A 113,538-nucleotide genomic window follows, 5' to 3' on the forward strand; every position below is an offset into this window, starting at 1 on the left:
AATTTCGTATTTTTCCAAAGTTTTATAAAAAGAACCGGGTTACCCGGTTCTGAGCTCGATTTGGAACCGGGTTTCAGAAACTTGGAACCGGACTCGGTTCTGCATGCCCTAATCCCAATACATATGTTTTATGACTAGATAATGTTGAACATTGAATCAAGGAAAACTAAACAAGCATCAAATTATAAAAAGCGTATCTTAAAAACTGCCACAAAGTCTAGCATTTTCTGTGAAAGTATATTAGAAAACATTTTCTTTAGTCTAGTGAATTTTAAAATAACCTCAATGAAAAACATCAACCACCATATAAAATATAAATGAATTTCCGTCTTATACAACTATGAATTAAGTAACATTTAGTACATTCATTATAAGTAGCTAATTAGCCACATTTTACGTCGTTTGTCTCTTCTTCGCTCACGATAGTTGAATCATGCCATCTTACTCTGACGTCTAATCGTGTGTGCGTTAGTGTGCCGTGTTTGAAGATCGAATGTTGTGTTGGTAACCTATCTACACCTTTTTACTTATAATATCATTTTTATATTATAAAATAAACATACAAAAAAAGTATCTTTCTCTGTCCCTATCCCCTACATTTACCGATTTAAATGTCTAATTTTTATTTAACAGCCTTATACCCTTATTTTAAACTAAGTAATGTCACTATAGCTCCATCTGTTATTAATTAAATATAATATTTAAATATAATATTGAAAATCACAGTTAGTTACCATGGTAACGTGTAGCAGGTAAATCCAACCTATGTCATTTCTACAAAAAGACAAATGAACACTACACACAAACAAACACAACTTTAATATACGAACAAAAAATATTTTAAAATATTTATTCCATATTTTGGGCAGTATAAAAGCATAGTATATAAAAATAAATGCAACATTTTGTATATATTCATTTTTAACAGACACAAATAATTAGTATTATTATTAAAAGATTATGGATTATGACGGAAAATTAATTTTAAACCATTAATTAATCAAAAACTAATACGGTACTAATAATTTATACTAATATTATAAAGCTGAAGAGTTTATTTGTTTGTTTGAACGCGCTAATCTCGGCAACTATTGGTCCGATTTGAAAAATTCTTTCAGTGTTAGATAGCCCATTTATCGAGGAAGGCTATAGGCTGTATATCATTACGCTAAGACCAAAAGGAGCGGAGCAATGCGGGTGAAACCGCGGGGAACAGCTAGTAATTAATATAGCCCATGCCATTCAAAAATAATTATTAAGCTATGTAATGAAGAAATTTTTTCAACAGCTATCAAAAAGGTCCAAAAATTACGTCCTATTTATACAGAGTGTAATCGTTAAGTGTAGTCACAGGAGAAGTGTAAGTGTACACAGGCGATTATTCCGTAACTATTGCAGATATCAAAAAACTTTAAACCGATATCGAAAGCCCTTTACCCAACGAGTAAAATGACAATAATAACTTTTTAAAAATAAAACGAGAAATATCTAAAAAATTTACATCAAACACACCTACAAACTATATTTGGAATTGCCAGCACCTATAAAATATTAAGTACTACTCACTAGTATTTTTTATTTTTATAAAATTAATCACATTTTTATAGTTTCGATCTTTGCCCTGTTAAATCGAACCAGACTTTAATTCTCTCATATTCAGGCAAGGGAATACATTGAATATTAGATTGGCCTAAATTTAAACAGTGTCTCTTATTTTTTAAGTATGGCAACCACTCTACTTCTTGATTTCTCCATGTTGGTTTCCTGAAATAAAAATTAAATATATAACTTTTGTATGTAAAATAGTAATATAATAAATAACTAGACTCACAAGTCACAATCACGTTCAAAAATTGTCCGAAGCAAAACTCTGCCTTCGCGTGTATTGGGCAGAGTTTTCTAATGAGCTATACAATAGACTTTGAACATTACTGCCACGAAATAAGGTCTTGATTTCAATGAATGTTTTATACAACGCCGCTTGCGATCCGATTTTGAATCTATAGTTGCTTAAAGTAAGTCAATGCCATAAAAAAAATTGTTTTATTTAGCAAGTTTACCATCGTATTGGCTAACCACTTATAACGAAAGAACGGCTGAACGGATTTGAATGATTTTTGGTACTTGGCATTATAATAGTTATAAATTATGAATGCTTTACAGAAGAAAACCACATCTACTTTCAGCAGAGTCTAGATGAATGGCTTGTTTAAGATAATATACTTAAGTGTTGCCATTGTTCAACAACATGATTTCCCATAAAATTTCGCACAAAGTACATAAATACGATATAGTATAGTGTCATTATTAATTAAAGAAACTTACCCAGTCTTTGCAAAATTACACCATGCTTCAGTCAACAAATCAACTACCCTCATATCATTTTCCGTGCACATTTTCGCCTTTTTCTCCTTATAAAATACATACTGTATCAAATCACCATGCGTTGTACCTTTAAAACCCATTTTTTTCATAACTCTAGTATTCATATTACCATGATAATCGAATCGACAGAAATACTCATTATTTTGATTCTGCGCCAATGTTTCGGTATCATATACAATGTCCCTTAAGAAATATGCATCGGAAATTAATGCTAAATATTCTTCTAGAGTACCCATTTCAGTATTTTCATCTTTAAAATACAATTGTCTTAAACGTTTCTCGATTTTATACGCTCTAGGTGACTCAGTGTTTATAAATGAATATCTAGGTATGAATGTACGTAAGTTTTTGCTGAAGTTAATGTTGCCATCTTCGTTTCTTTGTATAAATAGTGCAGCCTCATGTGTTGCCGCCGTCATGATTCTAGGTAATTTCTTATATCGATTATTTCGTATCGATTCGAGAGGGTATTCATCGAAAAATGCTTCGACGTTCTCGAACTTTCTCTCGACTACGGGAAGCAAATAGGAATTTAATACGAACGGGTCTCGATTCGCTTCGCACATAGTGTATGCGTAAATTAAATCTTCCACAGATGCTTTAGAGAAGAAGTCGAATAATTCTTTTGTATCTGAAATATCTCCGCCCATATTTTTGGCAATTTCTTTCGCTTTTCCCACATAATCTTCATCAATTAGATACAAATCTGATAGAAAACTGCCCGATTGACAGATGACTTTACTGATCAAGCCGTCCGCCATTTTGGACGTCAAATAAGAGTTGACGATTCCAGCTCCAGCACTTTCTCCGTACGCGACAATGTTGCCAGTATCTCCATTAAAATTCCCAATATTATTTTTAACCCATCTTAGTGCCATAATAGTATCTTTTGCCCCGGCGTTACCGGGTACCTCTCTCGTGTGAAGACAGAGAAATCCGAATATACTTAATCTGTAGTTTATCGTTACTATGACAACGTCATGACGTATTAAATAGTCTGGCCTGTAATAGTCCCCACAGCCAACCAAAAAGCGACCGCCATGCACAAAGAATAGCACTGGCAGTTTTTCTATTTTTTCTGATGGCAAACTCGGCGTATATATGTTGAGGTATAGACAATCTTCTGAGCCCTCTATGGTACCTGCCATGTTAAGTTGTACAGCTTTATTACCTGGTTTCGTTGCGTCTAGAATACCAGACCATGGTTCTGCTTTTTGCGGATCCTGGAATTTAAAACAAAAGGCTATAATTAATTTTACACATTTTTTTTCATTTATTTTAAAACATAATTATATGCTACTTGACATATATCTTGTTAACAATTTTAAAGGTTTAAAAATATTGTTTAAACTGTAGAATGGAAAAAAATTAGACTCTTATCATATTGTTGTAATTAACGAAAACAAAGCAATTACATAGGTGTTACAATTGATATAAATCCGTTTAGAAGGTCATTTGCAAGGATCTTTCATCTTTATTAATTTCTATTTTAAATACAGTTACATTTAGTCTAGACGGGTAATTTGTTAACTAGTTCCCACTTCATCTTAAAAATCAGCCCACAAAAGACATTTGCTATACTCCTTCAATATTTTTAACAGTAATATATATATTATATATTTTTAAAATTTAAGCTTATATGAGACGGAGGAAATGTCCATTACCTATTTTATTAAGTAGCCTGCGGCTTTGCAAGTGTGGTGTAAGGAATTATCATACATGTCACATTTTATTATATATCACATCTATCAGAATTTATAAATTTGTGTGTTTGTGTGAATGTATGGTAGAAAATAATTATTTCATGTTATGATGTTTATGTTAAAGTTATAGATATTGTATAAATATGTTAAAACGAAAACTCATTGAATTATTATATTATTACCGATCTTTGATAAGAGTGCAAAATTTTAATTAAATCTGCCCATTTAAAGTGGGTTAAAATCAAGTCTAAAGTTGGTTACATACAAACATACAGGTGAAGTTATCTATACCATATTATAAGGCTGAAGAGTTTGTTTATTTGTTTGAAGGCGCTAATCTCAGGAACTACTAGTCTGATTTGAAAAATTCTTTCGGTGTTAGATAGCCCATTTATCGAGGAATGCTATAGGATATATATCATTACCCAAGGACCAATAGGAGCGGGTGAAAGTGGGAAGCGCAGATAATCCCTAATAAGTAAAGATATTTTTACACTTACCCTAAATCTAAGTTCTCCAATAGGTGGTTTTGCATATGGTATACCTTCAAAACTGTAATACTTTTTGCCACATGGTGTGCTACACTTTCTCCCCTGCATGGTTCCTTGAGCGACAGTTATTTGAGGCACCATTGCTGAAAATAAAATAATTTTTGGTATATTCTATTTTTTATAATAATCTGTATTTTTATACTGTAATTATATAAAGCTGAAGAAATTGTTTGTTTGAACACGCTAATCTCAGGAACTACTGGACCAATTAAAAATAAATAAATATTTCAGGACAATTTTCACACTCGAAACGATCTGATCCCATACGTTACTAAGCTTTCGCTTGTGTTATGGAAACCAGAGGGCTGATAAACATACATATTACTCTCAAATATTTCAAACACATATTATTATTTAGCTGATAATTATTAAAATTTATATTTATTTTTATAAAATATAAAAATAAGTATATAAATTCAAACAATTTAAAAAATATAGGAACGGTATAATAAAATTAAAGGACAATAGGTACTTACTTTCACAGAGTTATTTTATATAATGTACTGTGAAACCAACAAAAGAGCCCACAAAATAAACTTTGAACTGTCAAGATTAAAATCTGTTTTAAAAACTTAGAATAAATAATTCTTAAAATAACAAAAAATTAATTACTCATTCTTGATTTAAGAAGCGATTTTGAAGATTGGATAAAAAGAAACAATTAATTACCTACCTTTTTTCCTTTAGTTAATTGAATGTTTACTTCGGAGTTCGGTCAATTAAGCATTACTTGACAGAAAATATTTTAATGTTTATTGTAATACTGTCGCAAAAATTTTGCTGATTAGAAATGCATATTATTGTTTTGAACTCTGCTCGGTTTATTTAATTACCGCTATTATGATTATAATTGATTTAAATAGACAAAACTGCAGGCAAGCATATTTATTTAATCAAAGAAATAAAAATTTTATTGGACTTTGGATTTTTGGAAGTTTGGAGATTTGTTGGAGAATAGAAATTAGAAATTTGAAATTCTGACATTGACATATTTTGAAAACAGGCTATTTATCTATTTATGTACTTTGGAAGTTTCTAGTCTGTGGTTTCTAGGTGATAATTTTAGATTACATTCTATGGATAATAAAGTATTAATATCGACTAGTTAAAGTTCACAACGATTAGTAAGATTAGTAACTTGTTCTGAACTTAACAGGAGCAAGTTATTTATCGCCGATCAAATACTTTTGTGCTTGGTTTAAATAATTAATTATTTTTATTAAGCTATTGCATAGCTTCTATCGCGGGCCTTGAGCGCGGGGACCGAATCGAGAAATTCCGTAACGAAAAAACCTCACGCTCCTCACTCCGACGGGCGGAGGTGTGGATTGAAGGCATAGCATGCAATAGCTTTACCGCGGCAGTACCCGAGTGACACACCTCGTTTTTTTATTTATTCTATTAAAATGATATTTTAAGTACCTTGCCCGGACCCCGGCCTCTCACTTGCGTGTAATCATTGTGTAGTGTTCGCTTGTTTGCTCGCATGTCGGTTTACATTCGAATGTCAATGCAAACCACAATACACAAATTTGGAAAGGCGTAAAGGGTATACCACCACAGAACTATATCGAGATAGAAGGAAAGAGTGTATGTACCTCGCGTGGCGAAAAGACGATTAATCATCGTCTTTGCTCGCCACGATGCTCAGTCCTCTCTCGACCGCTCTCCGGGTGTGACGTACTAATGCAAACAGAAAATGATCCCGTGCTCGATAATTAACTGTGCAAACACCACCAAAAAATTTGAAGGTGTCAATAAAAATATTTCCTTTCACCTGTAAGTACTTTTTGCCCTAAAATATCTGTTATTACTTATAAAACAATTTATTTTTGTGCTCCGTATTAATTTAATGTAAACGGTAACGGAATGATGCTACTTTTCCATTACGGTTTTAATTTTACACGCCAGACTGGACATGCATTAAAAACCAGCAATGAAAATAAAACATTCCAAACTGTCGAAACGCGGTAAAGGTTGATTTCTCATTTTTCTGTCAAAAGTAAGCAAATAGAGTTGTACGCCACGATTTTCAATGCCGATTTCTTAGTCGATTCAAATCGATACCTATTGAAAACAGAAAAATGAAAAATGTTGTGTGGTTTTATGAAACCACGGTAAAAGTGAAACTTAGGCACAAAATTATCGTATTTGTACGATAATTATCGTACGGTTCACGCGACATGCGCTACACAGAGCAAAAAGTTTGAGACGATGTAATAAAAGTTTCACTTTAATAATTATTTTTTAATCCTATAATATTATTGTAAGGTATATCGATGGCTTAAGATTATATTATTTTTAGGTATATCGATGGTTTAAAATATATTTACTATATACTTATTGCAAATTTGTTTCAGTTTTCCGAAAGATTGAAGTCGTCTTCGAAAGAACTTCTTTAATATTCAATTGCAAGATTTGATCCGAACATACATAAATACATTCATATACACATGCTTATACATACATACAGTTTAGGTTAATAAAAAGCTTGTAAAAATTATCATACATTTTTATTCTCATTATTATGTCAAGGTCAAAATCGATTCCCAATTCGATTCCATAAAATGTTTTAAGTACCTACTTAGTTTATATTTATTAGGAGTCAATTATTTTGACGTTGTGAACATCACTAAAAGACTCGCTTGACGTCAAAATACCTACGCAAAATGTTACACGGTCGGTTCTCATATAAATCGACGAACTATTTCCTTCTATCTCGATATAGTTCTGTGTATACCACAACATATTTTTAATTCCAAATTGAAAAATTACAATAAAACATTACACAGCACAATTCAACAAGGCATTTATTTCGAATGTTATCCGGACTAAAAAATGTCCGTCTTTTATTAAATAAAAAACGACGTGTGGCACTCTGGGACTGCCGGCCGCGGTAAAGCTATTGCATGCCAAGCCTTCAAGCCACACCTCTCTCCGCGCCCGTCGGAGTGGGGGAGCGTGAGGTTTTTTCGTTACGTAATTTCTCGATTCGGTCCCCGCGCTCAAGGCACGTGATTGAAGCTATGCAATAGCTTAATAATTTGAGTTTTTCGTGAGACATTTAATAGTTCACTTTTTTTTGTTATCTTCCCTTTTTTGTATTATCTGTATACACAAGTTATGACTTTTTGGTTTCCGAACGATAATTCGACATGGCGCTAGCGCCGTTGCGACACAGTAGCGTGACAAGTCATGTCATTTTTGCCCATGATATATGAAAAAATCCAATGGCAGATTCTTTTTTCGGGTTCGATACTTCGTTGTCGGTAAGTTTTTACACGTATACACGAATCTAGACGTTCAATTTGGTATATAACAACCATATATTTAGCTCTCGAACATAAGTGCCAGCGTGCACGTCGAACCTACATTGAAACAAATTGTTATTTTATAGCTAATTTTCTATGTATGGGGCACCACCTAGATATATTATGGTAAATATAACATAATGTACTTATAAATACGTATACTGAGCAAAGTACAGTCTTGGAATTGTTTGTATTCTTGGAAAAATTTGATACTGAATGTTACGACTAACTACGTAAAGAGTAATTGTTTTCTGAAAGCGAGGCTTGTTTTGATTGAGATATGAACTACTCTATATATAAGCCGATAGTATAAGAACTGTTTGTGCTTGTTGTTCGTAACAGACCCAATAATTATTGAGTTCATTACATTTATGAAGAGTTGTATCCAAAAAATGTGTTAGTCACGTTTATACTAAGATTGCTGACTAAAAATGATGTCAGGGTGTTCAAGTATATAAATCACTGCTTTTAACCTGTATATTTAAATATATTTTTCTTATTTTTACAATATTTGGTTATATTACACCATGTTAAACCTTATAAGAATTTAGCTAGTACCTACTCATGAAATATATATGTACTCCAGACTTTTTGTTTAAGTTGTATACAATTTTATTTTAAACTGTGTGATGTCTATTGTCTATGTAATATTGTGCAATATATTTAATACAGATGTTACACATAATTGTCTTGTTACTCTTTTACATAATAACGGTAAACATTTTGGGTGGTATCTATACTTAATATTATAAAACTGTTTGAATGCACTAATCTCAGGAACTACTAGTCCGATTTGAAAAATTGTTTTGGTGTCAGATAGCCCATTTATCGAGGAAGGCTATATATTATCATGCTAAGACCAACAAGAGTGGAAAAATTCCATTGGAAAAATATTTTTAGCTTTATTACAATACTAATAAAACATGTAATACAAAAAATATAATTCAGAAATTGATTATATCTGTAAGAAAGATATGAAACTTATTTTCATACTTACTTTTTTAAGTAAGTTAATAACTACATCCCTTATCTACAATCGTATACATTTGCATAAAATTTTCGTAATGGTAATAAATTATATTGTACTCTGATGTACATGGCAATAACATTATGTTTGTAAAATGTTTTGTTTGGTCATTAAAATACATATCAACTTAAATCACTACAAAGTATAAAACAAAGTCGCTTTCTCTGTCCCTATGTCCCTATATCCCTTTGTATGCTTAAATCTTTAAAACTACGCAATGGATTTTGTTGTGGTTTTTTTAATAGATAGAGTGATTCAAGAGGAAGGTTTTAGTATATAATTAGCCACGGGCGGTAAGCTAGTGTAATATATGTATTTAACTTTTCTTTCAAAAGCAGCTTAAAACATTAAATATGTACGTACATACATACCTACTATAGTGAACTGCAAAAAAGCTGTTCTAAGCTATTAAAATAAAGGAAGAAAAAGATAGTTTAGTTCTTCAATTTAATAATAATTAAATTACAATCAAAATTTTATAAATAAATTTAACAGTTTCCTCAACTATATGGTATCCAACTATGAAGCTAATCCAGACTATAGTCTATCTCTGTACTAAATTTCATACAGATCCAATCACCTGTTTCTGTGAGATAGAGTAACAAACATACATCTATAAATTGTTACCACATATTTATAATATATAGTAGTATACAGCAAAGATATGATATCAAATTACATTATTCTGCATTTTATTTTTATAGAAACTTATTGGCGATGACTTTGGTATTTTTTACTCTTGCCAAAGAAGTTTCACTTCTGACACGTGTGCTCGGCACACACGCTATAATCTACCCCATTTTAAACTCAATTTTTCAAGAATCGCAACCATAATATTGTGTTTTCCTTTCAGAACTTAAACGATGATGATTGTGCAGAGCCGTCGGAGGAGGAGTATGATGCCCTCAACAATGAGACCTTTGGGCAGGACTGTGAGTAATAAATACATAGAAAGATAAGTTTTTTAGGTAGTTTCGAGCTAGTTTTAAAAAACTGACTTTGTGTGAAATAACTATCTACAAACTTAACCAGTGTTTCTATTACAATAATAAAAAAAAGGTCCTCCAAATCCATTTATTTTTTCCTGATATAGACTTAAGAATATGGTAGTATAGAATAAGAAATTGGTCCTTTGAGCCGGATCTATGTATTCTATGAATTATATTACTTGGTTAATATTCTGTCTTTGCTATTACGCTGCAGAATATTATACAATATTGCTCTCTAAAGACGGATCTATCTACTTTTCCGTTTCTCCATATAGTGTATACATTTATAAAGTATTAATCTTTATAGACTAAACGGCAATGCATAACTAAAATATCGGTCTTTCGAGTCTGATATATCTATCCTTCCTATAATATTAGTGATACTTGTATCTCATTTTCCCCAGATGAAGTGTTAGAATACGGTATACTATAAAATGGTCCTTCAAATCCAAATCAATTATTTGTAATTCAAGCCGGATCTATCTATTCTTTATGTATTTTTATAGTTATATGTATTTATCTACTAGCTTTCTGCCCGCGGCTTCGCCCTCGTTTTCAGAGAAAACCCCGCATAGTTCCCTTTCCTGTGGGATTTCCGGGATAAAACCTATCCTATCTCTCAAGTTGGATCGAACTACACATGGTGTGCGAATTTTATTATAATCGGTTAAGTGGTTTAGGAGTCCATTGAGGACAAACATTGTGACACGAGATTTATATATATTATTATTAATATGTATTTTAACTTCTAGCGGACGATTTCGACTGGGAGGTGGAACATGAGCATCTCGCGGAACAGTTGGAGAGCAGCCGCCGTCAGAATGCAATGGACGAAGCGGACTCTAGGCTTGGTTAGTGACGGTTTAAAAATACGGTTTTAAAGCCTACATATAAAGTATGAAGTTGATTGTGTTAAATCAAGTTTTTTCTATAAGAATGTGGCATAAATAAAATAGTGTATGCTACAAAAGACGAATGTATTGATGAAAAAATTGTTTAAAAAATAAGTTAAATTCATACAACTAAAATGTTAGAATCTATCTTTTCACAGACTTTTGTTGGTGTTCCTTGAATTTTGTTGTGACTCTGCTTGTTATTTGTGAATTTTTTTATTAAAAAATGATTATATTTTTACCTGTAAAAATTTATGCCATATTTATATGTTACACAATTTATTATATATTAAAATACACAGCTGTTAAAATGTATCTGTCTTACCACAAAAAAATCTTTAGACAGGGTTTAACTTTAAGCGCACCTCTCTTTAATCTGGTTTTGTCGTATTTCACATATACAACAATTAAAGTGACAGATCCCTGGTTTAAAGTTAGACTGTGTTTAAATTGTTTTGTGGTAATACCATGCGTATCTAAATAAGCAAATATAATATTTTTACAGAGGCATCGCTATCTCAGTTAGTCCTTGACGAGAATGAGCCGCAACCGCGCGGTTCTCTAAGTTCCAACGTATGGAGACATGACTTATTTCCACCACCACCTGCTGTGAGTATTTAATCATTATTATTATTTTATGAAAAAATACATGTTCGATATAAGACAAGCATACAAAAAAACATAGATTTGTTCAGTATGCAAACAAAATCTACCATGACATCTATACTAATATTATAAAGCTGAAGAGTTTGTTTGAACGCGCTAATCTCGGGAACTACTGGTCGGATTTGAAAAATTCTTTCGGTGTTAGATAGCCCATTTATCGAGGAAGGCTATAGGCTATATATCATCACGCTAAGACCAACAGGAGCGAAGCAATGCGGGGAACAGCTAGTATTATATTATAATAGAAGAGACCGTGGGACATCGGCTTTCACCAGATTTTTTACAAAATATAACAATGAAAACTTGCATATTAAATAATGCCCGCGGCTATTTTTAACTTAATTAATTTTCATAGATTTTCTTTCCTGACTTTAAATTCTTTTGATAACCAAATTATATAGATTTAAACACACAAACTCTGTCTTCTTTGTTAAAATGTAATAATAATGGCTGTATCTATGTAAATTGAAACTTACAGCCGGCACCACAACTCAAAAATGTGTGTACAGTGGAAGAACTGGAAAGGCAACTGCGGCAAAACCAACCGCCGCAGAACTATAACCAGTCTTATTTTCAGGTGAGTTTATAAAGAGAAATATATGTGGTCTAAATAGTTAGTCTGTAAGGTATTTATTCTATGGGTCTGTACAATTTATTGTCTGTCACCTGATTTTAAATAAATAAATAAAACAAATACATAGTATTTCAGTATTAGCATGCTTTTATTAGCTTCATCTGTATGTTTGTGTGTAACCAACTCTTTTAGACTCGATTTTGACCTTTAAACATATAGAATTAATTCAAACTTTGTACACTTATCAAGGATTGGCGGCAATACAATAATTTCATGAGTATAAGCGTGTTTTCTTTAGTAATAGTCATGAAAATATGGGATTCGTCTCTTTTGAGTTTGTGTCCTAATTTTGAACTATTTTTTAAAGAAAATTCGGGGGTCAGTCGTAGTTTCATTTCATCTAATTTCTGAAAATTTTAAAGCATGTAAGAATAACAAAACATAGTATATATAAACATAGTAATTATTTAAAAAACCAAGAAACATATACAAATAGTGCTATTATAAAAAAGCTTCGCTTGTTCTTTTCGATTTAGTTATTTTATAAACAAACTAAACAAAAATTGATTCTTATTTAAACATTTTAAATTCTAGCCAAGATTTCCCGTCATTCTACAAAGGCCGCCAGGTCTTCAAGCGCCCGTTTCGCTACCATTCGCGCCTCAACAACCCATGGCGCATAACATGAACCAAATGAACCAACCTGTTAATAAAATAATTGGTCAAAACCAGATGGGTCAAAGTCAAATAGGTCAAAACCAGATGGGTCAAAACCAAATGGTCCCAAACCACATGCAGAGTATGAATCAAATTGGCCAGAACATGAATCAAATGGCACAAATGAATCAATACATGCAGAACAATCAAATGAATCAGTTCCAGAACAATCAAATGGGACAAAACATGATGCAAATGAATCAAATGGGACAGAACGTGCATCAAATGAATCAGAACCAGTTATTTCAGAACCAATTGAATCAAAATCAAATGCCGCAGAATCAGATGGGTCCAAATGTTAACCAGATGGGTCAGAATATGAGTCAAATGGGTCAGAATATTAATCAAATGGGACAAAATATGAATCAGATGGGACAAAGCGTCAATCAAATGAGTCAAAACGCCAATCAAATGGGTCAAAACGTTCCAATCGGTCCAAATGTCAACCAGATGAATCAAAATATGAATCAAATGGGTCAAAACATGAATCAGATGGGTCAAAACGTGAACCAGATGGGTCAAAACGTGAACCAGATGGGTCAAAATATGAACCAAATGGGTCAAAATCAAATGATGTCTAATGGTAATTTTGGTCAAAATCAATATCAGCACATGGGAATGGCTCAGCCAAGAATGATGGCACCTCCGCCTGGTATGGGAATGCCAAGACAGAACTTTAATCAGGGTGTAAACCAGTATAATCCGAATTTTCGTGTGAGTAAATATATTTTCTGTATTAAAATTATTAATCATACATAGATAATAATATAAGAATAATTATATTTGTAGATATTTATTTTGATAAGAATAACTTAATAAAAGTATAATGGTATATCATAATAATTATCCAATTTAACATGTACAAAGCCATACAATAAATTTTATCCGATAGAAAATGTCGTAGTTCGCCTTTACATATTCAATTATAATTTATATTATAAAACATTCACTGACATATTTCCCAATTTAACACTCCCAATCATATTTTCAGCCAACCATCCCAGCTAAGAACGAACCAATCAATCAACCAGTGAACCATGCAAAGAACCAACCGACCAATCAAGTGAAACAATCAACTAATCAACCGAATCCGATCACGTCGCCCGTCAAAAAGAGAATGGAGCCGAAAATAAAGAGCCGAGTGTACAATAATTCGCAAAATAAACCGCTAACTTCGCAGAATTTGGTTCAAATGATACAAAACACGCATCCAATGTTGATGTATAACAGTTATTATAACGCAAGCCAGCATCCCATGTTAGCGAGGAATTTTAACAATCAAATTGTGCATCCTATGTTGAGCGGGCAACGGAATAATGGCTTTGGGAATACTTTGAGGTGAGTTTGATTGTTATTTATTTTTAAATAGGTTTTCAAAAACGTCTTAAACTTAACAAAGTATACAGGGTTACTTGTTACAGCAACCTCGCAGGACAAGATAGCTAACATCATAAGTAACAACATTTGTTTTACGATGGTTGGCATAACGCAATAAATTATTTTTAAATGATTTTTTAAGCTTTTATTGTACTCTCTTAACATTTGTAAGTCTATGCGCTGACTGTCGCAGATAGGTCAATCCCAAAGAAAAAAAAATGTCTCGGTCTGGTAGGACACAGAAGGCTGATCACCTACTTGTACCTAAAGAAAATCGATCAGTGAAATAGATGTATAATGCATCTGCCCCTTAATACCCCACTAGGGTACATGGGATTTCACTTACGTTGAATAGCCAATTTTTATTCCAAAATGAATATTATGTAAGCTAAGTTACACGCTTCGCTTTTCGTTATTGTTACTTCAAGAAGTTAGTTTTAATAATAATTGTGAATTTTTATTTCACTAAAATTATAAATTACATTATTTGGTGCTGATTTTTATTAAGGCTTGACACTTTTGAACACAATTTAGAAAACATACTTACGTTAAACTAAAAAAGACGTGTGTCACTCGGGGACTGGGGCGGTTGCGCTATTGCATGCTATGCCTTCAAGCCACACCTCCGCCCGTCCCCGTGGGGAGCGTGAGGTTTTTTCGTTACGGAATTTCTCGATTCGGTCACCGCGCTCAAGGCCCGCGATAGAAGCTATGCAATAGCTTAATAATATAAAGAATAAATTAGGTTTAAAAAATAATGTATTTTTTATAATTACAGTCGAAACTCAAACGACGACAGCAGCACAGCAAGCGAGTCAGACGACTATGCTGGTCTGATGACACAAAGGGAGAAACAATGGCTGATCAATATACAGATGCTGCAATTGAATACAGGAACACCGTATATACACGACTTCTATTATACTGTGAGTAACACCCTGTATATAGAATGTATAGAGAATGCAGTGGAATGCTATGCTATATACTCCTATCCTATCCTAATAATATTATAAATGCAAAAGTTTGTGATGATTTATGTATGTTTGTTTCTCTTTCACGCAAGTACTACTGAACCGATTACAATGAAATTTAGCACACATATAGAGGGGTAACTTGGATTAACACATAGGATAGGTTTTATCCCGGAAATCCCACGGGAACTGGAAGTATGCGGCTTTTTCTTTGAAAATGCGGGTGAAGCCGCGGGCGAAAAGCTAGTGTATAGTAAAAAAAATTTTGAATATTGTTTGCTTTTTTATTTTATTTTACCATATGAATATGTACTAAAATAAAGAATAAATAATTAACACAATACAACGTAACAATATAGTCCCATAAGCTAGTAATGTTATAAAAATATATAATAAATACTAGCTGTTCCCCGCGGTTTCACCCGCATTGCTCCCCTCCTGTTGGTCTTAGCGTGATGATATATTTATTATTTATTCCTCGATAAATGGGCTATCTAACACCGAAAGAATTTTTCAAATCGGACCAGTAGTTCCTGAGATTAGCGCGTTCAATCAAACAAACTCTTCAGCTTTATAATATTAGTATAGATACAGCATAATGGTCAGAAACGAAACATTTTATAAAATGTATTATTTGTTTTAATTTTTACAGGTATTTCTCGAAAGGCAAGCGAACAAAGAAAAAGCGGGGATCAAAGAGGCGCATAAAGCAAATCAACAGAACCATCCCTTCTACAGTGGTGGTGAGTGTATTAAAATTAATGACAATATTAATTTATAGCTTATATGCAGTAATGTTATAAAAGTGAATTCCCATGTCCCCTAGTGGGGTAAGGGGCAGATGCATTATACATCTGTTTCACTGATCGATTTTCTTTAGGGACAAGTTGGTGATCAGCCTTCTGTGTCCTACCAGACAGAGGCATGTTATAGAAGGGAAAAAATTAATTTTGCAAGTTTGTATTTAAACTAAATTGGTTCATTGGTTTGAATAAAATTTTCACCAGTAGAATTTTAAATTATCCATATTATGATCTACATTTCTTTTTAAACTTTCATCCTCTTTCATATAAGTAAAACAATAAAACACTCAAGATATATTTATGTTTTAATCAATAATCACATTCTGTCCATACTTTCAGTTTAATATATAAATGTATGTTTACTCTAGAAAGTTTAATTGAAACCCGTCCATTGTTTCTTTTAGTATTACTTTATTAACACATTTCACGCCAGCAATAAAAATCTTTCTATCACAAAGAGTTGCATCAAAATTGATCCATCATTGCAGGCGTAAAACAAGAGGACACGCACAGACACGCGCGCGAACGTCACAATTCGCATCGACACAACTCTACAAGCGAAGATCCGCCTAGGACATATGTTCCGACGCAGTTTGAGAACTCGCTGGGGAAATTACAGGTAAGAAAAGTAAGGAAATGGGGGAGAATGTGGGAAAAAATGTGAAAAAATCTAAAAAAAATAGATTTTTTCGAAATTTTTTACAAAAAAGTAGGTTTTGTGTGAAAAAATGACTGGAAACGATGGAAAATGACCAAAGGAGAGGTTTTGTAAAGAATTAAAATGCTAATCGATACAGGGATTACCAAGAAAATTGTGAAAAATTGTAGAAAATTTAAAATATTTGAATTTTTACTACAAAATATATCTATTATAATATTCTACTGATCACTTCTAAATGAAATAAGCTAATAATCACGGTCATTTTTATTACAAACAACATTACAACTATACTTTTTTTACTAAATTAATAAATTAATTTTCCTTTTATTACTTATTCTATACTTACTATAATATTGTAAAGCTGAAAAGTTTGTTTGTACGCGCTAATCTCGGGAACTACTGGTCCGATTTGAAAAATTATTTCGGTGTTAGGATAGCCCATTCATTGAGGAAGGCTATAGGCACGCTATCATCACGCTAAGACCAACAGGAGCGGAGCACTGCGGGTAAAACCGCGGAGCGCAGCTAGTATATTAATAAATGCCTATTTTCTTTCAGTGCGGTAGTGTAACAGCGCCCCGTAAGATCATAGACGTGGAGGTAGTGGGTTCGGAACCGCCCGCTTCGAGATTGTCAAGAGCGCCCAGTGTTGCCAGCACTACGCATCCCGCTGAGGTATGTGTTGCCATATTGAGATAGTGAAAAAAATATATTCCTTCCTATTTTTTATGACAAGTTTATAAAAAAAAGAGTGTGTGTACTTATGTACACGCGTTAAAAGTTATACTTCTTTGGCGTATGGAAAAATCAAAAAATACTAGAATATACAACTTGAACATAGTTATCAATTTTCATACCACCTAGAACTAACTTCATGCTGTTAAATTTACGTGTCGGAGTAAAAATTCACTCTCATCATTTTTCTCCATCGGGCCAAAAGAAGTATAACTTCAATCAATGGTTTAGCAAGTCAAATTGTTTAATGATGGTGATAGACGAAATAAAAAACAACATTTGAAATATCCCCTATTAAAAGAAAAAGAAGCCTAAAAAATTTATGAAAATAAAAAGTGAGGAGGAAATTTTGTGTCAAAAAAAAAAAAACTACTTACTATTTCACACTTGAAAAATTAAATACAAAGAATTCGAATTTTAACATTGAATTAATTCCTTTTTATGATACAAGTGTAAATAAGTTTGAAAATTACTTTGTTTCCTAATATTAATGCCATAATCTCATCTTTATATATAAAAATGAATCGCAAAATGTGTTGGTAAGCGCATAACTCGAGAACGGCTGAACCGATTTCGATAATTCTTTTTTTATTATATTTCTTGAAGTACGAGGATGGATCTTATGTAGAAAAAACGTAAACATGTACCACGGGCGAAGCTGGGGCGGACCGCTAGTTTCAAATATAAATAATTTGAATATATTTTCAGGTGCCCCGAGAAATGAGACGAACTAAACAGCTTTTGCTCGACATTGAAGCCCTATACCTTATTCTGCTAAGATTGGAGGAACTTAACGATCCTTTGGCTATATCTAACGCACTTATACTTAAGGTAAGTTGTTTTAAAGTTATCACTACATAGTATAAAACAAAGTCGCTTTCTCTGTCCCTATGTCCCTTTGTATGCTTAAATCTTTAAAACTACGCAACGGATTTTGATGCGGTTTTTTTTAATAGATAGAGTGATTCAAGAGGAAGGTTTTAGTATATAATTTATTAGGTTTTAGACTGAGCGGGCGAAGCCGCGGACGGTAGGCTAGTTAATTCATAAATTAAATGCTGTTTTATAAGTGCTTAAAGTTATTTAAAAAACTAATGATTTTTCATACTATCCTACTAATATTATAAATGCGTAAGTTTGTGAAGATGGATGTATGTGTATGTATGTTTGTTACCCTTTCACGCAAATACTACTGAACCGATTACAATGAAATTTAGCACATATATAGAGGGTAACTCAGATTAACTATATACATATATTAATGATTTTTTACCACTCTGGGTCTTTATAGATACATAATGATAGAATGAAGCATCTTTACATTTTATCTATACTAATATTATAAAGAGGACAACTTTGTTTGTTTGTTTGTTTGATTGTAATGAATAGGCACATAAACTACTGGACCGATTTTAAAAATTCTTTCACCATTCTAAAGCTACATTATCCACGAGTAATATAGGATAGGTTTTATCCCGGAAACTCCGCGGGAACGGGAACTATGCTAGTTTTTCTTTGAAACCGCGGGTGGAGCCGCCGGCGGAAAGCTAGTTTAAAATAAATATAAATAAACATTTAACAGGAAAGAGAGGAAAAACAGAAGCAACTAGAAGCAGCTCAAAAAGAAGCCGAGAGTCAAGAGGACGAGTCCAATGTGTTCTTGAAGAACATTGAATCCGTGCAGCGGAGGCCCAAACAGGATAGCCCCAAAAGTGACTGCGTTGATAAGAGACAGGTATTTATCTATACTAAGGCCGCGTTTCCACCTGCAAGAAAACTTCCGCGAGAAATGTCCCGACAGTCTGTCCGACAGCAACTTGCAAGTCTAATTCCGCGTTTCCACCTGCAAGTAGACTTGCAAGTTGCTGTCAGACAGACTGTCAGACGTTCCTCGCGGAAATTTTCTTGCAGGTGGAAACGCGGCCTAATATTATAAAGCTGAAGAGTTTGTTTTTTTGAACGCGCTAATCTCGGGAAATGCTGATCCGATTTGAAAGAAAGAAAGATCATTTTTTTTTTGAAAAATTATTTCGGTAGATAGCCCATTATCAAGGAAGGCTATAATAGGCTATATATCATCACGCTAAGACCAACAGGAGTGGAACACTGCAAGTAAAACCGCGGAGCACAGCTAGTAATTTATATACTACTAATAAAATTGGAGTGTCTATTTGTATTATTAAAAGAACAGCCTTTTACTAAATCCGTATAGATGTATACACGGGTACATATACCATAATAGTAATTTTACAATTTTTGTTTGTCTGTCTGTTTTTTCCAACTAATCTCTGGAATGACTTGACCGATTTTGACGGGACTTTCACTTACTGATAGCTGATGTTATTTATACATTAATTTATAAGGTCAAAACGATTTTTTTTGTGGTAATAATACAATTATTCTTATTACAGGTGGTGAATCTAGCGATAAATCAAAAACCTGTGCCCGTTAAGAACCTTCTAGATGAAGACAAAGATGATTTACTAAATAAGATGTTCGCTGGCCTCCTCTACGGGGATAGATTGCAGCAAATGTTGTCTGTTAGGAAAGGACGGGTATGTATTATTATAATATTAAGGGCTGATTTTTCAATCCTTGGTTAAAACTTATTCATCGAATAACGTATTAAACTACCATTTCAAAAATGTATTCTAATTGTCAGTATTTGACAGTTTACAGGTGACATTTTAATATGTTCATGTAATACTTTATTGGACGGATAAATTTTAACCAAGGATTGAAAAATCGGCCCTAAATAAAATACTTAAAAGATTTAAAAACATACTTTAAAAATATGATATTAATGTATTGTCACCAATCAATACTAATATTATAAAGCTGAAGAGTTTGTTTGTTTGAACGCGCTAATCTCGGGAACTACTGGTCCGATTTGAAAAATTATTTCGACAGCCCATTTATCGAGGAAGGCTATAGGCTATATATCATCACGCTAAGACCAACAGGAGCGGAGTAACGCGGGTGAAACCGCGCGGCACAGCTAGTCCTTGATAAGTTTGAAATAATCTGTTTCTAGAAGTCTATGAATAATAAATGTTGATGGTTTTTGTTTCTTTTAAAAATAAATTTTTGATGATAAATTGATGATGATGAAAGTTACTATGCAGATGTTGATGATGATGATGAAAGTTACTATGCAGATGTTGATGATGATGAAAGTTACTATGCAGATGTTGATGATGATGAAAGTTACTATGCAGATGTTGATGATGATGAAAGTTACTATGCAAATGTTGATGATGATGAAAGTTACTATGCAGATGTTGATGATGATGAAAGTTACTATGCAGATGTTGATGATGATGAAAGTTATTATGCAGATGTTGATGATGATGAAAGTTACTATGCAGATGTTGATGATGATGAAAGTTACTATGCAGATGTTGATGATGATGAAAGTTACTATGCAGATGTTGATGATGATGAAAGTTACTATGCAGATGTTGATGATGATGAAAGTTACTATGCAGATGTTGATGATGATGAAAGTTACTATGCAGATGTTGATGATGATGAAAGTTACTATGACGATGTTGTTTTGAATGTTGATAAAGTTTATTTGTTATTTATAAAGATGATATTTATAAGGATGACGATGTTGATTATTGAAGTGAAACTTCTTTATCGGGGTTGTCAAAAAATTTAGTGTAACATTTTTTCGTTACGCGTGACATTTTTCCGTTATGCTGTCTTTTTATTATCCCTACCACGCGTTATTTTTTGAAAAATAAGGTCATAAAGAAGTTTCACTTCTTACGTGTGTACACTGGTACACGCACACATTTTTTTATTTTTGTTATGATTAGTTTGACTTTACACTTCTCACGAATTGGTATGTTTAGTTGTCATTCGGTTACTGTAGAATAGCATTTAATAAATAATAATTGATTAACAATTAATAATTCGAAGTTTTATTTATTTTCTCTCTCAAATTTCGAACCATTAGATATTTCAAACTCTTAATAATTCGTAATATTTTGAGAGTCCCTCGAGTTTCGAATTAACGAGAGTCGACTGTATCTCAAAAATGAGCCATTTCCGGATATAACAATGTATAGTCAAATTGTTGCAAATAACCTCCCCTACCACCTCTTAAAAGGATCCGGTCTAATTACCAGTAACCCTGTATATATAGATGTATTAACATTGTACAATGTCGCTCGTAGACTCTCATCACGCGTTTCCTACGCCGAGCGCCGCCAACACACACGCGTGTGCGTGCGCTGTGGGCGCGCCTGCTGAGAGCGCTCGGCAATGTGAGACGGGAGCTTGGATTGCATGTACTGGCGCCGTATTATCGCAAGTGAGTGTACACACATACACACAAGTCATACACAGACACAAATATTTGTCCCGGATGGGAATCGAACCCACTACCTCTGGCTTGGAAGGCAGGGTCACTACCGACCAAGCCAAACGGCCAGTCCACAATACATACATACAATATTCGTTGTGTGCGCGATGACAGCGCCCCTAGTGGCCGCAACTATTCAGGACTTGTCAGCTGTTAAATCACTGTTAAATCATGTCAACTAGATGATAAGATATTTTTGTGATTGAAAAAAATTAAATGAAATGATGAAATTGAAAAAAAAAGTGTAAAAAGTGAGTGTGTATATTATACCTAGCGATTTTCTTCCTCGTGAAAAATATGGATATTATAATACGTACGGGATTTTTTTCTCTTCACAGCAGCTATCCATTTTTGTCTTTGCTGTAATATCCACTTTGATGTTGGAAACGAATAAAACTTGCACGAACTGTTTTTCCCATTGTTTTTACAATTTACGACACAGCATGTGCTATGACCCATATCGCAAATTTTTACGTTTTTACTTAAAATTATAAAGGAAGTTATGAAAATAAAGCAATTTGACACATGAAAGCCCAGAATTAATTCACATTTCTGCCACGTCGAGCGCTTCGATCGATTTGCCATTCCCCACCACCCACTTCGCACATAGCCAATAGACACAATACATACAATATATTTGCAATACATAGTACATACACACAATACATACACAATTACATATGTATATGCAAGTCATATGTGTAACACACACGCGTGTGCGTGCGCTGTGGGCGCGCCTGCTGAGAGCGCTCGGCAATGTGAGACGGGAGCTCGGATTGCATGTGCTGGCGCCGTACTATCGCAAGTGAGTGTACACACACACATACATACAAAAAAATTCAAAAATTCTTTATTTGGAACATCTATATATATAAAACTCAAAGGTGACTGATATAGTGATCTATCAATGCACAGCCCGAACCACTGGACGGATCGGGCTGAAATTTGGCATGCAGGTAGATGTTAAGACGTAGGCATCCGCTAAGAAAGGATTTCCCGAAATTCTTGCGGGAACGGGGGAAAACGGGAATGCACGTACAAAGTCTTGGGGGCCGAGTCACCTCCGTCCGTAGGAGTATACCCAGAACTCTGAATCCCTACACGTGGCCCCTGGGTGGTGCTAAACAGGTGACATGGTGGGAGACATTTGTCGCGGCTATAATGACCACCCATCAGCTGAAGACGTGTCGCCAAGCGTCCGTGTTCCGGCACGAAGAAGCTGATGTAGCCTTATTGAAGACGGGTCGAATCAGTTGCGCTTTTACAACCAGGACGATCTGACGCTCACTGTCGTTGCTGCTTCCGGTGGCTAGTCATGGAGGGTAGCGGGATCCGAGGCACGGTGCACCGCTGGCCGACCGCTGGTCAGTAGGGGGCCCAAGTAGCGTGCTAGCCACATGTGAAAGGCTGCCCCGCCAACCAGCGAAAAATCCCAAGTTGCGCCATAGTGCCGGTTGGCGACCGGATGAGAGGGCCCTATGGACAACTTGGGGGGGCTCGGGCGTCCCCGCAGTCTCCAGACTAGTCCCCGTCATTGCGGCTTCTAAGTGTGTGTCTCAGGTCCAGATGTAAAGCGCCTCGATTCACTGCCGTCTTCACACCTACTTCACTCTCCAAACAAATGATGAAAAAAGCAAGATACAGGAACACAGTTGTACAGCGGCAGCACTCCCTCTCGCTGAAAGTAGACCTTACTAACATCAGAGGTCTACACTCCAACCTCGCTTCAGTCCACTTCCACCTAGAGACTAGCAATCCTTGTATCTTGTTCCTCACGGAGACGCAGATAAGGTGTCCGTCTGATCTGGCGTACCTGACTTACCCCGGCTACACACTGGAGCAAAATTTTAAAGCTCGATCAGGTGTGTGCGCATACGTCCGAGACGACATCTGCTGTCGGCGTCTCCGTTTTCTTGAAGACCCCCATTTCTCTGTACTTTGGATGCTGGTGGACACAGGCTTAGAGAAGCTTGTCTATGCTTGTGTCTACCGAGCGCACAGCGGAGACCAGGAGACTATCAGGCTCACAGAGTACCTAAGTGAGGCGGCGGATGCTGCTCAACACAAATTCCCTTCCGCTCAGCTAGTGCTACTGGGGGATTTCAATGCCCACCACCAGGAGTGGCTATTCCCGTACCAGAGCACTGATCTCGCTGGGAGAGAGACGCGTAAGCTCGCTATAGCGTTAAATCTCACCCAGCTGGTCCAAGGAGCGACGCGGGTTCCTGATGTTGAGAGCCATACAGCCAATTGCTTGGACCTTCTGCTGACAACAGATCCGGACCGTTACTCGGTTGCGATTTCTGCGCCGCTTGGCAGCTCCGATCACTGTCTGGTGAAGTCTGTATCTGTCTACTCGCCGCCCGATCCCAGTCCCAGGGGCTCTCGGCGCATGTGGCGATACAAGTCAGCAGATTGGGACGAGATGCGTTCCTTCTTTGCGTCTTATCCCTGGCGGTCTGTTTGCTTTTCTTCCGAAGACCCTTCGACCTGTGCGGATGCTGTGACAGATGTGCTGCGGCAGGGAATGGAGTACTATATTCCATTCTCCGATGTAGCCACGTCCAGTAAAGCTCAGCCCTGGTTCAGAGCCGAGTGCAAACGCGCTGAAGCGCTTAAGCATGAGGCATATCTGGCTTGGACTGATGCTCGACACCGCAAGGCCAAGGACGTATCAGCGAAGAAGAAAGCCTTTAACCGGGCCGCCAAGTCCTGCAAGAAAGCTCTACGGAAAGCTCGATTTGACCACGTTAGCCGCATAGGGAACAAACTGGCTTCTTACCCCTCCGGTAGTAAAGCGTTTTGGTCCCTGGCAAAGTCGGTTGAATCGAATTTCTGCCGCCCCTCACTTCCTCCACTGCTGAGACCGGATGGGACGCTAGCTCACACTGCCGCAGAGAAAGCGAACCTATTTGCTACTCTGTTCGCAGAAAATTCGCGTCTGGATCCTGCAAGCGCCAAACCTCCCAGTCTACCTGGTTGCGAGGTGAATATGCCGGAAATTCGCATCCGTCAGACTGAGGTTCTTAAAACGCTGCGGAATCTTGATGTGAATAAAGCTAGTGGCCCTGATGGTATTCCAGCCATAGTACTAAAAACCTGTGCGCCTGAGCTCGCTCCTGTTCTGACACGCCTCTTTCGCCTTTCGATGACGACTGGAAAAGTACCGAAATCGTGGAAGCTTGCTAATGTGCAGCCTGTGCCCAAAAAAGGCAGTCGTGCCGACCCCTCCAATTATAGGCCAATTTCAGTCACGTCCATACTCTGCAAGACTATGGAACGTGTACTGAACAGCAGGCTAATGGCACACCTAGAAGCGAACGATCTACTCAGTGACCGCCAATACGGATTTCGCCGAAATCGGTCCACTGGGGATCTTCTAGCGTATGCTACCTATATCTGGAGCGAGGCCATAGAGAATCATGGGGAAGCACTTGCTGTCTCCCTTGATATCTCGAAAGCCTTCGACAAGGTCTGGCATGATAGCCTTATTGGCAAGCTTCCATCGTACGGTCTGCCTGCTGGTTTCTGCGCATGGATCACAGATTTTCTGAGAGACCGGTCGATACGAGTAGTCGTCGACGGCTGCTCGTCCGACCAATTGGCTATAAACGCCGGGGTCCCTCAGGGATCAGTTCTCTCCGCAACACTATTCCTGCTACACATTAACGATCTGCTGAAACCCGGTATCTATGGGTACGCAGACGATAGCACTGTTGTGGAGAGATACGTATCCAACTCGCGTGCTAGTACGGCACAAATCCAGTCTCTGCGGGAGGCGATGGTCGATCGCTTGAACTTGTCCTTACAGGCAGTCTCCGATTGGGGCGAGGCCAATCTGGTCAAGTTCAATGCGACTAAGACCCAGGCGTGTCTATTTTCCGCTAAACGGAGTCCTTTCAACCTGACTCCGTCTTTCCAAGGTGTATCTGTGCCGATAACTGACCACCTCGAGCTTCTTGGTATCACCTTAACGCCTACTCTTAATTTTGGTTCATACATCGAATCAAAAGCCCAAGTAGCCTCAAAAAAGCTTGGTATTCTGGCGAAGGTGAGACAGTATTTCAGTCCGGGACAGTTGCTCAATCTCTATCAAGCACAAGTCCGTTCGTGCATTGAATACTGTTCTCACCTCTGGGATGGATCAGCCAAGTACCAGCTGGAGGCGCTTGAGGCGATAGAGAGGCGTGCCAAGAGGCTAATAAACGACGATGAGCTAGTAGGCAAAAAACTCCAGAGCCTCGCCCATCGTCGCAGAGTGGCAAGTTTATCGGTATTTTATCGGATACACTTTGGTGAGTGCGCTGCGGAATTGCACGATCTAATTCCGCCATCCCCGTTTTTCCATCGTCCGTCGAGGCGCACAGACTCTAGGCACCGCCATACGGTGGACGTTCCATGTACCCGGACAAAGCGGTTCGGATCGACATTCTTCATTCGAACCGCGAGGGACTGGAACATGCTTCCTGAGTCTGTGTTCCCCGACGAGTACAATATGGAGGTCTTCAAGAAAAGAGTGAACAGGTACCTTCTAGGAAAGCGCGCTCCATCTTAGGCCACATCTCAGCTTTCCATCAGGCGAGATAGTGGTCAAGCGCTTTCCTATCAAACAATAAAAAAAAAAAAAAAAAAAAAAAAAAAAAAAAAAAAAAAAAAAAAGTCGTGGGCGGAAGCTAGTATGACATTAACTTAAATTACGCTGACATCCGTAAAGGCATAAGAGCTGTGGCACGGATGCCAACGCCATTTTAACAATAATATGCAAATTAAGAAACACACAAGTCATACCCAGACACATATATTTGTCCCGGATGGGAATCGAACCCACCTCTGGCTTGGAAGGCAGGGTCACTACCAACCAAGCCAACCGGTCAGTCCACAATACATATTATATTATGCAAGTCATATTATACACAATACTTACGCAATTACATATTATGTATATACAAGTCATATTTGCAAATTACACGCGTAAGTAACGCGCAAGTCACATCCGCAAGACATACACACAATACATATGTGCAAGTCACACACATATATGTTTTATTTTTTTTATATATGCAAGTCACACGTGCAAGTCACGTTCGGAAGTTACACGCGCAAGTTACACTAGCAAGCCATCATAAAACACGCACTGGCGCTGGCTAACTAATAAAAACGCTCGTGTACAAAAAATACTAATACCGAAGTTAAAACTTGTTCTGGTCATATTGCCCTTTTTCGTGTTTTCTCTCCCCAAGAACCTTAACAAAAACGTAACAAAAATAGTCGAATCGATCGAGCCATGCTCGAGTTTTATGCTTAGCAACACATTTGACGGGAATCGAGTACCCAACAATGTCTTCGAAAAATGATTCGTCAGCCACCCAATATAGCTAAAAAACGATATATAAAATTATTATGTTTGTATGTAAATTTCAGATACATACAAAACAGCACGGGCTGGTCGGCCGTGTTGGAGTCGTGCGGTATACTCGGCGAAGCCCTGGACCCGGCCAGGACTCCGTATGCGCTCACTAATGGGGTGAGTTGTGGAAAATATTGAAAATAATATTATAGAATTGTTTAAAATATCGTATGGTTTAAATTGACAGACAGTAATGAAGATATTTATTTAAGAACTAGAAAAATTAACTCAAATTTTCATTACTTTTCTTTTTAAAGTGGTTTAACAACTTAATTTTGAGAGATACTTATATTTTTAATTTTAATATATAACACATAGTATGTTTTATGCCCCATGTAATATTATAATAATTTAAACTGCTTTCCCTTCACTACATAGTATAAAACAAAGTCGCTTTCTCTGTCCCTATGTCCCTTTGTATGCTTAAATCTTTAAAACTACGCAACGGATTTTGATGCGGTTTTTTAGATAGCGTGATTCAAGAGGAAGGTTTTAGTATATAATTTATTAGGTTTTAGACAAAGCGGACGAAGCCGCGGGGGGTAAGCTAGTATACCTATAAAAACAATGACCCAATAAGGTACCACTAATTTTGATCTAAATCACATTTTATTTCAGTTAACACTAAGCTGCGTGTGCGCACTAGCGGAAAAAGCGATGCTTCTCTCCAACACACCTGAAGCAACATCCAGCGAACGGCAATGGTTTAAATTCCTAAAAACAGTCGCTAGAGCTTTAAAAAATACATCTTTAAACGTAGCGAAACCCGCGTCGCCATTATCCGAAGTCAAATTGTTACATCACATAAAACAACTCGAGTCTAGGAGTACTATAGAGATATTGCAGAGGGGAAAACGGGCGTCTGACTTCGCGGATTTGGCGAAAGGGGAAGTCGCGGAACTGTTGGTCAAGTATTTGTGTTGAGGATGTGTGGGGATGGTCGTGTTGGTCATGGTGGTCAAGAGGATGGTCATGTTGGTCAAGAGGATGGTCATGTTGGTATATACTCTACTATAGAGGATGGTCGCGTGGGAATTGTTGGTCAAGGGGATGGTCATCCTGGTCTTGAGGATGGTTATGTTGGTGACGAAGATAATCAATGTTAAAAATTGTGTTTAATTTTTATATAATTACTGATTTCATTCACAAGAGAATGTTGCATTTTATTTATTTAATTTTAACTTTAATAAAATAGTAGAATAATAATAAGAAATAATATAAAATCTGATATTTAATACAAAAAAACAAAGATTCCAATTCTTGAGTCAATATAAAATAATTTATAATATGTCTTCAATGTATCACACATTTAATGCAAACATTTGTCCTACTTTGGCCAAAATGTACCAATCACGACCAACACCAATCCATCCAAATCAACATCAATCATTTCGCCAATGTATGGCCAATTCTCTGCAAACAACACAATATTATAATGTAAAATATATGTAGATAATATATATTTTAGATATATAACAATTATTTGTAATTACTGCATTGTACATAACGTTTGAAACACAAATAATATTATAAAAATGCAATTTTTCGTCTAATTTTTATGCTATTTACTGTTGTATTAGTAAATTTGATAAATTAAAAAAAATACTAATACGACAAGCGTCTAAGTAAATTAGTTATGATTCTTTTTAATTACAGATTCTCATGAATTTATTAGTTTTTTTTTAACGAAATGACTAGGCGTTTAGTTGGATACTGATAATATTTTGAATATAATTATTTTTCCCTGTATGTTTAATAGTTATTATTTACAAGAAGTGGGATTGAGTTGAGATTAGCACAATATTTTTTTTTCGTAAAATAATTTAAAAAAATTTAAAATTATAATTCGTTTTTTTTATTGGTGAAAACTTGTAGATAATTTTTTTTCGTTATATTTCGGTGGTAGTAAAGTAAATATATTAAGGAATTAATAAAAGTTCAATTTGACGAAGATATTGTCAAATAATATTTATTTTTAATAACGTATAGGGAAAAAGTATATAGAAAAAACATTCTCAATATGTCTGTCTCTTTCTGCCATTCAGAAATACAATACGTTAGAGTGAGAGAGATAGCTACGTAATATGTATGGAAATAAATGTATCTTATATATAAAAATGATGGTAAGCGCATAACTCGGGAACGGCTGAACCGATTTCGATAATTCTTTTTTTATTATATTCCTTGAAGTACCAGGATGGTTCTTATGAAACGTAAACATGTACCACGGGCGAAGCCGGGGCGGACCGCTAGTTATTAAATAAAGATTTTTCTCAATAAAATCGTGAATAAAATACTCGCATTTAGTATCGATAAAACATTAGTATACGTAATAAATATTTTTCTAGATACTGGTCGTTTGTATAAGAAAAATAATGTATATACTAATAATGTAATAATAAATATAACTATTAAATAATAAATTAATTCATAGGGTTTTACACATAAATAAAAATAAAACAGTCTTTACTCTTCTAATTTTCATATTTTTTCTTTATCGTAGTGAAACTTCTTTAGGCGCGTTGAGAGTAAAATTTTAAGGTCGCGTCACGTCGTCGATCTTGCTAAAGAAGTTTCACTTCTGACACGTGTGCTCTGCACACACACTTTTTGTTGACAGTATGGTGTTGTATGAAACGCCCAGAAATATTCTTGTCTCGCTCTAACGTATCAAATTTCTCAGTGAAGAGAGAGATAGCGCTATCAATGCGCGGATTTCTGTATCTAAGTGAATGCTTTTTTGTGAAATATATTTATTTAAAATAATGTAAATAATTTTAAATTATTACGTATTCGCTCAATCCCATTTCTGTTCGCCATTTTAATGTCATTCTGATATTAGTTTAGAAAAGAATGACAAATGGTCGATGTTGCTTTGCGAAACATTGCTGGACACAATTTTGAATATACATATTTCTAAAATGACTGAAAATACAAAGAAAACTCTGAAAATGTCAGGGTTATGCTGAATATTTTACTGTCTTACCACAAAAAACTTTAGACAGGGTTTAACTTTAAGCGCGGGTTCTCTTTAATCTGGTTTTGTCGTATTTCACATAGACAACTATTAAAGTGACAGATCCCTGGTTTAAAGTTAGACTGTGTTTACATTGTTTTGTGGTAAGACCGCTAAGGTTTAATTTCATATTCCGTTATTCCATATTTAGAATCCCATTTTATCTAGCTTGCAACTTAAGATTTCCATCTAAGCTAATCTAGCGCGCAAGAGCAACTTTTGTCTCCTTCACTATTTAGTCACTCGCATCAACTCCATGGGCTAGTAAGAAAGTGCGCGCACGTAGCGACGCAACTCCCCATACAGTTGATGGGAGAGACTAAATAGTGAACGAGACAAAAGTTGCTCTTGCGCGCTAGCTCTAAGAAAAACTAGGAAAATGAAAACGAAGTAGAAAAAATAAACTGTATTCTAGCAAATCAATAAATTTATCATAATCACAAATCTCCCAGAATTACAATATATAATTATTATCAGATAAAAAGAACTTTTGTAGTTATACTTCTTTTGGCGCGATGGAGAAAAATGATGAGAGTGAATTGTTACGATGCGCGCCGACACCTAAATTTAACAGCATGAAGTTAGTTCTAGGTGGTATGAAAATTGATAACTATGTTCAAGTTGTATATTCTAGTATTTGTTCCATACGCCAAAGAAGTATAACTTCTAACGCGTGTACATAAGTACACACTCTTTTTTTTTTAACATTCAAAGTGTGTCCACAATAGTTTGTCCACGGCCTTACGCTTTTTAATAATGGCAATTTACACTAGGTGTTGCCAAGTGCGTATATAATATATCGCTTGGGCCTACTATTTTTGTAACGTCAAATAAAAAAATCGGGACTTTTTGCTATTTGGCAACACCACACTGAATGGTATATAATAATATATTTTAACCCATTCATTATTTATGTACATATTAAGAATATTAATTTTTATCCCCCCCTAGAGTTAATTTTAAAGGAATATATAGGAATTTCGCTTTTTTTAATATAACCAATTTTTAGGGGTCTTAGTATAAAAATACCGTGGAATTTTTGAATATGGCATTATATGTTAACTGTCCATTGAAAATTCTTAAAGGTGGATTGACATTTTCGACTTTTTCAGACTGTGATCGATGTTTTTTTTTAATTAATTAAATAAACGGAAAATCGATATTTTTAAGATTTTTAAGGTAATTATTATTTGTTTAATATGTTATAGAGAAAACGTCAGTCCATCGTCAAAATCACATTATTATATTTGTTTTAATGTAATGTGACTTTGGTTTTAGATGTAGTCGATTTGATGAATGTATATGGTTTATATATATTCGATTATTTTAATAGCTCGATTATTCGCTTGTATCTGCCGTAGGATTTGCGTTCCGATTTTTTAAGGCTCATTTCACATTGAAATATCGAAAATCCAGTAATGAGTAAGTTTAAATTGTAATTTAGTTGCAAGGAAATTAAAAAAATTGCGATTTCATTTTCATCACACGTATAGAGTTTTTACACGCGTTTAGAGTTAAAATTAATTAATATAGAATATATTTAAAATGAATGTATATTAATTAATAATCTGCACTGGATTTTAAGGTATTTTACAGTTATATATCCACTTGGTATTTATTTAAAAAGTGGTTATTGACTATTCTCCGATATCTATATTTTATCTAAAGTTTTTTTTCTTGATGTTTTCAACATTTTTGTTTTGTCGAAAAAGAGGGTATTTCACAAACGAACTGTTGCTAGGCAACATATCCTTATAGATGGATGAAATATAGACACCGGATAAGTATTTATAAAGATTAAATTGTAATTTCGATCGCAAAATGGCGTTTTTAATGAGAAAAATGTAAAATACTGGAATTATACGATACGGATACATATATTTTTAAAGATATTGATTTTGCATGTTGTTTCTAAAACGCCATCTTGTGGTCGATTTGAAATTGGAACGCGTTAGCTTTTTTCTAATTGGTTGTTAATTTTGTAATTCAAAATGGCGGCGGTGTCGTCGTATATATTGGTTGATGTAATTTAAATGGAACTTGTTGAATAAATTGTATTTTAATGTAAATAAATGATCAACTGCCAATTGTAAATCGTTTTAAGTTATATATTTTGGCGAATGTTTGATATTTTTTTTAAATTACCTTTTTTTTTCGTGTACGAGCGATTCGAGTTATATAGATTTTTTTTTACTAAATATTAGTAGTTTTTAGTTTTTTTAATCGGTAAAATAATAAAATGGAGAATTTGTTTATAGAATATTTTGTGTTTTATTGTGTACCCTATATAAAATGCATTTCATTTGCAAAAACCTACACTACAATCTACATACAACCTACATATAAATAAAATTGGTTGTTGTTTTAAGAAACGAACAACTTCCTATTTACTAAATGTACGTAGGTATATGAGAGTAGATGAAAAGTCGATAGCAATAAAAACTACGAAATAGTTGAACCGAATTCAATAGCTTCCGTTGAGGTGTGCGTCAGGATTGCTCCGCCAAGTTATCAAATCAGAAAATGGTTTCAGCCAAAAATTTGTCAATATTTGTCAAAATCGAAAGAAACAAACCCCGTATTTGTCAAAGCAGAAATAAAGAAGTTATAAGCGTTTTAAGTTGGCCGCGCAATCCTGACGTCAAGGACTGCGCGGCCACGGAGATCTCAGCAACTACTTGGGATAGAGAAATAATTCCTTTTGTCAACTCAAGTCTGTATTTGTCAAGATTTGTCGAAAAATGAATCAAAGCTCTATATCAATATTATAATTAAATATTCGCCTTGAAAGTCATGGCCGCGCAGTCCTTGATTTGCTATTTTGTTTTTAGTATTTTTTTATTAAAATTGAAGACTTCATATAGTATAGGAGTTAAAAGGAGAAAGGTCTTAATTTGTCGAAACTGACAAAAGCTTTAAAATACGACTAAAGTGTAATTAAACAGACGAAATCAATTTAAAACACAAAACTCGTGGCCGCGCAGTCCTGACGTTACTTTAAACCATGATATCTCAATAACTATAGTAGCTAGGATTTTGCTGTAGACGTCCATATAATCCTTATATTAACCCCATTAAAATGACATATCCTTTTACCCTCAACACTGTTTGGGACGCGAGTAATCTCAAGAATTATGTTACCCCATACAATGTTCTAGTAGAGTGACCATAATGTCGATTTGTTTTTAATCTTTGTCAAACTGGCTATGACAGCACAGTTCAAGGGCATTCTGTTCTGTTAGTCAAAAACTTAAATAAAATACTAAATAAGACGAAATAAAAAACTTGTTTAATATTTGAATATTTTTATTCATTGCACAAATATAAAGATTTCAAAAATCAACAAAATCATTATTCTTCAACTTTACTTTATTCTTTCAATTTTAACCGAATACGATAACCCAGAAAACCCTGTTTCTGTTTATATTCAGAAAATAAGTTGCACCTTAGGTAATACTACATATACGGAACCTAATGAAGACACCGATGAGAAGGAAAATATTCACGAAAACATAATCCTCGACGATGATGACGGTTTGCTCTCATGGTTTGATGAAATTGTTGAGAGGGAAAAAAGCCTAGATAAAACAAAAAGTTCGTCAGAATCACAAAACTCTTTCTACATGCCTCATTTAATAACAATGCTCAAACGGTTACTCCTAAAGTTACCCCTCTGGAGTAATATTATGTGCCCATTATATAAATCACAAAACAAAGTACCAACATCTTCAGCTATAGAGAGCTATTTTAAAACTATGAAAAATTTGTTATTCACAACAAGGTCGAAGAAATATAACATTGATGAATATTTAAATATGCATTATGATTATTTATTAGGTGAAATAAAAATTGCTTTAAATTGTTTAAATAATTTCGCCGACATTGTAGACAAAAAGGAGAAAAACATTAAAAGAAAACGAGGTAAGACTAGGAAGCGAAAAATGTTACCATTTGAAAACAAATGCTGCAAAAAAGAAAAACCTAGTGTAACCAAAACGTTTTTAAATGATTCGGTATTCTCAGTAATTCCTACGTATGTTGAAAACTGGAGAGGCGAAGGTGTTCCTAAAGATGATTCTGCAAATAAACCTGTAAATATAATGTTTTTAAAAAATAGTAATTTTACTGTACAAGATATATCTGAAAAAAATATTAAATTAACAAACACTTGTGCATTTGATTCCGTATTTTTTTTATTGGCCCACGGATTTAAAGAGTATTCATGCATACGCGATTTATTTGACAATAATTGCAGAAATAGGGATATATCAGCGTTTTTACAAATCCTCTGTAACTCTGATAATAACAGTGAAGAAGCAAACAAATTAAGAATAAGAATTGATTCGATACATTTGAAAAACAATCATTATGATTGTGAATGTAACGCTGCATTTATTTATGAGCACGTCTTAAATGATATTATTTTTAGTGCTTCTTCTGTAAGTAACTGTTCAAATAGTGCATGCATAAATTCTACCCCATCAAGAAGAAAACATGTGTTTATACCGTTAAATTTAGATATAATTAATATTTTCACCATCAGTAACTTGGAAGATTCTATTATTATTCATGATTGGGAAAACAAGCAATGCAGAAAATGCAATGAAGTAGTTCTATTTCATTATACCTTGTCAAAAATTGAACATTCGATTTAAATGGCACGCAAATGGTGTTTTTACATGAGGTACCTAAAAGTATAATAATTAAACAAAACATTTATAAATTATTAGGTGCCGTAGAATATGTTCCTCCAATACTTGGAACAATAGGGCATTATAAGTGTCATATTATAAGAAATAGCGGAATGCTTTGTTACGACGATAACAAGAGTAAATTAGAAGAGAGTACAAACGATTCTGTATATATCCATTTTTTAACTTATGTTTTAGTAGAGGTGTAAGAGCCGATGAAAAACATTTAAAGTTGAAGAATAATGATTTTGTTGATTTTTGAAATCTTTATATTTGTGCAATGAATAAAAATATTCAAATATTAAACAAGTTTTTTATTTCGTCTTATTTAGTATTTTATTTAAGTTTTTGACTAACAGAACAGAATGCCCTTGAACTGTGCTGTCATAGCCAGTTTGACAAAGATTAAAAACAAATCGACATTATGGTCACTCTACTAGAACATTGTATGGGGTAACATAATTCTTGAGATTACTCGCGTCCCAAACAGTGTTGGGGGTAAAAGGATATGTCATTTTAATGGGGTTAATATAAGGATTATATGGACGTCTACAGCAAAATCCTAGCTACTATAGTTATTGAGATATCATGGTTTAAAGTAACGTCAGGACTGCGCGGCCACGAGTTTTGTGTTTTAAATTGATTTCGTCTGTTTAATTACACTTTAGTCGTATTTTAAAGCTTTTGTCAGTTTCGACAAATTAAGACCTTTCTCCTTTTAACTCCTATACTATATGAAGTCTTCAATTTTAATAAAAAAATACTAAAAACAAAATAGCAAATCAAGGACTGCGCGGCCATGACTTTCAAGGCGAATATTTAATTATAATATTGATATAGAGCTTTGATTCATTTTTCGACAAATCTTGACAAATACAGACTTGAGTTGACAAAAGGAATTATTTCTCTATCCCAAGTAGTTGCTGAGATCTCCGTGGCCGCGCAGTCCTTGACGTCAGGATTGCGCGGCCAACTTAAAACGCTTATAACTTCTTTATTTCTGCTTTGACAAATACGGGGTTTGTTTCTTTCGATTTTGACAAATATTGACAAATTTTTGGCTGAAACCATTTTCTGATTTGATAACTTGGCGGAGCAATCCTGACGCACACTCCGTTGAGAGTTCTAATGGAAAATAAGTCTGTTATATTGTCAGTAACATATTATAGGCAAAAGGCACTCTGGGACCACGAATAAATCCAACGCTGAATTTTTAAGATCGATCCAGTAGTTTCTGAGATTAGCGCTTTCAAACAAATAAACTTTAGCTACTACCACTACTACCATAAGTATAGAAATATATACAAATATTTAAAAAACAAGACTGTTTCATACTTGCCCTACTAAGTTACACATATATTTGTTGTGCTAATTAAACAATCATTTAAAATAAGCTCTATGTTGAGAAATATCAATTTCGTATGTGTGTGTGCTAAAAATCCATGGCGCTTCACTCCAATGTATCGTAGAGACCTTTCCTAAAATGAGCGCCCTCCACCAAAACAAATAATGTGAATGTGTACAAATATTTATATCAACCTGTTACTTGTGTGCGTTCGACGATTTTTATGTAAACACAAGTTGATCAACTTATCGGGCCAGTCCGAAAAAATAGTTTTCCAAAAAAAATAAAAAAAAAGGAATGCGTGTGTTGTGTCTGTGCACAAGCTTTGCTTGTGAGGGGAAAGGCATTTTTGCATTGTAGGGGCGTTCATTTTAAGAATGGTTCGACTCTACCTACTGTATTCGCCACTTATCACCAAAAACATTTTTACACAATATGGTGACTTTAATTCTTTGAAATGTATGTAAAAGCCTTGTTTAGTCCATTCATGGAATCTCTTAACTAGCGTCATTATGTACATGATTTTTATCCCCCCAACGCAAAAAGAGAGTAGTGTAAGTATAAGTTTTAACTTTTACGTGTCTGTCTGAGGCATAATAGCTCCCGAACGGGTCAGTAGTATCGAAAGTAAAATACTAATACTATCTCAAATCCTCGCCGTCTTTCAAAATCAAGATGGCCGAGTAAAGAAAATTGGGTCGAGGTTTTTTTTAATTTAATGTTTTTGAATCACAATTTACAACAGCTTTTACTACTAGTGCCTCATCTTTTATAAAAATGAATCGCCAAATGTAAAACGCAAGCTTTAATCTCGAGAACGGTTCGAGCAATTCGCCTATATTTTTCTGATTATTTTTGTTAAGGCACAAGGAAGTTTCATACGGAGAGAAAATACGAAAAGGGGGCTATTGCCCTATGGGCTACTATGGGCAGAACAACATCTGCTGCGAAAGCTAGTATATGTTTAAAGATACAGATGGCGCGTTGATTCTAGATCGGTCGAGGAAAGTAGTGGGGGCAGTCTGCGCATGTACATACAATCGTGCACGGAAATTCTTAGCGTGTTATTAAGAGGGCTTATTCAATTTAACGCAAGTCAAAATCTCCGCGATCTATTACGATAGATCGCGGCTTGCGCTATCCTTTTACTATGAACAGCATAGGTCCACAGGAAAGCGCCGAGCAACATGTCCTCTCTCTGGAAAGGCTCGCTGCCGACTGATTTTAATCGGGTCGCGCGCAGTGTTTTATAGTACTTTAAAAAAAATTGTAGAAAAATAATAGAGGTACCTTAGTTGATTTTTTAAATTTTATCTTATAAGTAAGACGTTCTTTTATTGCAATATGTATAAATTATATTCAACTAAGTCAAATATCTTGGTGAAAATAATCATTTTGTCGACTATAATTTCTAAAAAAATTCACATTGTTCGGATTTTAATTTCGTAAGTTAGGAGTCCAAAATAAAAAAATCTTTTAACTAACTATTTTAATAAGGATTTTTGCAGTTAGTTAAAAAAAATTGTGTGTTAGATCTGTCAGCAATTTCAGATATTTTTAGCTTCGAAATTGACACTAAAAGTGAAATCAAGTAATCATCGGCTTAGTTATATTGATGGTATTCACAAATACTGTATTAATTGAAAAAAACTCTTAACTAACTATATAGACAATAAATTTTCCTAAAATTATTAGAAATTCATATGTTTGTAAGATAAGTGGTTGATGGACAATCTAGTTTGAAAAATCACATATTTGAGCCAAACAGCGCACGGACCGCGTACACGGCCTTTATTTCGTATTTTTGAACTTTAGTAACTTAACATATCTACTAATATTATAAAAGTGAAAGTGAGTTTGTTTGTCTGTTATATCTTCACGCCTAAATGGCAAAACCGATTTTGATGAATTTTGTTACAGATAAAGTTGGGACCCTGGAGACGGACGCTAATAAAAGCGGGCGAAGCCGCGGGTAAAAGCTAGTTTATGATAAGTTGATAACACTAGTTTTTACTAGTAATTTATCTTGCAAGTAGGTAAATTAAGAAAAATTAAAAAACAAAAGTAAACAGTTATTATATTTATTACACCATCTTTCTAGCTTGCCGTTTTAAAATTTTATTTTTAACCATTTTTATTTTTTCTTCTACGTATTAGTCGCGATAATACAAGCTGTGCGCAACAGTACTCAAGAGGCACGTCGAGACGCGTGAAAAAAGCGCGGGAATAGACGAACGACTAACCTACCAATAACGAGTCGCCGTCGGCGCACACCCACCCCCCTCACTCCGCACGTCTTCATAGAGACCTTAAAATTGAACACTGCGCATACCTCAGAGCAATAATAGGTTTATTGCTCTTAGGCGCATACCCTCTCCACTTTTGCCGAGCGATCTTGAATCATCGTTTCATCTATATCACTATTATGGAACTGAGTAAAGGGTGGTAAAGGTGATATAAAATGAAACCAAAAAGTATTGAAAAATATTTTTATTTATTTACTTAACTGATACATAATAAAAACAATGATAATTAATAATTCTTAACATTATTATATTCGATAAAGCTAGTTATTGTACTCTGTGTGTTTTTGGTTTTTAACAATAATTTTTTATACGTTGCAAAAATAAAATACATGCATTCTATATAAAAAAAATTGCTGACATTATTATTTCATAGAATTAACATGAGATAAAATAAGGTAAAATAAAACATTGCAATTTGCAGCGTCTTTCTAGACTTAAGGTAATATTTTCTTCTATATTATATTCTTCTAGGAGGAGTTCTACAAGTGTAGTATAAAATCGATTGTTGGACGGATAATATATTGATTTTTAATAATATTAGTATTAAATTTAACATTGATTAATAAGTATTAATTGTACAATTTCTTTTGCATAAATGAGTCAACTATAAACATATATTCTTAAAATCCATTTATCAGTTTAAGCCATTTTTTGGCTGAAAATTTCCTTACGTTGAGTTTTCAGTTAAGGGGAAGCAAGCATACCTACTATAATATTAAAATATGTTAAAAATTATATTATTTAGTAATAAGTACTTTAACTACATTTAGGTAAACACTATGATATATAAAAGAGTTAGATACGTTACCCGCTCTCTATTTTGGGAAGAAAAAACTCAGGTAAGTGCCCGAGTTTCACTTAGTCACGCACCATTCAGCGTCGTGGCTGGACGTTCTTTTTGTATTTAAATCGGCAGTTGTTATTACGAAGTACATGAGTGAGACATGTATTATGTCTCGTGCGTGAGAGTGAAAGAGAGAACAACTGTATTGGTGATAATGCGTTAGTAAGTAGGTATGTATTAATTACGCTGTTTTTTAGTGCAATGATGTTGGCGTATGCCGCGTCTACTAGTATAATAGGTCATTGGGTATACATAATAAAGCATCTATCATTTCCTGTTGTAGGTATCTTGTTCTACTTTTCATAATTCGTAAATTTGTACAAATCTTTCGTTAATCCAATAATTTTCACAAAATTATTTCATCTTATAAAATGGTCTAAGATCCGAATATAAGTCGAAAAGCAACGGCGTGATAATAGAATGAGACCAATTTTATAATAAACTAGCTTACCGCCCGCGGCTTCGCCCGCTTTCTCTAAAAAGATTTGAGATTTAAACTATCCTATCTCTCAAGTTGGATCGAACTGCACATGGTATGCGAATATTATTATAATTGGTTAAGTGGTTTATGAGTCCATTGAGGACAAACATTGTGACACGAGATTTATATATATGTATTAAGATTAAGATTTAGTGTATTAAAAAATGTATTAAAAATGGGTTGACTGGGAAAATCCTGGACAGGACATTTTTAATGAATGATCTTAGACCAAAATTAAAGCCTTTTCATAAAGTTTTATAAGGCCCATAATATTTCTATCAATTATTTTCTTAGTGATTGATTCCAAGTGAAACTTCTTTGGCGCGTTGAGTAAAGTTTCAAGATCGCGTCATCAATACCGTCACGTCATGGATTATAAGGTGACGATTTTGACTTTTTACAAAGAAGTTTCACTTCTGACACGTGTGCACGCGCGCTCTTTTTAATCGACTTCAAAAAAATGTTCTCAATTCGGCCGTTATATTTTGTTATTTTTATTTGTTATTTATTTTATTATCAATGCCATTCAAAAACACAGTGACACACCAAAAGGTAAACAGTTGACACGACAAGATGGCCGATCATGATCGGGAAGCCGACTTTGAAGAATTTCACAAAAGTGAACTTGTAGCCGTGTTGTTCTGCCACTCCTGCGCATACTACGTTAGCGCTGGCGCCTATTAGTGTGCCGTTACCTGAAAGAGAGAGAAAAAAAAGAGATTTTTATGATTTAGATAAGAAAAATAAGTCTTAAATACCTAATTGCATAAAAACATTCTAATAAAGTGTATCATGAATTCTACGAAGTTGGAAGAACCAAACAAAAATAATGATTTTTTCTATTCTCCACTGTTTTTGAAACAATATCATTTTTTTTAAATACGCCATGAGTATATATATCTATGTGAAAATAATAGGTACACCATAATATTATACTGTTAGACGTAACTTTTGATTTAATATTTTTGTGGATGAATAGTTGTCAATTTAGTTGTCATTATTTCATGTCTGAACATGCTTAGCTGTCGAATACTACAAAAAGTCTCTTTCCTTTGACTCGTGGCGCATTCGTACCTACGCATCGTGCCTGGGGGCTCGGACTCGTCAATTAGGTAGCTGTGTAGAATCGCAGTACATTCTTATTACATTCAAACTAATACTTAACCCGGCCTTGCGTGTAATTTCTTATAATACTGTATCTGGAATGTTACTTTCAGTTATGTTTAAAATAATTTATTAACAAAAAGTTTTCATCAGCTCAACATACCCACAGATTATCACATTATTAGTATCAGTTTTTCCTTCTAATTGTTTAAACACCTTATTTTTTGTTATAACTTTAACAGTCAAACAAATATTATTTTATCTTACTTTCTATTGAGAGTAAAACATGATATGAGTGATGCCTCGTCGTGTAGTTTTGGTATTCCTCAAGGCAGTACGTTAGGACCTACTCTGTTCTTAACCTATATTAATAGCCTCCCTGACCAAATTGCTACCGACACAGATATCCAGATGTTTGCTGACGACACGGTCTTATTATTTCACGGTCACAGTTGGGAACAAGCTCACAGTAAAGCAGAGAGAGGATTGAAAAATGTCACAAGCTGGCTTGAAGATAATTTGCTCACATTAAATATTTCTAAAACGAAATATCTTTGTTTTTCAAAGACAGCCACCTACGGTCCATCCACAAGTTTAACCATCAAGCTACACTCTTTTCCATGTAATAGAGGGCAACTAAGTCAATGTAATTGTGCGACACTAACTAGGGCTACATCTATAAGATACTTGGGTATACTAGTAGATGACAAATTGAGTTGGAAAGACCATATCATTCATGTTTGTAATCGTGTTAGAAAGCTTGTTCATATATTTAAGCATCTAAGATCAGTTGCTAACAAAAAACTGCTTATCCAAGTGTACAAAGCACTATGTGAGAGCATTATAAATTATTGTGTGACGTCATGGGGTGGGGCTCCTAAAACTATAATGTCCGAACTTGAGCGTGCCCAGCGGGCAGTGTTAAAAGTACTCATGCACCTACCATACAGGCACTCCACGGCGGATGTTTACGCGAAATCAGGAGTTCTTTCAGTTCGCAAGATTTATATATTAAAAGCTCTGTTGAGATACCACCGTTTTACAGCCCACACACTGCCTCGAACATGGAAGAGAAAAGTAAGGTGCCCTATACCCACCACCAAGACTCATTTTGCAAAACGGCAACTAAATTGCATTGCTCCACGGTTATATAACAGTATCCCGACTAATGACATCAACAAAATTATAAATTTACCTACCAATCGTTTTAAAAAATACATCGTCAATTGGCTCCTAAATCTTGATTATATACAAACTGAAAATCTTTTCATAACTATTAAATAAATGCTTGCAACAAAATCACTCACTCATGCACACTCACGCAAACACAGGTACACACAAGCACACATACACACACAACACACACACACAACACACACACACACACACACACACAATATCCATCGGCCAAATCGTATATTTTATTTTTATTTTCTTTATCATTGTATTCTTTCGTCATTAGTCACTAAAATTTATTTTGTTAACTTGCCAAAATATATAATGTAATATGGAATTTGTAAGGGAAGGCACTGCCTTCTGAGATACAGGTAATTACCTAGTTCAGAAGGCAGAGCAATATTGTAATGATTATATTTGAAGTTGCTAATAAATTTTATTTTTTTTTTTCTTGTGTAACAGTAAATTTAAATTTTTTTTCGACGGTAACTTTTTCTGAACATATTTTTTAATATTTTTTTCAGTGTACAAAGTATATTATGTTTTATATGATCTAATATTTTCCTACTCACCCCCCAAACACGCGCCATACAACAGGGCCCAGACCAAGGGCCCCATGGGGAGCCCCAAGTTGGGGTTGTTCCCGATCGCCACCACCACTCGCACCATCATGGTGGTGAGCGGTATGTTGTCCACGAACGCTGATAATGTGCCTGATACCTGGGGAAATATTCTCTTTATATTATATTATATGTATAATTTATATATCTATAACGTATATGTATTAAAAAATATACATATCTTAGGGTGCTTATCCACCAATAATGTGCGAGGATGTGTAGCGAGGAATGTGTTTGTAAACAACCAATCATATCGCTTCATTTAGTTTGAAGTTTGAAGCGTTTAGCGTTTGATGCGATACTATTGGTTATTTATAAACACATCGCTCGCTACACATCCTCGCACATTATTGGTGGAAATGCACCCTTATCCTTGCCAATTAGGGTAACTAGCCTGGAAAAATTTGCTTTTCAGCAATAAGGCCACCTTTTCGTATGTAATAAAATAAAATAAAAAATAAAAATAAAAAATAAAAAAGCCTTTTATTTCCACACACTTTGGATGGTTTTACAATGTTAATTTGTGTTAGTTACAATTTGGAAAAAATTAAAATAAAATTTTAAAAATTTAAATTTAAATTTGACAGTTATACAAATACAAATTGTGTTAGTAATGTCTAATGAGTTATTAATTGTTGTGTTGGATCCCACATTGGGTGAAGGCCTCCCCCATCGTCCAAGTCGCTTTTCAGCAATAAGGCCACCTTTTCGTATGTAAGTGCCTGTTAATTTTTATCTCCGTCGCAGATGTACCCAATAGTAGCCTAGCTATTAGTTATTATTCTGTGTCAATAGGTACACAAAATTTCATGGTAATCGGCCATGGTCCAGTCGTTACGGAGGAGTTTAATACAAACATCCGGACACGAGAATAGGACAACATCTATTTTTTACACCCCCTAAGTGACAAGAGAAAGGCAGAACAATGTTGTCCGGGACAGCTAGTCAACATAATAATTATTATAACATACTAGTGGTCCGCCCCGGCTTCGCCCGTGGTACATATTTCGCAATAAAAGGTAGCCTATGTCCTTTCTCGGGTTTCAAAATATCTCCATACCAAATTTCATGCAAATTGGTTCAGTAGTTTAGGCGTGATTGAGTAACAGACAGACAGACAGACAGAGTTACTTTCGCATTTATAATATTAGTATGGATGTAATGACTATTCAAAGCGCTCTTAAAGGAAAACTAGTATTAAATAAATGTTCCATTTTAATACTTTACCCATAACGTTAGTACAATAGCGACAGCCAATCTAGAAGTTTCTTCAACTTGTAAAATAAGCTGTTCCATCAATCCGCCGATGTAGAGAATCAAACCTAATTTGGATAAAGCCTGGAAAATATAAACTTTATTTATTATTTTATTATTATAAGCCTGTAAAATAATTAATTATTATAATTTACTAGTTGTGCCCGTGACATCGTTCGATAAAAGGATATTTAGAGCATTTTTTTTTTTGCTACCGGAAATGTATTCAATTGGTCATTATATAAAATTCCTAGAAAATGTATATTTTTCCTACAAAAAAATGTAAAATAAATAAAAAATAATGGGCGCTCTTCACAGTGAGCAGTTTTGGGCGAGTAGAGACAATCACGATAGTGTAGAGCCTAAATGTCTATGGCGGCAAACATCGACGATCATTTGTTGGGCCAACGCTGCCCATTGTGAAGAGGGGAGAGATAAATAATTTGTATTTATAATTTTTTTTATTAATTTCCCCCTAAAATATAATTACTTACTTCCATTAAAACAAAAAGAGCTCCAAAGAACAGTAGAGTGGACCACTCTACGCGATGCAGGATCGGCTCTAAGTCGTCTCTGTCCGCTAGAGTTAGGAGTAATATTGCTCCTAGGAACGCTGTCCAGCCTAGGGATACTCTATCTAGAATTAAATTAAATATTAGGTATAACTTCAGGATTTTTAAAATAGTAATTTGATAGTAAAACATATTTGAACAAGACATCCTCAAAAACGACATATTTCAAAAGGAATACTCTTCAACACATTATGTTGGTTGCATTCAAACAAAGTCTTATAATATTAGAGTAGATAAAAGAAAAAAAGGGCGTGTGAGCACACGTGTCAGAAATGAAACTTCTTTGGCAAGATTCAAAGATACCAAAATCATCGCCTTACGTGACCATCCATGACGTGACCGTATTGGCATGACGCGACGTTATATACTTATACCTAGACGACATCAAATACGTCAAATTTCTAATGGAATATTGTTATAATACACAGGCGCTGGATAATTTATTGAAACACCTTATTTCGCGGCAGTAAAGTTTAAAGTCGTTTGTGTCCCTCATTTTCAAATTTCAAAAATTGTCCGAATTAAAACTCTGCCTACTAATGTATTAGGCAGAGTTTTCGAATGATACAATCGACTTTGAAGTTTTGAACATTACTGCCACGAAATAAGGTGTTAATTTCAATGAATATTTAATATTATTTTTTACATTATCTGACCTTTGAGTCTAGTTGTTATTTATAGTACGTCAATGTTAAGGTACAAGTCCGAGACGGGCCGCAGACCGCAAACTGCAACCGCAAACTGCAAGCGACAGCACTTGTTTCTATGAACATCTATGAAATTGATTCTAAGCGCGGCAACACTGCTGCCTGCAGACGCAACGCGCAGCGATTCATAGATGTTCATAGAAACAAGTGTTGTCGCTTGCAGTTTGCCGTTGCAGTTTGCGGTCTGCGGCCCGTCTCGGACTTGTACCTTTATTAAAACTTAATTTATACAAGCAAAATAATCGAATTATTCTTTTTTTGACAGTTAAGATTTATGTTATTATATATTAGTATCTATAATCTATACTTACTTAATTCAGGAATAGAGTGTAGAAAGAAAACGGTGACGACAAACACAATAGCTATTGTAGATTTGATTAGAAGAGTTCGGTCGCGTATTTTATACTGAAAAAAAAAAAATATTTTAACGACATTTATGAAAATGTCTAATTTCGAGATGTTTTAGGAACTTTTGGTAGATGATATTAAAATATAATCTTTCTTTAAATTGGATATTACCTATGATTTGTTTCATGGACCCTAGTTTCAATATTGTATAATGCAGTTTATAATACCTATATTTGCACGCTCAACTACGAGCAGAATGTTTAAGGATCAATATTATCTGTAACTACAAACATCTGTATTCTACATTCTGCAAATAAAGCAATTTGAATTTGAATTTCATAATGGGCAGCGTTGGGCAAGTAGAAGCAATCACGATAGTGTAGAGTCCTAAATGTCTATGATGGGCCAACATTGTAGATGTGTATTCATAAAGAATACGTCGTAATGGCGGCAAACATATGTTGGGCCAACGTTGCCCATTGTGTGGAGGGATCATTACAAATTTAATTTAACACGACGGCCGATTTTCATATATTACTACTAGCTAACCGCCCGCGGCTTCGCCCGCTTTCTCTAAAACGATTTGAGATTTAAACTATCCTATCTCTCAAGTTGGATCGAACTGCACATGGTGTGCGAATTTTATTATAATCGGTTAAGTGCTTGAGGAGTCCATTGAGGACAAACATTGTGACACGAGATTTATATATATTAAAGATGGTTTTTTATTACCTTAGCTTTCAACTCCACCAAAGTACTTTTAAAAGTATCTTTCGGGCATGCTCTTTTATTCCTCTCTTTGACCATAGTATGTAACTGTTTATTTAATTTAGTTATTTTTCTCTCTAATCTCTCTCTGACTATATTAACACCATTGCTCAAATGTGGTAAGGAATCTGCCGCCCGGCGCCATATTGAAATCTGATGACGTAATTCTGAAAATATTTTTAAATGCATATAAAAGTTGAGTTTATTAGAGTAAAACTCGACCAGCTTAAATGGTTTTAATAATTTTGGCATGAATAAAAATCAGAAAAAAAGAGCTAACAAAAAATCTATTGGATGTACCAAATATATTTTCAAAAAAAGTAAATTATATCAACGTCACTGGTAAAATATAGTGGTTAATTACTACTTTTGACTTATAATACTCAATCTTATTTATTTTCAAAATTATTTTCCATTAGTCTTAAAAGATAAGATAAAAACATATATATAAAAAAGATCGTGTGTGCCCAGCACACGTGTCAGAAGTGAAACTTCTTTGGCAAGAGTCATAGATATCAAAATCGTCGCCTTACTCCATGACGTGACGGTATTGCCATTTCGGGACCATGAAATTTTACTCTCAACGCGCCTAAAGAAGTTTCATTTCAAAACGTGTTCAAGTCTTACCCTGAATTTCTCTAGGCACTTTCAACCGTAGTTTATTCACATCTCTATACATAACTCTGATTTGCAATGACGTCTGTATAACAACAAACACTATTCCAAGAGCCATGTGCGCGGTGAAGTTTACAAAATTTATGCCCTGTAAGATTTAAATAAGATATTATTAAAATATCAGAAATTTTTACTTTCATAATGTATTTCAAATGCATTCAAACAAAAAAACAATATCGAAAAGAAATAATATCGATCTCTCGTATGTAGTCTTTTAAGTATCGCTTCAAACTCTGCCTAATACTTTCATAGGCAGAGTTTTGCTTTGGACAAATTTCGAACATTATTGACTATTGTGAGTTGTCCAGTCTACGTCAATGATTTTTGATTGGTTGGTAAATAGTTTTTAAGGCTGTTTAAGTGTCAATTTCAATTTGTGAACCAAATAAAAAAAAAAAAAAAAATTGGTCTTTAATTCTAATTTAATATGATTTCAATACTTATAACAGTTAATAATAGCCTGGTTAGATTTTCATAGGAGTTGCTTTAGTATGTATTGTTCTGATTTAATACTTTCTGATTAGATTTACAGGGTGTCCCACTATCGGTATACTAAGCGCGAAGGGACTTGTAGTCTTGCATACACTGATCACGTAAAAAATACATAAACAACAAAATTACGCCAAAAATTTTTTGCTAAATTTTTCCTTAAAATTCATGTTTTCTTCTCTAGCTTCGCGCAGCCGGCATATAACGCTTCTTTAATGTGAGCATTTTATCTATGAAAACATAATATTAAACGATAGCTCACGTGCTGGTGGCAAAGTTGGGCGGGTTGCTTGTTATGAGTGTACTACAAAGAGTTTTAAGAATTCATCTATTTCAAAAAAAAAAATGCATCTGGAATTTTATAAGTATTTTTTACGTACTTACGTACGTATGCAAAACTACAACCTCTATTGAGCTTGGAATACCGACGGTGGGACACCCTGTATATAAAGTTAAAAATAATAACAGTATTACGGAAGCCAAATAGGTCTTCTATTTTATTTATTTTCCGGTCTAATATGATATGGGTATTTTATTATCTGTTCTAGTCTGTTCTGAAATGGTGCGGTCTGTTCTGATTCGATTTTATGCAGAAAATAGTGTATGAATCCTTCTTCAATCGACTTCAAAAAAAAGTAGTAAATTAGTAAGTTCTCAATTAGAAAATACAATAAATACCGAAGTCAAAAATACAGTTTTTAGAATTTTTGTCTGTTTGTCTCTATGACCGGGTTAATCTCAAAAAGTACTGCATGGATTTACTTCAAATTTGGTACAGAGATAGCTTGAGACCTCAGGAAGAACATTTTATAGGTTTTATCCCGTAAATCCCACGGGAACGGGAACTATGCGGGTTTTTTTTCTGCGCGGGCGTAGCCGCGGGCTGAAAGCTAGTTTTTAATAGATTATTAAAACAAACTCACAGAATGAATAACAGCCTGGTTAGAAGCCACAATCACATTGGGCGGGTCTCCTACAGGAGTAGCTGTGCCTCCTATATTACTGAATATCGCCATGAACATTAATATTGGTACTGGGTCGAGGTCCATTACTTCGCATAACCTGAGAATTATAATTATTATTAAATTGTATATTGACATGATTTCAAAAATAGCAACTATGGAGTTTCTTGCCGGTTCTTCTCCATAGATACTGCTTTCCGAATTAAGAGTTAACCGAGTTAAGAGTTAGCTGCTAATCTATATGTGCTGTAAGAGTAATTATAAACTAGCTTTTCGCCCACAGCTTCGCCCGCGTAGTCAAAGGAAAAGCCGAATTAGTCCCGTTAAAATTTTCGATAAAAACAAGTCAATCCAAGTTAGGGTAACTTGCTATGTGCGTGCCAAATTTCATGAAATACGGTTCAGGAGGTTTTGCGTGGGAGCAACAAACAAACATACAAACATTCGTATTTATAATATTAGTAGGATAAACATCAAGAATGTGTTTTATAGGACAATTTATTTAAAAAATAATATTGAAAGAAATGCAACATTATATTTTATACCTACAGGTTTAAATATGAAAATTATTTATTACCTTATTGTAACAGGCGACATCAATAACACAGTGGTAACATTATCCAAAAACGTTGATAAAACTGCAGTTATTATACATAGGAGATAGATTAATGGCCATAATCTACCTTTTGTTACCTGAAAAAATACATACTTGGAGTGAATGTCTGTTTGTATGTTTATATGCTATCTAATTTTAAACCATATATCTTCTTCTTATATATAAAAATGAATCGCAAAATGTGTTGGTAAGCGCATAACTCGAGAACGGCTGAACCGATTTCGATAATTCTTTTTTTATTATATTCCTTGAAGTACGAGGATGGTTCTTATGTAGAGAAAACGTAAATATGTACCACGGGCGAAGCCGGGGCGGACCGCTAGTTTAATATAAAAATGAAACCCGTTTCGCGTTGTCACGGCATCACGTGTGAACGGCTGAACCGATTTAATTAATTCTTATTTTTTAATGTCTGTGGAAGTCCAAGAATGGTTCTTATGTAGTGAAAGCGTTAATATGTACCACGGGCGAAACCGGGGCGGACCGCTAGTATGTAAAAAGGTTTGTTATGAAAACACTAAATTCGAAATTTTTTATTTCATTTCATTTTTTGTCTAGTTTAGAATCAATTTTACCAAAGTCTTTGGTGTGAATTTCAGGGCATATAACATATTGAAATGGATTTTTTAGAAGCAAAGAAATAGATTTTTTTTAATCTAATATGTAGTCAATACATATAAATACAATTTAGTATCAGCGCCAACCATTAGGAGTTTTTTTTTCACCTCAAAAATAACTCCTCAATATTTCAATTAAAAGGGCCAATGATGATGATGATGATGATGATGATGATACTGACATTTTTAACTATAACTTTAAAGAGTAGAAGAAAATAGGCGGGATTCCAACGAATGCTATAAAATTTATAACTCTAATTATACATTCTTAAATTAATACCTTACTAACCTCAAAAGTGAAAACCGCCAAATAATCAAAGATACCGGTTTCAGCCATAATAGCCACCAATATCATCATACTAAACAACAGAAGCAGTGTTTCTATATCAAGCCATGATATTATTTCCGGTAAAGTTGGTCTTTCTCCCACTAAAGATAGTGCCGCAAGTGATGTGGTAGATATTAAAAGGGCGGCCATTGTTCTGTTTATTATCTAAAACCATAAATTATTATTGTACATCGTTATCCTAATTAATATTTATTATTATAAATGCGAAAACAACTCTGTCTGTCGGTCTGTTTGTCTCTTTTTACGCCTACACAACTGAACCGATTTGGAGGAAATTTGGTACTAATATAGTTTTAAACCTGAGAAAGGACATAGCTTTTATGCCCGAAATTCCTCACAATCGCATAGTTCTTTTATTCCGGAAATTCCTCACAACCGCATAGTTGCAGTTTTCTTCGATTTTCCGGGATAAAACCTATCATATGTCCTTTCTCAAGAAAAGAGACATACTGACAAACGGTCAGACAGTGTTGTAATATTAATAGAGATGCGAAAGTGTTTGTCATTCTTTCACGTCATTACGTAGGATTTTTATGACGTTATTTTTGTCTGGAAATAGGAAGAATTTCCTTTTACTATACGAGCGGAGACGTGTGTGGAAAGCTAATTAAGTATTTTTTTATTTAAGGGAAAGATTTAGAGGTTTTAATACATCTGGATACTAAGCATTTATTGGTATATGTAATAACAAATTCATAAAAAATAGAGTTCTTTTTTCGGAAAACAGCTGTTATAAAAAAAAAAGTTCAGTTCATTTCCCAATCCGAAGAAAATGTAATCCGTGAGGAGATTGAAACTGCTTTTTTTCTTGACAAGATGCCTCATTTATCATTTCTTTAACTACCCTTCAAATAATAAAAAAAACTTAACTACAATTAAGAGAGCTTATTCTCACGTATATTTTTATAAAAAGTAACTACTTACCTCAAAAATAATAAGTACATACAAGCCACATAACAATAAAACTGCATATATAACCCCAACACTGCCATCTAGCGGATTTAAATTAAAACTCATACTAAAAGCTATCACACTAGATGTCGTTGTATTCAAATATAAATTATAATTTATATTTGTGTTATTTGTACGAAATATATGCGTTCTTGTTTCTACGTTTGTTGTTAATTTATCATTTTGGAGTAATATTTTCCATGATTGTGTGATCTGGAAGAGAATAAATAGGTATTTAAGAAAAACACAAGAGATTTTTAATGTGCTTCATATTGTTTTTTATTAAAAACTAATACATTTACAATAGACAAATATAAAAAGGAGGTTTTTTAAGAGCTCTATATTTTTAATTTGTCTCTTTAAAAACTCATAAATATAATTGATGCACACTTCAATGAATATTTTGTGTAACACACATAATTTCACATTATAAAGGACACGAAAAACAAGCGTAGGCAATATTATATACTTATTTAATACAGTTTTATAAGCACTAAAAACACTTGAACTTAAGAACTTATTGTCAACCGATCCTTGATAAGTGCACAAAGTTTGAATTAAATCTGTCCGTTAAATTAAAATCGAGTCTAAAGGAATCGGTTACATACAAACATACAGATGAAGCTAATATATATACGTGTTAAAAAGACACTTACTTCATTTTCGTTTTCAAGCCACGCTATGAATTTTTCAGCCCCATCAAAAACAGTAGAATTCATTTTAATTTCTGATTGTTCTGTTATAAACGGTCCTGTTAATTTTATTAATACTGTATCTGTGTTTGACATGTTTATTGTATAATCTGTAATGGAAAGTGAGGGTAGTAATATAAATGTAAGTATAACAATATAACAAGCAAGGAAATAAAAACATTTATCATATTAAAAATAGCGTTATCGCTTTTAGCAATCTCTGCCAGAAAACCTATGTATAGGATTTGTCTTATAAATTAGTATAAGGTTGGCAATGTATAAATTGAGTAAAAATAAAATATAGATAGTAATATAGGAAAAATCAAAATATTATATATAAATCAAAAGTGACTGACTGACTGACATAATGATCTATCAACGCACAGCCCAAACCACTGAACGGATCGGGTTGAAATTTGGCATGCAGGTAGATGTTAGGACGGAGGCATCCGCTAAGAAAGGATTTTGATCAGTTCTACCCCCAAGGGGATAAAATAGGGGATGAAAGTTTATATGTATCATGAAAATTTATCTTTTCCACGCAGGCGAAGCTGCGGGCAACAGCTAGTTAGTATAATATTGTCTGCGATATTAGATAAAATAAATATGACTTACTGTTAATTTCTCCAGGAATAATAGCTGTAGTTATAAATCTCTCGTGTTTTTCATTATACGTTAGAAACACACAGGTAAAGAAAACCCAACAGCCTAGTAGTAACGACATTTTTATATAGTGTTTTGTCCTTTTTTTCTAAAAGAAAAATACTGAATTATTTATATGATAAATGTGTTAACGTTAGTTGTTTTTGATTTTTCAAGTCTTTGAACTAGCTGTTCCGCGCGGCTTCACTCATGTATGAACCCGCAAGCAAAATCAAGTTTATTTCTATAACTCATTTGTTATTTCGTCGTAGACCAAATCCGTCCAGCAGATTTTTCGTGAAACTAACAAACATACATACCTACATGTTAAAATATGATTGATGCCCCAGATTGGCGCGAAAGGATGCGGGTTCGAGTCCCGCCTCGTGATCGAATTTTTGTCATCGTGTTTTTGTTTTGTTACTATGTAAACTAACGTAATTTAATACTTAGGTACATATTCTATAACGGTGCGCTCAAACTGTTAATCTACATTTAATTTAGATTATTATTTGAAATAATAAGTAATGTAGAATTTGAATCACATTCATTCATGTTTTCCTCAGATTTTCGATTTTCTCCGATTTTAAGATTTTCTTAACAGAGTTTTCAATTTTAATGTAGTTAAATTTTATAAGAGACAATTAAAAGAACATTCAAAAATAAAGTGTCACGTATTTTTTTTAAACGACGAATGACCTAAAACGACGTAATCGCGGACGAAGTCGCGGGCAACAGCTCGTAAATTTATATTTATATAAAGCATTTTAATGCCGTAAAACCAAAAACATCAATTATTACAGACCTGTGCTTGCTTTCTTCTGTCTTCTGGAGATATATGAACGCTGAAAAACAATTAATTTTTAAACTGAAAAGCTCTATTTAGTTCTATCAGAATCTAATCTAATATATATTATAAAGGCGAAAGTTTGTATGGATGTATGGATGTTTGTTACTCTTTCACGTAAAAACTACTGAATCGATTACAATGAAATTTAGCACATATATAGAGGGTAACTTGGATTAACACATAGGATAGTTTTTATCCCGGAAATCCCACGGGAACGGGAACTATGCGGGTTTTCCTTTGCAAACGCGGGCGAAGCCGAGGGCGGAAATCTAGTATAATAATAATCAAAGCTGGTGGCTAAAGCTAGCAGATTTTATCAAAGAATAAATGGTATTATTGTACAAAAGTGAAATTGTACTGACTGACTGATTTTTATTATAAAAAGAAAAAAAAAAAAGGGTGTGCCGAGCACACGTGTCAGAAGTGAAACTTCTTTGGACAGATTCAAAGATACCAAAATCGTCGCCTTACTCCATGACGTGACGGTATTGCTATGACGCGACCTTAAAACTTTACTCTCAAAAGAAATATCACTTCAAAAAAAAAGAGGTAAGAAGAGTATAGTACTCTTACTCATTCTCATGTTCTTCAAGATGGAACTCTTCCTGTGTTGTTTCTCTACAATTATTGTCTAAAATGGGATCAGAGTTGATCGTGAATCTTGCTATTTTCTCGATTCCTTGGTTCGATAATTTGTCACCATTACCTAAAAATGTCAAAGAAGTTATTCAATATTCAAGTTAATATTAAAAGAGATTTTTAATATACATATAGATTACCAAAAAAATTAAATTTAAATACAATGTACTTAGTTTTTTTTTTCAATAAAAATAAATGCCCCTTCGCCCGTTACCAATTAACTAATTTGGAAGTGGCTTGGTTGTGAAGTCCTTTTCTAATCTATACTAATATTATAAAGCTGAAGTTTGTTTGTTTGAACGCGTTAATCTCAGGAACTACTGGCTCAATTTGAAAAATTCTTTCGGTGACATCACGCTAAGACAAATAGGAGCAGAGCAATGCGGGTGAAACCGCGGAGCACAGCTACATAGGTAGTATCTTATACCTTTAGATAGTGTACTTTGCGAGTAAACCCGCGGGAGGAAAGCTAGCAAATTATAAATACACTATACCTATAGAAATATGCCGTCACCGGATTTGACGAACATACGCAAAATTACAATATTTATACATGCATTTATAATAGATCCATATTCGTAGGTGTCAATTACGTATTCCTATACCTACGTCCTACGAGTAATATTTAGCCATTATTTAGCTATGTGATATGTGTATATAATGTATTAAATAAACATACAAGATGAGAAAATATAATATAAGTAGTACTTAGGTAATTATTTTCGGCAATTTTGTAAATCGGAGTATCTTTTAAAATATTTAAATTAGGTTCTATAAAATATCCTGAACATATATTTTTGGGCATTTACCATAGTATGCCGCATATTTATTGTAGTATCAGTTTTACATAAATAAAGGGAGGTAGTTATTTCTATATTATAAATATAGAACAACATATAGCCTACTAGCTTTTTGCTCCCGGATTTGCCCGCAGTGTCTAAAACCTAATAAATTATATGGTAAAACCTGTCTTGAGATTACTCTATCTATTAAAAACCGCATCATAATCCGTTGAGTAGTTTTAAAAAATTTATCAGACATGGCCCATGGGTCACAGACAGCGACAGCGACTTTGTTTTATATAACTAGTGAAATAATATAGTTTAATTCTTCTATTTTTAATTCTATCCTTTTCCTAACCAAAAATTATAAACACCTACCAAGTTCTTCATACTTCTGTCTTATTTGCTCCAAAGACGGGTCCTTTTTAATCTCATCTGGTAACCCATTCCATACTTGCAATGTGTCTGGTGATAGTTCACTACAGGACACTAAAGAGTATGTGCTTTTGTCTATTTCCCGGGGAGGTTTTTTGAAACGACGCCATAGATCCATTTATCTGCAATATAAATATGATGATTTTATAAAATTCTCATGTCACAATGTTAGTGACTCCTCCGAAATGACTGGACCGTTTTTCATGAAATTATGTGTGCCTGAGGTAGATCTGAGAATCGGCCAACATCTATTTTCATACCACTAAGTGATAAAAGTAAGGCAGAACCTGTGGGCAGAACAATGTTTGCTGGAGCAGCTAACTGGTAAATTTAGATATTAGGTATTCCTTCAATTTATCTGCATAGATTGGATATAAGGTAAAACAAGAATTATTATTATTTTGAAAACGAAAAACCTGACTGCTAATTTATGTAGCCTATGTACCACTATTTACGAATACAACGACACCTTTTAAACAAAAATCCGTCCAGTGGTTTGTGGGGCGTGCCAAAGATACATACATACATATACTCAAAAAACATAACCCTCCTTCACTCGCAGTCGGGTAAAAATAGCTGAAACTCGGTTAAATGTAGCTTCGTAATGGTGAGATAATTTCTTAAATATTTACTTGTTAAGTTGTTAGGTTCAGCTTGTATTAAATGTAAATTTATACAACAATAACAACCTAAGTCATAGAATGTAAGCTACTAGCTTACATTCTATGACCTAGGTTTTCATTACTATTTTGTGACCTAGGTAATAGGTCTAATATTACAAGCAGATGTTATAACTTCCAGTTATTGTGAATAGATGATTAGTGTGACGTAGATATCGATGATGATTATGATTATGATAATGATGATGACTATGAAGATTATTATGACAATAAACTATACACGGAGATATAGTTTCGATTCCTACTAAAAACATAATGTATGTTCTCGAAATGCATGCTTTTGTTATGTACATACAAAATGTACGTTTTTATACTTTTTACAAAAAAGAGCGTGTGTGCCGAGCACACGTGTCAGAAGTGAAACTTCTTAGGCAAGATGATACTTGAAATTTTACTCTCAATGCGCCTAAAGAAGTTTCGCTTCAAAATTAATAATCTTTGCACATATTAATAATATGTTTATTTATTACGTAGCTGTAGGCACAAGGTATAAAGATGAACCAGCCCCCCTAGCCAAGTGGCTTTCTGTTAGCGTAGCGTTCAATAGAATAGACTACGAATGTATGAGATTGACGTAAGCTGTAGATACGTTGTAGGTATTACCATTAAAAAAGAATATATCTAGATTTTAATTAGCCAAATCAGTTCCAGAACAGTCGAACAGCATTATTTTAATACAACAATTATTTATAATATTTTCTAAAGAGCCATAAGTACAAAAGTAATACTTATCTTGATTATCATGTCAAATAAAGATTTTAACTGTCTTATCAAAATGCTATCTTTAGTTCTAAATCTAGATCTTTTAAACACTATTTACTATGCTAAGATATTAAGGAAAATATGAATTACTTCTGTTGCTAGTTGCCTCATAAACTTACAAATAAAATTAATACTCATAGTTCAAAAAACTAAAATCTGTCCATAGTGGATTAAAATCGAGTCTTGAGGAGTCAGTTACATGCAAACTTACAAACATACATGAGCTGATATTATAAGAGTTTTTAAAATCGCTCCATCATGACAAAAGAAAGACAAACAAACATACAAAAAGAGCATACCTTTTTATATTCTATCTACATAACAAGTTGCTAAGCGCAAAACTCGAGAACGGCTGAACCGATTTCGTTAATTCTTTTTTTATAATACTCCTTGAAGTACGAGGATGGTTCTTATGGAAAGAAAACGTAAACATGTACCACGGGCGAAGCCGGGGCGAGTTTATAATATTAGTAAGGATAACTATATGGATACAGATTAAAAAAAAAGTTTAGTTTGACCAATTAGGTATTAGTATAATTAACGTATCTAGGTACCTTGAAGGTTATTTAAACAATAGCTCATATCATTGTCACGGTGCATAACTTTAATAAATATACTTCATTCTTATATGCCTTACTAGCTTACCGCCCGCGACTTCGCCCGCTTTGTCTAAAACCTAATAAATTATATACTAAAACCTTCCTCTTGAATCACTCCATCTATTAAAAAAACCGCATCAAAATCCGTTGCGTAGTTTTAAAGATTTAAGCATACAAAGGGACATAGGGACAGAGAAAGCGACTTTGTTTTATACTATGTAGTGATAGTAAATTACTTTATTATGTTAGATTTTAAATCCGGCCATTGTGCACTAGTTGTAGGTTAATTTAAGTTTAATTGAGTTGTTAGTTTTAAAGTAAAATCATTTTAAATGTTTGTCAGTTTGTTTGTGTTTAAACTTGACGTTCTACTCTTGTTGCCAACAGCTAACATAATTATATTAGTAGTGCCAATTTGTTAATAAACAATATAAGAAGTCTTTAATATAGTCTATGACCTAGACTCTAGGTCAAATAATAAAGATCTATAGATAATACATGCTAATCTGTTTACGCAACTTGAAGTTATGGTTCATTAAAGTATCTAACAAAAAATTTAAACATTTTTGAATAATTTTCTTATACTTACATATAAGACCTACATATAGAAAATAATAAAGAGACATGTGAAATATTAAATTCGATATATCACTACAAGAAGCTTATATCTAATACACTGGAGCAGGGGGGGGACACTTAGAACAAACTGACATTTATTAAAGAAAGCGACGCCATCTATACTTTGGCGTGTAAAAACGTATTAAATCAGTTTATATTAAATCCCCAAAAGATGGCATCGCACTTTCTAAAGTTATCGGAAATTGTTTAAAGACATTTAAATAAATGGCAGTTATTCTTGAAACATTATTTTATTTTAATAGATCGAATGCGAAGCTTACCTTTTTTTTTAAATTCCATTAAATAATTTTGCGATTTTAATCGTTTCATATTTTCATATGGTAACAAATTAATAAACTTGCAACATTTTCTGAATTTTTTTTTTAAATAATTTATTCATAACCATGGATACAAGTTCTTCAGTCGCAATCTTAAAGTAAACATTTTCTGAAAGCTTCTCAGTGTTGTCTATAAGAAATCAATGTAGTAAAATAAGACAAATGAAAACCTTTCTATTTTCCCTATTTTCAAAGTTTAAATGAATCAGAACAATTAGATATCTCAGATTTTTAATTCACTATCTTATAGAACTATAATTCAGGAAAATATTTTACATAAAAAATACTGCGTCTGATTTAATAATTATTTTGAAAACATTTTATTAATTGACATGAAAAGTGTAAAATATGATTTGTTAATTGGTAACTGTGTTGGTAACATTGACTAACTGAAAATATTTTGTTTAAGATTGCGACTGAAGGACTTGTATCCATGGTTATAAATAAATTATTAAAAAAAAAAAAAATATTTTGTAATTTGTTTACATTGCTGTCATAAAATGGCATAAAATGGCGGCTACTATATGTGAAGTTTATTATCTTATTATTTAGTTCATTTTGTTGATAATCGTGTGAAGTTTCTAGTTCTCGTGAGTGTGGTGAAAGTGCGTTGAATGGAGCCCTACGTTCAGGCTTTCAAAAGTTTCTACTGAAAATTATGTGCACGGACAGTTTTGTTTAAGGTACCTAGGTATATAAAATGTAATATTACAGTGAAAGCATTTAAAAAATAAAGTATTAATTTCTTTTAATGTCGTTTTCTTCATTATTCTTAGTAAGTACATACCTACTTATTGAAGTAAACATATTGATGTTTTAAGAAATTTGACTGAATAATATTTAGCACTTCCAAATATCTTATTTTTATAGATTCCTTATGTAATATTCATTTAGTGAAACTAATTTATATAGGTACTAATAATCTTGTAATTATTATTATAAGTGAAAAGTTTTTTTTAAATCACCTAAATATTTAAAACACCATCCATTTCGTAATCATTTAGATCTTTAGTCTTATTTCTTAAATGTTGAAAATAAATGATATTTCAGTTAGCTCTCCTATTTCAATAACGACGCAAATATATGTGAGCAGGCACATATTTTGAAGTTTGATTTCAATTTTCAACTATCAATTATCAACATATTATATTATCAAGTAGGTACCTAGTAAAAAAATAGGTAGGTATATACCTAGTTATATATATAGTATTACGTATATGTATATGTAGGTATATAGAATTAGTTTTAACCCCAAAATCCAGAGGGCGCATTGTCGCATGTCAAAATCAAATAGGTTCGCCTTCATATGCTTCAAGAGGGCTCTCTATGCCCTTTATATACATTATACTCTTTGCACTGGAGATTGCACTATGAACGTTAACAAGTCACGGGAAGGTATGACCTTGAATGACGCCTGGTTGTTCCTTCATCCCTTTCACACCAACTTGCCAAGTTAGGTGTGAAAGGGACAAAAAAACAACCAGGCGTCATTCAAGGTCATACCTTCCCGTGACAAGTCAACGTTCATAGTGCAATCTCCAGTGTATATTAGATATAAGCTTCTTGTATCACTACATAGTATAAAAACAAAATCATTTTCTGCCTGTGTGTGTCTGTAAGTATTTTAAGCATCTCTGAAACTACGCAACGAATTTTGATGGTTTTTTTTTAATAGATAGAGCGATTCAAGAGGAAGGTTTTAGTATATTATTTAATAGGTTTTAGAAAAGCAAACGAAGCCGCGGGCTGAAAGAATTATAATAATATTTTAATTAAACTTAATTACGAAAAGTACACAAAAATCACGCGATAATATCGGCAGCAGAAATCACAAGACGAAGCTACTTTTATTAATAAAAGCATTATTCATTAAGTTTCTTAATAAAATATTATTACTAATAAATAATCCGTTCATAATAATAACATTAATAAGTTATAACTATAAATTAATGCCAGTAATCAATGAAACGCATTCATTTAACAGTAGTGTAGGTTCATTTTTTTTAATACCTAACTACATTCTATTAACTACGAAATTACAAAATATAAAATTATACAAGTTTGAATTACAGTAAATACGTTATAGCCTAGAATCACTATGATTACGATTTCGTTAAAATTACGTGAAAAGCCTTTAGTTAGTATACAGTCCCTAAAATATAGTTTGACCCGGCTTCTCTCTTGACCCGGGAAAATAAAATATTAGATACGAAAATCTTCGCACAGACGCAACTTTTTAACTGTAAATTAATAATAAAAAAAAAAAACTGTTGTCGGAGAATTGGTGAACAATAATAGGTGAACAATAATAGGTGAACAATAATAACAGGGTAGAAATTTTTATTTTATTACTAGCTTCCGCCCACGACTCCGTCCGCGCGGATGTCGGTCTTCGCATGGATGGTTTATTTCTCCATTTTGAGTAACTCTGACAATGACATCTTATAAATATCTATTGGACCCAAATACGGCTAGGCCTATAATAATACGCAACGTGTGTTCGCGGTTCTACAGAACAACGTCTATGGATAAAACTGAAAAATTAAGATTAATTTTTTTCTACGTATTTTTCCAGGATAAAAAGTATCCTATTTTACGCCCAGGATAATAAGGTATAATTATACCAAGTTTCATCGAAATCGAACCGTTAGTTTTCACGTGATGCCTTCACATACAGACAGACAGACAAAAAATTTTTTAATCACATATTTGGGTTTGGTATCGATCCAGTAACACCCCCTGCTATTTATTTTTTCAATATTTTCAATGTACAGAATTGACCCTTCTACAGATTTATTATATTATGTATAGATATACCTTTGTATGATGTATATTACATATTACAATTAATTGACAAGGAGCATAGTAACAAAAATGACCTTGAAAACTGTGACCTTTATTTTGGTTCAAATATAAAAATAAACACTAAATAAAACTAAATTACTGTAAAACTGCTGGACTGATTTGGCTGTTGTTACTCAGGATTGAAAGATTTTTTATTACCTAAATGACGAAAAATATACAAAAAAAACTTGGTTACTTAAACTTATAATTCTGTCGTTCAAAATAGCAAGCAAATCCTTTTAAAATTGTTAGTTTTGCACATAATAAACTAAAATGCTAATGAAACAACCTCGATGTGCAAAAATCTATAAATACACATATACAAACGTTTTACATATTTAAAACAAAGTCCACTTGAATTTATTATAATTACAATTTAAATTAAATGAATTGCCACAATTTATTATAAATTATTGATAAAAATTTGTTATTTACCCGTCAAACGATGAAATATAATGGTTTCTTAATGGTATTTAACGCGCGTACGCAATTCACAACATTTGAAAATCGACTTTCATATATATAAAAAAGTACTCTGTGAAATCGACTGCGGAGTGCGGGATAAACAAAATTGAAATTTGAAAACATATCAAACTCGATACCTATCAAAACTCTATGCCAAATGTCAAATTTGACAGATGTTACTACAGATAAAATATGAAACAAACATTAATATCTAATCTGTGGCGTCATGGCTGAAAAATTAAATATAATTCTCAACTCTCAAGAAATTGGAATGAATTTAAGATAACAACAATATGGACGTATTTTTGCTTAATAAACGATTTTTATTTTATTTACATAATATCAATGTAGAATGTAGATAACAAATGCATATGTATACGTACTCTGTGTGTATATTCAAATACACATAGGTACATTAACGCCTTTTTTTCAATTATCACTCATAGTAGGGGAGCCCACGATGCTAAATGTGGATTTACTGGAACCCATTAGAATTGGTAGAGTAGACCATACATTAATCTGACACGCTGGAGTTAATTCTAAAATCGCCTCTTGGGCTACTATCATATCTCTATCATTGGTTTATTGCTCTGAGCATTAGATAGAATATGTGTGGTAAAGTGTAGTATAATAGACCATAATTTAATGTGACATTTAAATAAACTAAAAATTTAAAATTTAGGTAGGTGAGTAAGGAGGTTTATATAGTTATATTTGTAAAATTTACGTTATAATTTTGAAAATTTGAGGCGCAAAATCCACCAAGAGCAATCATTAAAATTCGTTCAGCCGTTTTGAGTGTGTAACCATAGACGTTCTTTTACATAATAATATATAGGAATAATTCAGTAGAAACATACATATTATGTATTATATAACCAGCTAAGTATAAAGGTAAGGTAAATAAAATAAAATATAGTTCATAATATAATGTATTTCTTAATATACAAATATATTGGTTAAATATCTTATATTACTAGATAAATACGTATACAATGGAAATGTATCTCATTCTCTCTCTCTCACACACACACACACACCTATAACTATTATATTATCTGTGCTTATATAGGAAAATATTAACAATGACAATACAAAAACTTGATTCATAAAATCTACAAGAAAAAAAGAGGGTGTGTGGCGAGCACACGTGTCAGAAGTGAAACTTCTTTGGCAAGATTCAAAGACAAAATTGGTACGGTATTGCCAAGACGCGAACTTGAAATTTTACTCTCAACGTGCCTAAAGAAGTTTCACTTCAAAAATAATTTAAATAACTATCCTATTAGTTTTAATGAATAATGAATACTGATTCTAGAGTCGTAATTTTATAATCTATGCTAATACATATTATAACGCTGAAAAGTTTGTTTGTTTGAACGCGATAATCTAGGGAACTACTGGTACGATTTGAAAAATTATCATTTCACTGTTAGATAGTCCATTTATCGAGGAAGGCTATAGGCTATATATCATCACGCTAAGACCAACAGGAGCGGAGCAATGCCGGTAAAACCGCGGAGCACAGCTAGTATATAATATTCATAGACTATTACATATTATATATTACTTACATAATATAATAATAATAAAACTTTCAACATATCACAGTTAACATAAGGTACAATAATTTTGCAAACTACACAATCTAAAATATAAATTTATAATAATATGAGTGCTTTTTTTATCTCTTTTTTAATATTAAAATATTTTCAAACACAACAATCAAAAAAGCAATCCATAATATTATCCTTAATATATACTTACATATTTTAAAAACTTAAAATTATTTTAACAATAATTGTTCTTTAAATTATTCCAAAGTTACCATAAAGCTATGAAAAAGGACGTTTTTAAATAAAGCATCAAGGCTTGCGCTTTGTATATAAAACATACAAATAAAATAAAATATCATTTCCATGATAATTTTCTTACATTCTTCGAAAAAACAAAATTAGTTTTTTTTTTAAACCAATAAACGGAACACACAAAAAAAACAATCATAAAAAAATCCGTAAGAAAAATTCACATAAAGTATAATATAATATATTTTAATTAAATCATTCAACAACTAAAACTTACAACTACTTACAATCACACTCAAAAATTGTCCGAAACAAAACTAACGTGTATTGGGCAGAGTTTTATAATGAGCGATACAATCATTGAGATAATATTACGATGGAGACGACACCGCCTACATCACTTATGTTCCGCTCAACATACGCCATATGGCGTAACTGCACGCTCATTTTTTATTTGTTTTAAAGTGAAACGCATCAAATATGCCTTCGTGTGTGTTACGATATTGCACAAATAATACGGAAAAGTGCAAAGGAATAACTTTCATCGGTAAGTACCTAACTAGATAACAATTTTTAAAACTTAGTTAGAGCAAAAAAATGGCGCACAGATTTTGTTCGTAGTGTCTCCTCCATAGTAATATTATCTCAATGGATACAATAGACTTTGAACATTACTGCCATGAAATAAGGTGTTAATTTCAATGAATGTTTTATACAACGCATTTTAGACCTTTGTGAGTCGATTGTGAGTCTAGTTGTTTTTAGTACAAGTCTTGTAGCGTGCTTGTAAAACTCACGCGTACCTAATATGAGATAAGAGATATTTTAACAAAGAATAGGAAAGCTAATAATTTTTATGCATAAAGGAGAATGCCCATGAAAGTATGGACCACAGTATAGTGTTGCATCAATGCCAGAGTGGTTTTGGAGGGTTCTTCGATATTCAAAAGATTTTTACCAATTGATTTTTTTGTGATAAAAACAGGGGTTTTCAAGATATTGAGAAAAATGTGAATTAACCTCAAAACTTAAATAAACCCGATTTAGTTAGGTTTATGTGTGATTTAGGTAGTATTTTATCGTCTGAAGGTTATTTTTAGTTTAACATATTTAATCTATGCGTAGAGCTTATGCTTTCAGACAAAGTCTATCTGTTCATCGGCTAGTGTAGGTAGGCACCAGAAATCTTCCGGGACGGATTTCAAGAAAACCTAAATATATATTTAAAAAATGCCAATAGAGTTTTTATTCGGTTTACATATTGTTGTTGTTGTTTGAATCATTTTTTCACTACATATTCTAAGAAAGAAACAAGTAAGAAATGACTGGTTACCTACCAAGCTATGTCATAATAATATTTTTTTATATATGTATATTTATATTATTTTACTTCACTATCTATGTTAAAATAACCTACAGTGTATAAACAATACCTTACAGAGTGATTTTATGTTAATTGATTTTTTGTAATTAAATGAAAACAATAATCGATATTAATACATTTAGCTATTTACCATAGTAAATATCATAATAGCACAGAATACATAATAGTAGCTAAACGCTACAGAACGGACACTCTCCGCCTCCCGCCAAAATTAAACACTTACCTCACCCCGCACGATCATACATAAAATGGTCCATATTTTTCTACAGGGACGATACGCAACGAAGATTGACAACATTAATCAAATTGACTTAAAGTAATTTTATTATTTTGGATTTGTGATTATCGTTTTTCGTAGAAAATGGTTAGATATTGTGCTGTTTACGGATGTATTTCATCAGAAAAACGCGAATTTTTTTTTACGCTAGTCAAAAATGTGCCAACCATAGAGCGTTAACACACACATTTGCAGTCTCTACAGTGTGACTGTCAAAACGATAATTTTGTATGGAGTGTCCGGGGTGTGATAATAGTCACCGCTTGGTTACCGTGGTAACCGGTAATGGATACTAAATCTATGGTAACGGATCTAAACAATTACATGTCTTATTAGATTTTACAAAACATTCCCTGATCAAAATATATTTTCCGATGGTAAGAAGGCCTCTAAATTGCTGAGATTTTTTTTAATAGTATTGTTGTCTTGATGCATGAAAAAAACCAGGACCAAAAATGGGCATTCTCCTTTGGTGTCAAATAAATTTAAAAAATATAGTTTTTCAGAGGTATTTTTTTGCAATTCAATAACGTTAATTTTGTCTCACTCTTACATCCAATTTAAATACAATCTCTGTTTCTCATTATTAATTCGTTTAAACGAACACTTATGACGTCACAAAATGGGGTAGAATCAATCCTATTTTTAGTTGAATCGCATAGAGATTTTGAAGGCTCAATCTTGGCAATATTAATATACAAATTCCAGATTTCTAACCCAAATTCAAGCCAAATCTATACTAAAATCATAAAGCTGAAGAGTTTGTTTGAACGCGCTAATCTCAGGAACTAATGATCCGATTTTAAAAATTATTTCTGTGTTAGATAGCCGATTTATCGAGGAAGGCTATACGCTATATATCATCACACTAAGATCAACAGGAGTGGAGCAATCCGGGTAAAACCGGGGGGCACAGCTAGTTGTAATATACCTCCAAAATCTAATGCCAGGTAAATACACAATGACAGAGCAAAAGATAAGCGGTGGCCACAATCAAATGGCCGATCATGACCGGGAAGCCGACTCTAAAGAACTGCATGAACGTGAACCTGTAGCCATGTTGTTCGGCCACTCCTGCGCATACTACGTTAGCGCTAGCGCCTATTAGAGTTCCATTACCTGGGTAAATAATTAAAATAACTTTTATACCGATCAAAAGTGACAAATAAAAAGATACAATGTAAATATAAAGAATGGAAAAAATTCGATCACTCATCGGGATTCGAACCCGCGTCTTCCGTCATTCCATCCATTCCCCACTCGTGATCCCGCCAGAACTATCAAATTTATTCTATTCTTTCGGTTTTATGTAATAATAATTAAATTGCATTTGAAAATTATTTCATCAAAGTAAAATGAGATTAAACCCATTTTGAATGCACAAAGACGCGAAGAAGCGTTATTATTTAGATAGAAAGGAAGAAGCATTTATTTGTCTCTAAATGACCGAATACAGAAAAGAAAAATACAATTCAATCATAACAATAGGCAAATCAGTCAATTTTAACACTTATTAAGTTGTGATAAAGTACACTTTTAATGGCAAAAGACGCGGGTTCGAATCCCGTCCCTTTTTTTCTATTCTTTAAAAATGTATTAAGTAATTTTTTTTTAATTGCATATTAAAAATACTATCAAATCAGTTTAACTCACCACCAAGACAAGCCCCAAACGAGAGAGCCCATATCAAAGGCTGCATCGGCAAATTGACCGCGGGATTCGAACCCAGAGCCGTCACCACTCGCACCATCATTGTTGTGAGCGGTATGTTGTCTACGAACGCTGAACTCACACCCGATACCTTAAAGTGTATAAAATACATAAATAATCTAATATTATAAAGCGGAAAAGTTTGTTTGCTTGTTTGAACGCGCTAAGCTCAGGAATTACTGGTGCGATTGGAACGATTGGCTCGGACGTTGTTTATACGACGTTCAACCCAACTACCCTCACTTTGCCAATAGTCGTTGACTTGCTGCGATTTGTTACCAACTACCTACATCAATTAGGTAGCTGTGTAGAATCGCAGTACATTCTTAGTACATTCAAACTAATATTTAACCCGGCCTCGCGTGTAATTTCTTATAATGTCACTAGCTTACCGCCCGCGGCTTCGCCCGCTTTCTCTAAAACGATTTGAGATTTTAACTATCCTATCTCTCAAGTTGGATCAAACTGCACATGGTGTGCGAATTTTATTATAATCGGTTAAGAGGTTTAGTCCATTGAGGACAAACATTGTGACACGAGATTTATAATATATATTAAGATTATATTATATTATACTGTTTCAAAAATTGGACAATCCCAAGATTCTAGAGAGAGACTACGATTAATTTCAAATGAACTTACCCACAACAACAGAACTAAAGCGACAGCAAGTCGAGCACTTTCATCAACTTTCAGAATCAAGGACTCAGTTAGACCTCCTATGAATGCTATCAAGCCCAGTTTTGATAATGCCTGTAAAATAACACAAAGAGCTTTCAGCCTTATACTTAACTAGCGGTCCGCCCCGGCTTTGCCCGTGGTACATATTTCGCAATAAAAGGTAGCCTATGTCCCTTCTCGGGTAACAAAATATCTCCATACCAAATTTCATGCAAATTGGTTCAGTAGTTTAGGCGTGATTGAGTAACAGACAGACAGACAGAGTTACTTTCGCATTTATAATATTAGTACGGATTAGAATGCAATAAAACTCAAGGACTAACCTCCATTAACACAAAAAGTGCTGCAAAGAACAGTAGAGTGGACCACTCTACGCGATGCAGGATCGGCTCTAAGTCGTCTCTGTCCGCTAGAGTTAGGAGTAATATTGCTCCGAGTAGAGCTGTCCAACCGAGCGATACGCGGTCTGGAAGTTGTGAGTTTTTGTGTTATATTGTGAGTTTTTGTGTTATATTGTGAGTTGTGAGTTTTTGTGTTATATTGTGAGTTGTGAGTTTTGTGTCATATTGTGAGTTTTCGTTAGAAGTTGTGAGTTTTGGTGAAATTTGGTGGAATTTAGTCATTTCTTTTGAAATGTGGTGAGCGGTTATGAATTATTATTGAAAGAAAAAAATAAAGAATTGATTTTAACACACACAAACACACAACAATTTAATATTATAAATGAGTCCGAGATAAATTGTCGAAACTCTAGCTTTGCGCTTAGCATTTGAAGACAAGACATTTGGCGATACTTTTTTTTTATTCAGAATAGGGAAGCGCTTGACCACAATGTCGCCTGATATTTTTGATTATATAGATGGTTGTTTATTGCACTATGTGTATGAATAACATTACAAAAATAAACAAAATGATTACAATAGAAAAGTAAATAATTTTTATTAAATTTGTAATTGGTTTTTAACTGTTTATATTAATTATTATTACTTTTATAGTAAATAAAGATATTTTAAATACTTACTCAGCTCTGGTATCGAGTGCAGGAAGAAGACAGCGACTACGAAAGTGATGGCAATCGTCGATTTCAGTAGCAGCATCTTGTCCCGAATTTTGTACTGGTAAAGAAAATTTCCATTAAAGTCCAACTACACATAATATTTTGAAGTAAAACTTTTTAGGCGCGTTGAGAGTAAAATTTCAAGGTCGCGTCATGGCAATACCGTCACGCCATGTCATGGAGTAAGACGACGATTTTGGTATCTTTGAAACTTGCCAAAGAAGTTTCACTTCTGACACGTGTGCTCGGACCACACGCTGTTTTTTTTATTGTAACTTACCTTAGCCTTCAATTCCACTAGCGTGGTATGAAACGTGTCTTTAGGACACACTCGTTTCGTACTTTCCTTGACCATGACTTCCAATTGTGCTGTTAATTTCGCCATTTTCCTTTCCAATCTCTCTCTAACTACATGTGCGTCTTTACTTAAGTGCGGGAGGGATTCTATCGCGCGACGCCATATTGAAATTTGGTGACGTAGATCTGGAATAATTAAATATTTTAGTGAGTAATTGTGTAATTTGCGTTTCTTTTTTCCATTATATCTGGAATTAGAGTTAAATATTTTGTTCATTATGTCAGTTTTATATAAGGTAAGGTACATTAATTTATATTGGCAACATTATTTCTTTTCTTACACGTGCACTCGTGCTCTTCAAGATGTATTGGCTGATGTTGTAAAATGTAAAACACGTGCGATTTATTTAATAAAAGTATAAGAACTGTTTGCTTTTTTTATTTAAATCAACATATTTAATAGTAGCTTACCGCCCGCGGCTTCGCCCGCTTTGTCTAAAACCTAATAAATTATTTACTAAAACCTTCCTCTTGAATCCTTCTTTCCTATCTATTAAAAAAAACGCATAAAAATCCGTTGCGTAGTTTTACATACATACAGTACATAGTATAAAACAAAGTCGCTTTCTCTGTCCCTATGTCCCTTTGTATGCTTAAATCTTTAAAACTACCTACGCAACGGATTTTGATGCGGTTTTTTTAATAGAATAATTCAAGAGAAAGGTTTTAGTATATAATTTATTAGTTTTTACACAAAGCGGGCGAAGCCGCGGGTGGTAAGCAAGTAAATAAATAATTTCGACTCACCCTGTATATCCCTAGGGACGTTCAAACGGAGTTTATTAGTGTCTCTATATATAAAACGTAGCTGGAAGTACGTCTGTACGGACACTAATAAAATACCCAATGTCATGTGAAGCGTGAAATTTGTGAAGTTTATACCCTGAAATTGGAAAATATGAAACAGTCAGTTTAACAATTATTTTATATGCCTTTTATACAATACTAGCTTTCCGCCCGCGGCTTCGCCCGCGTTTTCAAAGAAAAACCCGCATAGTTCCCGTTCCCGTGGGATTTCAGGGATAAAACCTAGCCTATGTTACTCGTGGATAATGTAGCTTTCGAATGGTGAAAGAATTTTTCAAATCTGCCAAGTAGTTTCGGAGCCTATTCAATTCATACAAACAAACAAACAAACAAAAAATCAAACCTTTCCTCTTTATAATATTTGTATAGATGTATAGATAGTCACTTAATAATTTACACATAGTAAAAATATAGATTATACAGGATGCGTTTTTTTTGGTAAATAAATTATGTGACACACTAAGGTTCTGTGCTTTTCCTTTAATTCCATAGTGATTAAGTTTATGTAACAAAGTACAATGTTCATATCAACGCAGTCAAATGCCTTGGAGAGGTCACAAAATATCCCCAGAGCATTTTTTGAGTTTTCCCATCTTCTTAATATATATAAATCTCGTGTCACAATGTTTGTCCTCAATGGACTCCTAAACCACTTAACCGATTATAATAAAATTCGCACACCATGTGCAGTTCGATCTAACTTGAGAGATAGGATAGGTTTTATCCCGGAAATTCCTCGGGAACGGGAACTATGCGGGTTTTTCTTTGAAAACGCGGGCGAAGCCGCGGGCGGAAATCTAGTACTTTATATATAATATATATGTGTTAGAAGTGCAACTCCAGCATCTGTGGTCTTAGTTGTACTGAATGAACTTTAAACTGAAAGTTTATTTTAAGCTCAATGAGCGAAAGGCAAAAAAAGATGAATACTTATAAGATAACAAGCTTTAGGCAATATATAACTCGTCTTAAATGTATTTTTCCTACATAATTAAAATGGCAGTCATTTCACTCTATTTATCATTTAAAAGTTTACATGATAAATAGAGTGAAATGACTGTGTGACATGTTCAAATTAGTGAATATAACACTCAATTTAAAAATTTCAAACAAATTATGTGCCTCTCAAAACAACAAATTTACAAAAAAAGCAGATTATGAACATTCAATTTATTCTCAAAAAACTTCCTCTCCCCCCCCCCATTTTTATCTGTATACTGTATCCATGTTAATTAAAGTCACAAATAAAGCGAATATTACGCTCTACTTATACCTAATTTTTTTATCAATCCATCTATCTACACCCACTCACCGCCTGAACAACAGCCTTGTTAGAAGCGATGATCGCTCTACTTATACCTAAATTGTTTTATCCATCTATCTACACCCACTCACAGCCTGAACAACAGATTTGTTAGAAACGACGATCGCTCTACTTAGTCTTTTTTTATCTTAATTTTTTTATCTATCCATCTATCTACACCCACTCACCGCCTGAACAACAGCCTTGTTAGAAGCGATGATCGCTCTACTTATTCTTTTTTTATCTTAATTTTTTTAATCCATCTATCTACACCCACTCACAGCCTGACCAGCCTTGTTAGAAGCGACGATCGCTCTACTTAACTATTTCTTATTTTTTTTTAATCTATCTATCTACACCCACTCACAGCCTGAACAACAGATTTGTTAGAAACGACGATCGCTCTACTTAGTCTTTTTTTATCTTAATTTTTTTATCTATCCATCTATCTACACCCACTAACAGCCTGACCAGCCTTGTTAGACGCGACGATCGCTCTACTTAGTCTTTTTTTATCTTAATTTTTTTATCTATCCATCTATCTACACCCACTCACCGCCTGAACAACAGCCTTATTAGAAGCGATGATCACATTAGGCGGGTCTCCCACCGGTGTGCCCGTGCCACCAATATTACTAAACAGCACCATAGACATTAGTATGGGCACCGGATCGAGGTCCATTACTTCGCATAGCCTGAAAGTTTAATAGGAAATTAATAAAAACAAATGCTAATAAATCTATGCTAATATTATAAAGTTGAAGAGTTTGTTTGTTTGAACGCGCTTATCTTAGGAACTACTGGTCCGATTTAAATTATTTCGGTGTTAGATAGCCATCGAGGAAGGCTTATTATAGGCTATATATCATCACGCTCAGACCAACAGAAGTAAAGAAATGCGGGTGAAACCGCGGAGCATAGCTAGTATACCCGAGAAAGGACATAGGCTACTTTTTACCCCGGGAAATAGGATAGGTTTTATGCCGGAAATCCCACGGGAACGGGAACTATGCGGGTTTTTCTTTGACTGCGCGGGCGAAGCTGCGGGTGGAAAGCTAGTAACTTATATAAAACCGACCTGATAGTGACTGGAGCCATCAATAAAACTGTTGTCACATTGTCCAAGAAGGTAGAGAGAAAGGCTGTGATCGCGCAAAGAACGGTAATGAGCGGCCATAGCTTTCCTTTTGTTACCTGAAATCAATAAAATAAAATTTTCATCTCTATACAACATCTTAATATATATAAATCTCGTGTCACAATGTTTGTCCTCAATGGACTCCTAAACCACTTAACCGATTGTAATAAAATTCGCACACCATGTGCAGTTCGATCCAACTTGAGAGATAGGATAGTTTAAATCTCAAATCGTTTAAGAGAAAGCGGGCGAAGCCGCGGGCGATAAGCTAGTACTCATATAAAGTTCTCGTGTCACAATGTTAGTTACCATGCTCCTCCGAAACGGCTGGACCGATTCTCATAAGACTTTATGTGCCTATTGGGTAGATCAAAGAATCGGCCAATATCTATTTTTCATAACCCTAAGTGATAAAAGTAAGGCAGAACAACGTTTGCCGGGACATCTTATAAAATATAACTAAGAACTTCAAAACTGAAAAAAAATTCATACCTACTAACTCAGAAAAGAAGAAGAAGAAAATACATTTATTTGGCAATCAGTAAGACACAATCATCACAAAACATTAATAAATCAAAACAAAAACATACAAAAAAGAAATGGAAACAATAAAAAAAAAAAAAAAAAAACTTAGTTAAAACTTAGTTTCCGTAGCTCACCAATATCATATTGTGTCTAATCCTAGTAATTTAGGCTGTTTAAAGTCACTCAATTTATTTTTGTATGTATTTCGATTAACGATGCTAAGTATAGTTTTCCTCATTACGAACTGTGCCAGTCAGCAAATATTGGAATAGACGACATGATAGTTTATCACAAGTAGTATATTTGAGTAGTTAAACACTAGATAATACAATGACCTTGACATACGGTACACATGTTTTATAGACATACTTAATCTGACGGAAAATCTTAGTCCATTTACAAAACTTTAGGAATACTTTTACGAAAATTTCTTTAAAAAGAAATTTAGCATTCATAAAGTTTGTATAGAGAAGGAGCTAACGTAATATTTTTACGCTTTTATTAGCTTCACCTGCATGTTTGTATGTAACCGACTCTTTTATAATCGATTAGGACAAATTAACAGATAATTCAATAATTTTTTGAATGTATCTTGTTAAATATTTAGGATCGCCAAGATTTAATAATTTCCTCCTGTACCTACCTACACTCTTTATGTAAGCAATTTAGTTGATTCTCTCATTAAATCGTATTTATTTAGTTTTTTTAAGTATTTATTATTAATAAAATACTCAAAATCAATAAAAAGAATTGAATATAGTTTGGGAAGTGCGCGTGAATCCGTTGGCTCCAACTAGTATAGCTATAAAAACATGAATTTTATGATATTACCTATTCAAGTTTTCAAGATGTTGTTGAAAACTCTTTGTCTTTTATAAGTTGGTTGGTGGAATTTAATTGAATAAATCTATACCTACTAATATTATAAAGCTGAAGAGTTTGTTTGAACGCGCTAATCTCAGGAATTACTGGTCTGATTTGAAAAATTCTTTCAGTGTTAGATAGCTCATTTATCGAGGAAGGCTTTATGCAATATATCATCACGCTAAGACTAACAAGAGTGGAGCCACGCGGGTAAAACTGTAGGTATATATTAGTAGATAAATCAGTGAGATTGGAGAATTATTATCTTTATGACAATAAAAGATAGTATAATATGGCCCTTCATTAAGACATCCTTGGCGACTAAATATAATAGCGTAATTTGTATAAAATAGAGCATTATTTAATAAAATGAAGTGCTAAGCGTAAAACTATAGAACGGCTCGACCAATTCGGCGATTATTTTTGAACTTTGTTGGTAAGACAACAGGGCAAAAACACGACGGGTCCGATCCTTGATAATTTTACAAAGTTCGAATTAAATCTGTCCATTTAAATGTCAGAATCGAGTATGGAGGAGTCGGTTACATACAAACATACAGGTGAAGCTAATATAAGCGAATTAAAAAGGAATCGCCAAATATACTAGAGTAGAAAAACTGGGGCAGTCAATTATAAAAAATGTAAAGGTAACAAACATACAGATGAAGGTTAGCTTCATACAAACATACAGCGAAAACTGAAAAAAAACTGACCTCAAAAGTGAACACAGCAAGGAAATCGAACATCCCCGTCTCCGCCATGATAGCCACCAGGATCATCATGCTGAAGAGCAGCAGCAGCGTTTCCACGTCTAGCCAGGAGATCAGTTCAGGCAGGGAGGGTCTTTCGCCCATCACTGTGATGGTGGCTAGAGCAGTGGTAGCTATGATTACAGCTGCCATTGTTCTGTTTACCACCTGGCCAAGTAAATAAAAATAAAATAAATAAATTCGAACGAAGTTCCTTTCCTTTTGAATTAAATATTATATACTATATACTATTCTGTGTACCACCTCAAGAGAAAATAAAAATAAATAAATTGGAACGAAGTTCCTTTCCTTTTGAAATAAGTAGTATATAGAATTAAATTTACCTCATAGAGGTATAATTAAGAAAAACAACAATATCCAGGAGTTAAATGATAAATGAAATAAATGAAGGAATGCTAACCCGGGTGGAACGAAGTTACCTACATAACTGGCTTGCTTTCTAAGAGAGACACGGCTTACAACTATAGCAAAAAGTTATTTCTTCAAATTATAATATTTCAGGGCAATTTTCACACGCGGTACGATCTGATCCCATACTAAGCCATCGCTTGTGTTAAGTTTCGATACCATTTTTGGTCTTAATTCCCTCTAGCCCTCATTCGCAACGCGCGATAAGCAACTTCGTTCCAAAGGTACAAGGCGTGTTATTTCCACTAGCTATAATAATAATCTAGCCAGGAGATCAGTTCAGGTAGGGACAGTCTTTCGCCCATCACTGTGATGGTGGCTAGAGCAGTGGTGGCTATGATTACGGCCGCCATTGTTCGGTTTACCACCTGGTGAAATAAATAAGAATGTCCAGTTACCCCGTATACGCAAAGAATATAATCTTTGATCTTTCGGAAATCATTTTTCCGAAAGAAAAAATGTCTATAGGTGTTACATGTGAGACACCCGATTGGAACAAAGTTCGTTTTGTTTTGAAAAAAGCATTATTATAGGAGGTATAATTTATTAAATTAACAATATTTAGGAGTTAAATGATAAATGAAATAAGAGAAGAATGCTAATACACTTTTGCTATAGCAAAAGTTTTTCAATTATTCGTGACGCTCGCCTCGGACCCTTTGCCTTCGTACCGCGTGATAAGGAACTTCGTTCCAATAAAGGAAAGATGTAAAATAACAACACACACTAACTACTTGGAATTCAAGAACAGCTGAAAATGTCAGTTGGGCTTATTGTAGGGGTTGTGATAGGCAGAATAAAATTAACTACACCACGTCTTATACTACACTACCTTTCCGCCTGTGGCTTCGCCGCGCTGTGACTTCTAAGCGCACACAGACGGTGGAAAGCAGTCGCTTTCCACCTTCTCTTATACACAAAGTCTTGTGTAGCGACGCAACGGATTTGGATGTTTTTGAAGTGAAACTTCTTTATCGGGGTTGGACAAAAATTTAGTGTAACATTTTTGCGTTACGCCGTAGGCGTGACATTTTTGCGTTACGCCGTAGGCGTGACATTTTTGCGTTACGCGCCAACTTTTTCTTATCCCTAAGTTTCACTTCTACGTGTCTAGTACACGCACACATTTTTTTTAATAGATAGAGTAATTCTCGAGGAAGGTTTTATTATCTAAGTTTTAGGTTTTAAACAAATCGGGTGAAGCTTCGTGTAGAAAGCTATAGAAATTAGCAGTTCTTACAAATTTCTCTAACATAGTCAAGTCTAGGAAGTACATTTCATATTATATTGCAGTAAAAGTCATATTATAACCTTAATATACTTTCATAATCTACTGTGGAAACAAGATAATGTTACATGCGATATGATGTTTAATGTAATTAAATTTTAATTAACAGTTTTATTGCTCTGTAATAAAGATTAGAATTGATTGATTGCTTGATGATTGGTATTTTAAAATGGTTTTATATGTTTGTTTATTTCTATTTGAATTTTCTTTTTTAATCATACAAATTAAGAGCTTTAGTGAATATTTTTGTGTGGCTTCATGCAACACTGAAATAATTATGGCAGCCTATTCGATGCAGTTTATGATTGCATTTGATCTTTATATTATGAAAATAAATAAATCTATTCTAATATTATAAGGCTGAAGAGCTTGTTTGTTTGTTTGAACGCGCTATTCTCAGGAACTACTGGTCCGATTTAAAAATTCTTTCGGTGTTAGATAGCCCATTTATCGAGGAAGGCTATAGGCTATATAATGTCATCTCGCTAAGACAAACAGGAGCGGAGCAATGCGAGTAAACGCGTAGCACACGTAGTAGAAAAGTAATAAATAAATCATATTATTAAAAACTTACCTCAAAAATAATCAACACGTACAATCCACACAACAGCGCACACGCATAAATAACTCCTGTATTCACATCTATTGGATTTATCGTATAACTCAGAGTAAATGGGGCACTCTCATTGGCTGTTAATTTCATACGTAACGCGATATTTGCGCTGTGATTGGTCGAAAGTCGTAATATGGAGGAACGTGATTCGCCCTCGTTGAAATCAAGGCCGCCATCTTGGAGCGGTACTAGCCATTCCTCTGATACCTTTAAATGTAACGGACATTTTAAAAAGTAAATACCAAAATAAATACCATATTTATACAACTACTAGCTTACCGCCCGCGGCTTCGCCCGCTTTCTCTAAAACGATTTGAGATTTAAACTATCCTATCTCTCAAGTTGGATCGAACTGCACATGGTGTGCGATTTTTATTATAATCGGTTAAGTGGTTTAGGAGTCCATTGAGGACAAACATTGTGACACGAGATTTATATATATTAGATTTTATCTTGAAACGGAGACTCTGCAATATAAATGGTGAAAGGATCTTTGACAAAGAATATAATATTATAAGAAAATGAAAATTTAGATTACAATATGCTCAATCAAACGTTACGAACATCTTCGCAATTTGACCTTTGTAAAGCGTAAAGTAAAATATTATGTTAATTTTGTCAACACACATTTTTAACATAATACAAACGGAATTATTTTATGTCAAATAACAAATATTTATTAGATTTATTTTAGAAGTGCTTTTGAATCGTCATTTAACCTACAAATTAGTACCACCAAAAACAGTTAAACAAGAACATGAAAAATCAACTAAAATATATACAGTTTACAGTACTTACATGCTAAATAAAAAATAACAATTACCTTCACACTCCTCCCATCATAAAACTCCTCCAACCAAACGTAAAGTTTCTGCGATTTCTCAAACTCAGTTGAATTCATTTGACTCTCCATTTGTTCCGTTAAAAATGGTCCTTTGAGTCGGATTTGTATTACGAAATCATCTCCCATTGATGAATTAAGGTTATAAGCTACGAAAATTTTTATTTATTATTATAGTATTTTCTTGTGCTTGATTTTACGCAAGTATTAGACGCCTAGATCGAATTCAAAAAGACCGTTTGTTTGTCTTTCTGTCACGTCAGAACTGAGCACGTTTATGGTACAATCTTTGGTGTGCATAATGGAATATATTATAAGTATCTTCGAACTAGATTATATTACAGCAGTTTTAGTCCAGAAAGGGAACATACATATAAATCGGATAAACAATATTTATTAAAACAAGGTAATATTTAACTACTAAACTAACCCGGAAAAAACGTTGCCAATACTATATGCTATTCAGTAGGTAATCCAGACCGCTGTTTTTACGATCAAGGATAACAGACATACAAACTATCACAATATCAGTACTTACTCTTTACTTGATCAGGATTGACCGAAGTGTTCATAATAATGACTTCCCTCTCATTAAATAACATGAACGCAAGAGTGAAGAAACACCAGCAGGCGAGGAGGCAAGTCATCTTTATGTAATGCCCCGCGTGGGCCATCTGTTTAAAATAAATAAATATTTCAGGACAATTTTCACACACGGCACGATCTGATCCCATACTAAGCTTTCGCTTGTGTTATGGAAACCAGATGGCTGATAAACATACATAAATAAATACTTAATATAGATAATTAACACTCAGACACAGAGCAAACATCTATGTTCATCAGTCATCACACAAAATATATTTGCCCTGGGAATCAGCGATCTCTGGCTTGGAAGGCAGGTTCACTGCCAACTAAGCCAACCGGTCAGTCAAAATAAGTATTATTAATCAATAATCTTGATTATTTAATAACATAGATAAATTTATGTACTGCAAAATCAAAAATATGGAAAATTAAGTTTGAATCAACTTTGAGGGTGAATTTTTGACCAGCTCCAATTTTCTTCAAAAGTAAATTAATTAAAAAACATAACTAGCCAGTCAGTAAAAATACCTTCTAAATTGTTATTTGGGATTTTTGAAATAAACCTTAACTAACAGACAGATAAACTGATAGATATAAAACTTTAACTCAAACTAATGACTACTGCTGCTACTGCTTATGCATGATTAACATACCTTACTTTGTTTCTTCGATGGTTTGTTGTCCAGTCTGCAAAATAAAAAAAAAATGCATTCAAATTTAAGTTCAATATCGCACACATGAAATAGACAGATTTTTACATTTTGCAGTAGGTGTGTATTGGCATAAAAATTAAAAAAAAACATATAAAACAAAATTCCTTAACGTTTCAAGAATTTTTATTGCTTCAAAGTAAAATTTTCAGGATCTTCATCTACCCATCTTTTCTTTGTAAATACTACCGCTATATAATTTTTAAATTATCTTCATTATACACACAAACACACGCAAACACATACAACTTGCAAAAACTTTTTAAAATATAAAACTACCCACATACCCATCATCTTTACCCGGTATGACGTCAACACCGAGCCCCTTAGTGTCATGGCTGACCTCGTCCGTTCGATTGTTGTTCAGATGCGGCGCGGACTTCACGAGCGGCAGACGTTTGGTCTCCGCTGAGCCGTTTGCTTTTATGTTAATTGAATTTGTTGCTGAAAGAAAGTAATTAATAACTTGAATGGCTATAATATGTATATGAGTATGATAAGGTAAGAAATAAGTTTTGTTACAATAATTATACATACAATATACAATATTTTATGCGTTTTTTTAAAGTGAAACTTTTTTAGGTGCGTTGAGTGTAAAATTTCAAGGTCGCGTCATGGCAATACCGTCACGTTACTGTAAGTAAGGCCACAGAATATAATATAATACCTAGTACTACGTAGTAAGGCGACGATTTGAGTATCTTTGAATCTTGCCAAAGAAATTTCTCTTCTGACACGTGTGCCAGGGACAAACGCTCTTTTTTTCATTATAGTATCTATTGGTACAAGTAATAGTAGAAAATTGAAGAGTTTGTTTGATTAAACTTAGTTAATTTATCGAGGAAGGCTATTTAATAACGTTATGCTACGAAATAAGAGCGGAGCAGCAATGAAAATTGTTGCAATTAAAAATATAAAAAACTTGAGAGGTGTCAAGGGACACCCGGATGGAAGTTGGAACGAAGTTACTAGAATAGTTTGATTTCTATGAGAGAGAGAGAGACAGATAGAGAAGCACGCGCACGCCGCACAGCTTACAACTAGAGAAATAAGTAGCGTTACAATTATTTTTCGTCAAAATTTTTCCCGTCTTTTCAACGCCCACTTTCGCAACGCGCGATAAGGAATTTCGTTCCAAAAGCAGGAAATGCCAGGATCAATGAAAAATCGCGAGGAAACTAGTATATCAATAATAAATTCATTAATTCAAAATATATACGTTTTTTGCCACAAACATCTGCGTTTATAAATGTTTGTAAACATAAAATGTCTAACATAATGTTGATAAACAGTTTTAAATAGTATAAAAGACATTGACCTTGTGAACAGCTGTAGTTTTTTATAAGTACAATGGCGATACAGACTATAAATGTATTTTTAAATTTGAGGAAACTGTAAACAGCAGACAGAGTGAGACAAACGACTCTGCATGCAATCACTACATAGTATAAAACAAAGCAGCTTTCTCTGTCCCTTTGTCCCTATGTAATTATGTATGCTTAAATTTTTAAAACTATGCAACTGATTTTGATGCTGTTTTTTAATGGATAGAAGTTTTTCTATATTATAATTAATTATTAGGTTTTAGACAAAGCTGGCGAAGCCGTTGGCGCAAAGCTAGTAAATAATAAAAGAAAGTTTTCATTTACATGTAGACTGTATGTCGTTCACATGGCGTGATTTTAATTTTATGGAGTAGGTACATACTAAAGCTATTTGAACATAGGTACCTACTGACTAACTGATAAGTGTCGTTAATTTATTTTCTTTTACAAAAACAGTGTTATAAGAAGCCAAAATCTGTGGGTAAAACAACTTAAAAGGTGGTATCCATATCATATTATAGTAATCACAAATACATTTAAAAAAAATGATACTAACGCGAACGGTACGGCCCACAGGTACGGCCTGACTTGTTTGCGTTTTTTCTCTCTCTGACAATCATCCTCGTACATACTAGGAATATTATAAAAAAAGGATTAACGAAATCAGTTCAGCCGAATTCTTCAAAAATAAAGGAGGAAATATTTTTTCTCTATAATTTAATACCTGTAGATAAATGTTGAATATAAAATTATTTTTCGATCGTGGGAATATAGTCGTAAACTGCAAGTAAACTGCAGATGTGAAATGACTGCATAATAGACTATAGTCTGCTCTAAAAGACGTGTAAAATACTTGATATTTTTAACCGACTTCAAAAAAAAGGAGGAGGTTATCAAGTTGTCCGGTATATTTTTTTTATAATATACTGAAGGTTTTGTTTGAAGCTTTGACGAATTATTTTAACTAAATCAAGCATTTTATGAAATACTAGCCGCTTATCCCGTCTTTGGCCGGGCTAAACCTAAATAAAATACAGCCTATGTCCTATGTAATAGATTTCTGCTGTTGAAAGAATTTTTGAAATCGGTCCTGCAGTTTATCACAGATAATATTAAAATACTAAATATAAGTAATTACTAGTTTTATGTTAAAACATTACAAACATACATACATATTAAGTACATACACTAATTTTGCCACTTTATAATATTAGTAAACTAATTTACCTCCCAAAAACCATTGCACCCTTCAATGAAGTAAATCACAGAGCAAGTAATATAGTAAAGTAAATTAGATAATAGATGCATAACACAATATACCAATCACCTCAAACCGACTACAACACACACACATGCACGTTACGTCGGATCGTTGCAAAACCAGATAAAACCGGTTCAAAGTAACCGCTCGATCCGCGTCAAATAAGAATGCGCCCGCGACGTAAATAAACAAAGATTTGTATATATTTTGTTATTACACAATATACATAGGTATATGAAATTACCACGCTTATGATTAGAGGAAATATTTGATAGTAAGCTTCTTATCACTAAATATGTAGTATAATACAAAGTAGCTTTCCGTCATCTGCGTGTCTGTATGATAGATCTTTAAAATTACGCAACAGATTTTGATGGAGTTGTTTTTAATAGATAGAGCGGTTCAAGAGAAAGGTTTTAGCACAGACTAATAATAATATACTACGTATACAAGTTTTAGTATATATACCTATAATTTGTTATATAAGTAGCGTTTAGCTACTATTATGTAGGGTCATTGCGCTGGTTTTCGTCCAATTATAGGAGTTGCCAACTTTGTGATACGAAATAAATATTTTGGAGCACCCTTCCTTAAACATATAATTTTTTTTTTAAGTCCTTATATAGTCTTCTTTAAGATAATATTAAGGGAAAATAAATAATTTTGATGTATCTTTTTATTTAAATTATTTTCTGCAAAAGTAGGGTAAATGCTAGTTTTCGTCCAAAAAAACTGGTTTTCGTCCTAGTGTAAGCTAGTTTTCGACCACCGTGTAGAAAAAGGAGGGTAGGTCAACTATTAAGTTTAAAATCAATTACAGGTAAATATATACGTTTATTTAATTAACATTACAATTTCTCACTACCCAGGCTTAGTTTTACTTGTGGTTTTACTAATAATAATCAATATAACTAGTCAACACTGAGATCTATGTAGCACTTGGCAGTCCTTATAGGCGTTAGTGATGACTGTATAATCATTCGTAATAAAGAAAGGAATGCGTTCCTTACAATGTAAATGAAACAAGTAATAATTACAGGACTAAGAAATAACATAAAAAACAGAAATATTCATTCTAACAACAAAAATTTTCATTCTAATACTTTGTTTATCAAATGAAACGTACTATAAACACACAGCCATAATAATAAGTTTTAGCTACAGAATCTTCAGTGTACGCAGCGTCTTTTTTTTCTAGATTTCTTAGACTCCTTCGAGGCCATCTAAAAACAGTAAGATCTTTCTGAGGATACGTTGAGTAAGTATAATAAAAAAATACTGCATTGGCAAAACAGACCTAGAATAAAAGATGATACTCAAGTGAATGATAATCAAGAAAAATACAGTGTATTATGTCTGACCTACCCCCATTTATGCTACGAATAATTGACTCTACTTCACATAAGGAGAATGATACATGACTGAATGAATGGCAATATTAGGTACCTACAACACTCTGGCCCTCACCAATTATTTCTAAGGAAGATACTGAATAGAAAACTTTTCAATACGTAAAAATAGACGAAAAGTAATGCAAAAGAATGGCTATATTTAATTTTTGGATACTCCAATACTCATTCATGGACGAAAACTAAAACATTTAAAGCTAAATTTAGTTTTCGTCCACTTCTTTAAATATTTTTTTATTTTGGCAGCACTGACATAGCAGTGGACGGAAACCAAAAAAACTAAACTAATAGCAATAAAGATCACTTCGGGAGAAACTATTCAGTATTTTAAAGGTCCGATAAAGTAAAATGACCCTAACAAATATTCACGTAGCTGTTTGAGTTTCCGTCCACTTGGACGAAAACCAAATATTTTGAGAATTTGGTAACCTAGTATCCGTCCACTTAATATTTCGAAGAGTATTATAAAAATGTATGATAAACACTTATAATTGCGTTTATTATGCTTATAAATAAACATACGTACCAAAAACATTACGTAAACTAGCTAAAACAGTGATTTACCTTACCATGAACTTTTCTCGCCGGCAAATTTTTCTCTCGCGCGATGACATCTGCAAGGCACGTATGCGAAGCGGCCACATTTACGTTAATTTTTTGAACTCTCTTCTTGTCAAATCAAATTTTAATGTTGATAGTACTGTTGCTAAGTGCAAACTTGCGCGGGAAGGTAGGTTTGTATTCAAGTTTTACGCACGTGATTGTAGCAGGTCAGTCAAATGGACGAAAACAGAAGCTGGACGGCAAACCAGCGCAATTACCCTATTCTGTGATATAAGTTTAAGACCAAGGGGGCGAAGCTGCGGCCGAAAAGCTAATAGGCTTAACATCTCTTTCTTTACAAATTTTTAAATACCTACTTATAAAACTCAAATTTCTAATACTTACATAGTTTGCATTTATATTGAAATTAATGCGAGTGAAACCGCAGGCCTCTACTAGTATGTAAGTGATATTATGTATGTATTAGCCACATAATATTGTAATGAAAACATCTATAATTTGTAACTACATTCTTGCAAATAAATATAATTTGAATTTGAATTTGAATTTGAATTTACGGTTAAAGCAAGTTAATTGAAAGCTTGTTGAGCTGTCTATCCCCACCGTTATAGTAAATTCTAGACTCTAGTCTCAGTCTTAGGTAACTTGTAAGTAATACCATGGACCCAATAAAGTAATACCTAAGTACATAGTAAATTAGAAGTAATAGTTTAGCTATATTACCTATAAGCTGGTGATTTCTTCTTCTTATAATGTTATATCTTTTCTTTTAGAATAAAAAATAAACTTATAGTGCCACAAACTTATCTGACCCGGTGACAAAAACTGGAACTACGTGCCGCCATTTTGAAATGTCACATTTTCACAGACTTAAAATATTATTGAAAACACGCTAAACTCATGACATAGCATGACATTATTGTATTGTCACCGTAGATTGTCACCGATCCTTGATAAGTTTACGAAGTTTGAATTAAATCTGTCCGTTTAAAGTTGGACAAAATCAAGGATTCGATTACATAAATAGAGGTGAAGCTAATAAAAGCGTGTTAAAAACTGTATGTATGTAGGTACATAACCTTTTTAGAATCACAAAGGAGGTTTTGCACCATGAAAATTATTGTGTATTCTGTACCGATGCTCCAAGGCAATGCCCTTTTTCGTGTATCAACAAATAAAATTTAAACGTGACATTGAAGCTTGCCATTTAGGGAAAAAGTAGCTTCCTTTATCTTGAAGGCTACATTATATATGACTAGCTATTGCCCGCGGGATCGTCCGTATGGCTATAATTGGCTAGGGAGTTTGTTAGAACTACAATTTGTTAGTAACAAATTAAATTTTTGAAGTAGGTTAAATATGACTATAGGAAGCTCAATAAATACTACATAAAGGTTATGATGTCACCGTTCAAATAATGCGAGGGCGGGCTACCACATGACAAAATCTTACAATTATGGAAATAGCAGGTCGTCGCAACGTTTGACAAACAAACAACAATATTCAATACGTTCACAGGAAAATTATCACATCAAATTTGGTAAAGTTACTTTATTCTGACGGAGTTTTTAAGTAATTTGTTAACATACGCATGCGATTTGTAAAGTCAATAATTATAAAGTGCTTGTACTAAAACTAGCAGTGGCTTGCGATTTTGTTCGTGTAAGAGCGGGCGCGCACGAGCAACTTAGTTGCCCGGCAACTATTTTGTCTCTGTCGCTGTCTCCTCGCAAAGTTTTGAACGATGCGCACACGAAAGCGACAGCAACGCAACTTTTTCTTTAAAATTTTCTGCATTTATCAACATGGATTTCGAAGAGACGGTTGTGGTCTGTGCTCTTGTCCTTAGAAACCGAAGACGGTTTTAACGAAGTTATTTTTATTTAATACTTTTTAGTGTATTTTTCAACACGAATCAAACGAGCCCAAACTGGTTGGTTGGTTAGTTCCTATGGCCACCTTCCGATTCCATCATCAAATCAGCTCTATGTCATGATAATGTTTCATCGCTATCCAATTTACATACGTATACAAAATTTCAGTTCAATCGGTTACCTGGAAATGAATCAAAGTTACTTGCTACATTTCAATTAAGTCATCGAGATCAGACAAAAATGCTCACAAAATAAAAACTACTGGGCTTATCCGAATAAATTTTATGGGACCAATCCCACACCATTCTGCATCAAACAAAAAAAGAGTCACGTAAATCGGTTCAGAAACCTCGGAGTAATCGGTGTACATACATAAAAAAAATATACCGGCCGAATTGATAACCTCCTTCTTTTTTTTGAAGTCGGTTAAAACTACTGTGTACGAGAATAAATATGTTGACATAAATACGTATTATCGCTACGCCGGTTACGCGGCAACTGGCCGGCGGCCGCCGACAGGCAACATTTTTGTCGCCGTGCGCGCACTTGCATTGAAACCAATAGATAGGGCGACAGTTGCGTCGCGGGCTTGTCTCCGAACCCGCGGACAAAAAAGTCTCCCGGGAGTTGCGTCGCTACGTACGCTCACTTTCATACTAGCCCATGGCTGGAGAGACAAAATAGTTGCGGAGACAAAATAGTTGCGGAGACAAAGTTGCTCGTGCGCGCTAGCTCTAAGTAAGACTTGGTAAAATTTCACTCCATATATAAAAATAAACAGTCTGTGTGTTCGCGATAAACTCAAAAACTACTGCACTGATTTTCATTCTATTTTCGCTAAGGGGTAACGTGCCTTTCAAAGAAATTTTTAGTAAATAATTATCTTTCAATCGCATGATTTGTTATACAGGTATCGTATAATATATTTTTTTCAATTGATACCTCACTAATTACCTACTCTAATTTTAGGATTACCCTGTTTCACATTAGTTCAACACTAGCTTTCCGCCCGAGGCAGTTACCCTCTATATGTGCAAAATTTCATTGTAATCGGTTCAAAATTATTTGCGTGAAAGAGTAACAAACATAGGTGCATACTGCATACACACTACAGTTACACATACCTACATCCATCCTCACAAACTTTCGCATTTATAATATTATAATACAATCTAATATATAAAAATCAATGCCACTTTTCGTTGTAATTCCATAACTCGAGAACGGCTGAACCGATTTCGATAATTCTTTTTTTATTATATTCCTTGAAGTACGAGGATGGTTCTTATGTAGAGAAATCGTAAATATGTACCACGGGCGAAGCCGGGGCGGACCGCTAGTATTATGATACAAATCTAACATAGGATAAATAACTTGCTAATTCAACCACCCTTCCTTCATATAAAACGTGATATCATGTTAAAAGTATGTTATTTTTACCGTATGACACTATTTTTATAAGGGCACGGTTCTTCCGTGAGAGATTGAGCCAAAAAATAAAACATGCTTTATTTGGTTTCTGCAAATACTATATTATAAGTACCTACCTTATATAATATTTTATATCTATACTAATAGATATTATAAAGCTAAAGTGTAATTGTTTTTTTTGTTTGAACGCGCTAATCTCGGGAACTACTAGTCCGATTTGAAAAATTATTTCGGTGTTAGATAGCCCATTTATCGAGGAAGCTATAGGCTATAATTATATCATCACGCTAAGACCAAAAGGAGCGTAGCACTGCGGATAAAACCGCGGGGCACAGCTAGCGAGTCATTAATACTATAAATAACATGAATTTCTTCTATATTTATAAAATGTGTAACATTAGCCTTCACTAAAATATTTTCGCATCAAAACAAATACAAGGAAAGCACAATAACACAACAAAAAATAAAAACAACAGTCAAGGTGTGCGAGTTAACTGGCACAGTGTCAAGGTTATAAAAACTTTATATTTAGCGTGTTTTAAAAACCGGCCAAGTGCGAGTCGGACTCAAGCACGAAGGGTTCCTTACTATACAAGTAGGTACCTAAATATTCTGTGAAAATTTGAAGCGTCTAAAAAATTGAGCGAAAAAATACTAAAAAAAAAACACGTTTACTGTATGGGTTTTTTACTATTTCTGATTATAGCAGCAACGAAAATACATCATAATATGTAAAAATTTCAACTTTCTAGCTATCACGGTTTATTTATTTATTTATTTATTTTTTTTTTTTATTTATTAATAGAACAACATAGGTCCACTTGTTAGTAATTTCTTAATTACTATGTTAGTACATTACATTAATTATTTAAATATTATCATTTTTTATTTAAATATTATAAGATACTAGCTTTACGCCGGCGGCTCCGCCCGCGGTTTCAAAGAAAAACTCGCATAGTTCCCGTTCCCGTGGAATTTCCGGGATAAAACCTATCCTATATTACTCGTGGATAATGTAGCTTTCGAATGGTGAAAGAATTTTTAAAATCGGTCCAGTAGTTTATGAGCCTATTCATTACAATCAAACAAACAAACAAAGTTTCCCTCTTTATAATATTAGTGTAGATAGCCTGCAGGCAGACAGCGGAGCTTAGTAATAGGGTCCCGTTTTACCCTTTGGGTACGGAACCCTAATTACGTTTTAAACGGTCGATATTTTAGTCAGCTCACAAAGCTCATGAACGTTTTTCCCTGCAGTCTACATACAGTCTGTCTTTTTGCCAAAGTCACGCGGTATTGTAACAATATAGATAGATAGATAGATATCAATTGCTGTACCTATTTGCTTGGTTTGTTGATCCATGATGTGATATCAAAAATATTCATACTTTAAAATCAAACAGACTCTGCCACAGAATAGTTAATAGTACTGGCTTTACCCGAGTATAATTTTTAGCATAGACATTTCATTAATGTAATGTAATTCTGTAATGTAATGTAACTCTTGTATTTTTATTTTTGCCTCACGGATCTTAGTCGTCCATTAATGTACATAACAACTCAATAAAGGATATATTTTTTTATTTTTTTTTTATTAACTAACTGTTAGCAGGCGCGGTCCCAGGGGGGTGGTCACGGGGGACATGACCCCCCCAAAATCGTACTCGATAAAATAGAAAAAAATTCTTATACTGTACAATATATAAAAAACTGGTGCAAATCGGAGTCACTCGCACATCTAAAGTTCTGTTTAAACCTATTTTTAATCCCTTGCAAATGTTGAAATTTGCGAAAATTTGCAGCTAACGGCTTCCGACTCGCACTTGGCCGGTTTTTTTTATAATATATTGTACAGTATAAGAATTTTTTTCTATTTTATCGAGTACGATTTTCTCAAGTTTTTGCTTATCACTTCTTCTTCACTTGAATACGATATTTGGCGAGTACGGTTGGGGGGGGGGGGGATTCCATACCTTTCCAGCTGCGTGTCCCCCCCCAAAATGTCAGGCTGGGACCGCGCCTGATTGTTAGTAGCCGAAACCGCGGGCAAAATCAACTTTTCCCAGAGCTAATATGTTATTCTGGTACCTACATAAGTTTCATCGCTGCCATATTATGTTTGAAGTATAGTTATCATCAAAATTCGTTCATTGGTATTGCAAACGTACATTCCGCGTTATAAAATTTTCGGTAACCATTAGGATATATTGTTAATGTTAAAAAATGTGTGCGTGTACTAGTGTACACACGTAAGAAGTGAAACTTCTTTATGACCTTATTTTTCAAAAAATAATTTACTATAAACAACTTTACAGAAATACGTCGAATCACGCGTGGTAAAGGATGAGAAAAAAAATGGCGCGTAACGGAAAAATGTCGTCACATTTTTCCGTTACGCGCCATCTTTTTCGTCGTAACGAAAAAATGTTACACAAATTTTTTTTCCAACCCCTATAAAGAAGTTTCACTTCAAATATATATTTATTTAATTGTATTAAAAATAATACCAATAGCTCTTATTAAACAGAAATCTACGAGATAATTTTAAGGAATACAAAAAAAAAATCACAAGGCGGGATTCGAACCCGCGTCATTCTGTCATTGCGTCTAATTCTACCTCGGTTTCGATTTTTTTCTATTCCTTAAAAATTAATCTATAGGTATGCCTATGAATGTTATAAAACTAAATATCAAACAGAAACTTAACTCACCAATCTCTTTTTCATATCGTTTCTGAAAGGGCTCCAAATCGGGATCATACTTGATCTTCTTGGGTAGTTTCAGCCATACTTGTAGTGCCTCTGCAGTAAGCTCACCACTTGATACCAGGGAATATTGACTCCTGCTCAGTTCAGGGTTCGACGGCTTCCTGGAGACGCCCCATATTTTAACTCTCTTTACTAGCTTATCCATTGTCAAGAGTTCATTGATTACTGTTTATTTAGGTTTAGAAAAAGTTGAGTCGACTCAACTTTTAGTGTTGAGAAGCGTTGGAAAAGTTGAGTTCACGCAAAGTTGAGATGCCGTTTCGAATGTTGAGTACACGTAGATTTGTTGTAAAACAAAGTTGAGTTATTTAGTTAAAACGATGTTGAGTTGCTGTTACTTTGAACTGTTTGTCTTCACTAATTCACTGTTTTATTATTATTGATAACACACAGAATTGGATTTGTTTAAATTTTTCTAGTTTATTTTCTGAGTAGGTAATTCGATTTGGTTTAAATTATTTGAGTATTATTCATAAAATTCACTAATTTCTGTAAACAGGAATTCAGATTTACATTTGAGTTATAAACAAAAAGATTTTAAAATTTAATTCAATATTATTTTATTGTTATTTGTGCACATGTCACAGCAAATTTGACATTTTGATAGTTCGTTTTCTTCTACGAGAAATATGTTCTGTGTGCTATGAATTCTGCTGTTATGTCTGATTCCTATTTTACATAATATAATATCTCTCATCAAAGGCGTCACCTATAGTAATATAATTTGTTGGCACATGAATCTAAACATAACTTGTATATGGCATAACTGTAGTACTGAGATAAAATATAGTTTAGTTGGTTTTTGTTCGTGTATTAAAACCTCAAACAAAATGTATTAATATTGTGATCACTGTGGTGATCACATTGTGATGTATCCGTCCACAGTATCACACAGTAGATGCGCGTGCTACGAGCCAATAATATTTAGCAAGAGACCGCTCAGGACCGGGAAAGATGGAGAGTTCTCGCCTCAGAGGCCAAGACCCACTTTGGGGTTTCAGCGCCAGAGGAGTAAGTAATTTAATTAAGGTCTGTACAATAAGATGGTTAGTGTGTAACTGATTTATTCTATGTAAACAGTGCCACGATCTGGATATCGCGTTTTCTTAAAAATGATTAGGGAAGTCGTCGCGACGCGACGGTTGAGTGGGCGATTCTCCGTATTCACTTCCTTACAAATCATAACTATTGCAACATAGTGTTGCAAGTATTAATATTTAGGTAAACTACTGAAATATGGATTCAGCGGGTTTTGTATGTATAACTTAGTAATAAACAATATTTATTGTGTAATATTAAAGTATGAATAAAACATGGCCATATGTATCTAGAAATGCACATGTATCGATTGTAAAACTAGTTCGTTTGTTTGTCTTTATGTTTTATTGATGTTTATGATCGAGCCATGCGTTGAGATTATTAAGAGGAAAATATTCGCGTATAGCATTGTAAATATTGTTTTAATGGGGTATACAAACGGACAGTGTTGACATCTTTGATTGTACATTAATGCTTTTGTACGAAAGGAAATTTGTATGTAAGTATTAATTTTGAGGGAAAATTTCAATTCGTGCTATTCGTTCCAGTTTGACTATAAACCTACTATTTTTTTTTAATACGAGGAATTACTCTAGAGGGACTATAAGGTCTAAGTTTGTTCAAATTTCAGATTGATTGAAGTAAAATCGTGTACTAACATCGAAGTCCTACATCTATATATTAATAAGTTTAAAAAATATTATTAAAATATATACGAATATTTATATGTTAAAATATATAAAATATCAACGATTATTTGTTAGGTATTTGTTTATATTTTTTCAACCCAGAAGAAGCCGGGGCAAATATTTAGCTAGTTATAACTCTCAAGTTAAACGAATGATCACGTACAAATCAAATGTATTCATTTTATTATCATTTTTATTGCTTTCCGGACAAGTATCATTACTAGAAGTACATAATAAATAGTATATATATAATAAATAGTATACATGTAGTAATAATATTGTCAATGACTTAGAAATTATCTATTGTAAATATATTACTGTCATTTAATAAGTGTTTATGTTTTATTGAAGTGAAACTTCTTTATCGGGGTTGGAAAAAAAATTAGTGTAACATTTTTTCTGAAACGATTATACCTAACGATTATTATATGTAATTTAGCACACATATAGAGGGTAACTTGGATTAGCATTTAGCACATAGGATAGATTTTATCCCGGAAATCCCACGGGAACGGGAACTATGCAGGTTTTCCTTTGAAAAGGTGGGCGAAGACGCGGGCGAAAAGCTAGTAAGATACAAAATAAAAGTTAAACGAGCCGTCTCGTATAAGTCGTGACTTAGTACATAGTACTTAAATTGTAGAAGCGTTTAATGTGAATCTAATTTTACTTTACAAAGGTTGGATAATTGTTAAACAGTGTCAGGGACATGAAATAATAAGTATTACTTACATAGTAAAGACCAACTGGCAAAGAATAAACTTAATTTTCTTATGTTTTTTTGATTTTCCGCGCAACTTTAGCAATTTTTTTATTTCTGAACTTTTTTCTTAGAATGAGGTACGCAAAAACGGTAATAAGTATTCACTATATACATATTATATTACTAGCCACGTGCCCCGCGGTTTTACCCGCAGTGCTCCGCCCCTGTTGGTCTTAGCTTAGCGCGTTCAAACAAACAAACTCTTCAGCTTTATAATATTAGTATAGATAGAATATAATTGGATAACTATAATACATAAACGCAAAAAAATGTTTGTAAGCTCTTTTTATATGTTGCAGCGATGCCATATTATTTTAACCTTTTTTGAGGAAACTTGCCCCGGTTTTCAAACTCATAATTCTACTATATTATAATACTTCTTCTCAGGTTAATTTAGTGCTATTTTCTCTATGACTATGAGGAGGAAGGCGGAATTCCTCCATCGAAAAAGGGAGGATCCTCGACCAGTCTACTCGACTGGTCGGCCGTTAAAGCCCCGATGAATGATGTCTGTTGTATACTTAGATCATTTACTTAATGATCTAAGGTTGTATATGTGCTCTGTAGCGAAAACATTTCGCTTGCGCGATTCAGAGCGAGGTGTCGCTACAACTATAGCACAATTAAAATTTACGATTCACAAACATATGACGTAGTAGATAACGATGTTTAACTAGGTTACTCGATTATAAAGATAATAATTAATTTCTGCTTGATCTAGCAATTAATTTGACGGATTTTAAGCACGATTAATTTATACTAATATTATAAAGCTGAAGAGTTTGTATGTTTGTTTTTTTGTTTGAACGCGCTAATCTCGGGAACTACTGGTCCGATTTGAAAAATTATTTCGGTGTTAGATAGCCTATTTATCGATTTATCGAGGAAGAAGAAGCCTATATATCATCACACTTAGACCAATAGGAGCTGAGCCACGCGGGTTAAGCCGCGGGGAACAGCTAGTAATTTATAAAATATTTGGAGTGCCTTTTTGTTATATCAAAAAAAATTAAATACCGATTTTTAATAATTACATATGGATGTATAAACGGTTCAGTTACAAAAATATAAAAATTCTTTCAATGATCATTACAATGACATCTGTTTGTTAATTGCGTCTCAGAAATACCACCTACACATAATAGTTTAGAATAATTGAATCTATATATAAGTTAATAATTATTATATAACAAAACATGGCCAACTAGATTTAAATCCACGTGTCACAACTCACAATCATCACTTTACTGTATGCGTCATTTGGAGAATTAATATATTTTTAAACGACTTAAAAAGTTGAGAATATTCTTTATTTTTTACTTTTACAAAATAAAACGTGTAAGTAGGTAACTACTTTCTTGGCGTTTATTTTATACCTTATAATATTATAATATGGGTATCTTGATGTTAAAGTAGATATCAGACACTGATAACTACTTGGTTTTCCGTTTTATACTATGAGATATGTGTGTTGTTTTAAGTTAGTCTAATGGGCCCTCCACACAATGTGCATCGTTGGGCGAGTAGAGGCAATCACGATAGTGTAGAGCCTAACTATGATCGGTCGTCTTTGTAGATGTTTATTCATAAACGCCGTAATGGCGCCAAACATCGACCAACATTTGTTGGGCCAATACTGCCCATCGTGTGGAGGGCCCGTAAAGCTTGTATAGTGTGAATTGTTTGGCGATTGGCTTATAGCCAATTAATTCTATATGTACATTTTTGTTTGTTGTTTTGTTAGTGAGATGCTCTTGGCGACAGATTGGCTTTCATTTATATCTTACTAGCTTTCCGCATGCGGCTTATATTATAATTTTGAGCTGTATTAAAATAAAATATTTAAAATTTAAATGCAGTGTGATGTTAATAAATCTATACTTATATAATAAGGGTGAAGAGTTTGTATGTTTGTTTCCAGAGATTAGCGCATTCAAACAAAAGAATAAACTCTTCAGCTTGATAATATTAGTATAGATAACAATGATATAAGTATAATATTGTACTTACAAATCTCAATCCAGTTTTATCTTACATCACTCTCCTTCTCTATTCACAAATTATTTCCATCTTTTAAGGAATATATTTTATAATTAATATATTATTTTACAGGACACAAGATTTTTCGAATTTTATAACCACCAGACGCACTTATACAGCTTTTTTTAATTCTATTTTTTTTGTCTTTGTTGCCAGTGCCATGAATTCAGAACACGTTCAGAAAATAAAAGTGTTTAATATGTTAAAAGGCATGTTACTTCTTGTAATGTAACCAACTTAGTGAAAAAATAATTAAAATAGTTCAGTATTTTTGGAGCCTATTCAATGCAAACAAACAAAATTATCTTTTTTATAATATTAGTTTGGATGTAGCTGTGTAGTTAAATACAAATTTAAAATTTATAATATTTAATATATTCGAGCCAATAAAAATGCTAATGAATGCACTTACATTTGAATATTAAATCCGTTAAAATGCATTTACAAAGCATTTATGCAGATTTTGTGTCAAATAAATAAATAATACAAATGTAATGTATAAATCTGTGCCTTTATTTTTGGCGGCCATATAAAGATAAGGGGCCATCCATAAAGTACGTCACACTAATTTCATGAGTTTTTGGGAACCCCCCCGTGCTTGTCACAGGTGGTCACATTTCTAAGACCCCCCCCCTCCCTAGTGTGACGTCACATGTTTTGCAATTTAACATCGAAAAATTATTAAATTACTTAAAACAGCAGTTCCGAGATTAGTTTTATTTCCATTTAAATTAAGTACTTTTTATGAAATCTACATAATATCAAATATTTGAAACAATAACAAAAAAATAAACTACCTAACGAATAAATATAAATTGTCAACAAAACAATTTAAACCGTATTGACCTAAAGATAGAGTTGGACATATTTTTTAGTTTATATAATTTATATTTCAAATTACGCGATTAGTAGGTACCTCTAGATTTTGAAATGTGATGTCACGAAACTTAGGACCCCTCCCACCCTTTGTCACACCATGTCACACTTTGTCGACCCCCTCCCCCCCTCTTTACGTGTGACGTACTTTATGGATGGCCCCTAAGTGATACAGATAATTTTCATTAATAGATAGATACAAAGATTTTATTTTAAGAGTAATAGAAAGAGACAGATATATTTTGGAGAGTTCGTCTATCATTTGTTTGACGAATTTTCTTTTTAAAATTTTCTTCTTTGTCTTCATTTTCATGATATAACATTGTGTTTTTGTATATTATCTCTATATTATTATAATAAATATCGACTATCAGTGAAATCTCACCTTATTTTGAAGCAATAAGTACTTACAGACGCTTATTTTAATATTTATTTTTATATTTTACAAACTCCATGTTTCTTTAATTATTTGTATTACAGAGGTTCTACTTACGTCAAATTGTTAATTTATATGTTAATCATACTTTTTTAATGTTTTATTGAACTATGGTGTTAAATTAACCTTCATTTAATTAGCTTCACCGGTGTGTTTATATGTAATCGGTTCTATTAGACTCGACAACGATCGGTGACAGTACAATAATTTCATGACTCATGAGTTTATCTTATTAAAGCGGTTTTTAGTATTTCTTAGAAATGTTCATTTTTATATTTATTTAAGTATTTCTCAATTCTTCATAATCTTGTTAATTATGAACGTCATTGTTATTTCTTTAATTACATCGTTGTTAGTTAGAATGGTAATTAGAGGGTTTAGTGATAGTTAAATTTCCATTTTATCAATTGTTTGCGTAAAATATATAGGAATTAATATTAATTATAAAAAACGCATGAAACAATCTATACCTACTTAATATTATAAAGCTGATGAGTTTGTTTGTTTGAACGCGCTATTCTCGGGAACTATTGGTCCAATTTGAAAAATTAGCGGTGTTAGATAGCCCATTTATCGAGGAAGGTTATAGGCTATATCATCACGCTACGGCCAACAGGAGTGGAGCTACGGGGGTGAAACCACGCGGAGCAGCTAGTATTAAAATACGGTCAATGACCTAAAAAGCAAAAACAATTTTCTGTCTGATCATGTTTGGTGAAATGAGTTCTTAAAGTATTTTATTTATTCATAAAATGTCATAAACTAATGTGTGTTGTTTGACCCGTTGCATAGTTTAAAGATGTAAGCTTACATAGGAACAGATCAACAGACAGACAGCGAAAGCTACTGTGTTTTATACTATTAATAGCTTACCGCCCGCGGCTTCGCCCGCTTTGTCTAAAACCTAATAAATTATATACTAAAACCTTCCTCTTGAATCACTCTATCTATTAAAAAAACCGCATCAAAATACAAAGGGACATACGGAGTAGGGACATAGGGACAGAGAAAGTGACTTTGTTTTATACTATGTACCTAGTGAATAGTGATATGTAGAGATTTTATGAACTCAAAGATTAGTATAATTGTGCAAAACTTTTCGTGATAAAAAGATATGTTTGATAAGATATGTGCGAAATCCGGATTTATCATTTAAACGTGTTAATAAAAGATAATGTTTACGAATTTGATAGGTATTTTGGACTGGCAAGAATTAGGAAAATCATTTTCTAGACTTTTATTTCAATCCTATCATTTATAGTTTACTAGCTTTCTGCCCGCAGCTTCGCTCGCTTTGTCTAAAACCTAATAAATTATATACTAAAACCTGTCTCTTGAATCACTCTATCTATTAAAAAAAAATTGGTTGTCTGTAAAGTCGGTTTACTGACGATAATAATTGAACGTGACAACTTCCGATTGTGCTTCTTTGTCGCTCGTTCCGCGCTCTCGCTCGCACTTCAATCTTTACATGGAACGCCTCAGATGAGTCAGAGCGAGGTAACGCCGCATGAGTCATGTTTTTTCGTGCGTGCAGCCGGCTTTATCGAATTATTATACGTCACGTCAAAAACGCAAACGCATCAAAATCCATTGCGTAGTTTTAAAGATTTAAGCATACAAAGGGACATAGGGACAGAGAAAGCGACTTTGTTTTATACTATGTAGTGATGATGAAAAAATAGGTATTTTGTTCTGTTGTATGATGTATTATAATTTATCAAGCCTTATTTATTTATCTTTAGGAAACAAACAAATAAACAATACAATATTTCAAGAAATGCGCGCGGAAAGCTAGTACTTAGTCAAAAAAAATTTAACAGATAAAAAATAAACTTTTGACAGATTTTTCTCTTTACATATATTATATACTAATAATATAAATAACATTTATTACTCACTACCATCAACTAAATTGTATGAAAACCTGTTTTAAAATTAATGCACGGCCGGTGAAGAAACAACAACATCCAAACACAATTTCTTTTACACATTTTACTTATAACTGTTTAGAAATTTAATTAATTTTATGTGTAAAATTATTAGCTCGTTTAAGCTTTTCGCAATAATTTATTATGTTAATATAGAGGTATTACAATTTTATAATAATTCCTACAAATATATAAAATATGCTCCTCTGTTTCATAAAAAAAATCGATTATTTTTTTATCTTTAGCAACGCCTATTAAGACAATACCAAATACCAACGATAAATAAAAAGAAATTAGCCTAAGAAAACAGAACAGCAGAATTATGACGTCACTAAGAGCCATGAAATTATAATGTCATTTGTGTATAAATAATTTATAATGCATTTATTATAAGAACTATCCAAGTATCTAATAATCATCGAGATAAGCTTGGCAAGTGTCCACAATTTTCTATAATTATTTTCGCATTTAAAACACATATACGAACTTTTTGTTTATAACTCAATCGTAAACAAAAAAAAACTAATTTACTGTAAACTTTTTAACTGTCAAAATTGCCGCGCGATTTGACAGTTGATTTTTTTCTTTTATTTACTTTTTTCTAAATTCAAAGTACGCGCACGTTCGACGCAGTTCGCGCGCTTTATGCTACTAGCACTTAGCAGACTAGCCAGCTGACAAATATAAACACGACGCATTTTTATCATACCCCTGTTATCAATGGCATACCAGTTAGAATTAGGTACGGAAGATAATTGTGTTGCACAATTAATTTATGTATTTTAGCAGTGTTATAACGTAAAATGAGAATGCAACGGAAATGCAGCAAGAAATCAAAGCTTACTATTTCTGAACGTTTGAGAGCAGTGAACCTTCTAGAAAAATATGTCGGTCGGTTCCAATTTATTACGGAAAACTACCAATGTATAATTTATATGTAAGACATTATACTAATATGTATAATCATTAAATGTATATGTACTTATTTTATTTATAGTTGTTTGATAAATTGACTACTATGTTAACACATTGAGAAGGAATGATAGTAAATGGTTTGTTTTTTATAGAAACTTTTTGGGTTCAATCTATTTTACTTTTTCTAATTAGCACACTTTTATTATTACTTCATAGTTCATATACAGGATGTCCCACCGTCGGTATTCTAAGCTCAATGGAGGTTATAGTTTTGCATACGCTGAGAACGTAAAAAATACTTATAAAATTCCAGCTGCATTTTTTTTTCAAATAGATGAATTATTAAAACTCTATGTGTACGCCCATAACAAGCAACCCGCCCAACTTTGCCACCCGCACGTGAGTTATCGTTTTCATAGACAAAATGCTCACATTAGAGAAGCGTTATATGCCGGCTGCCCAAAGCTAGAGAAGAAAACATGAATTTTAAGGTAAAATTTAGAAAAAAAAATTTGGCGTAATTTTGTTTTCTAAGTATTTTTTACGTGATCAGTGTATGCAAGACTTAGTGCCAAGAGCCTTAGTGATTAGTATACCAATAGTGGGACACCCTGTATATATATACGTTTTTATTAGCTTCACGTGTTTGTTTATAATGTGTAACCATTGGAGTCGATACCGCCTACATCACTTATGTTCCACTCAACATACGTCATGTGGCGTAACTGCACTCAGTCGCTTGCTCGCTCTTTGGCGCGAACGTCACGCTCATTTTTTATTTGTTTTAAAGTGAAACGCATCAAATATGCCTACGTGTGTGTTACGATATTGCACAAATAATACAAAGAATACGGAAAAGTGCAAAGGAATAACTTTTCATCAGTAAGTAACTAGATAATAATTTTTAAAACTTAGTTAGAGCAAAATTTTTGGCGGGCGACATTTTGTCATAGATTAAAAATTTAAGATATGACATTGGGCATGAAATAAGTGTTGTTAGTAATATTTGCTGGCGTATATTTTTATAGTATAAAATAATAATTTTACATATTTAGAAAAGCATAGACTGGTTGTTAATTGAAAAAAGGTGAAATCATGAAATATGAAAATCAATTACTCAATCACCAATTTTTTTTTGTTAATTGATTTTAATCAAGTTTTTAATTGATATTGTATAAGCTACTGACTTGAACGTATAATTGAATTATTATTTATTTATCTGCACTAATATTATAAATAGGAAAACTTTGTTTGTTTGTTTGCTTGTAATTGGCTCATAAACTACTGGACCGATTTTGATGAAAGGAGAATGCCCATTTTTGGTACTGGTTTTTCTCATGCATCAAGACAACAATACTATTAAAAAAAATCTCGGCAATTTAGAGGCCTTCTTACCATCGGAAAATATATTTTGAACAGGGAATGTTTTGTAAAATCTAATAAGACATGTAATTGTTTAGATCCGTTATTATAACATTTAGTGTCCATTACCGGTTACCACGGTAACCAAGCGGTAACTTATTACATTTACTATGGTAAATAGCTAAATGTATTAATATCGATTATTGTTTTCATTGAATTACAAAAAAAATCAATTAACATAAAATCACTCTATAGGGTATTGTTTATACACTATAGGTTGTTTTAACAAAGATAGTGAAGTAAAATAATATAAATATGTATATATATAAAAAAAAAATATTATTATGACATAGCTTGGTAGGTAACCAGTTATTTCTTATTTGTTTCTTTCTTCGAATATGTAGTGAAAAAATGATTCAAACAACAACAACAACAACATGTAAACCGAATAAAAACTCAATTGGCATTTTTTAAGTATATATTTAGGTTTTCTTGAAATCCGTCCCGGAAGATTTCTGGTGCCTACCTACACTAGCCGATGAACAGATAGACTTTGTCTGAAAGCATAAGCTCTACGCATAGATTAAATATGTAAATCGAAAAATAACCTTTGGACGATAAAATGTTACCTAAATCACACATAAACCTAACTAAATAGGGGTTATTTAAGTTTTGAGGTTATTTCCCATTTTTCTCAATATCTTGAAAACCCCTGTTTTTATCACACAAAAATCAATTGGTAAAAATCTTTGGAATATCGAAGAACCCTCCAAAACCACTCTGGCATTGACGCAACACTGTACTGTGGTCCATACTTTCATGGGCATTCTCCTTTGGCACAGACAATCTTAAGACCCTGAGAAAGAACATAGGCTACTTTTTATTGCGAAATATTGTGCCACGGGCGAAGCCGGGGCGGACCGCTAGTTCAGAGATAAGTAATTAATATTTTTTCTATTCAAGGTTTCCATGTCTGGGCCGTGAAGAAAGGGAAAAATTATTTTTTTTTTTCTAAAAAAGGCTCAATTTGTAAGGAATAAAACTTCCCATAGCCCTGACTGAACCTAAAACACGAAAAAATTAAATTATTCCATATGACGTCACTATTTACATCATCCTATATTATATGCCAGATATTGTTAGCCCCGCGTAGTAAAGTCAGTTTATACCTAAAATAAATATTAAGTAAGTACAAAGAAAATTTCAAGTCAACGTGCATGTAAGGAGTGGCACCCAATAAAATAGACAGAATGAAACAAAGTGTCGCCTCTATAGCGGTGAGTCAGTGACATCGCATAATCTATGACTGTCTAGCCGTCATTCGCGCGCGCCGCGCCGCCGCGCTTGGCGCACAGATTTTGTTCGTGGTGTCTGCTCCATATTAATATTATCTCAATGTGTGTAACAGACTCCTTTAGACTCGATTTTAGACGGACAGATTTAATTCAAACTTTGTACACTTGTCACGGATTCTTTGATAACTTATTTTAAAAAGATCTCGCAAATGTTTTAATATAAGGACCTACTTATATTTTGTTAATGAAAAAAAAAATCATAATAGGTATTATGATTTTATGTATGTCAAGTAGAAAACGAGTGTGAAAATTAGAGGTAACTTCGCATAGAGATAATATGTACTACGTACGTACATACTACATATATCTCGATGTAACTTCGTGATTTATTTTTATCGAGTCAATTTTAATATTTTAGTTTTTTTTGATCAAACAGAATCCTTAAAAATATCATCTACTTTGATATATATATTACTAGCTTTCCGCACGCGGCTTCGTCCGCGCAGTCAAAGAAAAACCCGCATAGTTTCCGTTCCCGTGGGATTTCCGGGATTGCGTCATTTTCCTGGGATAAAAATATATATCCTTTCTCGGGTATCAAAATATCTCTACACCAAATTTCATGCAAATTGGTTCAGTAGTTAAGGCGTGATTGAGTAACAGACAGACAGACAGAGTTACTTTCGCATTTATAATATTAGTATGGATTTTATAGATTTGGTCCTGAAAATTACACGTATCATCTAAGTAATAGAAGATTGGTAATTTTGCTTTATACGCGAACCAATACCGAAAGAAATTGTATAGGCATAGGTCGTCCGATGAAGGGGTACGCCACTGCCAGCACTAGCAGGCAGAAATGATAACTCAGGGGTGGATGTCAGTTCTTTACTAATAAAATAATTATATAAAGGTTGTGGATCAGTGGTCGCCTTTCCACACAAGGTCACAATACACTATACTAAGAATAGGAGAAGTTAGGGTCTGCGCGGGAAACGTTGTGTCGCGTTCGCGGTTAATCCTCGACTACCTATAACGGCTGAACGTGTAGCAGACGCGCCGGCCGTTACAGAGGGGCGCGGGAGGTGAGGCGAACCATATTGGAAAGCGTCCGCGACTAACAATAACGGCTACACGTGCGGGAGATGCGCCGGCCGTTACAGAGGGGCGCGGGAGGTGAGGCGAACCTTATTGGCAAGCGTCCGCGAGAGGCCCTTGTGGTTAAGACGCGGGCGGCTACAGGACTACGGTTTACTATATACTCCCCCTCTAGTTCAGGTGTACGCCCTCGTTCCTGGACTAGCTGCTCTTTTACCTTCTTCGGTCGTCCGCGTTTCTTGACGGGGTTAACAGGTTCCGGCGGAGTATCATCGTTACTAATGAACGGGGTTAAATCTTGAACATGGTATTTCCCTATAATCTCGTGAGGCAGCTCCATACGCGCAATGTTGTACGTCGTAGGGCTTATCTTCTTGGTGATGACGTAAGGACCATCGCGTCTCGGCATGAATTTTGCAGTGAGTGCCTTTGAACCTTTGCTCAAGAGGTGCGATTTTAGTAGCACCTTATCACCCACCTTGTATTCCATCCGCCGACGCGCCTGGTCGGCGTATTCTTTCGCCTTGTCCTGTTGCTTCTCGACTCGTTCTCTGATCGCTGACAACGAGCTGAGGAATCGTCGTAAGTAGGGTGTTATTTGTGGAACAAAGTTATCTTTGTCCAGTATGGCACGTTGGTCATGTGTTGCTTCCGAAGGTGACCGCAGCTCTCTTCCGAATGTCAGGTACGCCGGTGTTGTTCCTGTTGTACGGCACACGGCACTATTTAGAGCAAATCTGATCACCGGCAAGTTCTTGGGCCAGGTACTATGGTCTCCTTCAACCAATCGTGCTAACTGTGCCTTAAGGTCGCGGTTTTTCCTTTCTGCTGGGTTGGCTTCTGGGTGGTATAGTGGCACCAAGTTCTGTGTCACACCCAAGACTGACATACATTGACGCATGACTGCCGAAATGAACTGAACTCCGTTGTCGGATATGATCCGACGAGGCAACCCAAACCGCATGAAGAATTCTTCGATGAGGACACGTGCGCAGGCTTCAGCTGTAGCATCCTTAAGCGCGTATAGCTCTACCCATCTTGTGGCCGTGTCTTCAACGAGCAATATCCACCGTTCCCCTTCCTCTCCTTCCCGTAATGGGCCGAATAGATCTATGGCCAACACCTCGTTACGTTGATTCATGACGGGCGTCTGGAGGAGGCCTGGAGGCTTGTTATTGGTGGCCTTGTATCGTTGGCATTGAACGCAGGCTTTCACGTAGTCGGCTATTATCCTGCGCATTCCTGTGAAGAAGTATAGCTGTGATACTTTCTTGTAAGTATTGTCAATACCAGGATGCCCTGCTACTGCAGAGTCATGACATTGCTTCAAGATGTCTTGCTGTTGACCAGCTGGAACTACGAGTTGTGGTGATTCACTGTCCGAGTCGGGGTTATACCGGTACAGCACTCCTTGATCCATCATATATCCCCGCTCTGTCCATCGCTGGGCTGCGACTTCCTCGGTGGCTTCGAGCTCCTTGACAATCTTCTCCAGTTCTGGATCTGCCAGCTGTTCTTGTCTCAACACATCCGGTTTCTTCACAGGTACGTCTATTATTACAGTGCAAATGCCGCATTGATCGCGGGTTTCTCCTGTGCAGATCGGCCTACTTAATGTGTCGGCCACAACATTTGCTTTACCTGGAGTATACTGGAATTGTATATCAAACGACTGGAGTTTGAGAGCCCACCGCACTAATCGACCGGTTGGTGATTTTAGGGTCAGCAGCCAGCGGAGTGGTTGGTGATCACTTCCAATAATAACGGGTTGCCCATCGAGGTATGATCTGAAACGTTCGACTGCCCATACCACCGCTAGAGCTTCACGCTCGGTGGTAGAGTAGTTTCGTTCCGCTGAGGTAAGGAGTCGACTCGCGTACTCGATTGGTCTTTCCTCTTTTAACTCCCCCTGAAGTAAAACAGCTCCTAAAGCGTAATTACTGGCATCCGTTCGTAATATAAAAGGCCGACTAAAATCAGCTTGGGTCAAAATTGGGGCTGAAGTCAGCAACCGCTTGAGCTCATTGAACGCTTGTAATTGAGCTTCACCCCAAGTCCATGGTTGGTTCTTTCGTGTCAAACGCGTTAACGGTTCAGCCACTTGGGAAAAGTTAGGAATAAATTTCCTAAACCACGAACACGTTTGAAGGAAGGTTCTCATGTGCTTGAGATTGGCCGGCTCCTTCATTTCGAGTACCGCGCTTACTTTATCATTGTCGATGGAGACGCCTTCCTGTGTGATTATGTGTCCAAGGTACTTTACTCTCTCCCTTGCAAAAACACACTTCTCCCTATTTACATGGAGGTTATATTCAGTCAAGCGCTCGAAAACTGCCTCAAGGTCTTTGAGGTGCTGTTGGAATCCACTTGAGATTATCAGGAGGTCATCTAAATAGGCTAACAGGACTACATCCTTTAATGATGCGCAGGAGCGGAGGCGGTCGATCAGCCGCTGGAATGTGGCCGGCGCGTTCTTGAGGCCGAAAGGCATGCGCTTAAAGCGATATATGCCAAGCGGAGATATGAAGGCTGTCTTATCCCTGTCTTCTATCTGGACGCTCACTTGCCAGTACCCAGATCTGAGGTCCAGCGTGCTCATGAAGCAGTTCCTTTTTGTTGATTGCAGGAGCTCATCAATTAGTGGCATAGGGTACGTGTCCGATTTGGTAACAGCGTTCAGGCGCCTGTAATCTACACAGAACCTGACGCCCCCACGAGCCTTAGGTATCATCAACGCTGGAGCGCACCATGCGGACTCGCACTCTTCAATTATATCTTCCTGCAGCATTTTCTCAATTTCTTTTTTCATCACCTCTTTCTTCGCGGGATTCAAACGGTATGGGGGCACTGCTATCGGTGGATGTTCACCTGTATCTATACGGTGCTCCGCGAAAGGCGTAGGAGCTCCCCCTAGACGGAAAATGTGCGCGTGCTTAACGAGGATCTGGGCGAGTTCGTCTCGTTCTGCCGACTCCAGCTGAGTACCCTCGTCATCCCGGAGAACATCTGTAGAGGCACAAGTAGTGCCACGCGAAGTTGGTTCAAAAAATAGCGTATGTTTAACGCGATGATCGTTGTCAAAATACCATAATTCCTTGGAGAAATTAATAACGACACCCATAGCCCTAAGGAAATCTATACCGAGTAACGTCTCATTGTCGCCGGACTCGGGGAAAATAAGAAATGGTATTGTGATGATAACGTGTTCCAACCGCACCTGCAACGTGGTAGTGAGAACGTTCATTTCGCGTGCGTGGCCATCGGCGAGTTTAATTTTCCTCGTCGAGGGCGTGAGCGGGTGGCCTTTGCGTAGAAGGAGAGCATATAGTGTGTGACCGGCAATACAGTGTTTCGCGGCAGTATCAATTAAAGCTGTACCATTTACTCCCAAAATCTCGATTTTGAAAATGGGACGTAAGTCGCGACGCTTGACGGGCCTGTCGCCGACGCTACATGCCAACAAATCGTCATCGTTCCTAATACGCACATAATTATCATCATAACAATATATTAAATTCACATCATCAGTAAAGTTACTGTTTTTTACATCCGTTGATTTTTGCGAAAAATCTGACTTATTACAGGTTTTATAGTTTGAAAAATTTATACAATTACATTCAAAATCCGACTTAATACACTTTTGAATTGTACCGTTACATGTATGCTTACCCTTAGTGTCATTTTGAGAAAAAACAACATTTTCGGTGGTAACAAGATTTTGTGAAAAATCAGACTTATGACCTTTTACTTGAGGGCAGGTTGTTACAATATCATCGATTTTATAGTTTGAAAATTTAATACAATTACATGCAAAATCCGACTTAATACACTTTTGCATTGTACTGTTACATGTACGCTTGCCCTTAACGTCGTGCATTGAACTGTTACATGTACGCTTGCCCTTAACATCGTTACAACAAGAACACGGAACGTTGTGTGATAAATCTGAGTTACTGCCCTTTCCTTCGGGACACATGTGCGAAATCTTTACGTCATTGCCTTTGTGACAACGAATTTGTTCACAATTATTATTACATACAAAGTTAAACTTGTTACATTTTTCCCGTGTACAGGTATGAATTACGTCATCGATTTTGTGACTACGAAAATTATAACAATTTTGTACAAAATCGGTATCGGACTTTTTAAATTTCGGTATAGCTCCGTTACAAGGTGTAGGTACATTTTCAACATTATTAGCATAACAGGCACACTTGTCGTTAACGTTACATACAACATCTGTACTTTGTGTACACTTTTGGTTATTATGGGAACAGATCAGATGTGACTTGTGATTATGATTGTTGTATGTATCGTTCGTGAACAAAATGTCCGAATGACAGAACTTATTTTCATAAGGAATACCGGTCAGCTTTTCACGATTACAGTAGTCATTGTTCACTGTACCAAACGAACTATTTTGAAAATCACGATCACGCACGGGTAATTCGAGACTATAGAACTTTTCCGATTTATTTACGTAATTTACGGCACTTTCACTCGCGTTATAAGAGTTATTATTATGACTGTAAGACTCACCTCTGTCCTCTAACTTACGACACTGTTCACGTCGGTGACCGTAGCGCTTGCAGTAGGTACAGTAGGGACGTGCATGACCCGAGCCGGAGGCCGAGGTTGTCGGAGGAGCCCGAGGTGTCGCGTTCACGCCAGGCGCTCCGCGCGCTTGCGGCTGCGGCGGCGCGGGCGCGTGCAGGGCTGCGGTGGCGCGGTGCGGCGGCGGCGAACAAGAGGCCGCAGGCCGCGCGCGCATCGCGGGCGCGCCTCGTGCCTGCGGTCCGGCGGCAGCGGAGGGGGCCGGAGCGGCGCGGAAAGTACTCGCGCCGGCGGATGGCGATGGCCTCGCTGTTGATGCTCGTCGTACCTCTTCTCCCATGGAGTCTTCAATATTTCTAGCGTGTTTTAGTAACTCGGCGAATGTCGTAAACTCCTCTCTGCGGAGTCGTTTTCTTATACGAATGTTTAACAGGCCGTATATCATATCTAGTTTCACTTTTTCCGTTAAGTCACTCGGTGGCAACCTTGCCAACAAGGCGCGAGCTTTCGCCACGAACACATCTGTATTTTCTTTCCCTTGTTCGTTTTCGAACAAGTCGCGGTATATTCTGTGGGGCGGCCGTCGGTCGCCGTAAGCGCTTCTTAAGTTAAATACGACCTCGTCCCAAGTAGATATTTGATTCTTAATGCCCTGCCACCAGGTGGCCGCATCATACGTCAACAACATTGACATCCCTTTAATTGCGTTGGTATCAGCCACGTTGGCGCACTCTTTGTAGCTTTCCACTGCGTCTATGAATCCTTCTATCGATTCGTTCGGTGCGCCGCTAAATACCGCCTTGCACCGCGCAAAATTACCATATTCGGCCATTGGCGCGGGAGTCGAGGTCATTGCGCGGTTCCCAATAACACTATCTAGGATTTCTTTAATTGCTTTTGTTTGTGTTCTCTGTAAACCCTCCAGGAGCATGGACACACTCTCTTGCGAGAATGTCGCGTCAGCGCAGTGAGGGGCGGGGGGGGGTTGGGGAATGCGTGTTGCATCATCCCCCTCGTCGCCATGCTGGTACTCCTGTTGTTGTTGATGCGCGTCTTCTCTGTTTCCCTGTCTGGTACGCGTCATTATTATTAACACAACACGAATCGTTTAGCCACTAATCCACCCACTGTTGGGACGCCAGATATAGGCATAGGTCGTCCGATGAAGGGGTACGCCACTGCCAGCACTAGCAGGCAGAAATGATAACTCAGGGGTGGATGTCAGTTCTTTACTAATAAAATAATTATATAAAGGTTGTGGATCAGTGGTCGCCTTTCCACACAAGGTCACAATACACTATACTAAGAATAGGAGAAGTTAGGGTCTGCGCGGGAAACGTTGTGTCGCGTTCGCGGTTAATCCTCGACTACCTATAACGGCTGAACGTGTAGCAGACGCGCCGGCCGTTACAGAGGGGCGCGGGAGGTGAGGCGAACCATATTGGAAAGCGTCCGCGACTAACAATAACGGCTACACGTGCGGGAGATGCGCCGGCCGTTACAGAGGGGCGCGGGAGGTGAGGCGAACCTTATTGGCAAGCGTCCGCGAGAGGCCCTTGTGGTTAAGACGCGGGCGGCTACAGGACTACGGTTTACTATAATTGGGTAATTTTTGTCCATAGTCACGCCTTAGTTTTAATAATTTATGACTACAATATACACGCTTTTAATTAATTAAATTAAAATACTAATAAATTAATTATACTATAGGGACGTTATTATATTATTAACTACCGGTCCGCCCCGGCTTCGCCCGTGGTACATATTTCGCAATAAAAAGTAGTCTATGTCCTTTCTCGGGTATCAAAATATCTCTATACCAAATTTCATGCAAATTGGTTCAGTAGTTTAGGCGTGATTGAGTAACAGACAGACAGACAGAGTTACTTTCGCAATATCGCACATATTACGTAGTATGGATTATATGCATATGTAGGAAGAACTAATTAATAATTCAGAAACAAGAAAAACTCGCTCTACATAATTTTAACTTTTAATGAATCATCATAATCCATTAAAAAATATAAAACCTCCACCAATTTTTCAGAAAAAAATTTTTTTCCATAACTTTTCCAAACCTTGTCAGTTATTAAGGTCCTGATTACATATTGTACACGTATTAAAAAATATTTGTATAAAACATGTGTGACTTGTAACAATAAGTCTGTTTGTCTGTCTGACAGTATACACAGATCAACCATGATGGATTGATAGTAAAATCTATGCGTAAAAACTTGTCACAGTGTTTGTTATACTTCCGTGACGTATTGAGAGATTTAGAAATTAAACATTTTAACGGATTTTAAACGAGATTTATTCATTATATTATATTATTATTACTCTCCCCGTCCCCGTGAATATATTATATCTACTAGCTTCCCGCCGCGGCTTCGCCCGCTTTATCTAAAACCTAATAAATTATATAATACTAGCTTTCCGCCTGCGGCTTCGCCCGCGTTTTCAAAAAAACCCGCATAGTTCCCGTTCCCGTGGGATTTCCGGGATTAAACCTAGCCTATGTTACTCGTGGATAATGTAGCTTTCGAATGGTGAAAGAATTTTTATAATCGGTCCAGTAGTTTATGAGCCTATTCATTACAATCAAACAAACAAACAAAGTTTTCCTCTTTATAATATTAGTGTAGAAAACCTTCCTCTTGAATCACTCTAAAAGGGATAGAGACAGAGAAAGTTAGAAAGAAAGAAAGAAAGAAACATTTATATATAGTTACTTTGTTTTATACTACCTATGTAGTGATAATATTTTTTTCCTACATAATATACCTATTTCTAATTATTGCCTGAAAGAAATAACTGCATAAAAAATATTATAAGTAAACGTACGGAACCCAGCTTTTCATAATTTAGCTTCACTCTTGGCCATTAATAAGTCAACTATAAACAACAAGATTAATAATTGTTGTTTTTTAACCATTAACCTATAATTGAAATAAACATTTCAAATAATCGTTATTTAGCTAATTACATCTATTTAAAATTTACATTCTTATCATTCAAGTTTATCTAAATTCCATAACATTTAAAAATAAATACGTAATATGCTTATGTGTTTATTTAGTTATGTTTTTTTAATAACTACTTTAAATAAGTAATTAATAATTATGTTATTTTGGTCCAAACTGTTAAATGTATAGGTATTAGGTACCTATCTATAGGTACTAATATTATAAAGAGGTAAGGTAAAAGGTTTGTATGTATGTATGTATGTATGGTTTTCACGCAAAAAACTACTGAACCGATTACAATGAAATTTAGCACACATATAGAGGGTAACTTGGATTAACACATAGAATAGGTTTTATCCCGGAAATCCCACGGGAACGAGAACTATGCGGGTTTTCCTTTGAAAACGCGGGCGAAGCCGCGGGCGGAAAGCTAGTATATTATATTTTGGTAACAGAAGGCTTACCTACCACAGTTACCTACCTACACAGTTGGTCACTGGCCCGTGAAATAAAAACTGTTAAAAACTTAAACGGATGTGCACACTTTACAAGTTTATGTTTACTCGCGTAAAATTAAACACAAGAAAAAAAAATCGTAAAATGCATCTGCCCCATAAGCCCCAAATAAAAGAAAAAGAAAGAAGAAATTTATTAGTTTATGCATTGAGTTTGTGTTTGTATGTAACCGTCTCCTTTAACTCGATTTCGCCCCTTTTACGACCCACCCATTTACTTTTATAAATCGTCGCCTTACTCCATGACGCTGCGGTATTGCCATGACGCGACCTTGAAATTTTACTCTCAACGCGCCTAAAGAAGTTTCACTTCAAAAATTGTTAAATAATTATACCTACTTACACGTGACACAAAAGCAAACATACACAAAACCTTACAATATTAGTGTGATTAACTGATAATTTAAAATAACAAACGATAACATAGGTAACATTGTTTTAATGTCTGTTTGTGTTTGTTTAAGTGATGTTAACAAAGTGACGATTAGCTAATAACATAATAGTTATAAAAGAGTTTTTTTTTATATAACAGAGTTCCGTACTTTTTAATGATGTACGTATTATGAAATACTAGCTGTCCGCCCTTCGCCCGCGTTTCCAAAGAAAAACCCGCATAGTTCCCGTTCCCGGGGGAATTCCGGGATAAAACCTATCCTATGTGTTAATCCAAGTTACCCTCCATATGTGTGCTAAATTTCATTGTAATCGGTTCAGTAGTATTTGCGTGAAAGAGTGACAAACACACACACACATCCTGACAAACTTTCGCATTTATAATATTAGTAGGATAGGATAAAAGATGCTATGCTTATTTTATTATCGATTTTTATTTCAACTTTTATTGAAACTTAACTGGGAGAACTGCAGTAAATAATGAAAACTTTCTTTTGAATTGACTTATCATTATGTTACCGTAACAGTTTATTATAATAATATTTATATTAAATATATTTATTTCATGTAACTTGGTAAACTCAAACTCAAACTCAAACATTCATTTATTCAATTAGACTACTATTTAGTAGCATTTTCGAATCGTCATTACATAATTATTTTTAACATTTACCACCGATTCGGAAAGCAGTATCTGTGGAGAAGAACCGGCAAGAAACTCCATAATAATGTTATGTTGAAAGAAAATAAAAATAAATGACTTTTTCGTGTATTTTTGTAAAATGTGTACAGAGTCACGGGCCACAAGACCATTGTTTTTCATTATTCATATACTTAGGTATTTCATTAACCTCCTTTTTTTCCAAAGTAGGTAGTTTTATCATAGTGCCAATAAAGTACTACAATGTTCGAACCAACATTTTTGCTAATCGAAATGTACAGGCGCAGTAATTTTATTGTGTATGTTGGTTTAAATGCATGTTTCTATATTTCAAGGTATTGAATCTGTTAGTAACATTTTTTGGTCCTCTTGTTTTTGACCAAAACTAGATGATAAACTCTATTTTTAATCACTAATGCCAGGGAAATACTTGACAGATACTATTTATCCTACTAATATTATAAATGCGAAAGTTTGTATGGATGTATGGATGTTTGTTACTCTTTCACGTAAAAACTACAGAACCGATTACAATAAAATTTAGCACACATATAGAGGGTAACTTAGATTAATACATAGGATAGTTTTTATCCCGGAAATCTCACGGGAACGGGAACTATGCGGGTTTTCCTTTGCAAACGCGGGTGAAGCCGCGGGCGGATATCTAGTGTAATTATAATTTATACCTACCTATTTAAAAATGTAGAGTGTAATAAGTATATTTGAAATTATATTATTAACAATTAACTATTATTTATGACAGACTAGTTCACTAGTGTACCGCTCGCGGCTTCACCCCCTTTGTAATAAATTATAAACTAAAACCTTCCTCTTGAATCACTCTACTTAAAAAAACGCATCAAAATCCGTTGCGTAGATTTAAAGATTTATACATACACAGGGACATAGGGACAAGGAAAGCGACTTTATTTTTCTAATTTTATACTACCTATGTTGTAGTGATACTTTACTAGAATATTACTCAACAATATACAAACATACACATACGAAATCGGTTAAATATTATGGTTCAAAGTCGAGCACAATTAAATACTAAGATTCTGTAATATTTTCATCATGTGTACCTATTTGTGTTTCTTATCAAAAAGATTATCTATTGTAAAGTTAATGTAATGATAAAATTACACACAGATAAAGTGTTATTTTTATACAAACTATCATTTAAAGCAAAAAAGGAAAAAAAAAGATTATTGGGATATCTGTAAGAAAATACCCAACCAGTAACCAATGTTGACCAATGTAACAAACAGTTTTGGATTTTTTCGTTTTATTTTTAAAAAGTTATTAATGTCATTTTACTTAATAGGTACCTATAGTACTTTCGATATGAATTTAAAGTTTTTTGATATCTGTAATAGTTACGGAATAATCGACACACACTTAAGTCTTAACGATTACACCCTGTATATTACTAACTAGCTGCGCTTCGCGGTATCACCCGCGTGGCTCCGCTCCTGATGGTCTTAGGTTAATGATAATATATAGCGTAGTCTTCCTCGATAAATGGGCTATCTAACACCGAAATAATTTTTCAAATCGGACATTTAGTTCCTGAGATTAGCGCGATCAAACAAACAAACAGACTCTTCAGCTTTATAATATTATAAGTATAGATTAAAAAACTTATTATGTACACTTCTTTACTTCAACTCTATTTTATTTTACTAGTCTGTGAAGTTCTCTATCTAGGACATAAATAATTGCGACAGACTATTTATTTATTTTTTAAATTTCAGGAATAATTCGTCAGAGAAGTAAGAAAAGGGAAGAAGAAACAGAACAGAACATCCAGAAGATACTACTTACATGACATTTGCCCTGGACAATCTCAACTCCTTCTTCATAGACCGCCGCCATCTTCTATTTTTTTCACTAAAACTCTTATAGAGTGGCCCTTGAAACTTTTCAACAATTGACCCTTTTCTTACCACGCATATTGAACTACGTAGTTCCTTATTAAAATTATCTGTACCAGTGTTTATTTCATTATTAGAATCTTCTGTTTCTCTTGTTTTAATATCTTCATTCTCTTTTATTTCACCATCTTCGTTTGAACAGAAAGCGTCGTTGGTGAATCCTTGATTTGCCGCCATTTCTGAAAGATTTTTTTAGAGTTTAATATTTGAGTGATAAATTACTTTTACATTAATTAAGATACTAGCTGCGCTTTGTGGTTTCACCCTCGTGGCTCCGCTCCTGTTGGTATATTATAGTCTGCCATCCTCGATAAATGCTAACGAACACAGAAAGAATTTTTCAAATCGGACCAGTGGTTCCAGAGATTTGCGCGTTCAAACAAATAAACAAACTCTTCAGCTTTATAATATAAAGTACCTATAGATTAATTAGCCGTTGATTTATCATAACACAGTATAAAACAAATCAAAATCGCTTCCCGCGATCGGTGTGTCTGTACCTATGCTTAAATCTATAAAATTAGTAATTACGCAACAGATTTTGATGGGATTTTTATAATAGATAGAGTATATATTTTTTTTAATTTAAGACCAATTGGAAGCCGCGGGCGATTAGCTAGTGGATAATATATAATAACTACTGAACCAATTGAGATGAAATTTTTATATGTAAATAAGTACTTACATGCTATCAAAATGTAAGGTAAATATAACTACAGTAGTATTTTATTTTTACTATCTACTTATATAATCATATGTATGATTTAAAATGAATTTCGAAATATACAATTCAAGGGTCGTGTCTTATCTGTTTTAGTAAAATTTCTAATCAAGACAGTTATCATTTTTTTAATCATTGTTTTAATAATTAATATATGCAACTAGAACAATTCAGAATTTGATACGATTATTTATTGTTTAAAACTAGCTTT

General features: G+C 34.3%; 5 protein-coding genes across 10 annotated transcripts; 1 reads left to right on the forward strand and 4 right to left on the reverse strand.

Moving 5' to 3' along the window:
* Window positions 1-1,158: 1,158 nt before the first annotated feature.
* On the reverse strand, window positions 1,159-6,191 carry LOC123704343 (esterase FE4-like). 5 transcript variants are annotated; one of them, XM_045652691.1, is made up of 5 exons: window positions 5,313-5,554; window positions 5,116-5,182; window positions 4,589-4,722; window positions 2,326-3,608; window positions 1,159-1,764 (listed from the first exon to the last, which is right to left on the reverse strand). In XM_045652691.1, exons 3-5 carry the CDS (start codon window positions 4,718-4,720, stop codon window positions 1,602-1,604), a joined length of 1,578 nt encoding a protein of 525 aa, XP_045508647.1. In that variant the 5' UTR covers window positions 4,721-4,722; window positions 5,116-5,182; window positions 5,313-5,554; the 3' UTR covers window positions 1,159-1,601. The 5 variants fall into 5 exon arrangements, with proteins under 5 accessions (XP_045508647.1, XP_045508646.1, XP_045508645.1 ...); XM_045652690.1 differs by lacking the exons at window positions 5,116-5,182; window positions 5,313-5,554 and adding an exon at window positions 6,062-6,191; XM_045652689.1 differs by lacking the exon at window positions 5,116-5,182.
* Window positions 6,192-7,798: 1,607 nt separating this feature from the next.
* LOC123704330 lies at window positions 7,799-29,569 on the forward strand. 2 transcript variants are annotated; one of them, XM_045652667.1, is made up of 18 exons: window positions 7,799-7,908; window positions 9,831-9,909; window positions 10,719-10,817; window positions 11,365-11,468; window positions 12,004-12,102; window positions 12,694-13,308; window positions 13,351-13,530; window positions 13,808-14,154; window positions 14,972-15,119; window positions 15,817-15,907; window positions 16,456-16,586; window positions 17,187-17,303; window positions 18,072-18,194; window positions 18,946-19,098; window positions 19,775-19,918; window positions 21,548-21,684; window positions 27,157-27,259; window positions 27,761-29,569. In XM_045652667.1, exons 1-18 carry the CDS (start codon window positions 7,870-7,872, stop codon window positions 28,064-28,066), a joined length of 3,015 nt encoding a protein of 1,004 aa, XP_045508623.1. In that variant the 5' UTR covers window positions 7,799-7,869; the 3' UTR covers window positions 28,067-29,569. The 2 variants fall into 2 exon arrangements, with proteins under 2 accessions (XP_045508623.1, XP_045508622.1); XM_045652666.1 differs by having other exon boundaries at window positions 12,694-13,530.
* Window positions 29,570-39,942: 10,373 nt separating this feature from the next.
* On the reverse strand, window positions 39,943-61,469 carry LOC123704256 (P protein-like). The gene is made up of 17 exons (XM_045652565.1): window positions 61,350-61,469; window positions 55,017-55,195; window positions 53,791-53,923; window positions 53,173-53,212; window positions 52,341-52,476; window positions 51,690-51,835; window positions 51,007-51,246; window positions 50,023-50,226; window positions 49,078-49,193; window positions 48,462-48,600; window positions 47,002-47,137; window positions 46,339-46,541; window positions 45,570-45,663; window positions 44,474-44,616; window positions 43,953-44,063; window positions 42,678-42,825; window positions 39,943-40,520 (listed from the first exon to the last, which is right to left on the reverse strand). Exons 2-17 carry the CDS (start codon window positions 55,189-55,191, stop codon window positions 40,342-40,344), a joined length of 2,343 nt encoding a protein of 780 aa, XP_045508521.1. The 5' UTR covers window positions 55,192-55,195; window positions 61,350-61,469; the 3' UTR covers window positions 39,943-40,341.
* Window positions 61,470-65,237: 3,768 nt separating this feature from the next.
* On the reverse strand, window positions 65,238-97,544 carry LOC123704360 (P protein-like). Its single transcript, XM_045652716.1, has 17 exons — window positions 97,398-97,544; window positions 89,081-89,626; window positions 78,793-78,949; window positions 78,449-78,482; window positions 77,746-77,881; window positions 77,190-77,356; window positions 76,328-76,573; window positions 74,001-74,204; window positions 71,839-71,954; window positions 71,317-71,455; window positions 69,398-69,533; window positions 68,574-68,776; window positions 68,258-68,351; window positions 67,560-67,702; window positions 67,198-67,308; window positions 66,499-66,646; window positions 65,238-65,964 (listed from the first exon to the last, which is right to left on the reverse strand). The coding sequence occupies exons 2-17, from the start codon at window positions 89,280-89,282 to the stop codon at window positions 65,786-65,788; spliced, it is 2,415 nt and encodes an 804-aa protein (XP_045508672.1). The 5' UTR covers window positions 89,283-89,626; window positions 97,398-97,544; the 3' UTR covers window positions 65,238-65,785.
* A 3,808-nt stretch (window positions 97,545-101,352) lies between these two features.
* LOC123704258 lies at window positions 101,353-106,947 on the reverse strand. Its single transcript, XM_045652566.1, has one exon. The coding sequence runs from the start codon at window positions 106,826-106,828 to the stop codon at window positions 101,600-101,602; it is 5,229 nt and encodes a 1,742-aa protein (XP_045508522.1). The 5' UTR covers window positions 106,829-106,947; the 3' UTR covers window positions 101,353-101,599.
* Window positions 106,948-113,538: the final 6,591 nt, after the last annotated feature.

This window comes from Colias croceus, chromosome 29 (assembly GCF_905220415.1).
Source record: "Colias croceus chromosome 29, ilColCroc2.1".
NCBI lineage: Eukaryota > Metazoa > Arthropoda > Insecta > Lepidoptera > Pieridae > Colias > Colias croceus.

Excerpts from the sequence above, each read along its gene's own strand:
- LOC123704343 (XM_045652688.1), bottom strand. The coding sequence starts at position 4,985 with ATGTGTTTGAAATATTTGAGAGTAATAT. Across the intron at positions 3,609-4,588 it reads TTGGAGAACTTAGATTTAGG|GATCCGCAAAAAGCAGAACC; the intron begins GTAAGTGTAAAA and ends TTTAAATTCCAG. Across the intron at positions 1,765-2,325 it reads TGTAATTTTGCAAAGACTGG|GAAACCAACATGGAGAAATC; the intron begins GTAAGTTTCTTT and ends TTTTTATTTCAG.
- LOC123704330 (XM_045652666.1), top strand. The coding sequence starts at position 7,870 with ATGGCAGATTCTTTTTTCGGGTTCGATACTTCGTTGTCG. Across the intron at positions 11,469-12,003 it reads TATTTCCACCACCACCTGCT|CCGGCACCACAACTCAAAAA; the intron begins GTGAGTATTTAA and ends TGAAACTTACAG. Across the intron at positions 19,099-19,774 it reads ACTGCGTTGATAAGAGACAG|GTGGTGAATCTAGCGATAAA; the intron begins GTATTTATCTAT and ends TTCTTATTACAG.
- LOC123704256 (XM_045652565.1), bottom strand. The coding sequence starts at position 55,191 with ATGGATCTATGGCGTCGTTTCAAAAAACCTCCCCGGGAAATAGACAAA. Across the intron at positions 51,836-52,340 it reads TATTCCTGGAGAAATTAACA|ATTATACAATAAACATGTCA; the intron begins GTAAGTCATATT and ends TTTCCATTACAG. Across the intron at positions 44,064-44,473 it reads CTCTTTTTGTTTTAATGGAA|GCTTTATCCAAATTAGGTTT; the intron begins GTAAGTAATTAT and ends TATATTTTCCAG.
- LOC123704360 (XM_045652716.1), bottom strand. The coding sequence starts at position 89,282 with ATGGATAAGCTAGTAAAGAGAGTTAAAATATGGGGCGTCTCCAGGAAG. Across the intron at positions 76,574-77,189 it reads ATGATGGGAGGAGTGTGAAG|GTATCAGAGGAATGGCTAGT; the intron begins GTAATTGTTATT and ends TTACATTTAAAG. Across the intron at positions 67,703-68,257 it reads GCACTCGATACCAGAGCTGA|ACCGCGTATCGCTCGGTTGG; the intron begins GTAAGTATTTAA and ends CACAACTTCCAG.
- LOC123704258 (XM_045652566.1), bottom strand. The coding sequence starts at position 106,828 with ATGTCAATGTTGTTGACGTATGATGCGGCCACCTGGTGGCAGGGCATT.